The sequence below is a fragment of the Nelumbo nucifera genome, chromosome 4 (assembly GCF_055504915.1).
Source record: "Nelumbo nucifera cultivar China Antique chromosome 4, China Antique-T2T, whole genome shotgun sequence".
Lineage (NCBI taxonomy): Eukaryota > Viridiplantae > Streptophyta > Magnoliopsida > Proteales > Nelumbonaceae > Nelumbo > Nelumbo nucifera.
In genome coordinates this window covers 78,601,128-78,707,156 of record NC_142652.1, presented here as the reverse complement: position 1 = coordinate 78,707,156, position 106,029 = coordinate 78,601,128, and the positions used below count along the sequence as shown (strand labels likewise).

General features: G+C 40.0%; 1 protein-coding gene across 2 annotated transcripts; it reads right to left on the bottom strand.

Annotated features, from left to right (window-relative positions):
* Positions 1–3,350: 3,350 nt before the first annotated feature.
* Positions 3,351–96,192, bottom strand: EMB2458 (FtsH extracellular protease family). 2 transcript variants are annotated; one of them, XM_088904238.1, is made up of 19 exons: positions 95,012–96,192; positions 79,655–80,126; positions 78,321–78,521; positions 77,946–78,239; positions 77,537–77,806; positions 75,028–75,117; positions 74,793–74,924; positions 44,876–45,049; positions 44,656–44,777; positions 42,555–42,756; positions 26,617–26,745; positions 23,478–23,660; positions 9,336–9,455; positions 8,152–8,337; positions 7,946–8,020; positions 6,024–6,083; positions 5,789–5,896; positions 4,400–4,480; positions 3,351–3,763 (listed from the first exon to the last, which is right to left on the bottom strand). In XM_088904238.1, exons 1-19 carry the CDS (start codon positions 95,995–95,997, stop codon positions 3,695–3,697), a joined length of 3,954 nt encoding a protein of 1,317 aa, XP_088760364.1. In that variant the 5' UTR covers positions 95,998–96,192; the 3' UTR covers positions 3,351–3,694. The 2 variants fall into 2 exon arrangements, with proteins under 2 accessions (XP_088760364.1, XP_088760365.1); XM_088904239.1 differs by lacking the exons at positions 3,351–3,763; positions 4,400–4,480; positions 5,789–5,896; ... (4 more) ...; positions 23,478–23,660; positions 26,617–26,745 and adding an exon at positions 37,567–38,046 and having other exon boundaries at positions 95,012–96,153.
* Positions 96,193–106,029: the final 9,837 nt, after the last annotated feature.

The following is a 106,029-nucleotide window of genomic DNA, read 5'->3' as shown; positions in this document are numbered from 1 at the left end:
ATAGTGCAGTACTGCAAACATCCTTCCTTGCTTCAGATACAAACAGGTCAATCAACTTAGGGCCACTATTATTTTGCGTCTGGTCAAGCTCCTTCTATTTATTCAAGAAAACTCTCAGAATGGACAAATTAATTCAAGAAAGCTCTCCCATAAAATACGGCAGGAAGAGAAAACAGTAGCAGACGACGAAGTACCCAAACCCAACCCTCATGGTTCTTTCCTTCTCCCTCCCAGTTGAGCGGCCAACCCACTACGACCAGCCATTACTATACCAACCAGATTACATTACCAGTCATTCACTTATCAATATTCGTACAGAATTGAATTAAACGTAAGGAGACGTATCTAATTTTAATCTCATTTTCATTTTCTGTCTTTTCCTCCACACAAGTTTTTGACTTCTTAGAGAGTAAACTCATATCCAAGAAAGCTTAAACTTTTAGGTTGAATTGTTATTTGGGATGGTATTAGTCTCTTTGACCAACTGGTTTTGTGTTTCATAAATTTTAGCTGGAGATATGGGTGGGTCTGTAATTGTTCACATGCTTCAAACCTAGTATGCTTTTACGTGAAAGAATATGTTAAGAGAAAAAAAAAACTATTCAGGAACTTCACCTGAGATGTTATCAGAGTCTATTTGATGAAGTGGTCTTTATGTTTCATAAATTTAAGTGCAAGATATGGGTGGATATGCCATTATTCACATGCTTCAAACCTAATATTGCTTTCACGTGAAAGAGCATGTTAGAAAATAAAAACCTATATATTTAGAATCTCACCTAACAACTTAAGCTTTTTAAGTTAAATAGTTATCTGTGATATTATCATAGTCTATTTGATCAAGTGGTCTATGTATCATAAATTTCTATCTCAAGATATGGGTGGGTGGGCCTGTGGTTATCCACACGCTTCAACCCTAATAAACTTTTGGGTGAAAGAGCATGTTAGAATGAAAATCTATTCAAAAATCTCATCTGACACCCTAATCTTTTCGGTTGCGTTTGGAATCAGTGTAAATCAAGAACAATGTAAAAGTTTACATCGGTTCGAGTATATAATCATGATTGACGTAAAACTCTGCTCCGGTTTCAGTTTTACGTGTGTTTGGATAGAGCCGAGTTTTACGTCCTGAATCAATATAAAACTTTATCAAGCGTAAAATTTTACATCGATTATCGATATAAATTCTACATCTATATAAAACTTTACACCGATTACTTCATGCTTTTCAAAAGTGAAACGATCACTTCTTCACTGTTCAGTGTAAAATGTCATTAATATACTTTTACACCGATAACGCTTTAAATCAATTCCAAACACAACATTACGTGTAACAACTATTTGAAGCTCTTTTTAACTTCATTTGCTTTAGGCAACAGGCTTGATTCGACCTCATACATCTGACTTTATATCACGTTGTTGTTGTTTTCCTCGCAATGGCGAAGTAAAGAGTCCCGTAGCGCCAACTAGAATCCAGCTTGTATAAGATATAAGCAGAAACGGGTGGGGTAACGGTGAAGCTAACTAATGCCACAAGCAACTCGCTTCTCTCCCACTTTCTTGTGCGTAACAGTTGTCGATCAGGTAAAAACCAAACCAGACAACCACCATCTCCTACTGTAATCATCATCATCGTCATCATCGTTATCGCTTGATCCCTTTATCTTCTTTTTCTCTTATTTTTTCTTGTAATAAAAGAAACCAAAATTGTGCAAATTTCTTTTTCTTTTTATTTTAATCTATGGTAATATAAAGAAAATGACAAACTTGGTTGGATAAGGTAACGGTTAGGTTGGAGAAGTTTTTTGGAACAAGTTCTTTAGCAAAAACCTGGGATAAAAATCGACTTCTCTATTCACTTTTGAAAATAACCTTAGTTTGGATTCGAGCACTCAATTCAACTGAAACACGTTGAATTATATACTGGACAGGTCATATTGAAGTTTATTGTCAAAGCTTAAACGCAATCAACAATTCCTTGCTACACTGGCGCCAAAGCTTTATTCGTGGGTTTCATAGATGATAATCAGTCCACCTACTCGAGTTGTTATATTGGGCCGGTAACTGGACCGTTGGGCACCCTATTTCAAATTTACATTATTGTGCTTTTTTGTAAGGTGGTACACGGGGGGGGGGGGGGGGGGGGGGGGGGGGGGGGGGGGGGGGCTTATCACGTCCACACATATCACTACAACAAATAAATGCAAAAAGCCAAGAAAACACAGCTATCACTCGGCAACTGGGCTTGGTTGATTTGCTTCGCGAAAAACATGCTTGTAAATGATTCCCTTCCTGCACCTCTCCTTAAACTCTCAACAGTCTTGAATGATGCTCCTCAGGTTTCATGAGCACGGACTTGATTTGTTAAGACAAGATATCACTATCTTGGAATCACCCTCAATTATGAGAGGAAAATTTTTGAAATTCAAGGACAAATTATGGGCTTCCCAAGTAGCCCAAGCTTCTGCCCTAAGGTTGTGTTTGATACTATTGCTGTTTTACCTAAAATGTTTTGGGCTGATCAATATTCAATACAGCTCGGTGAAAGATATGTATTGTGAGAGTTAATTCAGTTAGAATAATTAGAATTCACCTCCTTGGAGCAATAAACACCAATTTGATGTTTCTAGAAACAGTCTCTCACACATGTATTTTTAATGTATGCCTGCTTCAACCATAAATAGCCTCAAATAATAATTGTATGCCAATTGATATTGATCAACCCAGAAGTTTCATGTAAAAACAGCAATGGCACCAAACACAAGCTAGATGGTGGGCTGCAGATGTACAGTAAGTGTTAATGAGATGGACTTTTTGGTCCAACCCACTACCATGGACCCTGGAAAAGCTTTCAATAAAAACGCATGTAATCATGTTGAGGAGCATCAAACTTTTTCTTTTTCTTTTTTTTTTTGGTACTTAGGATCATAAAACTTCAAACGTGCTCATTTTAATCCAATTTTTCAATGAGTGTATGATGGGGAGGCTTGCTACAGACCACAAAGCATAAGAACAGTTTGTTCGTTTTTGGATTTGAAAACTGAAGGCTCATATTAATGCATCAATTGTCGTTAACATACTAATACAGCGGAAATAACTTAAACTGGACCAATCACCAATGATCTTCGAACTATTAGAGGCTATCGGTTTTACTTATGCTTTTGATCAGCAGTTTTGTTTGTCTCTAGTTGCATATTCACATCTAATATTCTGTTTTTTCTTTGATTGGTCTTGCTGATGGTTGTCCGTCTGTAATCCATGCAATTTTCAATGAATTTTTGCCTTTTAGGTGTAAAAAAAAAGGGGAAATTAGAGAACTGCAATTTGTAAGGTTCCTCATAAGCAATCAATGAAACAAATAGTACTAAGCGCTTATATAATTTTATTGATACTAATGGAACATAATTTCTAACCCGGTAAATTTTATTCAAATTTACATGGTTGAGAAAATTAAAAAAAGAAGTGCAGCCTCTTCTCATCCACTCAAAATTTTAACCCGGTACTGTACAATAGTGTTTACATTAACATCCCTTTAGCATGTTTAGAAAGGATCAAAAAATTAAAACTGAAAAAATTATAATACAACAGAAATCTCATTATCCGTTAGAGCACCTAAACTTTGAACTTCAGAAGCATAAGATGGTGTTTTCTCTTCATTTTTCCATGTCAGTCCTGACAACCTTTCTTTTCCTCTCTACGTTGCCAGACCTAAAAGAGCAGTTGCTGATGCGTTCCGGCCATCAACAGAATAGCTAGATTCGAGCTGTATATTAATCAAAAAAGAAGATGTGAGGCTTATTTTATAAGCTTCTACTTTGTCTTTATTCATTAACCATTACCTTACCAAGAACACTCAGATTAAGACAAGTCTTCAATCCCAACGAGTGTTCAAAGATGTAGAGTGATGCACTATATTCTTACATGGGGTGTTCCACTTGATCAACCTCCCAAATATCAGGGCAAAGATTATAGAGCATCTTTTCATATATCTGAATTTCTAACTACTAATGCTTCTAATGTCAGAACCAATCATATTTTGTGGCATATCCACTTGGGAATCAGAAAACTGAGCATGAAATAATAGTTGGTTCTGGTTATCTGATAGACAGATTGACAAGATGTGAAAAATAAGACATTTCAAATGTTACAGTCGAGTGAGTATATTCATGAAAGCAAATTTGCTCAAGGCTATGTTTAGTTAGGTAGATGGATATAGAGAGGCTTCCCTCAACTTTCTGTTCCTCTTATTTTCTATCAAATCAAACACAGCCTAAATGAAAATTGTGAGAGTTAAATGAGAAGATGCCAAGTAACCTCTAGATATTCTAGAAGGTACTGATGGAACATTCTACAATCATCAAACCATTGACTACTAATGTGGAATACATGGAAACATTACCTCCTTGTCATAAAGGTTTGACAAAAAAAATGGTTCTTTCTCTTGAATCCCACCATTCTCATAAAAAATCCTTTGCAAATCCTGCAGTAGGAGAATTTACCAATAATAAGTGCAATATTAAGTTATTAAGTAGGATAGGCAATTGAGTATATAGAATTCAGGTTTCAATTTTATGCTAATTAGCTAATCATTAACGAAACTGTCTTTGAAGTCTAAACAGGATGAAGAACCTAATTAATGAGGATATAGTGATGCATGCATGAACTTTCTAGCTAGTCTATTTTGAGGAAAGTAATATCTTGAAAATATCAAGAGTAAGCATCTTTACCAAAGAAAAAAGAGTAAGGCATGGGATTTCTTAGAGGTCTGTGCTAACATAAAAAAAAAGCCATTACCCATGTAACCATGTTGGAACTAGCCATCAGGGGTCTTGAGAGGGGTAGATTGGATAGACAGCTAAGTAGCTAACCTTTGTGCTCACATATAGACTTTGATGCCTGTAGAGACCACCGGCACTGAATAAATTCAAACTAAACTTTGATGCCTGTAGAAGGATAAATGCGGGCCTATTGGGGATAGGAAGGATTTATAGGAATTGCTATGGAGATCTCATTACATTATTTTCCAAAGCAACAGTTATGGAAATTCCACAAGAGCAGAGCTATTAGCAGTGCTACAAGGATTGCAAAATCTTTAAACTATACAAGTCTAGTAATTAAGGGATACTCAAAAGTGGTGGTGGTATGGATTAGAACAACGATCCCATGGTAGTAAAGAAACGTCATAAGGGAAATCAAGGAGTTGAAAAGAGATGGGGTTATTAATGCAAACTAGGTTCATAGATCGGCTAATCAATTGGATTTTGCATTGGCCAAACAAGGGGTACATTGTTTAGGGAAGTGAGGGGGAATATATGATGTGAAAAGGAATTGTTCTACCTAAAGGATGCTTGACATTTTTACACAAGTCATTCTTTTTCTAAATCAATAACATTTGTTACTGATCTAAAATAGTAAATCCTGTATAGAGGATATGTAACAAGTACTGAGGATCCAGGACCTAGCATTCAATGGCTGCTGCTTCAGTTTAGTAAATGAAAATTTTCTCCTCACAAGGCTCAGTTTGGAGAGTACAGATACAAATATGTACAGTGCAAATACAGGTTTAGAAAAACAAAATACAAGGCTTTCCTAAAGTCCTACTACTTTAGGGGGTATTCTACAATTTCTACAATATGAATGTTTTTTTTTCATTTGTTTTTTGAAATTTCCACATCAACTAAAATAACATTCTTAAACTGTAGACTGAATGGGTGCAAGTGCCAGATTTCCCAGAGGTTTGAGAAAGGTAGCTATGTTTATGCAGACAGCTTCCAAGAGCAGTTCTTACCTTTCCTGTCAATATTTCAAACTCAAGCAACTCTTCTACAATCTTTTCAAGAACTTTGCGGTTCTTTTGAAGCATATTCTTTGCTTTGTCATATGCTGAATCATAAATCTGCATAAAAGAAAGCATATTCCTTAGATGGTCTTGCCATCATATGCTATAACAAATTCATAGATCATATCAAAACTGAAGAGCCATTCAAGATACAATAGCCAATAACAAGGAACCGAATGCATACCTTCTCAACTTTGGCTGCCATCTCAAACTCATGATTGTTACCCATACTCAATGCTGTTGTCTGCCAATCAAAGAAAATAATGACTAAGATGAACAAATAAAAGATGCCCTAATGAGAAGTTATAAGAAAAAAAAAAAATGAAAGATGCTCTTGAAACATGGAACAAATATCCTGTGAAGAAACAGCAAACAACTGAAAGAAAACTAGGATAAATTTATGACTTTCTACAATGCAATCTAGCACAAAGTGTCAACTAAAATAGTGTAGCAAAGAAAATTAAATTTAGTTTCTACCGTCAAAGCCAAGCAAACAAATAGAAATAAGGAATTTAGAGGGATATAGAAATGCTCAAAAAGAACCTAAGAAATCAAGCTAAACTGAAAGACATACGATGAATTATTCAAGCTATGAAAAGTAAAGATCTAGATATTGTTGAATGCATCAAAATTTGAGACCAAAGAGTTCTGGTTAAGAATGAGGAAATTAAGGAGAGGTACAGAAGTTATTTTTAAGAGATTGCTAAATGAAGATTGAAGAACATGTTAAAAGCACTTGAGAGGGGAGAACATAGATATATTTATAAAATAGGCTTCAGAGATTAAAAGAAACCATAATGAAGATGAATGTAGGAGAGGCTTTAGGACTTGATTGTATCCCAGCCTCCCAGATTCCTAATAGATCTTAGAAATGCATGGTGAGATGGGTTTATTATGGTTGATTAATTTGTTCAATATAATTATTAAAAGAAAGAAAAAACCTGATGAGTGAGAAAAAGTATAATGGTCTCTTAAGAACAGAGCTGATATACCAAATTGCCATAAGTATTGTGGGATTAACCTCATTAGCCATATTATGAATAGAGTAGAATGTCAGGACAAGATTATATGTATAAAATCATGGAACAGGCCAGGCTTTGGGCCTTTGTCATTAAATACATTATTTTAATATAATACTTTATATTATATGACATATAATATATGTTATAATTTATATGATATAAAATATTCTGTGTCAATAAATCATTTCTTTACTTATCAAAAAGAAAAAAAAAGATAGAGCATAATGTCAGGACAAGATTCATGTATCACCCAAATAGTTGTGATTAAGGCTAAGTTGGATTGAGTTCAAAACCGATAGCAACTCTCCTACTGTCTAAGTCGATAACACCAGAGCTTTAGCATCTAAAGCTACACCATTTGAACTTTTCTATAACATTTACCAATGACCATTCCTGGGTAAAAAGTTGTTGATTTCATCACTTCCCAACTCCCAAGTGACTTAAGTTGAACAATCGGATGGAGTTGAAAGGTTTGAGAGGCAAAGTTGATAAAAGCAAACATCAAATTAATACCATGATGCTTGTAGAAGAATGCTAATCACTGCGTTCAACAAGTATGTCTGACTGAACTAAGCAGTTTCTCATTTGCAATGGCCAAAGAGAGAGAAAAAAGACACTTAGCCAGGATGATAGAAGAAAGATGATAAAGAAATCCTTAATAACTTCCAAACCAGAAAAAAAATTAGAACTGGGGGGAGGATTGGTGCTGTTGAAATTCTTGATTCCATTTCTTTGTATGTTATTTGTATACTCCCTTCATTTCTTAGGTATTCTTGCTATTTCTTGCGTCTGTGTTAAAAAAAAAAACTAGGATAAAGCTGTCAAATTAGGCAAAGAAAACTTCGTGTATATATTGAAAATGGGTTTACACACACTAATCATTAGAAACAAAATGAAATATGATTATAATTTTTCCTTCTTCTGAGAAAGGTAACTCCAAAAGATTGTATAAATGAAGAAGATGAACTTGAGAACAATGCACAAGATGAGTATCGAGTAAAAATTGGCCTACAAATACTAAAAAAATAAACACCCCTTTATTCAACATTGGATAGAAATGTGAGACATGAAGAAAGGTAAATACCGCGTTACTACAGAAGTAAATTGTAGGACTTTCATCAGGACCCCATCCATATTGAATCACCATCCGTGTGGCTATCTGTTGCAAATAATGAAGATCATATTTTGTGATACTAAAGAATGTAACTTTTTGGTTTGTCCTTATTTTAAATGAATTATTAAGGTATTGAACCTTCATAAAAAGTAGAAAATGCAGAATATAACATCTACCTCCTGTGCCTGCTTGAGTTCTGATGAAGAAAGAAAATTTTCTTCACCAAAAGGAAGTAGCATTTGGGCTGCAACATATGAACCAAAGCAGAATACAAGCTTTTTTTCAAGGTATGATCTTGTTTCTACATTTCCATTCATAGATTCTTCATCCTTGGCCTTAGTAATCTTTGTGCACCCTATTCCCTGCAAAAAAAAAAGGGTGTTGGAACCCATCATCACCCATTTATGTGGAAAAATTCAATTCCCACATATTTCTAATGTAAGACCATGGTGGGGATTTACATAAATAATTACATTTTGTTATATCATAAGAGAGTTAGCAGTGCAATATAATTTGCATTTGTGCAAAAAGATGGGAGTGCATTGCAAATAAGTTAAGTCCAAATTTTGGTTTCATTTGTTATATGTCTTACTTTATTTTGTTTGTTTGCTGTGTAAACAATGTAACATAGAGCCGAGGCAAAATAAAATAAAACCCAAAATAAAAATGAACCAAAATTGGAATTTTGTCATTGCAATTCCATGCATTTGTGGAAGGAAAGAAATCTTTGCATTCTTGACAACAAATGTTCTGATTAGACTCAGTTAAGAACAACCTTATAGGTTTACTGTGTTCCTGGTTGAGTGTATAAAGGGCTTTTCAAGATGTCCAGCTTCTCTTTTTTGCAAGTTGGACCTGTTTTGAGTGATTACTCAGGTTTTTTGTATACTTCCAATGTACAGGCTCTCTTTATACATGGGCTGATGTATCCATGCATTTGTACTATTGTGAATGAAATTGCATTGCAAGCAAATAGAGCCTTAGGCAACACTAAAGCTCAACCAAACGAATGGCATAACAATGGTCTCAATCACCAACAATTCTGTGCATCTATGTCTGGTAGGTTTTCCTTGCTTTGAAAATCGATCTTCTCCTTCAGTAGGTCTAACTGCTTATCAGTCACTACGAAAAATGGAATATGTATTTGATGAGCAGTAGTAGTCCCTTTTGCATATAAAACATAACTCAGTTGGTACAAGAATTAATAGCTAATGGTACAAGATAACATGATATGTCAATAAACACACACACAAACAAGAACACGTACATAGCTACATATATAAAAAAGCATCTACACAAGTACATAAAATTTCCAAAGATAAAATAATGATATAAAGAATAGGATATGAAGATGGCATACCTCCCAAGAAAATGGCTCAAGCCATATATTATCAACAACATCAAAATTTGGTAGAATAAGAGCAATGAGACCTCGACCAGCAGCCCATACAGCATGTGGGAACTTTGTCTCTCTTGTCCACTTTTCAAATAAACACAAGTCAATTATTCCAAGCTCTTACAACGAGGCAATCAAATAAATGTTTTATCTCACATTAAAAATAGAAAAAAATAAGTAATGTATCCTATAATAAGGAATAAAACCAACAGAACCAATATAAAGAATCAGAGTTAGAGCCATTTTGACACTATCAAGAATAGATCAACTAAGCAAAGAATAATAGCCGCCTCCATGCAGAATAAAGATATAACCAAAGAAAGCAACATCTACTGCTGAGAAAACTTAAAAATTGCTAAGCAACTTGAAGAAAGTTGGACGAAGTGATCAACGAGTAACCCAGTGGCATTGCTGGCTACGGACATAATGGTGAATTTTTTTCTTCATTATCAATCCCAGTTGTGAGTGGGGAGGTAAGGCAACAGTAAGGGTCTACCTGAAAGATGGTAGATGGCCTGAGAGGGAGAAGAAAAAAAAAATAGGGAAAATGGCTGCAAAGGACTGTAATGGAGGCTGAGGGTAATATTATGGGGGTGATCTGATTGTGTAAGGAGAGCCTCAAGCCTCCTCTATTTATAGAGGAAATTCTCTAATAGAATAGGAAGTCACGTAATTAGAAAGGAGACTTTTCCCAAAGTGGGAAAATCACTATGAGGATCCCTGTTTGTTGCTGGCTGCAAACAGGGTTTCACCAAGTGTCACTGTGATGATCCTAGGATTTGGGTTCCTGCCCTTCTTTTCAGGGTCCACATGTGAGAGAGACCCCCCCCTATTTGCTAATGTTGTTCATTCATTCATCCTACTAAAATATCTTCTTAAAAAGCAATTAAAATTATAAAATCATTATTTTTTTGTGTTAGAACTAAGAAGTTAAGACCTTAACATGGACTTTTTGGGCTTGCCTCGAGGGGCGTGGCACAAAGGTGGCTCGTAGAATTAGGAATGTAATATGTTTTACATCACATTAGCTACTTGAAGTAATGCAGTTGAGGAAAAAAAGAGATTGTGGGTTTTACATGCTTGAAAATGTTTTATATATTTGATTTTATTTTTAAATTATCATCTGTATACGCTTTGCAAGTTATGTTTATGTATTTTAATTTTAGATAATAGGTTTTTTAAACATTTAATTTAAAATTTAAGTTCAGATTTTTTTATTAATTTTTTTTTTTATAATTGAAATAATTTTATTAATCAGCAATAGACAATAGTACAAATTCCCCAAGGAAAGGCACGAGCTGCAACCTCACCGGGCTAGTTAAGTACAGATTTCCAAATTAATAACAGCTTACATAGAAGCACAAAAAAGATCTTCCCTAGAAACCCCATGTTTGGCTAAAGCATCGGCCAAAGAATTAGCAGACCTACTAACCCATTTTACCTCAACTCTCATATTGCTGGTTAACCACTTTACTTTTTTTATGAGATCTTTGTAGCCCCAAATGGTGGTATCCAAGTTTAGGAGCCACCTTGTTACCACCTGAGAGTCCCCTTCAACTAGGAGATGCTCCGCCCCAAGCTGGTTGGCGATCTGAATTCCTTGTACTGCAGCAAGGATTTCTGCCCTTGTGGAATCCCCCACTCCCACCGGTCCTGAGAATAGGGAAATTATGTTGCTGTCCTTATTTCTCAGGATACCCCCTATACCTGAAAGCCCGGGGTTGCCTTGGCTGCTTCCATCAAAGTTCAGCTTGATGATACCTTCCAAAGGCGGAATCCATTCTGACAGAATTCTATCCTTCTTTGTTGAAGTGTTAGCTATTACTAGCCATTCCTCCACAAGTCATCAAAGATATCCACAGTTTTCAGCCAATGGATTGCTCTTGTTAGGATACAATCCTTCATTTCATCTAACCCTCTTTCCTTCTTTAAGAAAATTCTTGCATTCCTTTCCTCCCAAAGAGTCCACAGAGTGGCTGCCCTAACACATTTCCACATGACCTTACCTCTTCTAGTGTGCCAAACAAAGACAGATGGGTTGAATAACAAGCTTAAATCAGAAGGCATAGACCACCTACCTCCAAATAAACAAAGGCTCCACCTCCATATAGCTGTAGAAAAGGAACAGGAGATCAACAAATGGAAACAGTCCTCATTCTCGGCCTTACACAAGGAACACCAATTTGGGGAAAGACAAAGCGAGGGTCTCTTTTTCTGTAAGTTTTCCAAAGTATTGATTTTCCCATAGAAGACTTCCTAGCAGAATACAGCAATTTTTGGGGGAATAGGTCGTGCCCAGACTTCTTTGACAGGGAATCCTTGGGAAATGGGGTTAGAACTGAGGGATTTTATAAAAGAAGAGCAAGTAAAAGTATCTTTTGGAAGAGGAGTCCAAACCCTTTGATCAGAAGAAGTGGGGTCCAAGCAAACGGATTCTAGTAAATGAATTAGCTCAATAACACAACTCGACTCACCATCCCTTAACCCTCAACGAAACCCAAAGTCCCAGTTTAATATTTTTATGTTTTTGCATTTTTTTTTTTATTTTTTAGCATTTTTTGTATTTTTTTGCCTTGCTTCAAAAAGGTGCATGCCTCACCTTGCATTATTAAATTTAAAACCATGATCTTATTGCTATGGTGCAGCACATAGGTAATATGTCATCACTAGACCTGTTCACGGGCTGGGCTTTGGGCCTGACTTTACACTATGTTGAGCTCGGGCTTCGGGCCGGGCCCATTCAAAATTTGGCAAAAGCCAAGCCCGAGCCCAGCCCATGAACAGGTCTAGTCATCACAGAATGACAATGATGTCTTTGAGTCAGATCCAATTGTGTTCCGCACTGAGACAATAGTATAATATGTGTCTCATCACAGGTATGCTTATTTGATGTGGTTTGAGGCTTGAGTGGAGCTGCGCTATAGGGATTTTAAGGTTTTGCAGCTGTGACTAGGTATTATTCAGTGCAGTTCCCTTGTCATTAGGTGTAAGAGCTTGGGTTTGCAAGTGCGATGTGAATGCACTGTGGGCCTGTGGCTACTTACTTGAGTGTCTACAGCATGAATTCCATAGGGCCTAAATCCATGTACTACACCAGTAAAGGTAGAGTCATAACATCACCAGTACACAGTGGTTTAAGTACCTCACTTTTATCAGTCAATTAAAGTTTGTTCAAAATAGTATCAGAAACTTCCCTGTAATTTGAGAAAGAAATATTGACTTCCAAGGACAAGCAGAATCATGAGAATTTTTAGAGGTTATATAATTTAGAGCTGTACCTAAACAATAATTTTTAACTTAGAAGATGTAAGAATGTACTATTCAGAATTCTGATCTACCTAGAGCTTCCATGCTTCATGGATAATATCTCTTATTAAAGAACAAGACACATGTTGCCAGCCCCTACATTTTCTGATTTAAATGCTACTTGAACACCTATTCTTACATAATTTTTTGGACTGATTTAGAAAGATGTTTCAATCAGTGTAAGAAATTCAAACTTTGTAAGACTCCTTTGGAGTCGATATTTGTGCCAACCATCAATCTCGCTTACAAATTAGTTTGTTTGTTGGGTCCACTACACTGTTGGTTGCCCCAAAGTACCTAATTATCAGGAAAGGTCTGATTGAGAATCAATCTCAGATCATACTATAGAGAGTTTGGTTGTATCTATTTGGGATCCCACAATGTCAATTTTTTCTCTTCTACTGTGTATGTTGTTGCTTTCTGATAACAACTTGGCACTGGTGGTGGTGACTTTTTGGTGATTTCTTTGGCATACTGATCGTACAGGATTATTACCAGATTTTGGTGAATCCTTCAGAATTTTTAGGTGAGCTTTTATAGGACTGTTCTGACTTCTGATCAGTTCAAGATATGACTTTATCTGGCTGGCTGCAGTTAAATGAGAAAAGGTGTTACATGAATGTTGCTGCAATGGTTCTCCATATGCTTTCCAACTCCAATCTAAAAGGATTTTTTACACCGGGGCAAACAAGCTAAAACTCGATTTTTTGAAATTTTTGTATATTTTTAGCAAGTAGGGTATTTTGTCATTTTACATTTGTGTGAGATCAATACTAGTCATAGTTTAGTCATATTTAAAGATTGACAGTCATTAGTTAAGTACTTTAGGAGTTATTGAACTTTCTCATATAGTGTCAATTCTATAATTTCTATTCTAGTGGGGAGTGGGTGACCTTCAGGTCGAAGAGGGAAAAAGGAGGCTGTGGTGAGGGCAGTGGAGGGGAAAACAGGAACTGATATTGTCCGGAGCCCTGCCATAAGCAAGAACGCACCTGTCTGCTGTGAGCAACCTGTGGTGGAAGCTGAAGTAGCAATATTGCCAGAGGATGTTGGCACTCTATCTTTTCTTTCTCTTCTTCAGTCGAAGAAAGTTCTGTCTAGCAGCAGAAAAGGAGGAGGATTGGAAAGGGATTACCGTGGCTGACTCAGGAAGCACTTCAGGGAGTGATGGCGGAGGAAATGTCGATCTGGACGCAGCTTGTTGCACACCTACCCAAGCTGAGAAAAACGATACTGATCAACAGTATTGTTAGGAAGTGCTGGCTTGTAGTTTACGTGTGGATTCAGGAAGGAGGGAGGAGGTTGAGAAAGATTTAAGTGTGGCTGAAGCGGTGAACGTTTTTGAGGAGGTGGAGGGAGGAAAGTTAGGGGTGGACCTAGGAAGAAAGAGGGCAGTAGATTTAGACACAGTTACTCCTGTAGAAGAGGTTTCCAAGAAACCACGTGGGGCTAGGAATACTCGCATTGTTCACATAACCAAGGTTTTTTCACGGTTACAACATGGTTTTGTTGGAGCAGGACCTACAAAAAATTATGAAAAGGTTAATAAAAGAAGAGGGGGGAAGGTAATAGCACCTTCATATGAAGAGCTTGTGAAGGGGGACTCTCGGACTCTTAACAGTTCAGACTCTCAGGTGGAAAAAGAAAACGAGTCAACTGTCAACTCTGAAGTGAGAATTCCTGATAGCAGACTTGAGGAGCAGGAGGGGCCTAGAAGAGGCCCTATCAAGAAAATTGTTGAGAGAGAAGTCAAAATTGGTAAAAGTCTTGGGTTGCTTTTGTGGAGAGGCGAGGAGTTTGCTAAGGAAGATTTTGAGGAGTTCGAGAGAAAGAGGATGGAAGAGAGGCTGAAGAAATTGGAAGTCAAGAAAAGAGGTGGGATGTGGAATGAAGAAGTTGATGGGGATGAGGAAAGTCTTGAGGAGGAGATGTAGGGAGGTCGGGCGTCTGGGTTCTGTTTAGGGTCTTTGAGTTTGGAGTTGGATGAAGGAGGTCAATTTGGAGTCTTTTTGTTTTGAATGTTTAATGTATTTAGGTTGCTCTGGGTGTAAGTTATTTTAGTGTCTGTTTTCCTCTCGGGTGATTTCTTGTCACCTTTCTCATGTAATCTCTTTTTTCTTTAATAAATTTTTCTCTTATGCTTCAAAAAAAAAAAGTAGTCTAGTTTTGGTAGGATTTGCCACCCCTAAGTGCCTATATACAAGTATGTGTGAATGCACACATGCATCAGTGCAAAAATGTGAAGGAAAAAACAATAACAAAGATTTACTTGAGTTTTTATAGCTTATGCTAAGGGTTCCCTCTTCTTTCTCTACGTATCTTCTTGCTAATTCTGTAAGCAACCATTACAGCCATCAACAGCCTAATTTTGCATTATCTTCTTGCTAATTTTGTATTCATTTAACAGCTTTACAAGACTGAACTGATCCAGGTAAGTTTTTCTTAATTTTGCATTTCACCCATTTTTGTCCTTTTGTGCCAAACCATCTACAGCTGCTCTCATATTTAGACACTTCCATAGATCCCATAACATTTCGTAATACCAAATTTCATTCTAAAAGTTTCATCTAAAATACTTTGTTTCTGGAATTTTGGCAGTTTCTCACAAAAAAAGGCCTTTTTGTGGAAAACCTGATCAAAATGCTTTCAAATTAATTTGTCAATTATCCCATACCATCTATTATTCTAAATATTTCTCCAATTTTTTTCATAAAAAAATCATCCCTAGTTTATTTAGTTTCCTATTTTTCCACCCTTTCAAGAAAAACTTGTAGTTCTCAGCAATGTAACCTGAAGTTTTCTAATACTCTGTTGTGAAGCTAGATAATCTTTCCTAGCACCAATATATTGTTGGTTTGGCTTTTCCATCAATCAGCCTATCATGTTGACTCTGAGAATAGCTACTCTTATAGTGCACTTGATAGTAAGGTAGGGTGTTGAACAGATAACAGATGTTATGGGTCTATAACATAACCTAGGTATGCATCAGGTAAAAATAACAGTTCTGAAGCAGTAAATGAATCTATTTCTAGTAGGGGTACAATTATCTAACTGCAAAGTTTAGGCTCTAGGGTATGCTTTCCTTTAGGTCATGCTATGGTGATTATTGGAGTTGTGTCCACATGCTATGGTGATTATTCTCTCCCATAGATGTAGACAAACAGGCTAAAACATATTACATCTGATTGTTTCTGTTTCTTTTCTGATTATTGTTTTCTTCTCCATGGATTGACACACTTGGGGAGGGGTTGCATGAAACTCAAGGAATGATTAATGAAGAGAACTAGAGGAAGAGGCAGAAAGGGTAGGGGTAAAAACTAAAAAATCTGATGTATTGATGATTGTGGCCTATTGGAGGGAGTGGAAGAGGTCTGAATTTGTTCTGAGTGCTGACAAGGGGGGTTCTCGGGCTGGAGGGGTAGAAAGGTCCAGGGCTTGGTAGTGGTTTGGCCAAACTGTTGTGGGTTGATGTGGTCATTGTATAACATTTGTTGTTGTTAGAGTCGGCAGAATAAGGGGTAGTTTGGTCATTTTGTCATTTAATTAGAAGTGAGTTGTCTATTTTATGTGTTTAAGTTGTGTGTCCCATACTTAATGAGGGACATAATTGTCTTTTGTATTCTAATGCATAAGTTATAAATACAAGGTGGGTTGGTTGAGAGTAGATGATTTTTCTCTCTAGCCAAACCCTATCTTTCTCTCCTCTTTCTTTCATATTTCTGAAATGGGACTGAACTAGTGTCAATCGATCCACAAACATGGTATCAGAGCACTAGAAACCAGCCTAGAAATCAGTTTGCTTCCTTCCTTTCTTTTCTCCTTGGATCGCCATATCATATTTGAGTTTTTCTGAAATTTCTCATCAATCAGTTGGAGGATCGATAAGGAGTAAAAAAAAGGAGTGATTGTTTTTCCTTCTAGGAGGTAACTATGCCTCCAGTTGTGGTAGTGTTCATCATGGTGGTGCACTAGAAACCCTCTACTCGACAACTTGAAAAGGGCTGGTTCGTGGACAGGTGTGAACAGAAGTCTATGGTCGGCTGATAGCATGGTGTTTTCTCTTTCTTTTGGACTGGGTTTGAACTATGTGGCAGTGCTGATTGATAGGTATGTGTAGGGACTGTTTTTGTTTCCTATTTATATCTAAATGTGTGTGACAGCAGTAGGGTTTTTAGCATTGAACCCTATGGCAGTAAGTGTTTCAGCAACAGTTGCTTAATTGTGGTGTGGTGTACTGAGTGCTGAATAGTGAAGGGTGATTTCTTTGTGATTGATTTCTTTTTATAATGGCCACAATCGGAGAGGGCAGTGATAATAAAACTGGTGTAATGATTTTCCCTGATTACCTAAACATACAAATGACCAGTGTTTTAAAAGGCGTGGGAGGCGTACGCTTGGAGGCTCGCCTCCAGGTGAGGCGCTCCCAAAATGCCCTGAGGCGTTGACACCTTTGAAGCGTATGTCTCTTGTGCTTTTTTCATGAGGCGTTCTAGAGGCGTATGCCTCATGTGCCTCATGCACATCTTATATAAAAAGACAAAAAAAAAAGAAAAAAGAAAAAAAAGGAAAGGAAAGGAAAGGAAAGGAAAAGAAAAGAAAGGGAAGGGAAAGAAAAAGAAAGAGAAGAAAAAAAAGAGAAAAGGAAAATAAAGGGAAGGGAAGAAAAGATAAGGGAAAAGAAAGTGGTTTGCCCCCTACCCCTTCAGCTCCGCTTGGACAAGACCCCCTTTCAACTAATGTTATGCATCTTTATTCTTCTTAGCATAAAAGATTTTTATTAAAAATAAAGAAAAAATGAGATCCCCCCTTACTCTTCATCCCCCTCCTAACCCCCCTCCTCTTAAAGAGGTTTACGGCTCCTTGTGTTCGGGAGGCTTACGCCTCATGCGTTCTGAACTATGCCCCATGCCTCTAGGTAGTGGAACGCATCGTGTCACACCTCTGTGTTTTAAAACATTGCAAATGACCTACATCAAATTAAATGGTGAGAACTATGCGCCATGGGCTAAGTCGGTGGAAGTGTTTTTGAGAGCCAAGAAGAAGGTGAAACATGTGAAGGAGAAACCCTCGGTTTGACTCTCAGGGGTATAGTGAGTGGGAATAGGAGGATGCACAGATTATGACTTGATTGTGGAATAGCACAAAAAAATTAGTGTGAACTTTATGTTCTTGGATACAGCCAAAGAAATTTGGGACTATGCTGAGAAACTTTACTCTGGCCAAGATAACACCACTAGAGGAGTATTATGCTAGTATGAGAGACCATTGTAATGAGCTTAGTGTGTAATATCCTTTGACTTCGGATTTTAAAATTCAGCAACAACAACAGAAACAACTTGATGTGACAAGATTTTTGGTGGGATTGAAATCTGAATATTAACCTATTAGGGCACAAATACTAGGCAGATCTGCTCTTCCCTTTCTTGAGGAGGTGTTTGCTCAACTTCGGAGGATTTCTATTGAACCTTCGGAGCATTCCACTCTCTCGGACAGGTTTGCTTTTGTGACGGCGAGGGGGAGATCGTGGAAATAGAGGCAGTGGAGGTGGACGTGGATTTCCAAGGAACCGAGGTGGTCTTACATTTAACCGTACTGGTAGCCGAGGTGGAGGTTGAGATTCAGGGGGACGTCGTGGTAGAGGACAGAGTAATGGTCCTAGAAGGTGCACATATTGTGGATTAGAAGGACATGCTATTAATTTCTGTTATGACTTGCATGGTCCACCCAATACTTGGACCAATCATGCTGTGAGTGGTGGTGGCACAGTTAGAGAAAACCAACAGGCTGATCAAACACCCTCCACATCTACAGGTGCTTCTGGGAAGGAAATGGTGAGTGTCCCACGTGATGAATATGAGAAATTTCTTCAAACATCTTCTCAGTTGAATACGACTACTCTTGCTCATTCAGGTATGCCTTGCTTGCATCCAAACCTTCATATTAGATTATTGACTCTAGAGCCTTTGATCATATGACTGGGACTCCAGGTGTGTTTTCCTCTCTTTCCCAATCTTCCACATCTCAAACAGTGACCCTTGCTAATGGTTCTACTTCTCCCACTTGCGGTGTTAGTGATGTACACCTCACATCTTTATCTTTATCCTCTATTTTATATGTACCAAAATTTCCTTTTAACCACATATCTGTTAATAGATTGACTAAATCTCTTAATTGTTCTATAACCTTTTACCCCTCTTCTTGTGTGTTTCAGGATCTCAAGAAGGGGATGAAGAATGATGGAGGGCATGAAGCAGGTGGATTATATTACCTTGATGATGGTGGTTTGGATGTAACACTTCAATCTTCTCTTACTCCTCTCCGGTTAGGGCTGTCAATGGGTCGGATCTAGGTTAGGATCAGCTAGAACCAGAACCAACCCAATAAGAAATATTGAGGACATAGAAACAAACTAGACCCGATAAGGTCTATAATTTTTAAACCTAGAACCGAACCGATCGGTTCTCGGGATAATAGGGTTTGACCCAGTGGACCCGATTATAATAAATAAATAATTAAATACATTTAATATATATTAAATATTATATGCATTATACATTATATATATTATATGTATTATATGAATATAGCTCAGGTCGGCTCTAAATTGGTTTGGGACTAGGTGGAACTGGTTCCGAACCAATAATAATAGGGACACTATATCAGGACCCAGAACTGACTTGTCGGTTTCAATTCTTGGAACCAGAACCGACCCATGTTCGGATCCATCGGGTCGGATCCCAACCCATTGACAACCCCATCTCCAGTGACACTGCAGACTTAGTCACCCGTCTCTCAAGGCCCTAAAGTTACTTGTTCCATCATTAAGTCATCCTTCTTCTTTGGATTGTGAGTCGGGTTAGTTTGGAAAACACCATAGAGTCTCTTTCAGTCCTAGGGTTGATAGTCGTGTTTTGAATCCTTTTTCATTAGTTCATTCAGATGTTTGGAGTCCAAATAAAGTAGTGTCGTATAATGGCTACAAGTACTTTGTAATTTTTATTGATGATTATTCAAGGATGACATGGCTTTATCTTATGAAAGACAAAAGTGAATTGTTCTCTATTTTCCAAAAATTCCATGTTGAAATTTGTATCCAATTTGGTGCTCATATTAAGATTCTTTGTTATGATAAGTGATAATGCAAAAGAATACAACTCAACACCATTTCAGCAATATTTAGAACATGCAGGGTAAGCACCAAACTTCTTGTTCTTGTAACCCACAACAAAATGGTGTGGCTGAAAGAGCCTACACTTACTTGAAACTGCTAGGTCCATTATGCATGATATGAATGTTCCCAAGCAATTTTGGAGTGATGTTCTTACATCATATTTTCTCATCAATCGGATGCCTATGTCTATTATTGGAAGTCAGTCACCTTTCTCAGTTTTGTTTCCTAGTTTATCTCCATTTCCTCTTACTCCTAGAGTTTTTGGTTGTGTCTATTTTGTTCACAATCTAGAGCCTAGACTAGATAAGTTAGATGCACGTGCTAAAAAATGCATCGTTCTTGAATATTCTAGAACCCAAAAAAGGGTATAAGTGTTGCAATCCTAGCTCCCATCATTCATTTGTGTGTTTAGATGTTATTTTCTTTGAATATGTCCCCTTCTTCTCTAGTGCTAAGGTTCCTCCACCTCCCGTGTTTCCTCTTCCTATTCCAGTTGAGGACCTCATTCCTACAGTTCCTATTATTTCTCCATCATCATCTTCTCCAATGCAGGTTACTACTGAAAGACCACCAATTATGCAAGTGTATACATACAGAAGGACAACGGCTCCTCCAGTTCATTCCTCGTCGACGAATCCAGAAATTGTACCCCCTCCTTCTGATCTTGATCTCCCATTGCATTGCAAAAGGTAAACGTAGTTGTACTTCTCACCCTATTTCCCATTATGTTTTTGTTGCTCACCTTTCTGCTACCCATCGTCAATTTATATTGTTATCCTTTGTTTTCATTCCTAAGAATGTCCAAGAAGCCATTACCCCTCCAGGGTGGTAACAAGCAATGGAAGAGGAGTTGTCTGCACTAGCACACAATCACACGTTGAACCTTACCACTCTCCCCCCCGGTAAGCATGTTGTCAGATATAAGTGGGTGTATATAGTGAAATATCTTCCAGATGACAGTGTTGAAAGGTTGAAGGCTCGATTGATGGCAAAAGGATACTCTCAATTGTATGGTGTTGACTACACGAAAGCTCTCTCCCGTGCCAAGGATTGGTTTAGTTTGGGTGTTGATCTGTTTAGCGGCAATGTATGATTGGCCTCCCTTTCAGGTTGACATTAAAAATGCCTTCTTACATGGTGATCTCCTTGAAGAAGTATATATGCAGCAACCACCAGGGATTGTTACTCAAGAGGAGGATGGTAAGGTTTGTAGACTTAATAAGGCGATCTATGGGTTGAAACAGTCTCCACGCACGTGGTTTGGCAAATTCAGCGAAGTGGCAAGGAACTTTGGCATGAAACAATGCCAAGTTGACCATTCTGTGTTTAGCTATAAATCAAATGCTGGAAATATTTTGTTAATGGTGTATGTAGATAACATTGTCATCACTAGTAGTAATATCAGTGGGATTGACAAGTTGAAGACTTTTCTGCATGAACACTTCCAAACAAAAGACAGGGTAAGCTAAAATATTTTTTGGGGAATAGAAGTTGCAAAATCAAGACATGGTATTAACTTGTGCCAAAGAAAGTATGTCCTCGATTTGCTTGAAGAGACAGGGTTACTAGGTGCCAAACTAGCTGAAACACCTATGGAACCAAATGTCAAGTTGAGTACCAATGCAGGTGAAGAATTTGAAGATCCTAGAAGGTACAAAAGGTGGGTGGATAAGTTGAATTACCTGACTATTACTCGACCAGACATATCATTTGCAATGAGTGTGGTGAGTCAGTTATGCAGCATCCTCGGGTTCCACATTAGGATGCAATTCTGAGGATTGTTAGATGCTTGAAGGGAGCTCCAGGCCATAGATTGTTATACAAGAGTGGAGGAACTCTTGAGATAGTGGGGTACATAGATGCTGATTAGGTCAGGTCGCACATACTACATGTAAACTAGTGTGGCTGAAAAATCTTTTGCAGGAGATGGCGTTCTTAGTTGACAAGCTTATGAAGTTGTACTATGATAACCAAGCCACAGTCCACATCTCTTCTAATCCAATCTTTAATGAGAGAACAAAGCATATTGAAGACGGTTTCCACTTTGTAAGAGAAAAGGTGATCAATGGAGTGATAAGTACAACACATATAAGTTCAGGAAATCAATGGGCAGATCTGTTTACAAAAGGGTTGAGTCGTGGGAGAGTGGATTACATATGTAACGAGCTAGGATTATATGATATATACTCACCAACTTGAGGGGGAGTGTTAGAGTCGGCAGAATAAGGGGTAGTTTGGTCATTTTGTCATTTAATTAGAAGTGTGTCTATTTTATCTGTGTTTAAGTTGTGTGTCCCATACTTAATGAGGGGCATAGTTGTCTTTTGTATTCTAATGCATAAGTTATAAATACAAGGAGGGTTGGCTGAGAGTAGATGATTTTTCTCTCTGGCCGAACCCTATCTTTCGTTCCTCTCTTTTTTTCTTATTTCTGAACTAGGACTGAACTAGTGCTGATCGATCCACAAACAGTTGTATATGGTTTGGGAAATGGCAGGGTGTGAGCTAAAAGGTTCTTGACACTATTCTTGTTTTGTTATACTTTTTAAGTTTCATGTGTACTTTTTTCTTGGGCCATCTGCTTTTTCCTTTTAATATAATTTTCCTCTGGTATACTGATATATGTATGTATATTAACTATAAAACCAATGAAAGGTTCAAGCCTGAAGATGACAAGATTGTCATCTGTCAAGAGTAAAAAAAAGGCATATCACTAAAATTCAGAAATCAGAACCTGCCTTGATATGATGTAGAATAAATAATAAAGTTCATCAGTGGAAAATAGAATCATTAGATAAACGAAACATGGGTTAATATAGAGAATATAATACCATAAAAACCCAATTAATCTTAATCTAATCTAATCCAACCTCATTAATACAAACCTAGATTATTACTATTACATATGCTACTAATGACATGAATCATGATACATTGATGAGGATAGGATAATCCTAATTAATAATTTATAACAAAAAAGCAAAAGAAACCCAACCAATCTTAATTGGTACAAATCAGAATTAGATGAGATGGTGATCATACACTCATGTAAAGCTTGTTAAAATAATAATATAAAGTGCTACTTTTCCCAGTACAATGTGTTGTTTGGAAGCAAGAACATATGAATTTGATGCCACCACCAAAAAAAAAAAAAAAAACTAGAAAAGAAACGAAGACACAAAAGACAAGGATTTCATGTTGTTTGGCAGGAATGCCTACAATGAAGAGAAAAGAGAAAAAGAACCCACTTACAGTGAGACTAAAATCCAAAAGGAGACAAAGAAGAACTCTATTCTTCATAAGAGAAACGTCCCTTTGACCTAAGGCAAATCTCTTCTCAAAATCTCAAATCCAAAAATTAATACCCAAATCCAAAGAACCAAGCTAATACAAATTAAAAACCCTCAAGGAAAAACCCCAAAATATGATTCCAAAACAAGATAACCAAGTGCATATGCATCTGGAAAAAGTACTACTAAGATTTTACGACAGTAGAGATAAAAGAAAAGGTGATCAAAAGCTAAATTTCATATGAGATTCTGCAAAAAAAAATAATTAAGCATTGCATTTATTCAAAGAAGAAGAAGAAGCAAAGTATCTATCCATTTATTGCTAATAGAGATCCTTACATCAAGTGGAGGGTTAAGAAGTTCAATTCCATTGCTTATTTGACCATATGGTTCCATCAGATCAACAACATTCTGCATATCATCCTTTGTCAAAGTCAGTCCTAGATGATTTACTAGCCATCTGCTGATCCCCTTCACAATTTTTATTTCCCTCAGCCATTTGGGAACAGCGTCACTGAAACTCTACACATAAGCGACATGAAGTTAGTATTCACAGTCATTTGCACATATCTTGCCACCAAAATCAGAATGGACTCAATGGACTCAATTTTGCTCATCATAAAACCAAAAGCATTTCAAGTGAGCCCCTCCTCCCCATATTTTCTCTATTCATTATTTGCTCATAATATCACTAAAATCATAAATGGAATCAATTTTGCTCCTCATATTAAAAAGGCAGAAATCCCAACAAATATGGAACAAAGAGTAAAAGAATTTCCAATGGAAGGATATAGTTTATAAAACGAAAACAAGCATCATACAAACTTATATCTTGATGATGAATGTCTGAAAAACTAAAGACATCTTGTAGAATGGGCTTGGTGTGTTGGCATGATTTAGAGAAGGCTTACAACTTGGTAGATTGGACTATCTTGGAATGGCTAATGGAGAAGTTTGGCTTTGGTGAAAATTGAAGTGGATAAGAGGTTGTTTTAGGATGTCACATTATTCTGTTTTGATCAATGAAGCATTCAGTGACTTCTTCCTAGCCAAGAGAGGCTCTGAGATAGGGGGACCCTCTTTTACTGTTTCTTTTTTACCCTATTGGCATGTGCTTAATAGATTAATAATGAGGTTAGATGGGCACGGTGATTAGAGGGTGGAGGATAGGTAGAGAAGAAGTTATGATTTCTCATTTGCAGTTTAGAGGCAATATTGCCCTCCTCCCCCCCCCCCCCCCCCCCCCCCCCCCCTTCCCATGTTTGCCTCCTTTGCAAAGCAAGGAACAATGGCATCTTCAGGGAGAAGGAAAGAACTATTGAAGAACAGACCGGCATTATATCTCTTAAAGTTGTGCACTGGATTAAGACTTTGTAAATCTTTTCTGATAACACAATGGATGATATCCTTAGAAATTGGAAGCAAGTGGCTAATTCTGCTCCTTGGACAGTGAAATCAGTTGTTAGTTGGGTTCCTCCACTTTCAGGTCATCTAAAACTTAACTTTGATGTGTGCGGTTTGGGTAACCTTGGGCCCTCAGGCATAGATGGAGTAATCAGGGATGAAAATGGCAACATTTTAGAACTTTTCTCAGGACCGTTGGGAGTAGGAAATGCAATCTGGGCAGAGACATGGGCAGCACCCACAGGCACTAGTACAGTCATAGCTTAGATATGTGTTCAGACTTGAGAGAGCTGAAAAAAACTATTAGAGGATCTGCAGGCACAAGTAATGTGGACGCCAAGATCAGCCAATGGATTAGCTGATGTATTAGAAAAATAAGGGGTTTCAAGGGATTAGTTGTAATGGGGCCAAATTGGTTGTGTTGCTTGCATCTTTGGGTGATTAGCCAAGGCTAGCCCCCTTTTTCTGGCCATCTGGGCTCTCCCTTCATGTTGTATCTTTACCTCTTTTATAGTCAATAAAACTTTTACCATTACTCGTAAAAAAAAATCTCCTGTTTATTTGTGTCTTCAAAGATCCTATGGAATATTTGGGAGAGAACGCTAGGCTATTCAAAGAGCAAAATCGGACTAAACAGGCAATTATTGAAAGCACAACTGCCAAGGTGACACATTGGATTAAAACTACGGACAGGCCCATTGCAGATTTCTGAATTCCACTGCAGACCTATAAAAATTCAAAATGTCAAATACCCCCACTGTATACACCAATGCCCGCCTGTGAATTGGCATCAATTCCAAGCTGGCACCTACCCCAACTGTACTTTGGGCCTAAGAATTCTGACCCTGGGCTGAACCATCATTCTCCCTTAAGACTATGGATGAGTATTTTGGGCAATGGGAAAGAAAAAGGTGTGTGCTTTTGGTGATCAACACGTGGAAGAGGAACTAGTTTTGGAAAAGAAAAAGCGGTTCATTGAGAATGTGGAAGGTTGCCGAAGAGGTGGATTCAAGTAAATAGAATGATAGGTGTGGGGGCCAAAACTTTCATCCTGTTCACTATGGATAAGATCCTTAGAGGGTGGAGGTGGGTGGCTTCTTCGTCAACCTTGAGGCAACAAATACACACACAATGGGAACCACCAACAATGGAGGGGTGTTTAGGGATGAGCATTGCACTATACTAGCAATATTCTCATGGTCAATAAACTGGCGAGAATCTATAAAATCTGAAATGTCAGCAATGCTACAAGGATTAGAGTAGGAAAATCACCTAACATTAAAAATATGTTGGTGGAAGGTGACTCTAATACGGTGGTGAGATGACTAAGGAACAATGGTCCAGGACCATGGCAGCACAAGCACATTTTTAAGAGAGATTAGACTTTTAGCAAGAGTACTGGATTCTACAATTCAGTGGATTCAATGATCATCAACTTGGCAGATGAACTGCCAAAACAAGGGGTGAACAGGGATCATTTATTTTTGGGATCATTAACTTGGCAGATGGGATGGATAGGTTACAGCAACCACCTATTTTAAAGTTTACTTGATTGTTGTACATATTTTGTTCTTTATTCATTGATTCATTCTAATAAAATTTTAACTTTTACCTATCAAAAAGAGGAAAACAAACTCAGATGCAAAGCAGCATATACAAGTAATAGCCCATTTACAAGGAAAATAACAGAAAGAGTAATTTTTTCTTTTCAATGACAGTAACAGTAGTTGGCACTTGGTGCTAACAGGGAAGTAAAACAATGATGCAATTACAATCTGTGTTGCAAGGACTCTCCTAAATGGGCAAGGTCATGCATCAGAGTCCAATAGTTCATGTATTCTTGACAACACTTCAAATAAACTATCCAAAGAAATTAGCATACCCATATTAGAAATATTTAAAATTACAGAAACAAGATCATTAAAACAATGTTATTAAGTTCCAAACCACAGTTCTGGTTTCATTTATGAAAACACAAGTGAATGAAAATGGAAGATATGTAATAAGCCAGTCAAAGTAATTCCCTCTTATAAATTGTTGATAAAGACAAAATACAAGCATCCATTATTCTTACCGCAAACCAGCCACAGTAACTAATAAGTTCATCTGTGTCAAGGAATTTGCTCCTAAAGGCGCTACCTTCCAATGCTAAAGGAACAAGCTTTAACTCTACAGGCCGTAAGAGAGCTGTCTTTTCAGCAACCTGGAGAATATGTTGACACTTCAGAAGAAAAAGTAACTCTAATTTCTAAAAGTAACAAAGCATTAAATGATGATGGGAACTTGGTTGTAACTAATGCTTTGGTCAAATAAGAAGCAATTACCCATATTTACAAATTCAGTGATAGCATATTGCCAATAAAGTAATCAAGACATTTATAGAGTTTCCCATGTAAAGCATCATTAGAAAGGAGACAGGACTTGAAATCTTTCTATGAGTAGGAATAAACAAAAAATTATCAGACCTAAGTAGGCAATAAAAATACACACATTTATAGAGTTTCCAATACCTTGGTTAGCAACACAAAATTTTACTGGAATCAACATATTCCCTAGTAAACACTACCAGCACTATGTAGAGTAGAATATTGTAGATATTATTATAACATAAGTTGGTGACAATATTGTAGATATGTAGAGTAGCAATGTTATTGCCGACCTAATGTACATGATTACCACTTTGATCCAGCTCAATATTCATTTCAAACATGAAGCTAAATATTAGTTTTTGTTTTTCTAATAGATTATTTGGTTGATCCAGTAGAATCATTTGCATTTTCTATGAGCTTAAATTTTCTTGAACTCATTCTATCACGTAGTTCTGAATCTTAAGGTTTACAAGACAACTTCACAACGTATTATTTTGTAATAGTTATTACTAAAATAACTATTCTATTATTAATATTTTCATTTGTAGTTAGATATTAATGTAAATTTGATAAATTATTTATTTCATTAATGTTTATAAAATACTAATTTTTAATTTTGTTTAGACTGCATGTTGACAATAAACCTTGCAACAGATGACAAGACGCCAATAAAAGGTGGCCTAGTGGCTCAAGATACCAAGCACTTAGTGACTTAGAGTTACGACTTGAGTTTGAATCACGCTAGTCGCTATTTTTAATAGGAGATGCACATGTATCGTGGTATCGGCACGCATCAGACCATACCATCCAATACAGTATATGATACACACCAATACTCATGTATCTTGATGATACGCATGACTGGATGTGTATCGTGACAGTCATAGTGTATCATGTACAGTGATTTAAAAGGCGTGCCTAGGCGCACAGGCAAGGCGCATTTTGGGTATGCACCTCGCCTAGGTCCTAGGCGCACCCCTTTCAAAAGGCGCATGCCAATTGCCTTTTAAGAAGATATTTTATTGGAATGAGTGAATGAACAACATTAGCAAATAAGGGCGTGGCCAGGGGCCCCGGCCCAGGCATGCACCTTTTCAAAATTTTGCACTTTTTGCCTTTTTTTTTAAGTCTAACAGCTGGGCCGGGGCCCCTGGCCACGCCCTTATTTTCTAATGTTGTTCATTCATTCATTCCAATAAAATATCTTCTTAAAAGGCAATTAAAGTTATAGAATCGTTATTTTTCATGTGAGAAATAAGAATTTCAAACCCTAACATAGACTTGTTCGGACTTGTCTCGAGGGACGTGGTACAAAGGCGACTCATAGAATCAATAATGCAATATGTTTTACATCACATTAGCTACTTGAAGCAATGCAATTAAGGAAAAAAAAAAGATTGTGGGTTTTACATGCTTAAAAATGCTTTATATGTTTGATTTTATTTTTAAATTTTCATTTAAATATGCTTTACATGTTATGTTTATGTATTTTAGTTTAAGATAATTGGTTTTTTAAAACATTTATTTTAAAATTTATGTTTATATTTTTTATTAACATTATGTTTAATATTTTTTATTTTTTTGTGTTAGAGTGAGCCGAATAGGGGTAGTTTAGTAATCTCATGTCAGTTAAGTACTTTGCTTATGTGGCTGTTTTATTAGAGCACTCTGCCCCACACTTAAGTGTGGGCAGTTTAGTCTTTGTAAGTGTAATTAGAACCTAATAAACATAAGGGGGTCGACTGAATGGGTGACTAATCAGTTTCGACTAAACCCTCCTGTTCTCTCTTTCTCTTGTCTTCTTCCTCATCTTCTTCTTCCTTCTTCACTGGTTTGGATTACTGTAGCTGCTCCAAAACATGGTATCAGAGTGAGGTTTCTAACCTGCTTCCGCTTGCAAAGCATCTCAGCTGTGTTCGTGACACCCTCTTCTTCGTTTCTGGTTAGTTAATGGAGAGAGCTGGTTCGCCCTAGGTCTGAGACATCACAGTTCGTTGCTCTCTGCTGCGCACAGTTTTCTTCATCAAGGAAGGTGATTTCAGCAGTGAATAGTTGGCTGATACTCTCAAAGGAAGGTTGGTTATTTAGTCCTTTTGTGTTTCTGGTATTTCTGGGTAGGAACTCTTCAAGAATCAGTTAGTACTGATTAGAACCCAAAGAACTAGGTTCATTGTTGCCCTAAGAAGGGCTGTGTGTGCAGTAGCCGCATGGTGTAGGGCTGCTGTGAGTTGTTGAGTGGTGTTAGGGCTGCTGTAGGTGGCCGAGTGGTGTAAGGTGGAATGCAGTGACCTTGCCAAGCTCCTTGTGGTCGTGTAATGCCCTCTTAAGTGTGTTAAACAAATCTGAACTGGGTGTAGCAGTTTGACTGTGTTGTGGTGCTTGTGATGCACAATTTTTTTATTGTGTGGTTGTAAGAGGGCCTACTGTTGTGTTGTGGTGCTTGTGATGCTTATGTGGGTCGTAGGTGTGTGAAGTCAGCAGTAGTGTGAAGAAGAACAAGTGTGTGCTCCCACTGTTGTGTTTAGGGGCTGCAATAGGTGCTGAAGTATCAAACTGTGATCAACATCAATCAGCTTGTAGCTGAGAAGTAAGGTTAGAGGCAACTGAAAAAAGAAGAGTACAATGGCAGCAATAGGAGATGGCTACAATGATCAGAAGCCTAATGTGGTAATTTCCTCCGACTACCTAGGGGTACAAATGACCTCAATTAAGCTGAATGGGGAGAACTATGTTCCATGGGCTAAATCAGTGGAAGTGTTTCTCAAGGCAAAGAAGAAAGTAAAGCATGTAAGAGATGAAAAGCCATCGGAGGACTCTCCAGGGTTTGATGATTGGGAGCAAGAAGATGCTCAAATCATGACTTGGTTGTGGAATAGTATGGAACCCAAAATTAGTGCCAACTTCATGTTCCTTGATACGGCTAAGGATATATGGGAGCATGCTAAGAAGCTATACTCTGGACAAGATAACACAACAAGAGTGTATCAGCTTTATCAGGAGTATTTTGATTTACAACAAGGAACCAAAACTCTAGAAAAGTACTATGCCAGCATGAAGAATATAAGGAATGAACTCAATGTCTATCACCCCCTTACTCTAGATATTAAAGTTCAGCAACAGCAAAGGGAGCAACTGGATGTTACAAGATTTTTAGTGAGGCTGAAGTCGGAATATGAACCAGTTAGAGCCCAAATATTGGGGGGCTCTACTCTTCCTACACTTGAGGAAGTATTCTCAAGGCTTCGTAGAATTTCTTTGGGACAGACAGAGAACTCCACACAGTCTGATAGATCAGCACTTGTGACAGCTCGAGGGGTTGGACATAGTACAAGAGGGGGAGGTCATGCTCCCCGAGGGGGCCGTGGCAATTCCATGATTAGTCGGGGTGGTCGTGACTCAGGGGGAGGCCGTGGCAGAGGGAAGAATAACTCTACAAGGAAATGTACTCATTGTGGTAGAGAGGGACACATAGTGAATTTCTGTTATGATCTACACGGCCCTCCCTCTAAATGGGCTAATCATGCTGTAGCAGGTGAGGTTGATATCAGTGACAGTAAACCGGCAGACTGAACTCCTCCCACATCTACATCTACCTCTGGGAGGGAAATGGTAAGCATACCGCGTGATGAGTATGAACGGTTCCTTCAAACTACCACTGCCACACTTGCCCAATCAGGTATTGCTTGCATGTCATCTAAAACCTCTCCCTGGATTATTGACTCTGGAGCCTCAGATCATATGACCGGGACTCCAGGTGTGTTCTCTTCTCTTTCTGAAACCCCCACATCACAAACTGTTACACTTGCCAATGGGTCCTCATCTCCTATATGTGGTGTTGGTAATGTTGACATGGCTTCTGTGCCCTTATCATCTGTTTTATATGTCCCTAAGTTTCCATTCAATCTTATGTCTGTTAGTAAAATAACCAAAGCTCTTAACTGTTCTGTTACCTTCTTTCCTTCCACTTGTGTTTTTCAAGATCTCAAGACGGGGAAGAAGATTGGTGGGGGGCATGAAGCTGGTGGACTGTATTATCTTGACGGTGGTGGATCTTCAATTGCTCTTCAGACTTCACTTACTCCTCTACAATGGCATTGCCGATTGGGACATCCATCTCTCAAGGCTCTCAAGATTTTGGTCCCGTCATTGAGTCATTTGTCAATTTTGCAATGTGAGTCATGTCAGTTTGGGAAACATCGTCGTGTGTCCTTCAGTCCAAGAGTTGAGAGTCGTATATTGAGTCCTTTTTTCTTTGGTTCATTCAGATGTTTGGGATCCAATCAAAATAGAGTCTTATAATGGATACAAGTATTTTGTCTCCTTTATTGATGATTGTTCAAGAATGACATGGATTTACTTAATGAAAGAAAGAAGTGAATTGTTTTCCATTTTTCAAAAATTCCATTCTGAAATACGCACACAATTTGGTGTTCCAATCAAAATTCTCCGTTCACATAATGGTCGTGAATACTTTCTTACTTCATTTCAACAGTATTTAGAACAGCATGGCATTATTCATCAGACATCATGTGCATACACCCCTCAACAAAATGGGGTAGCTGAACGGAAGAACCGTCAGCTTCTTGAAACTGCTCGGTCTATTCTTCACCACATGAATGTTCCTAAATGTTTTTGGAGTGATGCTGTACTCACTGCATGTTTTCTCACTAATCGGATGCCCTCCTTCATCCTTCATGGTCGGTCCCCCTTCTCTATCTTGTTTCCCACTTTATCTCCATTCCCATTAATTCCCCGTGTCTTTGGTTGTGTGTGCTTTGTCCACAATCTGAGCCCTGGAATAGACAAGCTAGATGCACGCTCAATTAAATGTGTCTTCCTTGGCTACTCACGGACTCAAAAAGGGTACAAGTGTTATAATCCCATTACCCAGAAGTGCTATGTCTGCCCTGATGTCACCTTTTTTGAGTCAGTCCCCTTCTTCTCAAGTCCTGAAGCGCCTTCGTCTCCACCCGCACCTCCTCTTCCTCTCCCTGTCAGTGATCCAGTTCCAGATGTTGTTGTTGGAGTAGACTCATCACCTCATCCCGTGCAGATCACCACCGAACGTCCACCAATCCGGCAAGTGTATACACGTCGAACGACACCGGCCCCTCCCCCAGTTTCTACCTCATCTGCGGATCCTCTCATGGCTCCTATTGTTGAACCTTCAGACCTTGACCTACCCATTGCCTTATGGAAAGGTAAACGCAGTTCTACCCTCCATCCCATTTCCAATTTTGTTTCATTATCTCGTCTTTCTACATCACATCGCCAGTTTGTTTCCCTTTTATCCTCTATTTCCATACCTAACAATGTTCAAGAAGCTCTCAGTTCACCTGATTGGCGGCGGGCAATGGAGGAGGAACTTTCTGCTCTTCAACATACTCAAACGTGGGAACTTACTACTCTCCCACCTGGTAAGCATGCTGTGGGATGTAAATGGGTGTATACTGTGAAATACTTGCCAGATGGTAGTGTGGAGCGTCTGAAGGCCAGACTTGTTGCTAAAGGTTACTCACAGTTGTATGGAGTGGACTACATGGAGACATTCTCTCCGGTGGCTAAGATTGGTTCTGTTCGTGTACTAATTTCCCTAGCAGTTATGTATGATTGGCCTCTGTTTCAGCTTGATATAAAGAATGCCTTTCTCCATGGTGATCTTGTGGAGGAGGTATATATGGAGCAACCACCTGGGTTTGTTGCTCAGGGGGAGGATGGTAAGGTATGTAGATTGAAGAAGGCAATTTATGGGCTGAAACAATCGCCGCGTGCTTGGTTTGGAAAGTTCAGTGAAGTGGTGAAGAGTTTTGGAATGAAGCAGTGCCAGATAGATCACTCAGTGTTCAGCTATGACTCAGAAGCTAGGAAGATTCTATTAGTGGTCTATGTGGATGATATTGTCATTACTGGCAGTGATAAATTGGGGATTGGAAAATTAAAGGTATTTCTGCAAAATCATTTCCAAACAAAAGATCTTGGAACATTGAAATATTTCTTGGGAATAGAGGTTGCCATGTCAAAACAAGGTGTAAATCTGTGCCAAAGAAAATATGTTCTTGATCTATTGGAAGAAACAGGATTGTTAGGTGCAAAACCGGCTGAGACCCCTATGGAACCAAATGTTAAGTTGAGCAGTGATACAGGAGAAGTATTTGAAGATCCTGGAAGGTATAAACGACTAGTGGGGAAGCTGAACTATCTGACTATCACGAGACCCGACATATCCTTTGCAGTCAGTGTGGTGAGCCAATTCATGCAGGTCCCTTGTATACCTCACTGGGATGCAATTCTTAGAATTGTGAGGTATCTGAAAGGAGCCCCAGGCCGTGGACTATTGTATAAACCAGGAGGAAAACTTGAAGTAGTGGGGTATACAAATGCAGACTGGGCAGGCTCAGTGAATGATAGAAGATCTACTACGGGCTATTGCACATTTCTTGGAGGAAATCTTGTGACGTGGAAGAGTAAAAAGCAGACGGTTGTGGCCGGAAGTAGTGCTGAAGCTGAGTATAGGGCCATGGCACATACTACTTGTGAGTTAGTGTGGTTTGAGGAATCTTCTACAAGAAATTGGGTTTCACATGGATAAACCTATGAGACTGTATTGTGACAACCAAGCTGCACTCCATATCTCATCCAATCCTGTATTTCATGAGAGAACAAAGCACATAGAGGTTGATTGCTTTTGTGAGGGAGAAGGTCCTTGCTGGAGAGATAAACACAGAACATGTGGGCTCGAATGATCAATGGGCAGATTTGTTTACAAAAGCTCTAAACTCAGGGAAAGTGAACCATCTATGTAACAAGCTGGGATTATATGACATATTCTCCAGCTTGAGGGGGAGTGTTAGAGTGAGCCGAATAGGGGTAGTTTAGTAATCTCATGTCAGTTAAGTACTTTGCTTATGTGGCTGTTTTATTAGAGCACTCTGCCCCACACTTAAGTGTGGGCAGTTTAGTCTTTGTAAGTGTAATTAGAACCTAATAAACATAAGGGGGTCGACTGAATGGGTGACTAATCAGTTTCGACTAAACCCTCCTGTTCTCTCTTTCTCTTGTCTTCTTCCTCATCTTCTTCTTCCTTCTTCACTGGTTCGGATTACTGTAGCTGCTCCAAAACATTTTGCATTTTTTTTATTTTCTGACTTTTTTTTTATTTTTTAGCTTTTTTTTGTAGTTTTGCGCCTTTCTTAAAAAGGTGTGCGCCTCGCCTTGCACCTTGCGCTTTTAAAACACTGATCATGTATCAATGCCTTTAGATTCGGGGCATATCGTATCAATATTTTAAACCTTGTTACAAACCATCTTTGTCCCACTAGCTTACAATAGCTCTTCACATGATCCTTCCTTTATTCATTGGCTATCTAAAGAAATTGGCATCAAAAAGTCTTGCCACATAAAGAGATATCCACTTGTAACCAAAGAGAGAAGAAAATTGTTTTCTAGGTTGAACAAATCAAAGAAATAGAAAAGAAAGGAAGAGAGAGAAGAGGAGGCGAAGAGAATTCTGGGATCCAAAACGTTATGACTGGCAGTGCCAATCATTTGTATTTATATTAGGGCGTCCCAACTAATAATAAAAGAAGGTAAGATTACAAGAATGCCCTACGGCACTAAAGAACAGAACTTGTCACATAACTAACTAACAGATTTCAACACTCCCCCTCAAGTTGGGACATAGATGTCAATCATGCCCAACTTGTCACATAAATCATTGTGCCGCAGATGATGTAATCCCTTGGTAAAGATGACTACAAGTTGATTTGTGGAACTGACATATGGGGTGCACACTTCCCCATTTACAATTTTTTCCCTAATAAAATGCTTGTCGACCTCAATATGTTTGGTTCTACCGTGAAGAACTAGGTTGGCTGCAATGTTAATAGCAGCCTTGTTATCACAATACAAACACATGGGGTCGTTAACGGGAAATCCCAATTCACCTATCAAGTTCTTTATCCACAATACTTCAGCCACTCCTCGCCACAACATTTTGGTTTTTGCTTCTCCATGTGACTAGGTTCCCTCCCACAAAGGTACACTACCTGATAGTGGACTTTCTATCATCAACTGATCCAACCCAGTTAGCAATGTCTAGCCGGGTCATGGACAAATATAATAGCCTACCCACAAATCTCTAGAATTGCTTTACATCCTTATAATCTCACCTTGCCAATCACCTAATATGTGGTTTGGATCAATGGGAGACGCAAAAAAGGCGCAGGGGTCAATTTGCGCTTGAGGCACAAGGCGCAAGGCAAGGTGCACGCCTTTTTGAAGCAAGGCGCAAAAATACAAAAAAAAAAGCTAAAAAAAATAAAAAAAAAAATGTCAAAATTCAAAAAAATACCAAAAATTCAAAAAAAATAAAAAAACATTAAACATAATATTAATAAAAAATATAAACTTAAATTTTAAAATAATGTTTTAAAAAACCCATTATCTAAAATTAAAATACATAAACATAAGATGTAAAGCATATTCAAATGAGAATTTAAAAATAAAAGCAAACATATAAAACATTTTCAAGCATGTAAAACCTCTAATCTCTTTTTTCACTCAATTGCATTACTTCAAGTAGCTAAAGTAATGTAAAACATATTACATTCCTGGTTCTACAAGCTGCCTTTGTGCCACGCCCCTCAAGGCAAGCCTAAACAAGTCCACGTTAGGTCTTAAATTCTTAGTTTTCACACAAAAAATAATGATTTTATAGTTTTAATTGCTTTTTAAGATGACATTTTATTAGGATGAATGAATGAACAACATTACCAAATTGGGGGTTCTCCGAGCCCTCAGCCCAGCCCAGCCGCTATGCTCAAAAAAAGCAAAAAAGCGTCAAATTTTCAAAAGTTACACACCTTGGATGAGGTGCAAGGCGCATCAGGCGCACGCCATGCGCCTTTTGAAAGGGATGCGCCTAAGACCTAGGTGAGGCGCATGCCCTAAAATGCGCCTTGCCTGTGCGCCTAGGCACGCCTATTAAATCATTGGAGTCAACAGGCTTAACTACAAGTTTTCCTATATCCTGTAACAAGTGTAGGATGTATTTTTCTTTGAGAAATGAAGATCCCCTTTTTTGAATAGCCACTTCAATTCTAAGAAAATACTTCAAGGGACATAGATCCTTCACCTCACATTGAGTGGCTAAGAATTCCTTTAGTCTTTGAATTTGCACCTTTCAGTCACCTGTGATCACTATGTCATCAACATACACTATCAGGGCTGCAATTTCCCTTGTTTTTTCACAAATAATATATGATCAACCTGACACTTTTTGTAGCCATTTGTTGCACCGCTAAATGGAACTTCCTAAACCAAGCTCTTGGTGACTACTTTAGTCCATACAAGGACTTCTTTAACCTACACACTTTCTTCTCTTGGTCTTGGGCATAGAAACCAGGAGGTTGCACCATGTACACCTCTTCTTCAAGATCACCATTCAGGAAGGCATTTTTAATATCTAATTGGTGGAGATCCCAATCAAGGTTAGCAGCAAGAGAAAAGAATCCTAATAGAATTCATCTTAGATACTTAAGCAAATGCCTCTGCATAGTCTACTCCATACACCTTAGTAAACCCTTTTGCCACTAATCGGGCTTTGTACCTTTCTATTGTGCCATCTGCCCTGTGCTTTACTATAAAAACCCACTTGCACCCTACTGCTTCCTTACCCACAGGAAGATCCACCAACTCCCATGTATTGTTTTTATGTAAGGCATTTATCTCTTCTTTCATTGCATCTGTCCACTCAGATACTAAAAGAGCCTCTGCCACATTTTTAAGTATAGGGACAATATCAATGGAAGAGAGGAAAGCACAAAAGGAGGGTGAGATGTTCTCATATGAGACAAAATGGGAGATAGGATGTTTGGTGGTACAAGACCTAACTCCCTTCCTTTGTGCAATAGGGATGTCAAGGCCATTGGCAGATGAAGAATCAATAGCAGTAGGGTCAGGAATATCAATAGGAATAATAGTACTTGATTGGATAGGATCTGTCCCCAGTGAATTTGATGATGTTGGTGGTATAGTTTCAAGTTGATCCACAGCTTTTGAACTCAGCTGGCCCTTGCGACGACGAAGGAAAACACGAAATGAAGGAGGGTCAGGTAGAAGAGGTAGTACTTAGACATGTTTCTCCTCCACCCTATTCTCCCCCTGAGGAGAAACAGGAAAGAAAGAATCACTCTCAAAGAAAGAAACATCCATAGAAACATAGTATTTCTTGGAAACAGGGTCCAAACAACGGTAACCCAAAAATACACATGGAATAGCACGAGAATCAAGTTTACCACGGGTAGGAGACAAGTTTTGAACAAAACAACAACCAAACACACAAAGAGGGATAGTAAAAAGAGGAGCTTTAGGAAAGAGGAGTTGATGGGGGGCCTTGTACCCTAGCAAGCGAGATGGCATGCAGTTGATGAGATAGGCAGCAAATAACACAGCATCTAACCAAAAACATTTTGGAACATTTGTGTGGATAAGTAACCCACGAGCCACTTCGAGGAGATGGCAGTTTTTCCTTTTGCAACACCATTTTGTTGAGGAGTTTTGGCACAAGAGCTACGGTGGGTAGACCCACACAAAGCAAAGGACTTCATGAGGCCACTATGGAAGTATTCATTCGCATTGTCTGATTGGAATATTCAAATCTCCGTCTAAAACTAAGTGAATATCATGGGTTGGAAATCATTTACAAGTTTTGGCACTTCATCTCTGGACCACAAGGGATACACCCATGTATATCTAGAGTAGTCATCAATAAGTGTAATAAAGTATTTATAGCCAAGCTCAGATGGTAAGGTAACAAGGCCCCAAACATCAGAGTAAACAATATAGAAAGGGAAATCAAATTTACTATTTCTTGAAGAAAAATTATTTCTACAATGTTTGTTCAATTGACAAGTTTGACATTTAAATTCAGACACTGACACTGCTTTAAACAAATTTGGAAGCAAGACCTTTAGTGACTCAAACGATAAATGACCCAAACGACTATGCCATAAATAGACCTGACTCTTACTAGACTGACTTGTAGACTCAATAACCGCAAAACAAGCTTTATTCTCCAACATGTAAAGACCATCCACCATACAACTTCTACCAATCATCTTCCCCAAGTCCAAATCCTGCAATACACAAGAAGAAGGGAAAAAGGTCACTGAATAGTTTAATGAGTTTGTTATGCTACTAACAGAAAACAAATTTATAGGCAATTGTGGAACATGCAACACATTAGAAAGGGTAAGTCCAAAAGGAAGGGATACAATGCCTTGACCAGTAATGGTGGAAAAAGAGCCATCAGCTAATCTCACTTTGTCCCTACCAGATAAAAGGTGATAGGATTGAAAACAATTAGACTTACCCGTTATATGATTTAAGGCTCCAGAGTCAATTATCCAAGGGGAATCTAATGAATGAAAGGACACATGGAAGGCGGTGGCAAAGTTACCATTACCTAAAGTAGATGCAAAGGAAGTCGAGGCAGGAGGAGCAGAATCCATCCAGCGAATTGCCCTCCCATACAGCTCTAAATGGTCACGGAAAGAGTTAATGATATCTTCCCGAGGATCGGTTCCAGGAAGGCTAGTAGTGGTAGATTATTGAGACCCCTGAGAGGCTAAGTTTGCTGTATTGAATTTTTTTTACCTTGCTGTATCAACTTCTTATTCTGATCTAATTTCTTACTCAACTCCTGAGCCCACTTTGGCTTCTCGTGGAGGTCCCAACATGTATCCCTAGTATGTCTAGCCTTCTGACAATGAGTACACCATAACTTATCCTTATCACCCACTTTCTTCTGGAAGTCACCCTTCTTAAAAGAATTGCTGCCTCCTACACCCAAACTCCCTTTTTCCACTAAGGCAATTTGCTCCCCCTCTGAGTTATTCATCACAATCTACCTGCTCTCTTCAGATTGAAGTAGGGCATTCACTTCTTGTACTGAAGGAAGACCTTAACTTCCTAATATTTGGACTCTAAGAGACTCGTATACTGGGTTCAGCCCCAAGAGGAAGGCAAAGACCCGTTGCTAGGAAACCAAAGACATGTAGGCCTTAGCATCAGCATCACACTTCCAGTCTATGTTCTGATAGTGCTCCAGTTCTTTCCATATCGAGGTCAAATATGAGTAATATGATGAGACACTCCTTTCCCCCAACTTACAAGTAGAGGAGGCAGCTTGCAACTGGTATATTTTGGTATAGTGACGTTGCTTTGAATAAGTATATTTTGCTTGCTCCCAAATCTCAACAGTTGTTTCAGCCCACATGAATGTCTTCCTGACTGGAGGCAACATGGAAAGTAGCAACCATGACATCACCATACTATTTTCTTTATCCCACCTATCATGCTCTACACCGAGTCGGTTCTTTGGTTTTACCATTAATATAGCCCACCTTCCCCCTGGCAGCTATGTATAGTTTAATTCCCCTTGACCATTTTAGGTAATTAAGACCATCAAACAGTATTACACCCATGGGGAAGCTCATGTCAAATCCTCCACTCACTCCACCTTGATTGGAAGGTCCAATAGACACATTAGAATCCTCAGATGACATGATATAAGGTTTGATTTGACAATTCAATTCAGTTCAGCCACAATTCATCCGAGTTTAGTTCACAATTCATAGTTCAGTTCGGTCAAACAACAGATCTTAGGAACACCACACACATATAAGGAGGCAATTCAGGAACTCGACAGCCCTTAGCAAACCACTATAATTTCCCAAGAGACATTAGCAAACCATTGTCAAACAATCACAGGTCATTCAAACCTACACCACCCAGTTGTCTAGGTACAAGAAACAGGATCACCCGATCCACAATCCAAAAAAAAAAAAGGTGATTGCAGGTCATCCAGACCTCTAAAACCCACTTACCTGGGTACAAGAAAGGAACACACGATCCACAGGATTAAGAAGACTTGCCTTCAAAGCATCAGAGTTCCCTTCTTCTAGGGTTTTCTTGGCACACGACCAACAAAGAAAGGAAGAGAACCTAAAAAAAAAACCCTTCAGATCAATTCGATACATAGTAGAGAAGGAACTGAGAGATTGAGGAAGAAGAAACTGACAAGACTTTGTTACACTGCTTCTAACCTAGAAAACCTGCTCCACATGTTTTATAGGTTGAACAAATCAAAGAAACAAAAAAGAAAGGGAGAAGAAAGGAAGAGAGAGAAGAGAAGGGAGATGAAGAGAATTCTAGGATCCAAAAAGTTATGAGTGTTCACTATTAAGTATCATTCTGATGGCACTATTGAGAGATTTAAGGCTAGATTGGTTGCTAAAGGCCACACTCAGATATATGGTATTGATTACCTTCAGACTTCAATTCGAGTTTTATTGTCTCTACCTTCCACTTTTGATTGGCCCCTCCAATTTGATATTAAAAATGCTTTCTTGAATGGAAACATACATGAAGAGGTTTATATGCCTTTGCCTCTAAGGGTGTATGGAAAGGAAATACAAGGAAAGGTGTGTAAACTGTAGAAACCCATTTATGCTCTCAAACAGTCTCCTTGAGCCAGGTTTGAGAGATTCAGAGCTGCCCTTGTCTCTTTTGGTTACACACAAACTCAATCTGACCATACTTTGTTTCTAAAAAGAAGCAACTCTTTAGTAACTTTTCTAATTGTTTATGTTGATGACATTGTGGTTACGGGTAATGACACCCAAGAAGTGATTAAGCTGAAAAGATTTCTTAACTCTGAATTTGAGATCAAGGATTTGGGGGATCTCAGATATTTCTTGGGAATTGAAGTTGCTAGATCTAAGGATGGTATCTTCATTTCTCAACACAAGTATGTTCTTGACCTCTTTGCAGAGACTGGTAAACTTGGAGCTAAACCGGCTTCCACCCCTATAGACCTCAATCATAAGCTCTCTGCTACTGATGGTGAACCGGTGTCTAATAGGGGAGTGTTTCAGAGGCTTTGAGAGAAGTTGTTATATCTCTACATGACTCGGCCAATTATTTCCTATGCAGTGAATGTTATTAGTCAGTTTATGCATTCTCCCAAAGATACACATTTGCAGCTGCAAAAAAAGTTGTGTTACTTGAAAGGCATTCCAGAGAAAGGTATTCTGTTTGACAAGCATGAACACACAAAGCTGGAGGCATACACTGATGTTGGCTGGGATGGATGTATTGATGATAGGAGATCCACCTCAGGATACTGTGCTTTGGTGGCAGGGAACATTATCTCATGGAGGAGTAAGAAACAATCTGTAGTAGCCAGATCCTCAGTTGAAGCAGAGTACAGGGCAATGGCACATGGAGTATCAGAATTACTGTGGCTGAGATCACTTTTGGAAGAATTGAGTATTGACTATGAAAAGCCAATGATGCTCTACTATGACAACCAGGCAGCCATCAACATTGCACATAATCCTGTTCAACATGACAGAACTAAGCACATAGAGGTTGATAAAAATTTTATACAGGAAAGAGTTGCTTCAGGGGAAGTTTGCTTGCCATTTATCTCTTCAGAAGAGTAGTTGGATGATGTTTTAACCAAAGGTGTTCCAAAAGGGAAGCTGGCACACTATATAAGCAAGTTGGGCATGATTGACATCTATGCTCAGCTTAAGGGGGAGTATAGAGAGACTAGGCTGAATGGGCCCTAGTATCTGTTTTTATGTTTAGGTAATATGATATTTATTTTGTATGTTAATGGGCCTATCTTTATGGGCCTGTTAACCTATTTTATAAGTTCTTTTAAGTTCTTGCTTAGCTGGTCGCTCACTTAAGGGCAGTCTTGTAATTAACCTAGTTAATGAAGATTAATAAAAGAATTAGTGAGGGAGAGGAGATTATCGAACTCTCTTCTTCTTCCTCTTCTTCTTCTATTCTATTGTATTCCTCTTTCTTTCTCATTCTTTTCTACTTTAATCAAGATCTTTATATCAGATTTAGAGAACACATTTACTTTGATTCGAATATCCGACTTCCTCGTTGGATTTGAGTTCAAATCAATGCTTGTGAGATCCGATCAGATCGGATCTTCTGTTCATAGTATCAGATCGGATTCGGATATACCCTTATTCAAATCTGATCCGATCCATTCGCATCCCTATAAGTAATGATTTTAGGAGGTTCAAATGGCTCTCCAAGGATATGTTTATTCAAGTTAATTGGGTTAGGAGATCGACCAACAGTTCAGCAAATAATTTAGCTAAACAAGGGGTACAAATACAGTCTATGTTTTGGGCTCAATTGTAATATTTGGGGGTTTATCCTTCACAACTTCTTGTTGTGCTGCCTTAATTAGATTAATGAAATCTTTTTTCTGAGTTATTGATCAAAAAATAAATAAAAAATAAAATTCATTGAGATAAAAGGAGTACAATCCAATAAGTGATGAGGAATCACCATAAAGCAAAAAGTACATAGAAAAAGACCTAGAATGTCTGGAAGAATCAAAATCCAATCCAAGATTGTCTTCCCAATAAAGAATTGTTGATATAATTTATGTTCTTTGGTTTTTCTTTCGTCATATGATTCAGGTTTCCTAGCTTCTATTGAAAGCCATGGCCCATGGCTATTTATTTGAACCTCTCTTTTCTCTTTCTAATAAAATTGGCCATTATTGATCCAAAAGCGAATGCATATAAAACTGTAAGGTCATGGTTACCTTTTTCCAATCTACGAGTTCTATGAGTTCATGGTCCATGGATTCTTTTGCTGCAATACGCAAGATTTTCTCCCTTTCAAGTTGAGTAGGCCGTTGAAGATGAAATATTCTATCCATTCGACCAGGCCGTTGTAAGGCCTGGTCAATTTGCTTGAGGTTTCTAGTAGTAGCCATTAAGACAACCCCATCCTGTTTCTCAAACCTGCACAAAGAACATCACACGTTAAACACTAATATAATTACAACATAAAACTAGTACTAACATCATATATGTTGAGTTATCAAATAAGTTGCATGATTGGCTTCTTGCCCAAACAAGTACTAAAGGTTAGTCTGATTACCAACTTTGTCAATCAGAACTTAAGCATCTAATAAAACTGTGATCTAAAATTACTAGAATTCAAGCCCATAGTTCAAATGGTTGAAGAGACATCACCAACACAGATTCTGCATTTGGCTCCAGCTTACTCACTAAAAAAGATAAATAAATAAATCACATATTGAAATCTAAATATTACAAAAGCTCAAAAACATGAATATATTTTTGGCAATCAATGCTTTAAAACGCAGAGGCGTGACCGAGGCGTTTCACTGCCCGATGGTGTGAGGTGTAGTTCAGAAGTAAGAGGCATAGGAGGCCTGCATCCAGGAATATGCCTCCCACACCTTTTAAAACACTGGTGACAATCTAGATGAATCACACAAAATTATAAAAGTGATAGGAAAATTTCTTCTTGATCACATCCTCCTATTAGACCCTCATCAGAGGTCAGAGAGTTTCATTTCTATGGCAATCCAGTATGTGCTCTGTATATCCTTCATAAGGTTTTCTTATTAATGTGGACAGTATTCAATGAGAAAATTTTAACTACAGATCATCTGATATCACATGAGAGAGATATTCAAAATATGTGCTCCTCCTTATACCACACTTAAGAAGAAATAGCATTCCATCTCCTCCACTGATTACTCCATTAAGGTCTGGCCACACTTTATCAAATTATTTGGGTAGGAGTGGTTAAGTTTCTACAAATGCAGTCCCAGAAAAAATAGTCACACCTTTTGGACCCTAATCTTATTTGCCATCTCTTCAAGCCTATTTAAGGAAATAAATAAGATCTTTGAAGGCAAAAGATGTCCTGAGTGATTATAGGAACTGGAAAAAATAGGGCATACAGCTTATTTTTGGGCTTCAATTTTGGTCAAAGTTTTCATCCCTTTTAACAATCTTGGCAGAGTTTAAGACTTGATATTCAAAAGTTTCTGCAATACAATCTTACCCTTAATGATCAAAAAGGTTTAAAACAAAGAAGTCATTACTGCAAGGAGAAGGTTCTCAGCCATGAAGCTAGAGTTGAAAAAGATTTGAAGTGGAAATTGCCACCTAGGTAAGAAGTAAAAATGACAATCCTTAAGCACATTAACTTGATTAATAATAATGGTTACCAGATTGTTAAATCCTACCATTTAATTGAAAATATGCATGAAACCCATATCTCCAACTACTCCAACTTGTTGACATCCCACATGCTTAACTCAATCCAGCAAAGCATATATAGTTAAGATAAGTTAATATATAAGACTGCAATATATAATGTATAGGTGGAACAGTATGCACCTGAATACTGTAACTCTAAGGCAAATTACAACCTAGGATAACTATCAGTGTTGCATGGACTCTCCTAAATGGATAAAGTGTCCATGTCAGGTACACATCAGACACCAACACGCCGTGGGTTCTTGAGGGATACATACATGACTTGTCAAAAAAGGACATGATAATTTTCTCTTACTATTTATTTGATAGAAATGAATAATTAATGTACACATTGAATGCCACTTTTCCTGCAAAATGCTATTAAGTAACAAAAGTAAACTTTTAAGAACTCTTTTATAGGATTATAATGCTAAAAAGCAAACTTTTTATAGGATTAAAAACTTTTTTGAATATCTACAACTCCTTATTTTTTGGTCTTGCCAAGTCAGACTCTTGGGCATGAGTCAGATTCTGGTTCTCATGTTGATGTAATACAACACTGATAATCATTACACAAGCCTTGTGAAAAAAAAAAACACTAAAACAAGAGATCTTGGCATTTACCCATCAAGTTCCACAAGAAGTTGATTAATAAAAGCCTCATGGTCCTGCTCTTTAGTGTGAATAAACTTTCCACGAACACCAGCGAACAGGTCAAAATCCTCAACAAAGATTATAACAGGTGCCTGTCAAGGATAATTTAAGATATTTAAGAAACTACACTGAAATTTTTCAAATTTTGGCAACAATAGGAAAATTAATAAGTTGGTTTATAGAGCACAACCAGATCCCTTGCTGTTTGGAAAAGTTCCCTAACATTTGATGCACTTTGGCCAACCCATAAACCAGCCTCCAACTGTTGAGCCTTAACTTCAACAACAGGCACCTTGGCTTCTGCAGCTATAGCAAGTGCTAGGGATGTTTTCCCTGTTCCCCTCTCACCTACAATGAGCACTCCCTGCAATGTCAAATATAAGCCACTCAGGCACAAGCCAGGACCATAAGTAGTGCAGCACCAGCTGTGCATGCCTTTTTGGAATTATGCACTTGATAGTAGATAGGACACAGTACATACCTGATAAAACACAAAATATTGCATGGACTCTTCTAGATATTCTCCATAGTATTAAAATGGTATTTTTAAGAAATCATACTATTAAAAAAAATCCATGACTATATGTTGAAATTTTAATTAAATTTTGCAAGACATAAGATTTGAGAAATGACAAAGCTTCAAAAACTAGATACAGAAGCATGATATGAGTAAATGGCGAGTTGTATCCCCGCTACCCATATCAATGTCTGGATATCATAAATATCCATCCTAGCACCTCACTTACACTAACCAATTAGAAACGATATGCAGCTGAGGTTATTGCCTAAAATAAGATTTGAAAGTGAATTTGACTGAAACATGATCTCAAGAAACTATGTATAATACTTCTTTTCAACTAAATACATTCTAGTGAAAGAGAAGAAGCAGGTGGTCTGCTTCCCAGAAGGAAAGAGGGGAAGGTTGGAAGGAAATCACAAATACTTTGAAGGAGGTTCTGAGTCGAGAAGAAGACAGAGGAAGACAAAAAAGCAGAAAACATGAAAACTAATGAATCAAAGGAAGAGGAAACTGATGATAGAATACGGGTTATGACAGGCAAAGGAGGTTTATTCAGAATCATAGCAAATTGAAAGAGAGGCAACTGAGAAAAGAAGCTAGTGGTTCAGACAATGGAACAACCATTAGATTGGAAGAAAATAGCAGAAAAAATAATCAAGGACTTGAAACTTAAAGGGGCAGTAATAGTAACTCCCTTTGAAAAGAAGAAGGTTTTGCTAAAATTAATAGATGATGTGGTAGATGTAACTGCCTTGAATATTGCGGGAAGTTCTGGCAGCTTCACAGTGGCAAAGCTGTATAGCATCTTTGCAATAGACCTTCACTCAGCAGCTATTTGCTTGAGTAGGTCAGACCTGAGGAAATCCCAAGGAAAATTTTAGTTGCAGATGCTCAACTGGTGTACTCAGTCTGGTTGACAACTGCCATTGAAGCTGCGTTGTGGAGAGCTGCTAGAAGGGAGGAAGACGAAAGGTTTGAAGAAGAGCTCCTATGTGGCAAAAGACAAGTGGTCGAAAGTACTGTAATTGGAAATTACTCTGAAATGGCAAAATAAGTCCTGTGTAGTGGAAAAGGCAAGGGCGCAGGGGAGGAAATGAACAGTCCAGGGATTGGAGGAGATTTGACACGTGGCGGGTCTTACGCCGAGGCACTGACTGGTGGAGCTCGGCATGGGAAGCAGGCCCATTTTCAAATTTTGAGTAAGACTTTGGGTCAGCCTATAGGTGGTTCAACCGTAATCGGACTGATCTTACTGGGTCAAACTTGGCACGTGTCACTTTGAGTGACAATGTGATGATTAAAACTGGGCCTGGCCTTCTCCCTTTGAGGCCCATAGATGAATTACTTTCGGATCTGAATCTGGGCCTAAAAATAACACTTCACATGACCATTTAAAAGGGCACATGATATCAAAAGGAGGCCCGATGATAGACAACAAATAATGTCTATCATCATCTTCCTCGATCAAGTCAGGAATGCAAGGAAGCCGTTGTGCGACAATGGGGCAGCAAAGATCGATGCAATGGGTATCTAGCAAAGGGAAGAGGGTAGAATCTCCTGAAAAGTGTAACCCTGAATTTGGCAGATGCAATAGCAAAGGAAAGGAGTGATGTCAAGATGAAGACTCAGATTTTGACAACGGAAGCAGCGATCGCGATTCAGACTGTGACTCAGAGTCCTCTGAATACTTGAGCTTGGGTAGCATTATTCAAACTGTGATGATGGATCTGAATGAGGCAGAGAGCTTCAACACAGAAGAGCTGTTCCTGGAAGAAAGAGAAGACAATCAGGCTCCTGAGAAGTTAACAAAGGAAGTCGGGCTGGCAGTGTGCTTAATCGAAGTTGAACAGGCTACCTCTGCTCCTATTACAAGGAACTTACCCCCAAGCTCTCAGCAGGAACAAGGATCACAAGAAGTGAGACAAGAGGATATCAGGAAGGTTTGCATCGGGGGAACAGAGAAGGATGCACTGGAAAAGGCTTCTGCTGCAGACAGAGTTGAAACCGATCCCATTCCCACTTTACAACAGCCTTTTTTAGGGGATAGGTCTGATGCCTTGACCCCCAACAAGGGTGTTTCCCCATTTTCTGATTTCTCGAATCTTGCTACACCCGTTTCGGACCCAGGTATATGTGTCAATTCAGTTTTGCTTACTGATGTGTGTGCTCTGCCTGAAACAGATACACCAGATTCCCAGCCTGAAGAATTGAGGGGAAAGGAGGGGGTGTAACAGCAAGCCAATCTGAAAGGGTAGTAGAAGAAGGGGGAGTAATGGGAGCAGGAATAGGAAAGGGAAAAGCAAGAAAGGACCTCAAAAGAATGAAAGAAATAGCTGAGGAGAATAATCAAGAAGTAGATAAGGAAGAAAAGAGGGAAGGGGGGATAGAAAAGGAAAAGGAGAAAGATACAGCTAACTCAGCTGTAGGAGAGGACAACAAAGTCAAAAGGCTCATAAGGTGGGCGGGGAGGGAGAAGGAAACAACCCAAATAGGGAAGTGAGAGGAGAAAGAGAATTTAGCTCAAAGTGAAAAATGAGAATAATTAGTTGGAAGGTAAGAAAATTGGGTAGTGCACGAAAAAAGAGGGTAATAAAGGATTTATTAAAAAGGGAGAATTCTGATGTCGTGATGTTGCAAGAGACTAAACTAGCAGAATTAGATAGAAGATGGATTAGGAGTTTATGGAGATCATGGGCTATAAGATGGATTGAGGCTCCATCTTGGGGGCCTCAGGGGGTATAGTGACTCTGTGGAAGGATAAAGTGTTGGAATCAATGGAGGAACTAATTGGCAGATTTTCAGTATCAACAAAGTTTAAAATGTAGAGGATGGATTTACTTGGGTATTAACTAATGTATACGGACCAAACAATTATAGAGAGAGGAATGGAATTTGGGAAGAACTGTATGAAATTTGGGGTTTATGGGAGGGTGCATGGTGTTTGGGAGGGAATTTCAATGTGACAAGGTTTTCCAATGAAACTTCTAGCCCTGACAATCAATCATCACCAATAATGACAAGATTTAATGAACTCTTAGACTTGTGTGAGTTGAAGGAAATTCCTCTCTTGCAAGCACTTGGTCGAACTTTCAGGAAAACCCGTTGTGTTCAAAACTGGATAGGTTTGTATTCAACAGAGGATGGGAAGATCACTAGGAAGGATTGGTATCTAGAGCTTTGCCTAGAGTCACTTCAGACCACCACCCCATTAGATTAGGTTCAAAATCTTTTTTGCATGGTCCTTCACCTTTTAGATTTGAAAATAGATGTAAATCAGTCCTCAAATATCAAGAATAAATTTAGGGATTAGAAGAAGTAAAGAGCAGGTCTGAACAGCTATACAGGAGAAGATGGCGAAAAGAGAAGGTAAGAGAAGAAGGAGTCGAATTAATCTCCATTCTCCTCTAACCCTATTTTATTAAGATCTAAAAATTAGATGATGACAAGAATGCCCTTTAGTGGGCGGCCAGCTTGGCAGTTACATAAAGAAAATAAAACAAGAATAAATAGCAGGCCCATTAAGTGTGGCCCATCAACAATAAAATAAAAGATATTACAAGAGAGGATGTTAGGGCCCATTCGGCCTAGTCTCTTTACACTCCCCCTCAAGCTGAGCATAGACGTCAATCATGCCCAACTTGCTTATATATTGTGTCATTTTCCCTCTTAGAACTCCCTTGGTCAAGATATCAGCCAGTTGCTCTTCTGATGTGATGAATGGTAAACAAACTTCTCCTGAGGAAACTCTTTCCCTTATAAAATGCCTATCAACCTCAATGTGCTTAGTTCTGTCATATTGAAAAGGATTATGTGCAATGTTGATAGCAGCTTGGTTGTCACAATAGAGCATCATTGGTTTCGCGTAGTCCACCCCCAATTCTTCTAGAAGGGAACATAGCCACAGTAATTCTAACACACCATGTGCCATTGCCCTGTTTTCTGCTTCAGCTGAGGATCTAGCAACTACAAACTGTTTCTTACTCCTCCATGACACAATATTCCCAGCAACAAGAGCACAATAACCAGAGGTGGATCATCTATCATCAATACATCTTGCCCAATCGGCATCAGTAAAAGCTTTCAGCTTCATGTGACCATGTTTAGCAAATAGAATACCTTTCCTTGGGGTACCTTTCAAGTAGCACAGAACCCTTTCTGCAACAGCTAAATGAGTATCTCTGAGAGAATGCATAAATTGACTAATAACACTTACTGCATAGGAAATATATGGCCGAGTCATGCAAAGGTAATAACAACTTCCCAAGCAGTCTCTGCAACACTCCCTTATCAGACAAAAGCTCACCATCTGTAGTAGAAAGCTTATCATTAGGATCAATAGGAGTGGAGATGGGTTTAGCTCCAAGTTTACCAGTTTCAGCAAGAAGATCAAGGACATATTTACGCTGAGAGATGAAGATGCCATCCTTAGATCGAGCAACTTCAATGCCCAAGAAATACCGAAGATCTCCCAAATCCTTGATTTCAAATTCAGAGTTGAGAAATCCTTTTAGTTTACTAACCTCTTCAGTGTCATTACCCGTGACCACAATATCATCAACATAAACAATCAAGAAGGTCACCAGAGTGTCATTTCTCTTCAAGAACAGTGTATGATCAAATTGAGTTTGAGTGTAGCCAAAGGAGACAAGAGCTGCCCGAGATCTCTCAAACCAAGCCCGAGGAGACTGTTTGAGATAATAAATAGATTTGTGTAGTTTACACACCTTACCTTTCATTTCCTTCCCATACACTCCTGGAGGTAGAGACATATAGACCTCTTCATGCAAGTCTCCATTCAAGAATGCATTTTTAACATCAAACTGGTGTAGGGGCCAGTCAAAAGTAGTAGCTAGAGATAGTAAAACCCTGACTGAGGTCATCTTAGCTACATGAGCAAATGTCTCAAGATAGTCAATGCCATACATTTGAGTGTAGCCCTTAGCAACCAACCGAGCCTTAAACCTCTCAACAGAGCCATCGGAGTTATATTTCACGGTAAACACCCATTTACAACCCACTGGTTTCTTCCCTTCCGGCAAGTCAACAATATCCCAGGTATGGTTCTTATGCAATGCATCAAGTTCGGCCATCATAGCATCCCTCCATTCAGCTTGAGATAATGCTTCCGGTACAGACCTGGGTATCACATGGGAAGAAACAGAGGCAAGAAAGTAGTAGTAGGAAGGGGAGAGAAGGTTGTAAGACAAGTGTTTGGAGATACAATGGGTTGTACACTTCCGCTTGCCCTTGCGGAGAGCAATAAGAAGGTCAAGGTCTGGAAACAACCTGCACATGTCTGAATCTCTGCCTTTGGTACCACCTTTGGAGAGCAGGAGCAGGAGGAGTAGGAATATCGGACTCACAAGGAATATCAGAGATAGGTCCAGTGGGAGAAGTGGACACCCCATGATCGGACTCACAAGGAATGGGAAGAGGAACAACTGGAGACATAGCAAAGGGCTCGTCAGATTTCTCCCCCTCAGGAGGAATGCTAAAGAAGGGAGTCAACTCGGCAAAGGTGACATCCCAAGATACAAAGCGGGTGCCACGAACTGAATCAAACCAGCAATAACCCTTTTGTGTGGAAGCATATCCCAGAAAAACACATTTATGAGCCTTAGGTTCAAACATGTGCCTTTGATGACTATGAATATGCACATAGCAAGTGCACCCAAAAACACAGAGAGGAAGAGAAAAGATATCCTCATCCGGGAAGAGAAGACTAAAAGGGGTTTTAAAGCCAAGGACCTGGGAGGGCATACGGTTGATCAGAAAAGTAGCAGTAAGAACAGCATCTCCCCAAAATTTTATAGGAACATGGGATGCAAATAAGAGGGATCTGGCAACCTCAACCACATGTCTGTTCTTTCTTTCCACCACCCCATTTTGTTGTGGAGTGTAGGAACAAGAACTTTGATGAATAACCCCAAAAGCTTCAAGATAGGTGGAGAGGGTTCTCTCAAAATACTCCTTAACATTGTCAAAATGGAATATTTTGATACGAGTATTAAACTGGGTGAGGATGAGTTCATGAAATTTTTTCACAATAGTTGGTACTTCATCCCAGGATTTCATGAGATAAATCCAAGTGTAACGCGAATAATCATCAATAAAAAGGATAAAGTACCTGTAACCCCCCATGGTTGGCATATGATATGGCCCCCACACATCAGAGTGAACAATATGGAAAGGAGAAAGAGATCTTTTATTGCTAATTGAATAGGAATGTCTACAATGCTTTGCCAGTTCACATGACTCACAATGAAGTCTCGATAAAGACACCTTTAAACATATCTGGGAACAGATGACTCAAAGCAGAAAAAGACAAGTGACCAAACCGAAAGTGACATAATAAAATTTTGTTAACAGACTCTGACACAACTGACTCTAAGGCAACTCCATGAGGTGGTCCCAAAGCTTGATCCGGTGTGTCCAGCAAGTATATTCCGTTCGCCTCATGGCCACTCCCAATCATCCTCTGAGACTACAGGTCCTGAAAAACACTATGAGTGGGAAAGAAGGTTATGCTGCAATTCATGGATTTTGTTAAGCTACTAACAGATAAAAGGTTTGTGTTAAGTTTAGGGACATGAAGGACAGAGGATAAGAAAAGGGTGTCAGAGGTCTTTATATCACCTTTACCAAAGATGGGGGCAAGGGACCCATCGGCAAGGGATATTTTCTCTTTTCCAGAGAGAAGGTGATATGAGCAAAAAAGATTAGACAGGCTGGTCATATGGTCTGATGCACCGGAATCAATGATCCAAGGGATTTTATGATTACCTGAAACTGAAGCATGATTTGCAAAAGCATGAATACCTGAGTGAGCAAAAGCCGATGAAGATGATGTGTTGTTGGAAGGGTGAGCTGAAGAAACCGTAGCTTCCAAGTGATTTAGGAGCCTCCCATACTTTTCAAAATCCAGCTTCATTGCAGCCAACTGCTCAATGGTTGATTTCTCTTCACTCTCCTTACTTCCCCCTTCAGGTACTGTAGCAACATTAGCAGTCTTAGGTTTTCCTACCTGACTGCCCTTCTTAGAGTTATTGTTATTCTTAAACCTATCAAGGAGAAGCTCAGGATGAAGCTTCCAGCAGGTGTCCTTTGTATGCCTCGGTTTCTTGCAATATTCACACATCTGCTCTCTTTTCTCAGTAGGGCCCTTTGGCTTCATTCCTGCATGTGCAAAATGTTCTGTAGGTGGACTCTGCAACTGAACCTGCCGCCTACTCTCCTCACTACTTATCATAGCATATGCCTGTGAAAGAGTAACCTCATCTTTGACCAAGATATTTTGTCTAATAATGTCAAACTCAGGGTCGAGTCCAGTGAGAAATTCAAACACCCTATTTCTCTCCACCAGCTTTCTATACATTTCAGCATCCTTCTTACTCTCCCGTACCACTATCTCCATAACATCAATTTCCTGCCATAGGGATTTCAGTATAGAGTAGTAGATTGCTACACTCTTCTCCCCCTGTCTCAGGTTCTTCACATCACTTTTCAACTTATAAGCTCTTGTTACATTCAATTTCTGTGAATAGGTCTCAGTAACACTGTCCCATATCTCCTTAGCCGAAGACATCTAGAGATAGTGCTAGCTTATATGAGGTTGCATAGAGTTGACCAACCACCCTATGACAGTATAGTTCTCTTGCATCCATTTTTCAAATTCAGGGTCTGTCTCTTCGGGTTTCACCTTACTGCCTGTGAGATACCCGAGTTTTCCTCTACTACAGACATAGATTCTTATAGATTGTGCCCAAGCAAGATAATTTGTCCCATCTAGCTTGATTGTGGTTACACCAGTCAAAACGGAATCTACTGAGCCAAGGCCAGAAACTGGCACCTGCTTAAACTCACTTCCGTATGTCTCCATCAATCAAACGAAAATCAAAGAACCAGAAATTTTGTCTATATAAACTTACTTGAAGTCAAACCAGAACTCGGGTGCTTGAAAAACTAGGGTTTTGCTCCGTCCAGCTGTTGGGAGGAAGAGAGAAGATGCAACCGCACCTACCAGACCAACCCAAATTCTTCCAAACCTGAACCGCCCTCCTTTAACAGTCATGAGACACCTTCCAAGCACAGAGCGCCACACCCAAGCTTCACCTTTCCTGGTAACCTCGAAAATCTCTAGTCGGCTAGGGTTTCGGGCAGCAGCAGAACAGCACCGCTTCTTGGCAAAATCCAGTCAGATCTAAACTCTCCAAACCCTCTACCAACTAGGCAAGTGATCCTCTATACTATAGAGAACCTATCTCGCCATACACTCTCTTGATTTTAGAGTGTATGGGAACGAAGAAAAAAGAAAGAAGAACTAAGCCCGCTTTGATACCAAGATGTAAATCAGTCCTCAAATATCAAGAACAAATTTAGGGATTAGAAGAAGTAAAGAACAGGTCTGAACAGCTATGCAGGAGAAGAAGATGGCGAAAAGAGAAGGTAAGAGAAGAAGTCGAATTAACCTCCATTCTTCTCTAACCCTATTTTATTAAGATCTAAAAATTAGATGATGACAAGAATGCCCTTAAGTGGGCGGCCAGCTTGGCAGTTACATAAAGAAAATAAAACAAGAATAAATAACAGGCCCATTAAGTGTGGCCCATCAACAATAAAATAAAAGATATTACAAGAGAGGATGTTAGGGCCCATTCGGCCCAGTCTCTTTACAAAAATATGCGGCTAACACACCCAGAATTTGTTCACAAAGTGGAGGAATGGTGGAAGAAGGATCTAAGGGGGGTAAGATGGGAGGGAATAAAATTCCATAAAAAATTGCAAAGATTGAAATCTAAAATAAAGGAGTGGAATAGGGAACACTTTTGGAAGGATAGAAGAAAGGAAGTTGACCCTAATTTCTAAGATTGAAGAGTAGGATGAAATGGAGAAGGAGAGAAGAAACCTAACCCCCTTCGATAACTGTAAAGCCCTCTTAGATCCAGTAGAGAATAAAGTGGAAATATCAGCTCTCAATATTCAGGATGAGTTCGGATCATTCACAGTCTTCAAATGGAGTCCAACATCTAACTCCAAGGACTTCTTTGTCAAAGATGGTGTGGTGGTGCGTGTAATAGGCCTGCCATTTCATCTTTGGAAACAAGAAGTAGCAGAATCTATAGCAGCATTGTGTGGAGCTTAGAAGGAGCATTCTGGGGTGATCTTTATTCAGCAGAAATTCTGCTAAGTGGTGTGAAGCCAGAAGATATTCCACGAAATGTAGAGGTACGAACAGAGGGGAGTTTCATCTGTGTGGCTAGCATCCTCCATTGAAGCAGGGCTATGGAGGGAGGCTCGCATGGAAGGAGGTGAAAAGGAGGAAGAAGAAGCTCTACGTGGATTTATGAGATTGGCTAGTTCAAATGGGAAGGAATGTTTCACTAAAAAGGGCCAACAAATTCTGGGAAGCCAAAAATATTTGGGGCAGATGGAAGGTCAAAACCGTAGAGAGCAAGGAAACCTTCTGACAACTGGCAGATCTTATGCGCAGATGGTTTCAGGGGAAAAAGACAAATTTTCAAGTGGGTAAAGGGGAAGGGTTGAACCAGCAACCTCAGACTGGTTCAAAAGGGAAGGTTGCTGGTTCAGCTTTTAAAACAAGGGGGTGTGACCTTTTAAAAGGTCACATGGGAGGAAAAGAATTACGTAGTGGGCCCATTCGAGTAGATTCCATTCCTGGTGGGCCGGAGAAGGCAGCCCAAGTAAAATCCAGTAAGTTGGGTGCTCCATTTAAAAGGTTCGAGCCCAAGGCCCAATCCAGGATAGATGGGCCAAGGGACCCTTTAAGTACTCACATGACTGGAAGGAGGGATGAGTTGATGGACGATAATAAGCATCTACCTTCTTCTACTTTGAATCCTTCCTTTCGGTTGAATGCTTCAGGCGCAAGGTCTCAAGATTCTCAGTTTCGAGGCTTTTTACAGTGGGTCCCTTCCAACAAGGTGAACCGTCTCTCACCTGATATGTGCAACCCAAGATGTCTGAAACATAGGGATACTAACAGAACAGAGATCAAAGACAGGTCAAGTGAACAAGACAGCAGTGATGATTCTGATAGTGATGAAACTGTAAGTTTGGAAATGTGACGCTGAAAAGCAACAACAATCTACTTGAAACAGAAAGTCTGCATACAGAGCTGCTGTTTATAGAGGAAGAGATTGAAGATGTTGGTTGCGGGAAGACTAGAAATGGTGAAGAAATTGGTCCTAAAGCTGCGCAAACTCCTCTCCCCTCCGCCGAGGTAGCTGACCCTGAGTCTAATGAATTGCAGGATGTTGGTGGAGAGGGACAAAAATCTGCCGTGAGGGTGGATGTGGGTTATCCAGTGTCGGAAACACAGAGAAAGGAATTCCAAGTGGGGGTAGGTCATCAGGAAGTAATACTTTCACTACGTCTACTTCACAACATTGTCCAGAAAGGGGAAAGGCCTTAAAACCAAATGAAGTCTGTCAGCAACTCAAATCCAGTGATCCTAGTCCTACCCCCATCCTACCAGGTATGGGTGTCATTTCATTTTTGGGTACTAACTTGTGTGCTATGCCTGTAACAGATATTCCAGCTTCCCATTCAGGAGGTTTTGATGTAAGAGAGAGGGTGATGGTGGAAGGAAGTAGTAAGGGGGAGGCAGACAGAATTTGGAGTTTGATTTGTACAGTGCTGGAGGAAAAAAAAGGAAGGAGTCATAGAGAGCTGTTGTAGCCAAAGTGAGTGTGAGCATGGTAAAGTTCTATCAGACAGTGGCTGGAAAGGATGGAGAGAAGGAAGAGGATGCTTATTGTATCGGGGGGGGGGGGGGGAAGGAATAAAGAAGAAAAAAAAGATCTGAAGTGGAAAGGCTAATCTCAGACATTGAGAGAGATTTAGAATTTAGTGATAGAGGGGATAGGAGGAAGGGTCTAAAATAAGGAGACTAAGGCTTCTTCATGGGTGTTTTGCTATTTTTGTCTCGATGAAAATTATCAGCTGGAATGTAAGAGGTCTAGGGAGTGCAAGAAAGAGGATCAAAGATCTACTCCGAAGGGAAAAACCTGACATTGTGCTATTACAAGAATCCAAATTGATGGAATTAGATGGGAAATGTGTTAGGAGTTTCTGGAGGTCTAGATTGGATTTCTTCCCCTTCTTGGGGAGCCTCGGGGGGGGGGGAGCGTAACACTATGGAGGGAGGATGTGGTGGAAGAATTGATAGGCAGATTCTCCATTTCCACTAAGTTCAAGAATGTAGAGGATGGGTGTGTATGGGTTCTAACCAATGTTTATGGCCCTAACTCCTATAGAGAGAGATGAAATGTGGGAGGAATTATATGCAATCAAGGTTATGGGATGGCCCTAGGTGCTTGGGCGGGGATTTTAATGTCATTAGATTCTATGAAGAAACCAGTAATCCCCAACAGGTAATCACAACAAGTATGAGGAAATTTAATGGTTTTATTGAAGATTGTGAGTTGAAGGATATACCTCTACTTGAAACCAGTTATACTCGGTCCAACCATCAGGAAACCCCTTTGTGTTCGAAGTTGGACAGATTTTTATTTAACCTAGCCTGGGAGAATAGTTGGGGAAACTTGGTTGCTAGAGCATTACCTAGGGTCACCTCTAATCATTGTCCTATCCAAATAGGCACTGAGTCATTTTCTACTGAACCCAAACCTTTTAGATTTAAAAATATGTGGCTTACCCATCCAGATTTTGTGAAAAAAGTGAAGGAATGGTGGGATAAGGAGGTGAGGAGGGTAAGATAGAAGGGGTCAAGTTTCATAAGAAGTTAAGGAGGTTGAGAGCCAAAATAAAAGAGTGGAATAGAGATCAATTTGGTAGAATTGAGAAGCAAAAAATGAGCCTAATCTCTTGAATAGAAAACTTGGATGTAAAGGAATCCCAAATTGTTTGACCAAGGATGACAGAGTGTTGAGGAGACAATTGAAAAAGGATTTGGAAGAGGTGTTACTGAGGGAAGAAATTAGCTGGAGACAAAAATCTAGACACAAGTGGATTAAGGAAGGCGATGGGAACACTAGATTTTTCTATGATTTGGCCAATGGGAGACGAAGAAAGAATTTTGTCACCAAGATAGAGATGGGAGAGGAGGTGATTACCAACCAGGATGACATAGCCAAAAAATTTGTGGACCACTTCAAATCGATCTATAGAAGACCTTCGAGTGAGAAGTTGTGGGAGAGATGGAATGGCCAAGAATTGAGGACGGAATGGCAAGGTGGTTGGAAAGGAATTTCGAAGAAGAAGAGATTAAGAAAGTTGTCTTTCTAATGGATAGATCCAAGGCTCCAGGTCCAAATGGCTTTACAATGGGTTTTTATCAAGATTGTTGGGAGGTGCTGAAAGAGGACTTAGTTGAAGTCTTAAAGAAATTTGCAAACAATCATGTAATAAGCCCTGGAATCAATGCCACTTTTTTGGCCTTGATACCTAAGAAGATTGACGCCAACCCCCCAAAAGCTTATAGGCCTATTAGTCTGGCGACAAGCATCTATAAAATTCTGGCTGAAGTGCTTTCTTTGAGGATCAAAACAGTTCTACCTTTTATAATTAGTGAAACTCAAGGGGCCTTCATTCAAGGGCAACAAATAACAGATCAGATCCTAATTGCAAATGAGTGTGTGGAGGAAATGAAAAGATCTAGGCAAAGAGGTTTTATTTGTAAATTGGATCTTGAAAAAAGCCTATGACTTGGTGGACTAGGAGTTTTTATTAGAGGTGATGTGAAACTGTGGATTTGGGGACAAGTGGTGTAGTTGGATATCTAGGTGTATCAGAACCTGTCATTACTCCATTCTAGTAAATGGTGGTGAGGGACTTTTTTTCAGCTTGCAGGGGTCAGGCAAGGGGATCCACTCTCACCCTTCCTTTTTACCTTAGTAGCCGATGTGATTAGTAGGATCACTAGTTAAGATGCCATTAGGGGTAGGAGAATAGGGAGACACCAAGTCCCAGTCACCCACCTTCAGTTTGCAGATGACCTAATGATCTTTTGTGAAGGAGGCTTTAGCAAGAAGGTAGCAAACCTAAGGGAGCTAATCAAAGGATTTGAAAGGATTTCTAATCTGAAAATAAATCTGAAAAAGAGTTGCATAGCGGGTATAAACTTGGAGGATGGGGAGATCGAGGTTATTGCGGAGTGTCTTGAGTGTTCCATCTTTGCTTGGCGTATGTCATACACATAGTTTTCAAGGCGCCAAGGCGAGGCTGGGCGTCAGGGGGACGCCTTGTCGCCTAGGCGATGGACTTTTTTATATAGAAAATATAGATCCTAGGGTAGTTCCCTAGGTACCATAGCCATATTTCCTTAATAACTATTCATAATTATCCTAGGGTATAGAAAATCAACATATTCATGTGAAGAAAATAAAGAAGGAAAAGAAGATTCAAAAAATATAGGGTCTGAACCATTATTTTTGTTATAGGAAAAGAAGAAAAGAAAAATTTTAAGTTCTTCCTTACTTATTGGTTCAGGTTTTAAAGTCTTTGAGGGTTCAATACAGCATTTAGCAATGTTTGTATTGATTAAATCCTAATAAATAAGAAAATAATAAAAACAAATTAGTATATAAACACACAAAATGAGTATTTTAGTTTACTAGTGATTATTTTATAATTATAATGTCAAAAAATAAGAATTAAAAAGTATTTTACAATACATTGTACAAAACTGTTAGGCGATTAGGCAAGGTGAGCCTCAAAGGGCGCCTTGTCGCCTTGACAACTATGGTCATACTTAGGGCTTCCATTTGGGGAAAACCCTAGGGAGAGCAGATTTTGAACCCAGTGCTAGAAAAGTTTGAGAAGAGATTAGCCTCGTGGAAGAAGAACTATATCTCTTTAGGAGGGAGAATTACCTTAACAAGAGCTACTTTGGCTAACTTACCTACTTACTTTTTGCCTGTCTTTAGGATACCAGCTAGGGAAGCTAAGAAGCTAGATAAGTTGATGAGAGACTTCTTGTGGGAGCCGGGACAAGAAAAAAATGATCATTTGGTTACTTGGGAAATTGTTTGCAGAAGTAAAGAAGAGGGGGGCTTGGGACTTGGGAGAGTGATTGAAAGAAATCAAGCTTTGCTAGGGAAATGGTTGTGGCAATGGCCATTGGAAAGTGAGAGGTTGTGGCATGAGGTGGTGGGAAGCATTCATGGTGAAGGGATGGGAGATCCATCATGTGGATGGCCGAACCCTGCAGGAAGGTTGAGCGAAGTTTCAAAAATTTCTTTACTCCCATCCGGGAATCGTATTCCCAATTTAGAAAACTGTATTTTCAATGTTCGTTCTTGTAACCAAACCGAACCAAATCTGAAACCAAGATTAGGGAGAGGTATACCTGATACGGAATCCATGCAAAAATGCTCCTCCCAACGCAGGTGTTCACGCCCAAAGAGTGTACCAAATCCTCCCTCCACTGAAGATGACACAGCTTAGGATGAGGCAGGATCAGCAGGTAGTTCTTCACCAAGAACCTTTGGTTCTTCAGCAAGAATCGAATGGGGTAGTGAGCACAGCTTTAGAATTGTTTCTTCTAACAAGAAACAATACCAAGATCTAATCTTGATCAGTTCCAAGAATTGGAGATCAAACAGGGTAGGGCGGCAAGAGCAGGGAGAAAAAGAATTGAAGGCAAAAACAGTCAAACTGAGTTGTCTTCTATGTTGTGTGTGTGTCTTTTTCAGATCCGCCCTGCTCTCTATTTATAGCCTTAAAGAGATGACCTCCTAATCTGATTAGGAGTCTCTTGATCCAAATCTTTATTTGGATCTGAACTTTTTAAGTGATAAGGATAATCCCTTATCTTATCTGCAGATAAAGATCAGCTATTCGTAATCAAATTAGGAGTTCCTTGATCCAAATCTCTATTTGGATCTGGACTCTTTAAGTGGATAAGAGTTCTCTTATCCTTATCTGTTGATCCATACCCAGATTCGCCCCTATTTAATTAATCCAATTAACCTAGTTTGAAATGGGCTTTAGGCCCATTAAGCTTCCAGGCTCACTTCCTTTTAATGTTGTGGCTAGCTTGGCTCTCTTTGTATGGCGTGGGACCCTATCATTGATCTATACATCAGCCACATGGGTTTAGCCTAGCCTCTGTTACAAGGCCTGGCCGAATTCACTATTGAATACAGTGATCCCCTGAGTCCATCACCATGGGCTCTTAACGAGCCCAACATTTACACTAAATGGTCATTGGGTCCATCCATCTTATGAAGGCCCAAGGACTATGGGCAGATGCAAGCTTAGCCCATTAGGTATAACCCTCAATGGTCTTACACTTAAACCTCTCAGCCCTTAATGATCAAACACTGCTCGACAAGAGAGGACCTCTCCCTCAGCTGCAAGGTACAGTGCTACACTCTCTACTCATATGGATCCCAAGAATTAAAACCTTTTGCAAACAATTTGTGAAAACATAATATATATCTCTATATAAATATATTTTGCAAAACCAAATTTCAAATACATTTGAAATCTACTACCGGCAGTTTAGGTTTCCATCAGAGAGAGTGCATTTCCCCGATCATTCGCCTTGTCCGACAAAGGGGCTGATCCTATCACTATGATCACCCACTCAGATGAACTCTTGGACTGTCCCAACATACCCAAATTTTGACCCCCGCTAAGGATCTCACTGATTGGTACATCAAAGACAGCCCAATCTGACACCTAGTGCAGTATCATAATCGAGTCTAGGGGTCAGGTGTAACATTCCAGTTTTGCCCATCTATCTCCAAGGTCCAGGGCAATAATGGAATTTGGTCCGATTCAGGGTTTCAAGAAAACCCACACTGCATGTACCTCAAGTCTCACCCTGGCAACTGAGAGCCTGAGACAAGCCACCCCAACCAACTTGGCGGTACATCAATGTCAGCCTTGGCAGGATAAATCTCCCCAGATCTATCCAACAACTGTGAAGATTCTAAACTAACACAAGTCTCATATGTGTCCAATTTAAGGGCATTACACATAAACATACCACAATAACATGAATAAAATATGTACTTTATTCATTTACAATAAATGTCATAATGTACATCATGCTGATTGGAGCTAAGGGCATACACTATCTAACACATGGGAGATCAGAAAATGGATGGGATGCTGGTGTATCAAGGCAAGCTAACCTGGCAGCACCCTGAAAGGCCTTTTGTTTTTTGATAAATCACCCTAGAAGGCCACTCACAACACCCTTCCTCAATTTCTCAATTTTATCAGGTATGAAGTTTGTTCTGGCAACGTTGTTCGCTTTTGGGAGGATATCTGGGTAGGAGACACCTATCTAAAGGACCTTTTCCCTCTGCTATTTTCTGTTTCTTTGTATAAAAAAGAGGTAGTCTCAAAATTTGTCTCACCATTAGGAACACCCTTGGCTCCTAATTGGGATTTTGGGTTTCGCAGGGGACTAAGGGATGATGAAATTGAATCTCTCTTTGACTTGCTATGTTGCCTTAATCAGGTTTGCTTGGATCCCTCCTAGCCAGATAAAAGGGTGTGGACTCCTAGACCCAAAGGAACCTTTACTTGTGCTTCTTACTTCAAGTCCATCTCTCAGCTTTCTGTTCATCAACCTTTTCTGTCAAAAGAAATTTGATGTAAGCTAGTTCCCCCAAAGATTATGGTGTTTTGTTGAAAGTATTCTATGGGAAAGTAAACACTCTAGCTAACCTACAAAAGAGAAGACCTTTCCTCTGTATTTCTCCCAATTGGTGTATCCTTTGTAGAGCTCACAGGGAGGATTGTTACCATCTACTAATATCTTGTCCTTTTTCAATAGATCTTTGGGCTTGGTTACTTTCGTTGTTTAGGAGTAGTTGGAGTCTACCAGTGGAAGTTCGCATGATCTTTAACCATTCTACTTTCTCTTGGCCTATAAAAAGAGGGAGATTTATGTGGAGATGTGCTCATGCTGCCCTAATTTGGACTCTTTGGGAAGAAAGGAATGCTAGAATCTTTCAAGAAAAGGAAAGGAGCTGTCAGGAATTGAAAGACTGTGTGTTGCATAGGGCAATACTTTGGCTGAAGACTTTGGAAATCTTTCATCAATTCTCTTTTAATGACCTTTGGAAAAATTGGTCAGTAGTAGCGAGGTGTTCACCTTTAAAGGACAAGTCAATTACAAGCCGGTCTCCTCCATCTAAAGGCTCACTGAAGTTGAACTTTGATGGAAGTAGCATGGGTAATCTAGGATTGTCTGGAATGGGGGGTGTCTTGAGAAATCTGAAGGGAGAGATTTTGTTGCTCTATTCGGGTCCTTTAGGAGTTAGGGACTTCTATCAGTGCAGAGCTATTAGCTATTGTACAAGGGGTGCAATTAGCAAACCAGTTGGGGATACAGCAACTAATAATTGAAGGGGATTCCAAAGTGGTGGTGGGCTGGTTGAAAAATCTTGAAGATGCTATATGGCGTTACAAGAATGAAATGAAAAAATTCGGTTGGTTGACAAGGAATATGTTGGTCTCTTTACAATGGGTGGGGAGATCAACAAATACTTTGTCCGATGTGTTAGCCAAGTAAGGGGTAAATAGGGAAGAATTGTTTTGGGCTCAGTTGTGATTCCTGTATCTCTTTCCTAGTTTACTTGCAAGATTCAAGGATGGACTGCAGCTCGCGCCTCTCCCTGGGATATTGTATGAATTCACAACTCTAAATCAGCTTTTGAATTAATAAAATTTACTATTATTCGTCAAAAAAATAGGGAGTTGAGAGGGAAGTTAAAAAAAGGAGTTGGAAGAAGTCATTAACAAGGAGGAAATCTGCTATAGACAAAAATCAAGACATAAATGGATCAAGGGAGGGGATGGAAATACAAAATTTTTTCATGCGATGGCCAATGGTAGAAGGCACAAGAATTTTGTGGCTAGGCTAGAAGTAAATGGGGAAGTGACCTCTAATCAAGATGAGATAGCCAACCTCGATGAAATAAGCAAGACTAGAGATCATATGATCTTGTCAAGTGATAAGAGTGATCAATGTATGTAATTGGTGTAAGGAATAAGTACTTTGTGGAACACGAGACATGACTACAAAAAGGTGGATAGAAGATATATGGAAAGAATAAACTGCAGATCATTAACAGGACAAGATATCTCTATATCAGAAGGCAAGTACAAAATAATATAGACATAATGGAAAATAACACATGGTGCTAGAATTCAAGACCAACCTACTTGGTGTTGATCTACAAATTCATGGACAGCTCCAACATGGATAACAAATTGAGTTGGATATCATGCATTGATGACTTAACAATAATAACTGGGAACTTAAGTATCAGACTTGCTTGGATGAATTCTTTGCTGAGCATTTCATTTTATTAGCCTTTGTGGAATACTTTTAATGTCTCACTTTTGTGGGATGGTATTGATTAAGGAAATCATGAGTTTGTGCATTGCCTTGATATTTAAAGGTAGGGGATTTGAGTGAGGTTTGTCCAGGATATATGTTGAGCAGAAAAGATATCACTATTGCCTAATGCTTTGAGTGGAGGCAGGGAGAGGTGTGCTGGTGTTTAGGGGTACTCACGGTTTGATTAACCAAATCATAAGCTCTTTTTAGAAATCAAATCGGTACCACCGGTTTTTGCAATTCCCCAAACCAATACCACCGATTAACCAGTTGACTGGTTTTGGTTCTTTAGCGATTTTATTATAAATAAATATATAAATATAATATATAATATGCTATAATATATTATAAACATAGATATTATATTATAAATGTAATAAATATATTATATATTATATATTATAAATAGATAACTATAAATATATTTATATATAATATATAGATAATATATGACATATATTAAAAATATATATAATCATCATCAGCATCTATGCTTTACCCCAACTATATGGGGTCGACTACATGAATCCTGTTTCGCCAATCCATTCTATTTAAATCCACATCCACTGTTAAATTATTAGTGATAAAATCACTTCTTACTACTTCTACCCACCTTTTTGGACTACCCCTAGCCCTTCTAGCCCCTTCCACTTGTAACAAAGCACTTCTTTTTTTTTTTTTTGATAAATGAAAATGATTTTATTAATGAACAGATCAAGAGGTGAAATCATTACAGGCTACCCATGGAGAGGCAAGAGCTTTACCTCTTCTAACAAAGTTTTTCTTTTTTTTGAAGAATCAAGAAAAATTTTCACTAAAAGAAAAAAGATTACATCCTAACACCCTTGGTTGTCTAGATGACACACCAAATACATTATCAAAGCTTTAAAATGAAAATGATTCTACATTGCAAGGCTGTAAATCAAGGAAATTCCAGAAATTTTCAAACAAACCGGCTTTGGAACTTGATCAAATTGCCCATTCTTGCTATTAAATATTCAATGCTCCACTCATTCTCCTCCCTCCATCCTTCTCTCATACCCCTCAAAATCCAGCTAAGAAACCTCATCTTCCTCCCCCTCTCCCTGTCTTCCCACCAACCCCAAGATCACTCAAACTCGTATTACATCAAACTAAAACAAAAAATTACAGTGTTGCCCAAAATAATTGTTCCCTTTAGGCCCCTTGCTTAGTTAACCCATCCGCTAAGGTATTTGCTGTTCTGCCCACCCAAAGAGAGGTAATAGTCATACTCCTTGAAAGCCAATTAACTTTCCTCAACAAGTCCCTGTATTTCCATATAACTGAATCTGGATTTGTCAACCATCCCACCACAACTTTAGAATCTCCTTCAATTACCAGATTCTGAACTCCTAGTTGGTATGCAATCTGAATACCTTGTACAGCCACTAATAACTCAGCTCTGTTAGAGTCTCCTATTCCCACGGGGCCTGAAAACAAGGCTAAGATGTTGCTGTCCTTATCTCTCAGCACCCTTCCTATCCCCAATGGGCCTGGATTTCCTTGACTACTACCATCAAAATTCAGCTTTACCCAACCTTCAGAAGGAGGCACCCACACTGCTGGTATCCTCTCCTTCCTGGTATGACTGTTGGCCACAACTATCAAGTTTCCCCAAATATCATCAAAAGAAAAGGTGTAAAAGAATCCAGAGTTCTCAAGCAGTGGATTTCCCTAGTCAAAATGCATTCCTCTACAAACTGAATGTTTCTTTCCTTCTCTTGGAATAACCTCACATTTATTTCTTTCCCTACCCTTTCTTTTCCTTTCCTTTCCTTTTTTTTTATTTTTTCTTTTTTTTTTGTCTTTTTCTATCAGATGTGCATGAGGCGCATGAGGCGCACGCCTCTAGAAGCCTCATGAAAAAAGCGCAAGAGGCGTACGCCTCAGAGGTGTCAGCGCCTCCGGCATACACCTCGGGGCATTTTGGGAGCGCCTCCAGGCATATGCCTCCCATGCCTTTTAAAACACTGATCACATAGTTCTACCTTTTTTTAGTAAGCCACACAAAAAAGGAAGGATCAAATAGTTGGCGTACATCTGTGGTCAAATTCCACTTGCACCCAAACAAAGCAAAGATCCAACCCCAAATAGCAACAAAAAAGAACAGGATAAAAGTAAGTGGGACCAACCCTCACCACTAGCCCTGCAAAGTACACACCAGTTAAGGGATAAACACATAAAAGGCCTTTTCTTCTGTAAGCAACCCAAGGTATTAATCTTTCTATAAAACACCTCCAAGCAGAAAATAATAATAATAGGTGGAACATGTCTATATCATATCTCCATAGTCGGAAAACCCAATTGTCTTGGGGAGGAGCAAAGGATCTTAAAAAAGGAGGCACATGTGAAGTAACCTTTTGGATGAGGGGATCATAATCTCACATCCAATTTAAGAGGGTCCAAAAAACACTGCCAAGAAGTGACAAAAGGCCTGGAACACAAATAAGTTCATGATCCCTCAAGCCCCTACGAAATCCAAAGTCCCAACTCAAAGAGGAAGGTGAGACAGGTGTTGGAAGAAAATGAGAGAGAGCTTTTTCCTTGTAGAGGGAAAGGAAATAGAGGGATGGAAACTGATCCTTAAGAGCAAAGCTACCCACCCAAATGTCTTCCCAAAATAAAACAGAGTTACCAGAGCAAACATCATACCTGACAATGGGAAAACGTCCTTGACCACCCCAACCAGGACTGAGTAGTGGTAGAAACTAAGACAGCCCTTTACCCAATTGCACCATCTATCTCCAAACCCACAACACCCAAGGACCTCTAGTAGAAAACTCCAATCCACAAGATCTCTAAATCCAAGTTATAAATAAAACCTTGACTGCCCGACTTTCTCATGTCCTCCAAACACTCATTTGTTATTAGGATCTAATCCGTAATTTGCCTTCCTTGCATGAAGGCACCCTGAGCTTGACTAATGATGGAGGGCAATACTACTCTAGTCCTCAAAGATAACACTTTAGCCAAGATTTTGCAGATGCTAATCGGCCTAAAAATCCTTTGGGTTCTTTGCATCCATCTTCTTTGGGATTAGGGCTATAAAGGTAGCATTAACTTCAAGGCTTACTTTATTATTGTCTGCAAATTCCTGAAACACCTTGAAAAGGTCTTCTTTAACCACATCTCGACAGTCCTGATAGAACGCCATATTGAAACCATCTGGGCTAGGTGCTTTGGATCTGTCCATTGAGAACACCGCCTACCTGACCTCCTCTTATTCAAAAAACAAACCACTTATTATATATATATACATATATAAACTTTTTCAAAAATACCAAACTGATCGGTTTGATCAACCGCATTTTTTTGGTTTGGTTTTCTCATCTTAATTAGGTTTTTTGATTTTTTGGTTTTTTATGAGCACCCCTACTAGTGTCCCAGATTCAAAAGGCCTCTTCTTGATAAAGAGGTAGAAGAATGTGTAGTGTTGCTGTCTAGACTTCAAGAGGTGGTGATTCAGCCAGAGAGCTCAAATGCAAGATGGTGGAAGGAGAGTAAAAATGGCAAATTTACAGTTAAACCTTTCTATAAAGTCCTAGCTCAAAATCAAGTGGAAAGACATGATATAGGAGGTGTGTGGGGTAATCCAATTCCTCCTAGAGTTGAAGCATTTCGTGGTTGGTTGCAATGAACAACATTCTTACCCAAGATCATTTGAAGAAAAGAGGCTTCTATTTGAAGAAAAGAGGCCCCTCTAAAGGACCAATTTCCTTCTTTGTATGCCCTATTTGCTTTGAAAAATGAGCCAGATTCCTCTTTCATTACCCCTTCCTCCTCCATTTCTGGGTTTAGATGGAATCTAGGTCTGAGAAGGGTTGTGAGAGATTCAGACCTTGACAGTATTTCGAGTCTCCTCCAACTTCTTGATGATGTTTTCTTAAACCCTACTAAGGGAGACTCTAGAATCTGGATTCCCACCCCTACCGGTTCCTCTCCTATGCCTCATTCTTTAAAGTGTTAAACCAATCCACCAGTCCTGTAACCCCCCCTTCCCTGTTAATGAGGTTTGGTGCAGGCTAATTCATCCTAGGATTGGTACTTGGAATCCTCCATCAAATTTGCAAAGTCTTTTCACTCCTTTTTTCAGGTGGCGTGTGAAAAGGGGAAGAAGAAAAACAGCCTTTTGAGAAGAAATGGCTGTTTAGAAAGATGCAAAAAATCAAAAGAAAGTAACAGAAATCAGAGTTCAAGAAGGGAAAAGATGAAGAAGAGGGTGGCGGCAACATGGGTTCAAAGAGAGAGATTTTCGAACATAATCTCTTCTCTTACACCCTTAATTCTATTTTATTAAGTTAAGCTTTGGTAATTTACAAAGAAGCCCTTAGTTGGGCAGAAAATTAAAAAGACATAACATAAGAAAGAATAGGCTCAGATTAAGGCTCATTACGGCAAAGAACATAAAAGATAAAAAAGGATAAACAGCCTATGGGCCATTCGGCCCATCTTCTCTACACTCCCCCTCAAGCTGAGCATAGATGTCAATCATGCCAAGCTTGCCAGTATCATGCTGAAGTTTAGCTTTGGGAATGCCCTTGGTGAGGAAATCTGCTAACTGTCCCTCATGAGTGATGAAAGGTAGACACACTTCACCAGAAGCCACTCTTTCTCAAATGAAGTGTCTGTCAACTTCAATACGCTTAGTTCTGTCATGTTGCACTGGGTTGTGAGCAATGTTGATGGCGGCCTGATTATCACAGTATAACATCATTGGCTTATCATGCTCAATACCCAATTCCTCCATCAATGATTTAAGCCACAACAGTTCAGAAACTCCATGTGCCAGGGCTCTGTATTCTGCTTTGGCTGAAGATCGAGCAACAACTGATTGTTTCTTACTTCTCCAAGAGACAATGTTACCTGCCACCAAGCTACAGTACCCAGAGGTAGATCTTCTGTCATTAATGTTTCCAGCCCAGTTAGCATCTGTGTAGGCTTCAAGTTTCATATGGCCATGCTTGGCAAATAGAATTCCCTTTCCAGGGGAGCCCTTCAAATAACACAGAATCTGCTCTGCTGCTGCCATATGAGTATCCCTGAGAGCATGCATGAACTGACTGATGCAGTTGACAGCGTATGCAATGTTTGGCCGAGTCATGCATAGATAAAGAAGTTTTCCAAGTAGTCTCTGGAAGACTCCCTTGTCTTCTAACAATATTCCATCTGAAGCAGAGAGTTTATGGCTCATATCAATAGGAGTAGCAACTGGTCTAGCACCCATCTTCCCTGTTTTAGAGAGAAAATCAAGAACATACTTCCTCTAAGAGATAAGAATTCCATCCTTGGATCTAGCAACTTCTATGCCAAGAAAGTATCTCATTTCCCCTAGATCTTTGATCTCAAACTCTGTATGAAGAAAAGATTTGAGATCATAAATTCCCGAGACATCATTACCAGTCACAACAATATCATCAACATACACAATCAGGTAAACAGCCAAGAATCATCTCCTCTTCAGAAATAGTGTATGATCAAACTGTGTTTGTACATAGCCAAAGCTAACAAGGGCAGCCCTAAACATTTCAAACCATGCTCTAGGAGACTGATTGAGTCCATAAAGAGATCTCTTCAGCCTGCAAACCTTTCCTTTCATATCTGTTTCATACATCCTTGGAAGAAGAGACATATAAACCTCCTCATGTAATTCTCCATTCAGAAATGCATTCTTTACATTCAGTTGATAAAGTGGCCAGTCTGAGTGTGCAGCCAAAGATAGAAGAACTCTCACAGAAGTCATCTTGGCAACAGGGACAAAGGTCTCCAGATAATCAATCCCATATGTCTGTGTATAGCCTTTTGCAACCAGCCTAGCCTTGTACCTTTCAATGGTGCCATCAACATGATATTTGATGGTAAAGACCCACTTACAGCCTACTGGATCCTTCCCTACAGGCAAATCAACCACTTCCCAAGTGTCATTCTTGTGTAGGGCATCAATTTATGTTCTCATAGCATCCCTCCATTCTGGAATATTAAGAGCTTCTGACACAGACCTGGGAATTGGGTTAGAGGCAACAGAAGAAAGGTAGGCAATATATGGAGAGAGCAAACTGTAAGAAAGGTGTTTGGAAATGCAATGTGCAGTGCACTTCCTTTTCCTTTCCTAATAGCAATGGGGATATCAAGGTCTGGGAAGGATGGCTCCAAAGGGGCTGTAACAGTACCTGTTGTCTCATCTGTAACTGAAAGTGCATGAGGATCATGTGTTGTAGGGGAAACAAGCTGCTCATTTCTGGTTCTTTGCCTTTGATACATCCTGGGATTAAAAAGAGTGCGAGGAGGTAAAGGAGAAGGAATAGGAACACTGGAATGAGAGTGAAGTGACTGATCCTCCCTTGATTCATTTGAAGGAGGAAGAGACTCAGCAAAAGACTCAACTGGGACAAGAAGAGGAAGAGCAAACACCTGTGACAAATCCTCCCCCTTTGGACAATGTCTCTCCAGAGAGGAACCATAAAAGGAAGAAAGCTCATCAAATGTGACATCCATTGAGACATATCGAGTTCCAGTCTTCGGATCAAAACAACAGTAACCCTTCTGTGTGAGGAATAACCAAGGAAGATACAATTGTGGGCTTTTGGTTCAAATTTATGTCTTTGGACACTTAGGATATGTACATAACAAGTACAGCCAAAGACACGAAGAGGAATAGGAAAAAGATCCTTGTCCGAATGAAGGAGACTGAAGGGAGACTTAAACCCTAAAACCCTGGATGGCATATGGTTTATAAGGTAGGTAGCAGTGAAAACAGCATCACCCCAAAACTTTGCAGGGACATGTGAGGCAAATAGAATACTTCTTACAACTTCAACAATATGTCTATTTTTTCTTTCAGCAACTCCATTCTGTTCTGGGGTCCTAACACAGGAGCTTTGATGAATAACCCCTAAATCAGTGAGATAGCAAGTCAAGTTTTTCTCAAAATATTCTTTTGCATTGTCAGATCTAAAAATTTTAATCCTGGTATCAAACTGGGTTAGGACAAATTCATGGAATTGCCTCACAAGTCTGGGAACTTCATCACGATACTTCATCAAAAATATCCAAGTGAACTGAGAAAAGTCATCAATGAACAAGATAAAATATTTGTAGCCACCCATAGAGGGTAAGTGGTAAGGAGCCCACATATCAGAGTGCACAATATTAAAAGGAGAAGATCTTTTATTACTCAAAGGATAACTGTTTCTACAATGTTTTGACAGTTCACAAGACTCACAATGAAGACTGGACAAACTAATTCCCTTAAACAGTTCTGGGAATAAATGACCTAATGCAAAAAAAGAAAGATGACCAAACGAAAAATGACATAACATGACTCGACTGATGGACTCTGTAGATGTAGACCCAAAAGCAGCTTTTCCAGGTTGTTCATGGCACTGTCCAGGAGTATCTAGCAGGTATATTCCATTCGCCTCACGGCCACTCCCAATCACCTTCTGAGACTCCAGATCCTGAAAAACATAGTAGGAAGGGAAGAAGGTTACACAACAGTTTAATGACTTAGTTAGGCTACTTACAAATAACAAGTTTGTATTTAGTCTAGGTACATGAAGAGCAGAAGAAAGAACCAAAGGAGTCTGTAGCCTTGATGGTTCCCTTGCCGAAGATAGGGGCAAGAGAGCCATCGGCTAGGGTGATTTTGTCATGTCCAGGAAGTAAATCATATGAAACAAACAAAGTAGAAAGGCTGGTCATATGATCAGAAGCACCAGAATCAATAATCCAAGGGATCCTACGATTACCTGAAATGGTTGCATGATTGGCAGAAGCCCGTATACCTGAATGAGCAAATGCATAAGAGGTTGAATTTTCTGAAGGGTTGGAAGAAGAGGTCACACCCTCTAGGTGACTGATCATCCTCCCAAACTTCTCATATTCTGCCTTCATAGCTGCTAACTGCACACTAGCCGTCATCTCTTCAGTTTGGTATCTGTCACTATCTAGACCAGCAACAACATTAGCACTCCCTGCCCTTTTATTATCAGGCTTCTTCTAAAACCGAAGTGGTAGGAGCTCAAGATGCAATTTCCAGCACTTGTCTTTAGTGTGTTTTGGCCTTTTACAGTACTCACAGACAATCTCTTTCTTCCCTGAGCTACTTGGAGTCCCTACAACCCCCTTGGGTTTCACTCCCATATTAGCAAAGTGATCATTTAGACTAGCCCCTTAAACCTGGACAAGTCTCCTACTTTCTTCACTACTTACCAAGGCATATGCCTGAGACAGTGAGACACTATCCTTGGATAAAATATTTTGTTTTGTAATGTCATACTCTGGATTTAGCCCTGTCAAGAACTCAAACACCCTGTTTCTCTCAACAAGTTTTCTGTAGGTCTCAGCATCATTAGTGGTGTCCCAGGTTACAGATTCTATCAAATCTATTTCTTGCCATAAAGACTTTAGCATTGAGAAGTATACAGCTAATGGTTTCTCCCCCTGTCTTAAATTCTTCACATCACTTCTCAACTTGTAAGCTCTGGCCACATTTAATTTTTGGGAATAGGTTTCAACAACACTATCCCAAATTTCCTTTGTTGAATTCATCCATAAATAGTGCTGACTAATCTGTGGTTCCATTGAGTTCACAAGCCACCCAATAACAGTATAATTTTCTTGCATATACTTTTCATACGATGGATCATCTTCCGAAGGAGCCTTTTTGCTCCCGGAGATAAAACCCCACTTGTCTCTACTACAAATATGAATCTTTACTGATTGTGACCAAGCCAGATAATTAGTTCCATCCAGCTTGACTGTGGTCATAGCTAGTAGAGAGTCTACAGAGGCTCCCGGAACCTGTCCAGATTCAGCAACATGCTTGTTTTCAATGTCTGAGGAGTTCATCTTCTTAAACACCTCAAAAATGATTTCAAACAACTTCGAAAAACACCAAATGAAGACAGAACAAAATTGTGTTGTGAGCCAACCTCTATGCAGTCGTACCAGTAATCTGCATCACCCGGAAGCTGGGAGAAACGGAGAAAATTCAGCCGCTCCTTGTAAACTTCACAGAACACCAATCCACTTGATTCGATCTTCAAGAAGGAGAATGAGAAAGCCTTCAGTCACTGAGCGCCCAGGTCAAACTCCCTATGGGGCCCGAAATCAGATTTCTCCAGAAAATTAGGGTTTTGGTCAACACACTTGAATCTGTCAAGGGGGCGACAAATTCAGTCCTCTTCTCTCTAGAAACCACTAACAACTGAGCTGAAAAAGGTGTCTTTAACTATTCATACGATTCAGTTCTCCATACTGTGTATGGGAAAAAAAGTGAAAAAAAGGGGAAAAACGAGCCTACTCTGATACCAAGAAGAAAAGCAACCTTTTGAGAAGAAAGGGTTGTTTAGAAAGATGCAAAAAATCAAAAGAAAGTAGTAGAAATCAAAGTTCAAGAGGGGAGAAGATGAAGAAGAAGGTGGCGGCAACTTGGGTTCAGAGAGAGAGATTTTCAAACATAATCTCTTCTCTTACACCCTTAATTCAATTTTATTAAGTTAAACTTTGGTAATTTACAGAGAAGCCCTTAGTTCGGTAGAAAATTAAAAAAACATAACATAAGAAAGAATAGGCCCAGATTAAGGTCCATTACAGCAAAGAACATAAAAGATAAAAAAGGATAAACAGCCTATGGGCCATTCGGCTCATCTTCTCTACAGGGGAAGAACTATGTGGAGAGGATTGAGGGCAGTAGTCTGCTGGTTTCTATGGGAAGAAAGAAACTCCAGGATTTTCTCAGAAGCAAAGAGAAGTGCTGAAGATCTAAGGGCTCTGATCCATATAAGGGTTGTACAGTGGATGAAATCCCTAGAGCTATTCACAGATTATACAGTGGATGATATGCTGAGGAAGTAGGGTGAGATTGCTAGTTGTACCCAAACTAAAACAATAATGAGTGTGTCTTGGACTCCCCCACCTGTGGGTTTCATAAAACTAAACTTTGATGGAAGTAGCAGAGGGAACCCTGGACCTTCAAAGATTGGGGGTGTTTTCAAGGATGAGAATGGGGGTTACTTCTGCCATGTTCTCAGTCCCAATTGGAGTGGGTGACTCTCTCTGAGTTGAGATCCAAGCAGTTATGGTAGGAGTCCAGAAAGCTAGGGAGATGGATATCAGGAAACTCATAATTGAAGGGGATTCGGAGGTGGTGGTAGGTTGGCTGAAAAAAGATGACAGTAGTTTATGGAGTTATAGCAATGTGAGGAAGAAATTCAGATGGCTGCTTCGAGAAATGGAAGTTAAAATCAGATGGGTTAAAAGATCAGCTAACTCTTTTGCTGATGGGTTAGCTAAACAAGAGGTTGACAAGGTTTCAATGCTTTGGGCACAGATGTAATTTAATCTTTCTTTTTTTCCTTTTTCTCTTTCTCTCTTGTTTCCTTTCTTGGGGCTCAAGCTAATTTTGGAAGATAAGAAAGTTTGTCTTCCTCTTTGTAATTTTATTGTGATAATTAATGAATTGTGTTATTGATCAAAAAAAAGAGGCTTCTATTTGGAAAACAGGTATGTTCTTTGCGAGATGGAATCAGAAGATTGATGCATTTGATGGTCAATAATGTTTATGTCAGTTGCATATGGTTATTCTTTTTTTATCTCTTCAACATGGAGGGGTGGGACCCTCAGTCACCTAAGGAGATCTTTGAAAAGTGACCAGGGGTTAATGGAAGAAAGAAAGCAAAAATTATGTGGAGTTGTGTGCCTTTTGCAGTCTGTTGGGCGGTGTGGAAAGAAGGAAACTGAAGAACCTTTAATAACAACGGGAGGAAGAAGGAACGATTATGTACTGCTATTGCTGGTGGATGGGTGCTGATTCTTCCAAAGTGGCAGAGTTTAAAGATTCTAAGAGAGAAGAAATTGATTCTGATTTTTGGACTTGAGTCTTGCTTAGTTGAAGCAAAAGCAATTGTATATGTTTGTTTATCTTTCCTTTTTGGTTTTGTTATATGTCCCTTTGTATTTGTGAGTGAAGCCATGGCACCTGCCACCTCTTGTATCTCTTTTCTTATTTAATGCATTTTCTTTTCTATTTATCTTAAAAAAATACTGCTTATAGCTTTTTAGATATTAGCAACCTGTCATTTAGCAAAGACCAAATGGGATTTACCTATAAAGGAACAGTATTTATTATATGACAAGTGAAAAATAGATAAAGATGATCAAGCAAAAATAAAAGACAACATCGCTAAGGAACTTCATCAATTCATCCTGAAACTGTCATACCCGAGGTGCACAAGCACCCATTTCTCTGAATGCACTGGGATTTTGTAGAAACGCCACAACTTCATTAATTTCTTCTCTCATTGATTCAACACTAGCGAAGTCCTTTAGTCTTATTGGTGGGTTCTTTACCCTCTGCAAATTAACAGACCATAAAGGCAGGCAAACATTTTCATTAGAAAATCATGCATTATATATGGTGTAGAGAACTTCAAGGACAATGTGCCAAAATTTGAACCTTCATTTGATCAAAAGCAGATCTTATTGGATCAATGCCCTCCTTTTTTCTACGTATTCTTCTCCTTAATTTAAATCTAAAATAAGCTTTCTGCAAAACAACAAAGAGAATAGTAATTACATTTAGTCAGTTGTCCTTGAAAATTCTCAGCCAAGTGGAGGCACAAATTATCCTTACAGTGACAGAAACAGAAAATTTAGCTTTAATGAGCATTAAACAATTCATCATCATCTATATAGTATATATAAACAATTACCCATTGGTTCATGAAACAATTTGGCATCTAATCATATGAAAATTGAATGATTTTTTTATCTTTGAACCAGCCAAGTGAGCCCAGGGACCTCAAGATTACAAGCAGTAGAAAAAACAGGCTTAATTCAGGAATATCAAGTGTTAAGTATGATAAATCTTGAAAATTTTGGGAATTTGGAATACATGTTGTTTAATGACCTAAATTTGAAAAGTTTAACTATTGTATAAAAGAATGCCCTGCTACAAAGATTGTCAAAAACTACAAGGATCTATATGTGGAAAAGCATTTCTTTAGACAACAGTTGCATGGATTCTGCTAATGACCTTTGGGCTTGGCTACTTTCGTTGTTTGGGGGTAGTTGGAGTCTACCAGCAGAAGTCCACATGCTCTTCAACCATTCTACCTTTTATTGGCCTACAAAAATAGGGAGAATTATGTGGAGATGTGCTCGTGCTGCCTTGATTTGGACTCTTTGGGAAGAAAGAAATCTTAGAATCTTTCAAGAAAAGGAAAGGAGCAGCCAGGATTTGAAAGACTGTTAAATAGGGCAATACATTGGCTGAAGACCTTGGAAATCTTTCATCAATTCTCCTTTAATGACCTTTGGAGAAATTGGTCAGCAGTAGCGAGGTGCTCATCTCTAAAGGACAAATCAATTACAAGCTGGTCTCCTCCATCCGAAGGCTCACTAAAGTTGAACTTTGATGGAAGTAGCATGGGTAATCCAGGTTAATCCGGAATGGGGGGTGCTTTGAGAAATGCGAAGGGAGAGATTTTGTTGCTCTACTCAGGTCCCTTGGGATTTGGGAACTCCATCAGGGCAGAACTTTTAGCTGTTGTACAAGGGGTGCAATTTGCAAACCAGCTGAGGGTACAACAACTAATAATCGAGGGGGATTCCAAAGTGGTGGTGGATTGGTTGAAAAATTCTGAAGAGGCTATCTGGCAATACAAGAATGAAATGAAGAAATTTAGTTGGTTGACAAGGAATATGTTGGTCACTGTACAGTGGGTGGGGAGATCAGCAAATACTTTGTCAGATATGTTAGCTAAGCAAGGGGTAAATAGGGAAGAATTATTTTGGGCTCAGTTGTGATTCTTGTTTTTCTTTCCTAGTTTACTTGTAAGATTCAAGGAGGGGCTGCAGCTCGCGCCTCTCGCTGGGATGATGTATGAACTCACTCTAAATTTGCTTCTGAATCAATAAATTTATTATTATTCATCAAAAAAAAGACCTTTCCAGTATTGATCAAAAAAAAAAAAAAAGACCTTTCCAGAAGAGGTAATGGCAGCCATGAAAGAACTTAGTGAGACTAAAGCCCTGAGACTAGATGGCTTCTTAATAGAGTTATAAGGGCTATTGGAACATTTTCTTTTCTTGCCTATCTCTTTCTTTTTTCTTTACAATGAATCTTATTTAGCAAATGTAATCTCTTCTGTCAAGAATGTTTGTGGAGGGAAGTTAGATATATAGTAGGTCCTTAACTGCAAACAAATGCACAGACACCTGAATTAGAAAGTGGTATCCCTGGGGTAGTTCACAAACTAGATATGGAGAATGAATGTGACCATATAAATTGTGGTTCCCTCAACTATATGCTAGTTAGGTTGAGATTTCATCTGAAGTGGAGACTACGAATTCTGGCTTGCATTTCTGACAAGCATGACAACGCAGGTTCAGTCTGATAGCGGCCACTGTGTCTAGAAAATATGCCAAAGGTCAGGTCTGAATCCAGTCTACCCCTCCCAAGATCCCAGATAGCTGGAATCAACACTGGGTAATGGCCTTATTTCCTGTTGCAAGTTCATGGTAGTTGGTAATTGTGGATGAATTTCATATGAATAATTCCAAGATCTCTCCAGGGAGGCTCATACAAGATAATATTCCATGAATATCTCTACTCATCAAAATGGTGGAATCCCATAGTGGACTAATGTGGAAAGCATAGGAGGTAGGGTATAATGCTTCTCAGTTAATAACAGAACTTGAAGCATTGAACAACAATACAACTTCAATATCAAGGCTGGTCCAGGAACAACTGTTATTCTGTTAAAGTATAATGCCAAAAAACAACAGCAATAACAGCGCAATAATAATATTATACAGAAACCAGGAAAAAACAAGAGGTTCTTTTAATTAAGATTGGTGAATCTAATATATAGGTGAAGCATCACTTCAAAGTTCTTCAATAGCAGTTGAATATGAGATATAGTTATGGGATTTCATAATTTTATAAAAAAACATGAGGATACCACTCTCCGCAATTTTCGCAAGTTTGGATTTCTACGTAAAGGCCCGTATCCAAGAAACCTTGGAATCTTCCTCTTCAAAAAACGGAGCACATTAAATAATACATAGCCATATACTATGCTTCTAATTAAGAACCAAAGAAACCATTGGATATCATCCCCCTTCCTGGATTTGAAATTTATTTCTGCATCAGACTGCCATTTCAGGTACCATGTTGAGGCAGTAGCTTGATCAACATCCTCTGGCCATGCCATCCCCAAATTCATTCTTACCTGGTATAGAATTCCAGATAAAGCAGTCATCACATAAAAATTGCAGTTCTCTAATCAAAGCATTATACATTTCTACTCTTTAGAGTAGAAAAAGGTAAATAAATATCCATGATGAAAAAGGTCTGGACATCCTTCTTACCGGAAAAGGGATAATAAACTCAACGATAGGAAATATAATCATCATCATTATATCATCATTGATATTCTTGATCTTCTCAAAAACCCATCTTTTCACATGCTGTACAACTCCAGATTTCCATAAACCAACCAGACATTGACGAGAAAGCCTCATTGCTAAGAAAAACTGTTGACGGATATCCAGCTCTGACAATGGGATATGCATAAGCTGAACAGCAGTTGGAATACCAGAAGCTAACATTTTGAGATAGAGCCCATCAAACCCTCCAAAATCTTCAAATAGCATTTCAAATTCCTGCAAGTAGTAAAATCAGAAGCTGGCCAAAGAAATTATGCATGTAAGAAATGAACAAGTTTCCCTAGAAACAAATATAACCTGGATATCAACATAATATTCCTTGTCGTCACCCTTGAGAGCAATATACATTGCAGCCCAGTCATGCCTGATGCGAACATTCTCCACAAGCTTCTTGGAAACAGCATAAGGAACAGCAATTGAATCCATTTCCCAACGATTTTTTTCTTCATTGTACCATGTTTTAGCCACCACCCTATCTCGGTCCAAAAGGATGCGCTCCTATCAGGAAAATATTTACATGGATCATTATATGCGATCAAAAGATGACACAAGGCACTGCTAACATGATAACCTACTGAGAGCTTTCATCTGCTATATATAATATAACAGGTAGAGTACATAAAAATTCACATGATAAGGACCAGCTTCACACAAGGATGACATTTAAGAATCAGGAAGGTTCATGGAAGACAAACATATGCTAAGGGAAGTTAAAGAGTTAATTAAGGAGTTGAGAACAAGTATCAAGTGGTTACCTCAATCTGCTAATAGCCTAGCATATGGGCTGGCAAAACAGGGAGTAGCAAGAGAGCAGAGATTTTGGTGTACAGTACCTCAAGGGAGACTTGTAATTCACAATCTTAGTGGCGGTTAGCAGAGGCTAGCTACCCACACACAATTTTCTCTGTATTTATTTTCCCCTCACAATTAATCAAATTTTTAACAGTTACTGATCAAAAGGAAAATCTAGACAGATCTTGAAACTAGCTAAATAGATAAAATATTAAATAGTGTTTTAAGTGAAGTTGGCATTTCAACAAAGACCAGATGTTGAAGAAAAACAGTTCTCATACTAAGACCATAAAAAAAAAAAAAAAAAAAAAAAAATCATACTAGGATAGGACTTAAACTAGAATGGTACTGGAGTCAAATAAAATGAACAACATTACTATAAAATGAGAAGAACAATAAAGAATAAAGATTTCACACATTGATAAGATGGAGTTTTGACTAAACTGTAAGCAATTTTTTGCCAAGGATTGTTTGGGATACATAGTTCAATATGTTGATTAGCTGGCCCCATATGGTTGGGACAAGGCTTAGATGATGATGAGTTCAATAATGTTGATTAAAACTACTTTTACAACTAATAAAGAAATAATAAGTATGGTGTTTTATATGGTTTCCACCATTTTGAATTTTTCCTATCAATTTTCTAATATTAGAAGGCAATGTCAGGTCCTTAAAAAAAAAGCCAGTTTATCATCCTTGGCCAATTAAAAGTGTCAAACACTGCAGAACATCTACTATTCCAGTTTTTAAGTGGATGAAAGTGAGATGGAAGAAGACATACAAATGTATTTCTTATCTCAAAACTATCAGTTCAGTGTAAAAGTTCTGGCAAAGCCTACCTGTCTTTGAGTCACATATCGTTTCCCAAGGTCAACATTTTCTAACAAATTTCTTTTCAGGTCTGCTTTCGCTTCTTCTCGCCACTTCTTCCATCCATGATACAAATGAAGACCAATAGCTTCGGGAACAACAACCTCCTTGTTTCCAAACATCCACTTTAATTCAATTTCTGGGAAGCCCTTCACCACCTCATCCACAGGTGTGTTTACAATAAAGCGGTTTTCATCTCCAAACTGCTTCATATTCTTTCGCACACAAAATTCAAGATTCTTTTGCAGATCCTCTGACTCCTTGAATGCTCGTTTTATACGGGAAACAAATTCTTTAGTACTCTGATCCAAGAAAATTCCAGAATCCTCAACTTCCAACACATTTGGCAGTATCATTTGTTCCCAGTACTCTCTTTTTGCTGTTTCTAATTCCCGCTGGATATCAGATCTAGAAAGCTTGGTAGCAGAACAACCTAGCAAACTGCATCAACAAAGACAGTGCAAGCATCATGAATTGAAACTTCAGTAACTTGACTATGAAAAGAAAAATGCAAATATGAAGATAATCTTACGAGGTTTGCATTTATATTTTTCATTTACCTCCATTCAGTTTCATTCTATCCTTGGGGGAATGGAACAGTGATAAGTGGGCCAGATTTGAATCAGCACAGAGTTAGAACCAGAGGCAAAATTGAAGATGCCATTTCCACATTTTGGGTCCATTTCCACAGAGTGAAATTAAGCAACATAGTAACTTTTATTACTCAAATTAACATTCTTGCAGTATTAAAATTTCCTGTGGGGTAGTCATTTGAAGACAGAATCCACATCCAGTCCCATGATCCAAATTGACATTCTTGCAGTATTAAAATTTCCTGTGGGGTAGTCATTTGAAGACAGAATCCACATCCAGTCCCATGATCCAAACACAATCTTAGTTGGGGGTGAGGGCATAGAAGATTTACAAAGTAAGCTACTAAATATTTTCTATACACACAAGACTTGGACCAACTAAGCATCTAATTATTTGTAAATTCAATCAATCGTATGTACAAATTAGCATGCACAACAGAGATCTACATACATATTATTGGTTTTTTTTGTTCTAAGATTCAATTAGGGTGGATTCATGTTGCAATCACTCACATCAGCTGTTTAAGATCCACATCCAATGGAAAGGATCTACAATAGGCTGGAGATATGCCTTAATTGGATTAGATCAAAATGATAGCAAGATTGATCTAATCCAATAATAGCCTCAGTCAATTGTCAGTAGCTGGGGAATCAAGAGATGATTTGAACTTATGTATGATGTAAGAACCTTACCAACTATCTAACTAGCATCTTCATACAATAACATACAACTAGTATACGAGAAGTACAGGCCAAAGACTACGAGCACAATGCTTTATGGTCAGTGGCCTATGTTTAGCTTATCTAACCTGCTTGTTTAACATTGAATAATAATAATAATAATAATAATAATAATAATAATAACAACAACTTGCTGGTATTCTACAAAAAGAATAATAATAAAGAAAACCGTTAACCTACATTTTTCTCATAAGAGTTTCAACAACATGGATTCGCCTAAAAGAAAATGTCAAACATATTTAAACTTTTAGACGCCTTAGCATCAAAAGAGATTCAAAGAGCAAATGGAGATTTGACTTGGGCCTATAGTGGCCCTTCCAAGGCTGCTGATGCTTCTGAAGCAGAGGCTAGGGCCCTCCTGGAGGGCCTCAGAATCGCCAAGTCACATCAGCTCAGTTTCATTGCAGTGGAAGGAGATTCGAGGAATGTTATAAATTGGGATTCTGGACAGACTCTTGACCCATGGAAGCTATCCCATATGCTGTAAGAAATCAGGGAGCTTGCCTCTTGCTTACAGTGCAGTTTTAGATGGATTCCTAGGAGAATTAAATCAAGTGGCTGATAGTCTAGCTAAATCTGGGCTGGGAAGGGACTTTTTGTATAGTGCTCATACATTGCCAATTTAGTGGGTCTTGTCTTTTATTTTTGTTTTGCTGATAAGGCTTTGCACATCCCCTGATGTACATCCACACCTGTGGATGTGGGATACAAAGGATCATTTACCATTGTTCGTAAAAATCCATTTTTCTTGGTAACTGTGAAAATTTTATTAAGATAGAATAAAGAATAAATATGTATCAGTGTTTTAAAAGGCGTGGGGGGCGTACGCCTGGAGGTGCGCCTCCAGGCGAGGTGCCCCCAAAGCACCCTGAGGCGTATGCCAGAGGCACTGACACCTCTGAGGCATACGCCTCGTACACTTTTTTCATGAGGCGTGCTAGAGGCGTACACCTCATGTAAAAAGACAAAAAAATAAAAAGGAAAGAAAAAAGGGAAAAAAAAAAAGGAAAGGAAAGGAAAGGGAAAGAAAAAGAAAAAGAAAGAAAGAGAAGGGAAAGAAAGTGAGTGGCGCCACAGTGCAGTAACAGGTGGTCAACAGACTCATCAGCACTGTTACACAAGACACACCTTTTAGAGTCAATCAACACACCCCTACCAACCAACTTGTCTCTTGTAGGAATGTTATTCACGTAAGCATCCCAAATAAAGAAAGACACCTTCAATGGAATGTGTCTGCACCAGATTACATGCACAGGGAAATCCAGATCTTCTCCTTCTTGAGTCAGTATACTATAGAAAGATTTCACCAAGAACTGGCCTTTGCTATCTGCTAACCATACCCTTTTGTCTGCTGTGTTGATGTCGATTTGGGTGTTGTACAGCCTTAGAAGAAGCCTACCCATACCCATTTTGAGACTGTACATATTCAGCCACTTTTGCCTCCTTGTTTGCTGCAATTGCAAATAATTCTTGGAAATCATCCTTTAGCATATTGTTTCCACACCAATGATCCAACCAGAAAGTAACTCTAGTACCCCTTCCCACTACAAACTTGATTTCCTTACTAAAAGCACTGTAGCTTTTTTCAATTCCCTTCCAAACCGAACAACCATACGACTGATTTGCATCAACACGGACCCAATCTTCATTCCTTGAACCATATTTTGCTTCAATTACTCTCTTCCACAAGCAATTCCTTTGGTGACCAAACCTCCAAAACCACTTGCCAAGAAAGGCTAAATTCATTTCCCGAATTTTTCTTCTTCCCAGCCCTCCCTTCTTTTTTTGTTTGCACACCTTTCCCCAATTAACTAAATGAACTTTCTTACTCTCCTTCCACCCCTTCCACAGAAACTCTCTCATTTTCCTCTCAATCGGATCTGGCAACCCCAGCTGGAAATGGATACAGGGAAAGAAAGAAAACAGGGAGGGAGGAGAGGACATTCTTAATTGGTGTAAGCTTACCTCCCTTTGATGGATACCTCGATTTCCATCCAGCCAACCTCTTCTCATTCCTCTCCAAAATGGGTTCTCAAATAGACTTGGAATTGCACTTATCCCCTAAGGGCATACCCAAACAATTTAAGGGGAACTTTCCTACTTTAAACCCCCAAGAGTCAGCCCAAAATTGCAGCTCTTGAACCTCTCCCACTGCCACCAGTTCACTTTTGTGAACATTCAAGTGTAACCCCGAAACCACATCAAACCACCAAAGAATGGCCATAAGAGTATCAATTTGCTCCCTGGATGCATTGCAGGAGAAAAAAAAAACTGAGTCATCTGCAAAATGTAATAGAGGAATCTCCAGCCTGTTTTCTCCCACCCTGAAATCTTCCAAGAAAACCCCTGGCACTGCTCTCCAAGTCAATTTCCCTAAAACTTCCATCACACACAAAAACAGCAGCGGAGATAAGGGATCCCCCTGCCTTAAGCCCCTTGAACTCCTGAAATGACCACATGCCCTAGCATTCACCAAAACAGAAAGAGAGGGAGTAGTTACACACACCTTCATCCAATTCCTCCACCTGGAACTGAAGTTCATTCTCCTTAAAATGTAATCCAAAAAATCCCAGTTCGCATGATCGTATGCTTTTTTCCGGATCCATCTTGCATAGCAAACCTGCTCTCCCACTTCTAATCCGGGAATCTATCAGCTCTTTTGCAATTAATACACCATCCACCATTTGTCTCCCCTCAACAAATGCACCTTGGAATTCAGATGTAACATGTCCCATGACTGGTTTCATTCTTTTAGCTAGAACTTTTGAATTTTGATAGAATTTTGTAAATGCTACCAATGAGACTTGGCCTTAAGTCCTTTAATTCTTCAGCACCATTCTTTTTCAAGATTAGGGATGGCAATTTTCCCCATCCCCGACGGGGACCTGGCTTCCCCGACCCGATGAGGTCGAGGATGGGGATTGTTTTGGTGGGGCGGGGACAGGGATTAATAGGAATCCCCGACCCCGATTTTATACATATAAATGTTATTTATATTAAATGTATATTATATATATATATATATATATATATATATATATATATATATCAAAACATATTTAAAACATTAATTATAATTTAAAATTTTTATTTATTTTAAGTAAATTTATTTTTCAAAATAAATACTATTATCTAAAAAAATTTCAGGGATTCGGGTTCCTGCGGGGAACCCATCCCCATCAGGGATCGGGGATGGAGGACAAATTTTATCCCCGGTGGGTATTGGGGACGGGGATGGGGATGGGGTTAATTTCAGAATCGGGGGCGGGGACGGGGAATATGATCCCGGCCCCGTTGCCATTCCTATTCGAGATTAGAGATATAAAAGTGGAGTTGAGACTCCCCTCAAAAGCAGCTGAAGCATGGAATTCTGAGAAAACAGCCATTAGATCTTCTTTCAGAAAACTCCAACACTTCTTAAAAACTTCATAGTGAAGCCATCTGGTCCCGGAGCCTTATCACCTTCCATTTCTTTAATTGCTTCCCAAACCTCCTGCTCTGTGAATGCCCTCTCCAGATTCCTCATCTGGTCTTCAGGAAAGTTGTTAAGATCCAGTCCATCTACCTTGGGTCTTTTCTTCCAAACTTCTTTGTAAAGTTTAGAAAAAAAAAAAAAAAAAAACAGCTGCTTCTCTGATTCTTCCCTCTTCCTCCACCACTTCCCCATCTATAACCAGCATTTTTATCATAGTTTCTCTTCTTCTAACACTTGCCATTTTGTGGAAGAATCTAGTATTTTTGTCACCTCCCTTCAGCCACAGACATTTCGATCTTTGTCTCCATTTCATCTCCTCTTGAAAAGCAAGTTTGTCAAAATCATACTTCGCTCTCCTTTCTTTATCCCCCTTCCATGATCTGCCCATTCTCTTCTGCTTTATCCACCTCCATTATTATATCCAAGCATTCTTTATTCCTTACCTCCACTCCTTTGAAAACCAGCTTTCTCGATGTTTTTAACTTCTCCTTGAGGAACTTTAGCTTCTTAGCAATTCTGAATCTTTTTTATCCTTCAAACTAAAATTGCAGCCACCATGATTCGAGCATACTTACAAAACCTTCCTCTTCCAGCCAAAGGTTCTCAAATCTGAACAGGGTAGGTTTAGGAGGAGTTCCATTACTATCTAAACAGATTGGTCTATGGTTAAATTGTTCCTCCCATTCTGGCGACACTACAAACCTGTCTAGCTTTTCCAAAATTGCCTCCTCCTGGTTATTGGCCCAGGTGAATTTTGTTCCCACTAGAGGAAAACCCACTAACTTCCATCTGCTCATGAATTCCCCAAAGCCCCTGATACCCCTCAAAGCCCTACTGCCTCCTTTTTTCTCATGGTCGAATCTGGTGGTGTTAAAATCACCCCCTAAAACCCAAGGTTTGTCCTACCTTCCTTTTACCCCGTCAAGTTCCACCCAGAACATCCTCTTCAACCCATTTTCATTTGGCCCATACACCCCATAAAAATCCATTCCCAACCATCCTCAACCATCTGGAACAAAATGGACAAAGAAAATTGCCCCACAAGTTTACCCTTCATCCCCACTACATCCGGATCCCAAACAATAACCAATCCACCTGCTGTTCCTATTGCTGGAACACACTCCCAATCGCAGTTCCTGTCGCCCCAAATCGATCTAGTTTGAGACAGCTCCATAGTCTCCAATTTAGTCTCTTGAAGACAAAGGACGTTGGGATTCCATTTCTTCACCTGGGCTCCAATCACTATCCTCCTACAGCCAGAATTTAAACCTCTTGCATTCCATGAGACAATCTTCATGATGGATAAAAAGGAAAATAGAGAGACGAAACTTCGAAAGCCAGACCACTTCCTCTTCACCTCCTTCCACTCAGCTCACCTCCTCCTAAAGTACCCATTCTCTCATTTAGCTCCCAAGCTAATCTGAAGAGCTCCCTTTCAGTCTCCTCCCCTTTCTTCCTCTTTCCTCTAACGTCCTCCTTTCAACTTCCATTAAATAACCTTTAGTAATTTCCTCCATCCCTCTCAAGGAAAACCCTAAAAATTCCCCAAATTGTATAAGCTTTGAAATTACCCATGGGGATGGATCCCCCTGTTCTCCCAGGTGAAAAGCCCCTTTTTCCATATTTCTCTCCCCTCTTCCCGAGTTTTCAGAACTCTTTCCATACATACCTGTTAAGCTCTAGTCATCTGCGGTGATAATGGCCAGCGGTAAAGCCTCAGGAGAGCTACCTTAAATTTGGTCCCGCATCACAATTTCTGTTTAGGAGTTACACGTGCTTTGTGGCTCTTGTGGTTGCTCACTTCTCACCATATATTCACCCTCAGATGATAAGCCTCTAGTCAGGTTTTTCCCTGGTTTAGCCCTCTGTCGAGTAGAGGTCGTGTCTTACCTGTGGTATGGGTCTCAAGGGTTTGAACCAAACCTGGTTCGCCCCGGTTCGCAAACCCCTTTAATTCTGATCTAGCAGAGTTCACAGCAGTGGTTTTTCCCCAGTTAATCTCCACCCTCCGATCCGCATCAACCATAGTCTCCCCAGATAGCCTCTCTCTTAATTTTTTTTTTTTATCAATAACACTTTCATTAATTCATCAGTAGAAAATTTACAAGTGGAAGACAAACACACTTATCTTCCAAGAGTCACAAAGAACTTCAAGAAAGGAAGGAAGAAAATACAAAGATACAAGGACACTAACATTACAACTTAGCCCAAAACAAGGAATCCCTTTCTGCCCCTTGTTTTGCTAAACCGTCAGCTAGGGAATTAGCTGATCTCTTAATCCAACATGTCTTAACTTCCATCTCCCGCACCAGCCATTTGAATTTCCTCTTCTCATTGTTATACTTCCCGCACCAGCCTCTCTCTTAATTCTCTCCAACCTTTCTGATTTTCTCTACCTGTCCTTTTCCCCGAAGCCAAAAGCTCTTCCATCTTCCCAAGGCACTTATGTGCCAATTTCTTCGCTAAAACAATGAGTAAGATTAAGAACTCCAATTCCATTTTCGGTCGCCACCTGTACATTCTTCAATATTCCTAGGCTTTTTCCTTTCTCAAACTCTTTGTTTCTCCTGGATTCCTGAAGCTTTCTCGAGTCGTCCTGCCTTGATAACGCAGCATCTTTTGCCTACTCCACTGCCACGTGGCAAAAGGGCTTAAGGGTAAGGCTATCCTAGAATCTCAATGAAGATTTTAAGTTGGAATGTGAGGGGATTGGGAGGGAAGTTAAAGAGATGCCTAGTCAAAGTGGGTAGCTCTTCCAGCAAATGGAACAGCATGTGGAATTATCATCGTGTGGAAAGAAGAGGTTGTGTCAGGTTTGGAGGTGGATAAAGGAGATTTCTCTATCTTAGTACTTTTCACAAACATTTGCGACGGTTTCAATTGGATTCTTACAGGAGTTTATGGTCCCAATTCTCCCACATAAAGAGACAGATTCTGGGAAGAACTGGATTCTCTTCACGAGTTTGCAGATATCCCTTGGTGTATTGGTGGTGATTTTAATGTTACAAGGCTCTGTAACGAGAGCTCTAAGTGCAGGAGACTAACCAGGAGCATGAAGGACTTTTCCATTTCATTCCAAGACATAATCTCCGGGATTACCCTATCCATAACGGGACCTTTACCTGGTCTAACATGCAGGAAAATGCGGTTATCTGCAGGCTTGATAAATTTTTGACAACAGTAGACTGGGAGGAACACTTTCCAAATCTCTTTTAAAAAAGATGTCCTATGTGTAGGGTGGAATGGTGGGCTGGCTTCCGATTCCAGCAAAAATTGAAGCATCTGAAGAAAAAATTAAAGATTGGTATGGACAGTTCATAAAGAGTTTCAGCAAAAAGTGGCAGATTGGTGGGAGTGTAGGGTGGAAGGGTGGGCTGGCTTCTGATTCCAGCAAAAATTGAAGCATCTGAAGAAAAAATTAAAAGTGTGAGGTGGGGAGGAATTCAGGGCTTTTTGCAAAGAGAAAAACAAACTAATCAAAGAATTGAAAGAGTGGGAAAAGATAGTAAAAGGGAAGAGGTTTTCTGGAGACAGAGATCTAGAGTGAGATGGTTAAAGGTGATAATATCATAATAATACAAGGTTTTTCCATAACTATGCTTCAGGAAGGCAAAGGAAAAGCTACACTTCCAAGCTGAAGGTGGACCAGAGTGAAATAGAAGAGGAAGGGGAAATAGCAGATGCCCTTATAAAACACTTTAAGGAGGTGTACTCTAAGACAGGATTTCGGAGCGCTACTTTGAATAGCTGGAATGGCCCTACCTTGTCAGAAGATAAGCAAGTTTGGCTAGACCCTCTTTTTTTTAATAATAATATATATACCCAAAAACTGGTTTTTGAAAAAGCAAACTAAAAGAAATATATAAAAGCACATGTTTTTTAGTACCAATACGCCTTTGCCAATACACAAGGGCGCATCAATACTTTGAACCTTGGGCTAGAGAAGGAGTTTGAAGAGCAAGAAATTAAAGATGCAATTTTCAGCATGGATGGTGATAGAGCCCTAGGTTCGGATGGGTTTCCCATTTTGTTTTATCAATTATGCTGGGACACGGTAAATAAGGATGTAATGGAGGTCTGTGCAGATTTTTACCATTCAGACATAGTAAATAAAGGAATCAATTCAACATTCATCACATTAATTCCAAAAAAGGCAGTTGTATTGGAAGAAAAGGAGTTCAGGCCTATCAGTATGGTTGGAAGCTTATATAAAATTCTAGCTAAAGTTTTGGCAACCAGATTGAAGGAGGTTTTAGGAGATTTCATCTCTTCCAATCAGTTCACATTTGTGAGGCAGATTATTGACAGCATTTTAATAGCTAACAAGTGCATGGAGGAAAGAAGACAAAAAGGCAAGCCTGGGGTAATAGTTAAGCTTGATTTGGAGAAGGCTTACAACAAAGTAAATTGGGACTGTCTCCTAGAGATCTTGAAATGGAAAGGTTTTGGTAGAAGATGGATGAGCTGGATCAAAGGTTGCATCAGCTCTACATGGATCTCTCTATTGATAAATGGTGAGCATAAATGTTATTTTAAGGCCAGCAGGGGCTTAAGGCAGGGCTGCCCTCTGTCCCACTTACTCTTTACCTTGGTAGCTGATATTTTCAGTTATTTAATTGAGAAGGCAAAGGAACAATCTTTGTTAAAAAGCTTTGGAGTAGGGACAGAGAAGAAGTCCAAGTTTCCCACCTACTTTTTACAGATGACATTATTCTTTTCTTGGAAGCAGACGGGTATAGCATCTACAACTTGAAGTGGGTGATTAATTGCATTGAAAATGTTACAGGGCTTCAGGTAAACTTTTCAAAAAGTAGTATGGTAGGCCTGAATGTTAGTGATGAAATCCTGGACAGATTCAAGGAAGTGCCAGGTTGCAAATTGGAAAAGCTCCCAATCTCCCATTTAGGGATGCCTCCAGATGGAAACCCGAGAAGTCAAGTTTTTTGAGACCCAGTGATTGAGAAGTGCGAAAGAAGACTGCTACCTGGAAGAAATGTTATCTCTCAAAAGGGGGCAGGCTTACTTTAATAAAAACATCTCTTGCAAACTTGCCAACATACTTTATTTCTGTTTTCTGAGTCCCAATTAAAATAAAAACAAGATTGAGAAACTCCAGCATGATTTTTTGTGGGACAGTGGAAATGAGAAGACTTGTCATTTAGTAAGGTGGAATCAGGTTTGTAAGCCTATGGAAGTTGGTGGGTTAGGAATTGGCCATATAAAAGAGAGGAATGAAGCCTTACTTGGGAAATGGTTATGGAGATTTCCTATTGAGTTGGGATCCACTTGGACTTCCACCATCAGCAGCAAGTAAGGGAGAAACAAGAATGGATGGGATAGCAAGGTCCACTTGAACTGAGTGAAGCAAACAGCCCCTAGAAAGGTATCTCATCAACCTACGACTTATTCATTTCTTTTATTAGATATAAGGTGAGAAACGAAAATCTGATTAGATTCTGGACCAACCTTTGGTGGGGTGAAAGACCCTTAGCTAGTGCTTTCCCTCGAATCTTCAACCTATCCCAAACCCAAGAAGCCACAATTTCCTCTTAACTTACCCTTTCAACCTTGAGCTTTAATTGGAACCTAAATCTCAGAAGACTCCTGAGAGAAGTAGAAATAGCCGAACTTGGAAACCTGTTACATACCCTTAGAGAGGTCTATCTTTCCCCAAATACCCCTGATTAAAGAGTTTGGCCCCTTAACCCTGCTGGAAAGTTCTCTACAAATTCCTTTTTCAATGCACTAGTGTCAAGTGAGTGACTCTAATTTCCAGTTCAAGGAACTGTGATGTTCCCAAATTCCTTCAAAAGTTTCCTTCTTTGTGTGGAAGGTTTGCCTAAAGAAAGTAAATAGATGTCACATCTTACACAAAAAGTTTAAAGGTAAATGGTGCATTTCCCCTCACGCATGTCCTCTGTGCCTTAATGATGGGGAGTCAGCAGAGCATCTTCTTCTGCATTGTGCTGTAACCAGAAAGATTTGGTATCATTTCCTCAAGATGGTTGGTCTCAGGAGGGTGTTTCCTAAGCAGGTTGTTGAGTTTATGTGGCAATGGTACAGGATTAGGTAGAAGAAGCAAGCTGTATTGGATAGGGGTGCAAGTCAGGTTGGTCCGAGTTACCAGTTTACACTGTTTCAGGCTCGGGCTTTGGGTTGGGTCTATAGAAATTTTGACAAAATCCCAACCCTAACCCCGAAAAAGTTGCACCCCTAGTATTGGAGATTGGCAGTTCAAGCTGTTATGTGGGGTGTGTTGGAAGAAAGAAACAACAGGATTTTTGAGAATAAAGCTAGAACTGTAGAAGATCCAATCTCCTCTATTACTTTTCTTTGAAGCCTGTGGGCTGTAAATTCTGGAGAATTTGCTGGCTTCTCTATGAATGATCTTCAACAAAACCTAGTGGAAACCCTTTTCTCTTCCCCAAGTCAGGCAGCTCTTATCCATTGTTATCAAAGGGAGGAAAGGATGATGAGATTAAGCTTTGATGGGAGTGTCCAAGGCTCTTCCGGTCTAGCAGGGATTGGAGGTATAATCCAGGACAGAGATGGGAATATTTGTTGGGTTTTTAGTGGCCCGACTTGATTTGCTAACTCTACAAAGGAAGAAATAGTGGCGGCCCTCATGGGACTTCACTGTGCTAAAATGCTAGGAATTTCCTCTCTAGCTATTGAGGGTGATTCTGCTAATACAATAAGATGGTTAAAGGAAAAAGACAGTGAGCCTTGGAGCTCGGCTCATTTTTCAGCAGAAGCTAGAGACATATTGGACTCAATGCAGGTTAAGCTGAGCTGGATTCCCAGGGAATTGAACACTGTAGCTGACGGGTTAGCTAAATCTGGTGCTCATAGAGATTGTTTATTTAGTGACAGTGTCCTGCCTTTGTAATCTATTTTTGTTGTTTTGCTCCTTGATGTACATCTTCTCATGTACCTCCTTTTAATATAATCTCAATTTCCCTTCTGATATGCAAGACCCAGTGAGATAAATGGATTATCATGTCTTTGGTACTTTGGTAGTAGGGGCAAGATGATATGGAGATTGGATATATTCCTTCATTGTCATCTTATGGGACATTCAGGAAGGAATAGAGTGGTATGGTTTCTGGGGCAGATACCACAAGATCTATTAACCTTGAGTCAGAATAAATGGCAAAGGTTCATTATGTGGCTATACATAACATTTAGAGGGGATTTATATCAATTCCATCATGAGGATCTGAACTCAGATTCAATGATCCTAACCAGTGTTTTAAAAGCGCAAGGCGCAGGGGTCAATTTGCGCCTGAGGCGTGTGCCTTTTTGAAGCAAGGCGCAAAAATACAAAAAAAAATGCTAAAAAATCCAATAAATGTTGGAAAATTCAAAAAAATGCCAAAAAAATCAATAAAATATTAAACATAATATTACTAAAAATATAAAGTTAAATTTTAAAATAATGTTTTAAAAAACCTAATTAACCTATTATCTAAAATTAAAATACGTAAACATAAGATGTAAAGCATATTCAAATGAGAATTTAAAAATAAAATCAAACATATAGATGCAAATCAGTCCTCAAATATTAGGTGTAAATTTGAAGATTAGAAGGAGAGGAAGAAGAGAAGTAAGAGCAGCAATACAAGAGAAGAAGATGGCGAAAAGAGAAGGAAGAAGAAGAAGAAATCGAATCCTCTCACCTTTCTCCTCTAACCCTTTTTTATTAAGAATTAAAGTTAGAGTAATGACAAGTATGCCCTTAAGTGGGCGGCCAGCTAGGCAGTAACATAAAGAGATTAAACAAAAAGAAATAACAGGCCCATTAAGAGAGACCCATTAGCCAACAATAAAAGAAAAGAGATTACAAGACAAGATACTAGGGCCCATTCAGCCCAGTCTCTTTACACATATAAAACATTTTCAAGCATGTAAAACCTCTAATCTCTTTTTTCACTCAATTGCAGTACTTCACATAGCTTAATGTAATGTAAAACATGTTACATTCCTGATTCTAGGAGTCGCCTGTGTGCCACGCCCCTCTAGGCAAGCCCAAACAAGTCCACATTAGGTCTTAAATTCTTAGTTTTCACACAAAAATAATGATTTTATAGTTTTAAGCTTTTTAAGAAGACATTTTATTAGGATGAATGAATGAACTACATTACCAAATTGGGGGTTCACCGAAGCTCCGAGAACCCCCAATTTGGTAATGCAGTTCATTCATTCGTCCTAATAAAATGTCTTCTTAAAAAGCAATTGAAACTATAAAATCATTATTTTTGTGTGAAAACTAAGAATTTAAGACCTAATGTGGACTTGTTTGGGCTTGCCTTGAGGGGTGTGGCATGGGGGTCCGGGGGCAGAGCCCTCGGCCCAGCCGTTATGTTCAAAAAAAAAAGCAAAAAAGCGCCAAATTTTCAAAAGGCGCACGCCTAGGCGCACGCCTAGGCGCACCAGGCGTGCGCCTTTTGAAAGGGCTGCGCCTAGGACCTAGGCAAGGCGCATACCCTGAAATGCGCCTCGCCTGTGCGCCTAGGCGCGCCTTTTAAATCACTGATCCTAACCACATAATTTGGAATAATGAGAGACTGGAATCTGGATCCTCCTAAGCCTGATGTCGCAAAAAACTTAAATTTGGTACTTTGTGTATGCTCACTTGACAATTGACATCCCACTCCATATAGATGATAGTAGTCAAGGCACTGACTAGGTTTCTTCTTCTGTTTTCTTTTCCTTCTTTTTTTTTTTTTGCACTTACTCTTTCTCTCTGTTAGGCATTAAATAAAACAGGGACTATGCAATTTTTTTATTGATACTAATTATATCATAATATTGTGCTTGAAAAATTGATAGTAATAGATATAACATGCTGTTTTATTTTAGCTACTTTTTTGGTAGTAAATAAAAAAGAAAATTTTATTAAAACTTAAAAATTTACAGTAATCTAGGTGATGAGATGTCACCCCACAAAACAATGTATAGAGAAAAAATTCAGTGCTATATGCTAAAAAGACCACTGCTAGTTATACAATGCATATTCATGCTATTTGGTATATAAAACTAAGAAATTAACCTAGAAGTTAGTTTTATCTTTGTTAGAATTTCCTGTAGGCCTTGATAACTATGATGTGGGTCTAATTCAATAGATAGATGCCCTTGATCTGGATAGTGGAGATTGACAGGGATTCTAGTTCATTAACTTATTATTGGCTGGATGAGATGAGGAAGGTCTCTTGTTTAAAGTTTACACATCTCAGTTTCTTGAATCTCTAGGTCAACTAGTGCCCCTTCTAACTTTTTTGGAACAAGCAGTGTCCGTAATGGCCTCTTTCTCATGGAATTTTTAGTTCCTGATTTTCTGGTTAACCAAAGAAGTAAAGATTATTAAAACAAATGAAGAAATGGGGTCAAAAATGAGAATGGAAAAGTACAAGAGAACAGTACAAAATAAGATATAAGCAACATCTTGAGAGAGATCATCCTCATATTGGAAGGGTCCCTATAATTTGTATTCTTTACCCTTATTTCACTTAATAGATGTTTTTTCTCCAACAAACAAAAAGAGGAGTTGCATTTTGGGCAATGGCTTTGGAAATTTCTTATGACATAAAAGAAATCTCAAACTTCACATTTCAAAATTGGGCAATGAAAAAAATAGAAACTGGGTACTCTAGTTAGGATAAGGATCAATTTGGAGTTAGGTGCCTGGACAATAGTAATCCTTTTTTCAGTTTCTGAGTTTCCATTCCCTCCTCTTTTCCTCAAATGGAGTTTCTCATAATAGGAGAGGCTCATGAGGGAATGTCATTGCTACCCCTCATCAATGGGTAGACAATACTAATCTCATCTTTAATGGCATTTGAGGTCTTCATAATAGGGAAGGGAAGATTCCTAAGTTTACCTTTCTTTCTTTTGGGATTGGATAGGGATTTTAAAAGTTACTTATCAACAAGAGTTTGGACATATAATACATCAAGGAAGTTAGTCATTGATTTAGCCATGATATAAAGCATCTTACCTAAAAAAAACTGCTTGTTCACAAGGCTTAGATAACAACAAGACTGACTACTAATAAAAAAATGAAGAGACACAAAACAATTTGCAATTGTTGTTTCTTTAGTTGAACATGTGGCATGTTTATTATTTAAAGGCTTATCGAAATTCACAATACAATTTAGAGTTTAGGTGCTATGTTCCATCAATCATGAGCCTTGAACAAAGTGCCTTAAACCCAATCAGCAGACCTTACAAATTTGTCTCGTTTCAAGTAACCTCGGAATGACTTAAGCTCAATATAGAACCAATTAATCCACATAAAGCACGTAACTGAGAAAGTTTTCTCAACAGATAGTGCAATTTGTAGGACATTAGTTTAGTGTATGAGAACTACTAGCCATTCTAAAGCCTTACCCTTAGGTATAATCGTGATGGCCCAAATCAAATTCTTATATATTGAGGTAATTTGTCAAAATTAAATTAACAGACAACTCCAATATGATTAAATTTCAGTGTTTCAGAGACTAGTGGATGTGGATTACCCATGCTTTTCAACACGCCGGCGCCTCAACTCACGGTTGAACCTCTCCACTAAAAGCTCACTTTCTCTCTCAATAAAAGAAAGTTCTCTGATGCCGACGCTGAAAGCCATCGTCTCCCTCCTCAACATCTTATCTTCGATCCCACTTACCTTTTCCCATATCGCATTGTACTCCTTCTCCGAAGCAATCATACTCTCTTCCAGCGTCTCAGTCTGTTTTTTCAATTTCTCTCTACCACCCAACTTCCTCGACAACTTTTCCTGCTCCTTCTTAACCCTTAACACTGAATCAATAATATCTCCTGATTGTTTGACAAGGGCTGCTTTCTCACCTCTCAACTCTCTCAGCTCAGCATTCAACCTCTTCAGAATTTCCTCCTGCAACTCCTTCCTTTTCGAGTTAACCTCCTTCAATGCTTCCTTAACTCCCTTCAGGTCTCCTTTAGACAACCTAACCTCTCCAATTTTCTGAATAAGACGCGAAACCGTTTCCAACAATCTTCGAGTGTAATCCGAGTACTCATGATCCTTTATATTGGACTCTTCCTCTTTCCTTCTAACTTCCTCTCTTGAAACTACACTTACAGCGGCAATGGCGGGCCTTAGAAGGATGCGATTTGGTAAGAAACCAACAGCTACAAAAAATACCGCTAGCACAATCGCCTTTCGAACAGATTCGAGTAGATTGCTCTCGGCATTTGGAAAATTCACAGGGAACGACACAGAACTGTCTTCCCTGATAGATTTTGAGTCACTGAAAAATGCTGTAGAAGCAAATGTGCCAAAGTTCTTAGTTGTCTGAATCAAAATCCGGCGCTTATCCGAGGATTCTCCTCTAAATCGACGAAAATGACGATGTTTCCTCCTAAAGAAATTCAAGTTTGAAGAATATCGAGATGAAGTAAGAGACAGGAGGTTAACTCTGGATGTTAGAGGGAATAAATGAGTGCCACTAAATGCGGAACACGAACTGCAAATGGATTCCATGAAGCCAAACTTGAGATGGAGAGAAAATGAGGAAGTTAGGGCTTTCGTTCGGAGATTCTGGTGCGTGATTGACTGAAAGGGAAAGTTTGCTTAGGCATGTTTCCCCTGAGCGGAGAGAGGACGAGCTATTCGTTTCTTCCCCCTCGCCGTCTCGGCGGAGTCACCTGCAGCCTGGAGGGAGAGATAAGTAAAGCCAAACGAGGTTTATCGGGTTTCAGATAATAAACACAGAGAAAACGAGGGACCTGACGATGGGGATATTTTTGTCATTTCAAAGCGGGCCACTCGAACCAGGAAATTACCAAAATACATTCCGTTGTGGAATGTGGAAATGTGGTGGAATACGTTACGATATGCAATGGATTCGTTAAGCCCGAACGGTGGAATGAAACTACAAGGTTGAGAATCTTGAGATAATAGAATAGAGGGCTTAACAAGTCCACTAATAAGTAAACTTTGAATATATATATAGTATTAATTAATAATAAATAAAATTATTAAAGCTTTCAGATTTTTTGTATATGACACGTGTCACCGCTTACGATGTCATGCACGCAAGAGTATAGTAAAGGGACCTGTGACGACAGTCGTCTTAAATTTCTATCGGTGGTTGCTAAAAGCCATAGAGGTGATTTTAACTGCCAATAAAAGTTCAAGATCGCTGGCATAGGTCGGAAAATGCTATTTTTAAGTTTTGATGGATGTCTTAAAAGCATGGACGGTCAAAATATATCTAATTACATAGGTGTTCTAAGCTTGTTGGATCTATGGCCTTTAGAGAATTTGGGAATTTTCAATATATATATATATATATAAACTATTTGCTATATGTTTTAAATGATTTTCATTGGATTATATGAAATAACTATAAGATCGATCTATAAATAACCTACTAAACCTCTTGATCTAACACTAATCTTTTTATGCCAAAGTGACTTTTTTCTTAATTTCTCGGAAAATTCTAACAAAATTACAAAAAAAAATGTTTCACGTAATCTAATTGGTTTTCATAGCATGGAAGAAATATAAGATGAATTTACCAATGATATATCAAACCCATAGATCCAAGAATAATCTAATGTGGTGAAATTTTAGAAGATTATAAAGTTCAAATATTGTTTGATGTATTATTGTGTGATATCTAGATGTTTCAAATTCTTTATATTATTGATTATAATTGATGCAGGTATATTTGGTCGATTCACTGGATCCTAACACATGGCATCGGATAGGGTATTATTGACTGGTGATATGTAAGGGTATTATTGTGTGATATCTAAGGGTATTCTACCCTTAAAAATTGCGGAACACTTAATGCAGGCACATGTCCTGAGTGCATTTACTATTGAGCCACTAATGTGGGGTGATGGTCGATCGATGCCTCTCTGAGTCACCCTATTGAGCGCATTTACATCATGCATTACTCCCCACCTGGGCGACTCCTACTATAAAAGGGGCACTACAGCTAGAGGTACACCGGCATAATTGAGTTATCACTTACACTCTTGTGGTAACCTTTGCTTCCTTTGAGCTATCTCTCGGCTAACTTAACCGTTGGAGTCCTTGTCCCTAGGAACACTATCGATGCCTCTGACGTCTTTTCATTCTTAGCAGGCGGGACCTACAACTCTTGGACCTCAGAAATTACTCTGCTACCCTCAACTCCAAATTTGGTAGCATCATTTGGCGTCGTCTGTGGAAAATAATTAAAATCATTCCCCTTTAACAAAACTTTAACAAGTCACTTAATATTTGTGGAAATGTCTAATAACCAAGACAATGTCCCCCTTGCTTAAAACCTAGTCACTCACGAGCATTTTAGTGCGGTGCTCCAACGACTAGATAGCCTGGCCCAACAATTGGATGAATTACTATGCCCGACAATAGACCTCCCACATGGTGGCCGCCCCTTCAGGGGCTAGGACCAACAAGGCAGGAAATCTGCAAACATATCAGTGAGCTAGCATTTAGGCGCGCACATTTCCGAATACCCCTTGGATTCTGGTAGTAGCAGTCGTCGAGCAAGCAAACACCAGTCCAACACATCTCAGCTTCCACCCAACCGAGGTGGAAACCATCACGGCTCTCATGTTCACGATGCTTCGAAAGACCGTAGGGATCATCATGTTGCCTGCACCGCCTCCAACCACAACAGGGACGACGACGGGTGCTCTAGCCACTACAGCCCCCTCACCAATCGGGAGCTTGCCGACGCCATGCCTCTCCCCCACCAGTCTCTAACCTCCACAATCATCTCAACGATCGCCACGCTCGTAGGGCTCGGGATCAGGCCAAGTCTAAAAACTCTATGAACCATGCAGGTCTCTCCTGGTGAGAGAGCCCCAAAAGCAAGCTGAGATCCCCTTGCCTCAAATTGACTAGCACCTTGGGGACCTCTAGGCGCAAATAGGTGCCATCCAAGATGAGATCAGACAAGTGAAGGAGGGTCGATGTGATGCCTCTACCAGTCAGCGTGCATCGTCCACACGAATGGAGGCCATCACTGACTCCATCACCTCAAAGCCGCTCCTGCCTAACTTCAAGGTGCATACTCTTGAAACCTATGACAGAAGCATAGATCCGGAGGACCACTTGGAGAGTTTTCATGTCCTAATGCTCCTTCACAGTTACTCCGACGCACTGATCTGTAGGGCCTTTCAAGCCACTTTCAAGGGGGCTGCCCACAAATAGTTCTCCATGCTCCCCCTCGATCCATCAACTCCTTGGATCAGTTCGTAGATCTTTATCTTGCCCACTTTGTAAGCAGCCGACAATGCCAGAAGACCGCCATCTCCCTGATGTCCATCAAACAGAAACCAAGGGAGAGCCTTCGAGGCTATATGAAGAGATTCAACAAGGAGGAACTCGAGGTTAAAGATCTCAACCCCTCGATATCTATGGTTGTTGCTATCAGTGGCCTTCGCCTGGGAACCCTCAAGTGGTCTATTTCTAAGACACCGCCTAAGAACAAGACAAAATTTCTCAAAAAAGTGCAAAAGTATACAACAGCTGAGGAAGTCGAGGCAAACAAACGCCTTTAGAACCTAGAAATTTTCTCTATCAAAAAGAAAAGGAAGCATAAGGATGCACCGGCCAATAGCCCAAGCAACAAGAACAATGAGAAGAAGCCGTCGGCACCATCCTACGACAAGTAAACTCCCTTGAACACTTCCCGAACTCATATTCTTATGGAAGTAGGGAACTAGGAGTACATTAAATGGCCCTCCAAATTAAAGAGGAATCACATAAGGGAAAACCCAAAGAAATATTGTAAATGTCACCGCGGCATAGGCCACGACACTGAAGATTGTTATGATCTCAATAACGAGATAGAGTCCCTCATCAGACAAGGACATTTGAAAGATTACATTGGCGTTAAAATCCACCATTGTCATATGCACCAGCACCAACCAAACCTAATCATCATCTGGACTAGATCATTGATGTTATTGTAGGAGGCTCAGCTTCCGGGGGAGAGACTACCTCAACCCAAAGAGCCTATGCTTGACAGATGAACGTTGAGCACAGGATACCGAATAAGAAAAGACTGGAGGAGCTCATCTCCTTCTTAGATGACGACCTAAAAGGGGTGTATGTGCCCCCACAGTGATGCATTGGTGGTTCAATTATAATCTCCAACTATGAAGTGAGAAGAGTCCACATAAACAACGGTTCTTTAGCCGACATCTTGTTTCTATGAGGTGTTTGAGAAGACGCAATTAACACCTGACCAGCTACAATCCATTGACATGCCTCTATTCGAATTCCCCGAACATCTATAAGATCAGAAGGAAGAATAACCCTACCCATCACTATAGGAATAGAACCTCGACACATCACCTGGATGACTGAGTTATTGGTCGTGAAGATCGGCTCACATTTGATGGAGGATGATTTGACCCAACCTACTGAGACGATGACACGTGGACCTGACTCAGCACGAGCAACAACTCAGCATCATGGCCTGACCACAACTAAGTAACGAGCCTATAGAGCAGCTCGCTACGTCATAGCTCGCTATAGGGGGAGCTCGCTACAACGCGAGCTCCAGGTCCCCCGAGCTACTGAAAAGGGAATACTCCAAGACTATTTCAGCTCGCGAGCTAGGGAAACCAACTCGTTCCAGCACCTGGGCAGAAGAACTGCCCCAAAGACCAACCTTGATGAGGGTCACCTCGAAGTACCCCTAAGAGCTTGTTACAAAGTAGCTCGCGGCAAGGATAGCTCTGTACGAAGTAACTTGCGATTGAGTGATGCGATGCTCTCAGGCAACTTCCATCTGACAAGACCGTACTAGTCAGACTACGCTACGTCTCTCGACAGGTGGCGTAGTCCTTGTCCTTTCTACAGTCTGCACCCATGTCTCTCGATAGATGGAGGCGTGCTTGCCCCTTTGGGACATGTCACTCAGCCAAGCGGATAGTACACTATATAGATCACCTGCGCAGACCTGGCAAGTAATGGCTGCGATAGGAGCCCAGTGGCGGTTATGCCCGATTTGACAAGAACGCCCCTATAAAAGCCTTTTAGGCGAAGGGGAGAGACACATTCACTCACTCTGGAATTTTCATCTGAACTAGAATTAATCTTACTTGCTCACGAGCTAACCTCTCGAGCACAGTGATCTAGCGTGACCTACACTCTTAGCCTTTTACACTCTTTTCTTACTCTCCAGCATTCTAACTTAAGCTTCGGAGTATTCCCACCAGAAAATCCCCGGGAATCCTTCTTCTTCGTCTTCTCAGGAGCCATCTGTTGCCAACAAGGAGCCAGTCAGTAGCCAGCTAGGAGTGCTTGGATCGTGCCACATCATTTGGCGTCGTCAGTGGGAAACGCTTCTAAAAGCCTTCCTCTAAGCTTTTACAGTTTCTTTTTCCAAAAAAATCAGCATTCATGGCTTCTTCCAGTAATGCCGGACGTGGTACTAGCCAGAACGCTTACGGGGAGCAGCCTCAGCTTCCTACTGTCTGTATTGGACAGTTCATCGTCCCCCTCTCTGTGGACGGAGTCCCCAGCTTGAACGTGGCTCTTACAGTGACACCCGCGGTCGCTCCACTCCCTTCCACAGTTGGGGCGACCTTTGCTGAACCCTCAGTTGTGCCCCCAGCGACCAGCCCGAATCAGTTGGAGGACTTGATGCAATGCATGCAAGCCATGCAGGTTCAAATGCAACAATTCCAACTCTACCAACAACAAGTGTTGCACCAGGTTTCCCAATACCAATACCAGTAGCAGTTCCCCTCTCTGCCTCAGGCCCAACCGTCGCTTCCCCCTCGGCATCCGGCCACAAAGCAGATCAAGCCCTCCTGCCGAAGTGAGCGACCTCACCGGGAAGAGGCCTCCCAGGCCCAGGATCCCACCAAGAGCCAAGCCTCTTCCCATAGCAAGAAGGAGAAGCCAACTACCCCCGCCTCACAGCCTGTTGGCAGGTCCGGGGCCTCCCAGCCAACCAAGCCTGTATCGCCCCGGCCTTCACAGTTCAAGCTCCTGCTCGCGGAGAATCCGTTCGAGGTCCTGGCCGCGGACTATAGGCAGGGCCCTTCTGTCCAGAGTCACCACCAGCAGTCTGAGCCCGTTGAGCTCGGCGACACAAAAGCATCAAGCACCAACGCTCAAAGGAAAAGAGGAGGTATGCTCTTAAGTGAAAGCTACCCCTCTCCTCTCTGTTTCTTCCCCGTTATCTCCAGAACTCCTTGTTGTCTCCATGCCAAGGGACTTTAAGCTCCCTCCTCTAGATAAGTATGATGGGTCTTTCGATCCAAATGACCATGTGGACGCCTTCCAGTCCCAGATGCACCTTGCAAGAGCTAGTGAGTCCTGCATGTGTGTGGCCTTTTCCACCACCTTCAAAGGAGTAGCCCGCACCTGGTACCGAAACCTCGCGCCTAGCTCGATAAGAAGTTGGGCGCAGTTCGTGCAAGTTTTCACTTCCCACTTCATCACCAGCAAAAGGTGTCTGCGAACTCAGGAGAGCCTCCTCGGCATAGTGCAAAAGGAAGGGGAGTCCATCCGAAGCTACATCAAGCAGTTCAATGACGCTTGTTTGCAGATACCCAACCTGGATCCCGCAGTTCGCCTCACAGCAGCCAAGCGAGGTATCACCCACAAAGAGTTCAAGTGGCACGTAGTTGTCAACCAACCCAAGACCGTGACCAAGTTCCTTAAGCTCGCGGATCGGTTCATAGGGACAGAGGAGGAGATCAACCAGAAGGGCGAGTAGGCCCTAGAAAAAAGAAAGAGGGAGCCAGAACCCCCGTCTCAAGGCGATAGCAGGAAGAAGAAGGACACAGCTCGGGGGGCAAGGCCAGTCCAGCCCTTCCGAGCTCCAGCAGCGGAAAAGGGACTATACGCCCCTCAACACAAAGCGGGCCGAGATCCTTATGACAATCAAGGACGCTCCGTACGTGAAGTGGCCACCTCGGCAGAAGGCCGATTCTAACACCAGGAATAAAAATTTGTATTGTAGCTTCCATAAAGATCACAATCATAGTACCGAAGTTGTAAAAACATCCGCGATGAGATAGAAGAACTCATCCGTCGTGGATATTTGAGAAATTTTGTACAAAGTAATAATAATAATAATAAAGCAGGTCGACAAGGGGAGCAAAGTAGAGACGCTCCCAATTCCAGCAAGCAAGCGGAACAGCCGCAGAAGCAGCCCCCCGAAGAGAGACCAGTTTGGGGGACCATCCATGTCATAGTCGGAGGTTCGATTGTGGCAGGCTGCACCTCAGCAGCAGCTCGCAAGACCGACAGGGAAGAGCAGAACCCACCGAAGCGATCAAGGATAGAAGACCCCATCTTCTTCATAGAGGATGACGCGTGCGGGGTCTACTACCCCCATGATGACGCGCTCGTCATAAAGATGAAGATCAATGACTTCGAAGTTAGGCGCGTCCTTGTCGATTCGGGTAGCTCAGCAGACATCCTCTTCAAAGCGGCCTTCGACCAACTCCAGCTTCAAGAGTGCGAACTAAAGCTCGCGAACACTCCCCCGGTAGGCTTCAGCGGAGAGGAAGTTCGGGCCCAGGGAAGGGTAACAGTACCTGTGGAAGTCGGCACCTGGCCTAGCATAGTGAGGCTCAACCACGACTTCTTGGTGGTCGCAACCCCCTCCCCGTATAACACCATAGTAAGTCGGCCGATTACGCACGACTTACGGGCTGTGGTGTCCACCTACTACTTGGCCATGAAGTTCCCCACGGACTTGGCATCGGGGTAGCGCGAGGTGACCAGCTTGAATCTCGCAAATGCTACGTCGCCGCCCTTAAGGGAAAAACCAAGGTGGCTGATGACCTTGGGTTGGAGCAACCTACGGAGCAAAGCGAAGAGCGAGCTGCGCCCACAGAAGAGACCGTCTCCATCCCGGCCTCGGCGGAAGATCCAGCCCGAACTCTTCAGATTGGTGCTTCCATTAAGGAGCCCCTGCGATCTAAATTGATACACTTTTTACTTGAAAATTTAGATGTTTTTGCATGGTCTGCGGCAGAAATGTCCGACATAGACCCTAGCATCATAACTCATAAACTTAATACTAATCCTGTATTTAGGCCCGTTAGACAGAAGAAACGCAACCTAGCCCCAAAATGATAGAGGGCAGTCGACGAGGAGGTCGGCAAACTCCTGCAGCCGAATATATCAGGGAAGTCCATTACCCGAGCTGAGTGGCCAACCCCATTTTGGTGAAAAAGGCTAACGGTAAATGGCGCATGTGCGTTGACTACACCGACCTAAATTGAGTTTGCCCAAAGGACTGCTTCCCACTTCCCAGGATCGACCGCCTAGTGGACGCGACCTCGGGGCATGAGTTGCTGAGCTTTTTAGATGCCTACTCGGGTTACAATCAGACCAGGATGGACCCAGTTGATGAAGAGAAAACTGCCTTCATAACCGAGCTCGGCCTGTATAGGTACAAGGTCATGCCCTTTGGATTAAAAATTGCCGGGGCAACCTTCCAAAGACTTGTAAATAAACTGTTTGAGCCATTGATTGGCCAAAAGATAGAATGTTATGTAGATGACATGGTCGTCAAAACCCAACTTTCTTGTGACTTAATACAAGACTTGAGTTTAGTTTTTGAAATTTTGCGTAAATTCAATATGAAGTTGAACCCGAATAAGTGTGTCTTATGAGTCACCTCGGGTAAATTCCTGGGGTATATTGTGAACCGGCGCGGCATTGAGGCCAACCCGGACAAAATAAAGGCCATCTTAGATATGAGACCACCTCGGAAAGTGAAGGAGGTTCAGAGGCTGAACGGCAGAATAGCCGCTTCTTATCCAAATCGGCAGATCGCTGCCTACCTTTCTTTAAGGCAATTAAAAGCAAAGGGTTTGAATGGACCCAAGATTGTCAGCTCGCGTTTGACGAGGTCAAAAAGTACCTCGCTAGCATACCGGTCTTAACCCGACCCGAGGAGGGCGATGTTTTAAAGCTATACCTCTCGGCAAGTGACAAAGTGGTCAGCTCGGTACTAATAAAGGAAGTAGATCGGGTCCAACGACCTATCTACTATGTTAGTAAAGTGTTGCAGGGAGCAGAAATGAGATATCCAGAGATAGAAAAACTGGCATATGCACTGGTCGTTGCAGCCCGAAAGCTCCGTCCGTACTTTCAGGCTCATACTATTATCGTCCTCACCAACAAACCTCTGAGGCAAGTCTTACTCAAGCCCGAGGTCTCTAGTCGACTGACGAAGTGGGCCGTTGAGCTCAGCGAGTACGACCTCCAATATAAGTCACGAACTGCTATTAAGGCCCAAGCCTTAGCAGATTTCGTTGCGAAGTGCACTTTCAGCTCCGAAGTCCCCAGGCCGGTTAAGCACGAGGCCCCCAGCTCGGGCGAGCCCAGAGCTCCCAGGCCAGTTGAGTCCGAGCACCGTGAGGTAGCAGCTAGTGCGACATCTCTCCTAGTTAGGCCAAGAGCGAACTGGGATGAGGAGCCCTGGATCCTTCACGTAGATGGCTCCTCGAACTAGTAGGGCAGCGGAGCCGGAATAGTTTTGCACGGCCCAAGTGGCACGAAACTAGAGTACGCACTATGCTTTGAGTTCGCGACATCCAACAATGAAGCAGAGTACGAAGCGTTGATAGTCGGGCTAGCTCTAGCCAAAGAAAATAAAGCCAAGCACATTATCATCTGCAACGACTCCCAGCTCATGGCCAATTAGGTCACAGGAGAATACGAAGATCGTGAACCTACTATGATTGCCTACTTAGCCAAAGTATAGGAGGCTTTGCTCAACTTCCAGTCATACTTCATCAGGCAAATCCCAAGGTCGTAGAACGCTGAGACTGACGCCCTATCCCGGTTAGCCAACACCAGTGATAACACCATGAGGACCGTGTACATAGAGGACCTGCCTCGGCTTAGCATTCTCGGGGGGGCAGAGGAGGTCGCTCCCGTCATTCAAGCAGAGCCGAGCTGAATCGACCTGCTCGTGAGCTTCCTGCTACACGGGACCCTCCCTGTGGACCGCAATGCCGCCAGAAGGGTAGAGCGTCAGGTGGCCAAATACGTCATAATAGATGAACGGTTGTACTTAAGATCCTACATGCTCCCCTACCTGTGCTGCTTGCGACCTACCGAAACCAAGCTCGTACTCTGCGACACTCATGAGGGCCTATGCGGCAGACACTTGGGGGTAAGGGCCCTCGCCCAAAAAGCGCTACGACAGTGGTACTACTGGCCAACAATGAAAGCAAACGCCAATGAGCTCGTCAGAAAGTGTGACAAGTGCCAGAGAGATGCCAACATCCACCATCAGCCCGCTGCCGATCTCAAGTATCTCACTAGCCCGTGGCCTTTCGCGCAATGGGGCATCGATATGCTTGGACCGTTTCCACCAGCAACAGGCCAGAGGAAGTTCCTAGTGATCGCAGTGGATTATTTCACCAAGTGGGTAGAAGCCGAATTCCTTGTAACAATCACAGCTCGAAACGTTCAGAACTTCTTTTGGAAGAACATAGTGTGTCGCTTCGGGTTACCTCGGGTATTGATTTCTGATAACGGTAAGCAGTTCGATGACATCAA

Coding starts and splice junctions, on each gene's coding strand:
- EMB2458 (XM_088904238.1), bottom strand. CDS start 95,997: ATGGAATCCATTTGCAGTTCGTGTTCCGCATTTAGTGGCACTCATTTA. Junction 78,522..79,654: donor GATATGTGACTCAAAGACAG/GTAGGCTTTGCC, acceptor TTTTCCTGATAG/GAGCGCATCCTTTTGGACCG. Junction 26,746..42,554: donor AACTCGTAGATTGGAAAAAG/GTAACCATGACC, acceptor CATATTCTCCAG/GTTGCTGAAAAGACAGCTCT.